The sequence below is a fragment of the Labrus bergylta genome, chromosome 15 (genome assembly GCF_963930695.1).
Source record: "Labrus bergylta chromosome 15, fLabBer1.1, whole genome shotgun sequence".
Taxonomy (NCBI): Eukaryota; Metazoa; Chordata; class Actinopteri; order Labriformes; family Labridae; genus Labrus; species Labrus bergylta.
In genome coordinates, this window is record NC_089209.1 from 18,799,047 (window position 1) to 18,943,225 (window position 144,179).

The 144,179-nt window shown below is 41.5% G+C and overlaps 1 protein-coding gene across 2 annotated transcripts; it reads right to left on the minus strand.

Annotated features, from left to right (window-relative positions):
- Positions 1-8,712: 8,712 nt before the first annotated feature.
- Positions 8,713-111,450, minus strand: LOC109989759 (kelch-like protein 29). Of its 2 annotated transcripts, XM_020641623.3 has the most exons (15): positions 111,161-111,450; positions 103,669-103,737; positions 78,497-78,793; positions 63,827-63,974; positions 62,124-62,651; positions 49,268-49,406; positions 45,140-45,336; positions 43,785-43,897; positions 43,146-43,292; positions 35,209-35,407; positions 30,161-30,343; positions 28,978-29,158; positions 19,157-19,350; positions 12,566-12,710; positions 8,713-10,123 (listed from the first exon to the last, which is right to left on the minus strand). In XM_020641623.3, exons 3-15 carry the CDS (start codon positions 78,752-78,754, stop codon positions 9,940-9,942), a joined length of 2,616 nt encoding a protein of 871 aa, XP_020497279.2. In that variant the 5' UTR covers positions 78,755-78,793; positions 103,669-103,737; positions 111,161-111,450; the 3' UTR covers positions 8,713-9,939. The 2 variants fall into 2 exon arrangements, with proteins under 2 accessions (XP_020497279.2, XP_065819822.1); XM_065963750.1 differs by lacking the exon at positions 103,669-103,737.
- Between the last annotated feature and the right edge of the window lie 32,729 nt (positions 111,451-144,179).

The following is a 144,179-nucleotide window of genomic DNA, read 5'->3' on the forward strand; positions in this document are numbered from 1 at the left end:
TTACTACTCCAAAATGTTTCTTGCAGTCAGCCGTTTGCTTTCATCAGTAATCAAACACTTGTCCACGGATGGTGTGGAAGAAGTGGTGCTGACGAATTACAGATGATCTCAGAAAGAAGACATTTCATCTGGCCAGATCATTTTTTTCACCGTCTTACAAAAAACACAAATTATCGCCTGCTCAACAGTTTTCTACAGCAGCTGCCCAGAAGGAGCTGCTGTTTCTAGGTGCTGGCACAGTATGGAGTCTTTTGGATTGATGCCTAGCTTTGACAGCATGTCAGGATTTCCTGCTTTAGACAAACCTGTCATCAGAAATGGTCCAATTTCATTATTTGACACTTCTTCATTTTCACTGTAATAACTGTGGAAGGCCCACAGGTCATGATGCGTGTGTGGTCAAAAGAGAACAGCTCGGGGCGCTGGTGGCGCAGTGGTTCTTCCAAGCGGGTGGCCCAGGTTCAAATCCAGCCTGTGGCTCCTTTCCCACATGTCATTCCCCACTCTCTCTCTCCCTGATTTCTGACTCTATCCACTATCCTATCTCTCAATTAAAGGCACAAAAGCCCCAAAATAAAAAATAAAATAAAAAAAGAGAACAGCTGAATAGTAGTGCTGGTCCAGAGTGAGATGCGGCCATAACAGACGATAACTTTTAAAGTGCTGCTTGTATTCCAACTCAATTCCAATGATGGCTTGGATAGTGCTGCCATTGGCATGTGATTGTGCTTGCATAACTGTGCTTGCATGTGAGAGCCTTGATTGTTATTAGCCAACACAGCCTCAATATATAAGCCTTTTGATCTATCTTTATATTCTGTTGTAGTTTGCCCTCCCACCAATCTGCCATGATGCTCATTTTTATATATAAAAAGTCTTGTGCTTGGGAATAGTTTCATAGTAGATGGGTTTTCAAATGCTTTGCTTTTCTGTTGTCGTCCCATGGAAATTAAATAGCTGCCAGCATTGTTCAGCCACTGAAAGCAACGCAACTGTATAGCATTTGAGTTGATTGAAACAGCAGCTGGAAAGGGGCATGAATAATGAGATTGCTATTACATGTTTTAGTTGAATGTCAAGTTGAGAAAACCAGTCAGAAAAAAAAAAAAGCAACACAACTGAATATCAAATATGGTTAACATTTCAGACATTACTGTAAACAGAAGAGTCTTCAGCCTTGATTTAAAAGAACAAAGAGTTTCAGCAGACCTGCACTTTTCTGGGAGTTTCTTTTAGATACTGAAAAACTGAATGCTGCTTCTCCATGTTTGATTCTGACTCTGAGGACAGAAATAAGTTATGTCCCGGAGGACCTGAATGGTCTAGAAAGCTCATAGTAAAACTGAAAGGCACTCATATATCTTTGCCCTTAACCATTCAGGTTGGAGGTGGATGGAGACTTCTGAGTCTCTCTCTACAGTATTCATTTCAGGTTGGGGCAGATCCTTGAAAAGTGGTGTCTTTCCATATAACATGAAAATTGCTAAGGTTACACCGATATTTCAAGGGATAAATGTCCTCCCCAATATCGGAACCAGCCCCAATAATCCCCTTTCGGTAGGGCCCTGAAACATAATAAAATACATAAATATGTTTCCTCCTCTATGTTTAGCCAACAGATGGCTTGAAAAAATGGCAGTGATTGTATAACACAAGTAATAAATCAATTCATTTCTTATTGAAGATAAGTCATTGACCCAGCAAGCTTTTTACATGCACAGCTGAAAGGTAGACTTTTTCATTTAATGTGCTGAGACCATGATAATTTGATTAGTCATGAATGTCCCTGACCCTTATAATGCTATCTATTTTGCATTACCTGTGTGACAGAGTGCCCTTTGAGACACATAATGTGCCACTGTAACTAGATTTTCTTCCCCCAGCAAATTACCATCGGCTAGTGTCATATCTTTCCTCTGAACTCATGTCAAAGGCAAACCAGAATAATGTATAATTCATTCTTATGCCAGTAGCCTATATGAAAACATGCAAGTTAAATTGAAAAGAGAGATTAGGTTGCTATTTTACAGGCTGATATTGAAGCTTTAAACTGTGTCCCTGGTCTTCAGATGCTTTATTTTCAAACACAGAGGAAAGTACATGAAGCTATAGAAAAATGCCTTTCAGTGACCAAATGGAAGACATTCCATTGCATCACAATTCAGCCAGCGTTCATGTGATGGACAGGCTTTTTCTATTAACGTTTTGGTTTTTAAACATAACTTTGTCATTAGTGCTCCCAGCACAGAAAGCGTTGTTAATGGACACAGGCCCTTATGCAACTGTACTGTCAGAATTCTGCACCAATTATCAACAGCAAAATCTTGGCACAAATCTTACTCCTTGTACCATTTACCCGCTCTGTTCCCTAAAGAGCCTCATTCATCCCAAGCCATTTTTGGCCAAACCTGCTGCCTTTGAAAACACAAGGGAAGATAGAGATGTGAGTAAAGATGAGGAGGGGAAGACAGAAAAGGGACTTGAGAGGGGTTGAGACTTAAAGGTCCATGTCACTAGGAGTCTTTCAAAGAATGGGATTACTGCCCGTTTGTGTTCAATAGGATCATTTATCACACACATACACCACTTACCTCACGCTGACACAGACCTCCTGATCAAACCAGCAGAGGCTAGGAAGTACATCAGCTTGCAAACCATGAGAGGAGAAGAAATAGAGGGGAGGGCGAGAGAGGGAGCAAAGGAAGCATAGGGCAGGAAACAAGGAGAGGACGAGACACATTCATCAGAGTGAAGGAGGAAAAGTTATGTGGAATGGTGTTGAAGAGGACTTGAAGAGAGCTTCCGTTCACAGTGAAATGAGAGACAGAAAAGGGAGAAAAGTTGCACTCAAGAGTAGGGAATTACTAAAAACAAGAGATTGGAGTCCTAATGAAAAAAAAAATAGCTTCAGCATTAAATATGATGATCAAGTTTCTAACCTGACATTTCCATCTTTCTTCAGACTGTAGGGGCCTTGATTACCGTAAAGTATATAGTATAGGCTTTTTAGAAAATATAACACATACAATGGAGCCTTTTCTTTGAGACACAAGGTCATTTTTTAAATATTTTAATTGTTAATCGCTCTTGACAATGTTCCTCACAGAAAAAGGCTGCAGTGTATTTTCCCACAATCCCATTTGGTCATCTGCTGCAATTTAATACATGTCAGTGCCAAAAAACTAGCCAGGGCTGACAGTGTCCTGGTGCCGGTTGCCAGAACTGGCTGTCAGGATGTTAGAGAGAGAGGAAGCTGTAGAGAAATAGAGGGGGAGCGAGCAGTCAGCCAGGTGGTGCCGCCTGTCGACTGGCCGGCTGGTGGATGAGGGAAGGGAGAAGGGGGAGGGGTATGTGTGTGTGTGTGTGTGTGTGTGTGTGTGTGTGAGTGTGTGTCATTTTATCCTGCCAGCCTAAATTGGTGTTTGCAGAGCAGAAATGTCAGCTTGTTGGCACGTGTTTTGTTTGCCTGTGTTTTCAGCTCCTTGCTCCTCCTTTAAATTTCAATAACACGCACATGCACACCCGGGCGCAGGGTTGATACTCTGCTGCAGCGCCTCGTGTTTGTGTCTACCTTTTTACAGATGAGCGAAGTGGAGCATGTCCACACATTTGTCTCTCTTCCTTCTGTGGACCTCCTCTGGGTAACCCTAACCCCCCCCCCCACCCCGTACCTAACATGATAGCTTTGCTCCCATTTACAAATTGGCTTTCATATTGCCCCAGGCTTAATGTTTCATTTTCTGTATCTTAGAGAATGATTTAGGCCCCTGACATTTAACCTGGATCAGTGCATTGCCAGAGCTTTACAGTCCACTGGTAACATTAGCAGATTATCATCAGAGTTTAAAAAAAATATTTTTTCTTATTTATGCGTTTGCTGCTTAAAATTCTGGCCTCCAGGTCTTTGGTTGGATTCCTTTTGATTGATCTGTGAAAAAGTAGAAAAGACAGGTTCAAGGAAGGCGGATACACCAAAGTCATTTATAACTGGTTTTCTCTGATTATATGTTGATGACCTCTTTGCGAGGTACGATTCATTTTATTTTCATTATTATGTGTTACCTCCTGAGTGATACAGGAATCTAACTTCCTTGCTACCAAAGAGAAAAGTGCTCTACAGGCATTGTGTTAGTAAGATGGAGTAGATTCAGACATAGAGTGAAGGTGCAGGAGGTTTGTTAGATTTTCTCCTGTGTTTGAGGGATGAAAAGGTGATAGGGCTTCAGGCCCAAAGACTCCAGATGTTGGTGTGTGTGTGGGCGTAGAGCGAGACACGGCAAACAGGAAGGTGTTAAAAGCATCAATGTGTCTAAACACGGGCTGCGTCTGATGAGCTGAAGCTTTCAGGGAATTTTCCATGTCAGCGACTTTAATTCAGTCGCACATGAGCTTTATTTTATCTTTTTACATCAGAAGTTAAAAGCTTGGGTGACCTGCTGTTGAGATAAAGTTTTGTTATTAAAGTTAAAGTAGCATGCAGAATGGCATCAGTCCTGATACCTTGTGAATGTATTCAGAGTTAAGTGATGCTTTCCTTCATGTCAAGATCTTCAATTGAACATTCTGCCACTCTTCACTTAAAGTTTCATTCAACTTTTCTGCTGCACAGTCACCCTCTAACATGCAGCAAAGGCTGAAAAAATCTAGTGACCTATCAGGGGTTCAATGTTTGACCTAAGGACCCCTGACATATGAACACCCCAAACAGTCCAGAGACCCAGTCCAGAGACATTCAATGGATCCAATCGTCTGGCCAGATCCAGATCCATTCCACACAACCAAACTCATATACCAATGATGGTCACACTCACACACACCGATGGAGATTATTTTTCTACTCTTGGGATGACTTCTTAACTAATAAAACCAACAGATCGGGTGATGTCATATCAGAACGTGGCTGCTTCTCCCCAGAGCAGTTCTCACACACAGACACGCCCTGACACATTAGTTTGCATGTATTGCCACAAACACACACTCACTCACTCAGAATCCTCACGAGCACAATTGTACATCTGAGTGCCACAGGGCGATGAGGTTAGTTGATGTTGATGTTCTGAATCACTGAACTACATCGCTGAGCCCCTCTCACCCTCAAGTGGAAGGTTTTCAGTCATCACGTCATCACATCAGTTAGTTCAGTGATTCACGTTCACGCTCTCGTCGGAGTTCTCGTTCAGTTCGTTCACTGAACAAACTAAACCACTAACACGAACAAACATCTATTCAATATCAGAGCCACGGTCAAGGACACTCACACAGAATAATAGTTTACAAAGTTTTACACCCACCCGCACTAATAATGCGTGTTGAACAATAGCCACCTGAAGGTCACTCCACACAGAGCACCTCTTGTGTTCACAGTCTTAGTAATGGTCATGTACTTAGTTTGTGGTGTCTGATCCTCCCTCTCTTCTCACTACATTCTCAGTCTAAATGTTTTCCCTCCTATCAAGCTGTGCCCATCAGTTTACCAACACCCCGGCTGAGGAACTGGAAGCAGCACAAATTGGAAAGTGGGGTTTGCACTGCTTGGTGTGTGCTTTCTTTCAAACCTCATGAATCTCTAACATATGAATCAGGCTATTTCATTTGTTTCTTGTGACAATTAACAGGTTCGATGTTGGGGTGGGTCCCAACCAATGAGGTCACAGTGAAGCATTAAAATATATACAGTACATCTCAATGACAATTGGTCTTGAAGTGGGTTTTTAAAATGGGTCCAGACTTTTAAAAATCTGTGAGATAAAGAGGGTTTTTAAATGCTTTTGCTTTTGAGAGTGGTTGTCTGGCCAGATACCTCAAGCAGTGGAAATGTCGTAATGATATTTAAATAAATTCATGACCTGTTAAAAGCAGATCTGTTATGGTGGCAGCGGTTGTAGGGAAAGGTTTACAACTCAAGCTTGTCTTCAGTTTTTTCTTCAGAAGCTAAAAAAAGCAAGTCATATCATTTATCATGCCAAGCTTCATCCAACTCTCTCTAAAGGTGCTGATATGACCGTGCCTGTTCAGGTTTGACTATGAAAATGTTCTCTAACATCTTATATATTGTGTTGTGGATTCTGTAATGATGTTTTACATTTTAACACCAGGCTTTGCTTGAGTTGAGATTGTTTTTGTATGGCTTTGTTGATCCATAATGAACAGGAACATTCTGTAGAAGTGTCTGTCACTAAGGTTAAATAACACTCACACTCACATGATTTGTTTTCTTATTTTAAATATGTGAACAGACTTTGTGGATTTATCTCAGTTTATTTAACTCATCACAAGACAAGAGAAGCTGGATTCTCATGTTTGGCCGATACAGTAAATGTTATCTGACTGCATTAAATGGAGGTTTTTTGCTGAAGCTTTATAAGGTTTCCATTGCATTTTGTTGTATTGTGAGTAGGTGTAGACTGGAGAAGGCCCCCTCTTTCTCTACCAGAACTTAATCCTCAAACCTCTCTGCACAGTTTTGAGCCAGTGGCAGCTTATTCCGAGTGATGGTGAGCTCAAATAAGAGGATTTTTAATTATTGTGCTGCCAACAACAATGATGTCGGCTACTATGCACAAACACATGTGCAGTCACGCCTCTCCCGCAATATTTGAAAGGTCCTTCTATGTTGAACAAAGGCTGGAATATTCAGCTGTAGGCAAATGAGCAAGCCTTATTGTACACACACTTCTGAATGTAAAAGTACGGGAAACCAATGAGTGAGAAGGCCTTCAGTTAACACAGCTCCCGGGAAAAAATGTGCACCTACCCTTTGTTTTCATTCAAGTAATCCGTCAGTTGTTCTGTTTGAGGGTGAGGTCGTCAATGATTTTTTCCCGCTGTCCAGGGCCCAGACCAATAAACATCACCTGTGTGAGCCCTACGAGGCTCCAGTTTGATTGAGTCTCAGTACGTGGACGTTTACGGAATAAAAAAACGATCAGTATCGATACACCCTTGGCTTGATTCTGATGCCAAGACTGCGAAAATGTGAAAAGTGGCACCATTGCGCCCTAAGAGGGAGTAGTCAAGAGTTGAATATGTGCAGCGCCATTGGCCGAATTTAATCACGTGATTCGCCTTTTTATCCATATTAGCTTATTAAAATTATGGTTTGGTTATGCCCTGATTAAAACTGAAATGTATACGACTCACATAAAGACATTAGATAAGAAAATATACTTAAACCACACAAACGTCTTTGGAGTGCTCTGACTAGAGCTCACCTCTTTTTTCTTTGATGTTTTGTAAACTTTAGCAAAGTACAAATGCTAGCTGTAAAGTACAAATGCTAACTGACAATGACAGGTCAGTACTTGACTACTGCCGAGAAAAACTAATGCTACCCCAGCTTAGAAACTGTTTACTGGGTATAAAAACTGTATGTTTTCTCCCCCTAAAGTGCTGTTGGAATATTAACAGTACCACCAATAGGGACCAAATCTTTACAACCACGGCTGCTGAAGTGATCCAAAAGTAACTGATATCTCTCTGATTGTTGTTTGTTTGCATTTAAACCAGATTGACAGATTTTTCCAAACTGTATATTTTCATCTTTAGTTTCAGGTTCTCTTCTACTCTCACTGAGGAGATAGTTTTAGACCTGCTCCTTTCTCCTTCTTCAACCCATCCTTTTTTAGACATCATAGAGAGCATTTTCTGCCTCCTCAAATCCATCACTTCTGTCTCTTGCAGATTTTCATTTCATGATTCTGATCATTTATTGTTTGAATGTGTTTTATATCCATATATTATCCATATATTATGTTTTATATAGCGCTTTTCTAAATACTCAAAGATGCTTTGACAGGAAACAACAAAAAAACAAAGCAAAAACTAAGAAAACAATAGACAGTGAATGGAGTGAATTGTGTAGTGTGAGCGTAGAGCTTGTTTAGTTTGCGTGTAAGGGGGAACTAAGGGTTAGGGTTACAGGTCTCTGTGCACTTTCAGCTCATCTATTCATTTCATTGTTTTAGTGTTTGCTTTGTTCACATTAGTGCAGGCTGTGGTATACTGGAAGAGCTCATATAAGGATGGATGTTATACTTAATGAAAACAGAGTCTGTCTAGTTCATCACATGGAGAGAAACATGTTAGATGTTTTTCACTTTGTCTCCTCTTTCTGCCAAAACTATTCTTTTTATCAATTAAAAAAAAAGATGCGTATGGACATAAAATGGGCTGTTTGAAGTCATACAGTGTGATCTTCCTTTTTTATTATACCTTTTAGGCAGTTTGGACTAATAACCATTTTTTTTATAGTAGTCGAGATAACTTAGTCCAGTATGCAGGAGGAATGAGTTCTATCTTGAATTTCTTTGTTCTCATCTTTTTTCACAGTTTATTTGATTAAGACTTTCCATCTGTTTGTCTGTTTGTGTTTAACACACCAGGTCACAGTTGTTAGTCAAGTGTAAGTTATATTCAGAATGAAACTTCTTTCACTGTTTTCAAATAAACTGCTGTGACTTACTTTAAAAAAACAGTTAAAAAATGTTGATTTCATGCGGCATTTTCTTTTTCTGAATTCAGATCAATAAAGAAATCTACAAAAGTGAAGACCATTGTCTAAAAAACTATTTACTAAAGCTATATTAATCTTATCACCATGATTTTCTTATGACAAAGTGAGCTTTTGTCCCATGTTCTGCAGTGAGAATCAAACAAACTTGGGGATGTAAACAACCTGGAGTAGATAACTTGTGTTATCAAACATGATGCAGCCTTGATTCATTATTTAATATAACACAGAGACATGACACAGTTCCATGTTCTGATATTTGTATTAGGTTTGAATAATTCCTGTGAAATTCTCCTTTTTACACACATTTACAGACATACTTTGTCATATTTACAGATTGTTCTTCAAGTCTTAAAAACATTTGTACAGAACTTCTTTCAGGTTTTAAAATATACACATTTTGTACTTTGTATTTACAGAATACAAATCCAACTCAAGATGTGGCTCACAATGAAACGCGTCGTATAAAACATGAAGGACGTTCAAGGAAACCAATGAAACAGATAAAAGCATGAATCAATACATAAACTTTTATGATATCAGTCATGGGTAGTTATTGTGCTTTTTTCCAACTTTATCCAAAAGAATTCCCTTTCTGTCTCCATAACATGTTGTCTTTGTTGCAGAGTAGAATTCAAATGAAAGAAAAAAACAGATCAGCAGATTCTCTCAATCAGTCTGGAATTTAACAAAGAAAAAGAAGATTTTATTTTCCTTATAATCCTACTTGACCCACATGTTTAGGATGTTCCTGTCTATCATGTCACAAAGTTTAAAAGAACTGGGTTACATAATTATGTTTTTAAAATGAACTCTTAACTCAATGAGGGAATTTCATTTCTGAACAAAGAGAAAAAAGAAGAGACACTTTAAATCCACTCATAAAGGGTTCAACAGACCTTTCCTTTATTTTATGTCTCAACTGAAAATTATTATCGAACATGTTCTGCTCTCTAAGATAGAACTGTGAAGCCTTCAGCCTGTCAAACACAAGTATCAAAAGGGACAGATATCTCACCCTGCATCACACAGCTTTCACTGAGCATCATCGGAGTATAGAAATACGAAGGGACGAGTTTACAGAAAAAACAACTGAATCAATGAGGACTTCAATAGAAAAGCAGTTTCCTAAGCGGGTCCCTGTGCCTGTTGGATGGAGGATGAACAACTACCACAACATGTACAGTACTGAGGGTTAGGCATCGTCACCTGACATGGCTGAGTAGTTGAGCATGAGTACATTCTGCACAGGGCTTTTTTTGAAGGGTGGGACGGGATGTGGCAGGATGGATGAATGGATGGATGCTGGCAAGTCCAGAAGTCGCAGACCGACTAACCCCTATCCTAAGCTGCTGTCACACATCGTCCTTCAACCAGAAGCTCAGGTGGTGTTGGGCATCGATCCCAGACTAATCGGGTCCAAGTCGACCTCAGCTGCTCTGGATGTACTTCTTGATGACCACACAGCCGTGTCTGAACAGCGGGCAGGGCAGGGACTGTAGGAGCACCCACGTGTTGGTGTAAGGGTCAAAGGTCTCCAAGTTGCCGAGGGCGGGACCCTCGCTGCTCACGATGCCTCCTGTGGCGTAGATCTTCCCATCGAGAATCACAGCGCTGCATGGACAGACAGAATTTAAAACGTTTGGTTATCTCCTGTTAAAATGTTTTGAATTTTGTGTTTTGTTAATGAATGTCTGAAAGAAAGAGGGCCAGCGTATAGACTATAGACTATTCTCCTTTCTGCACCTTTTCATTCAAGATTTGAGATCACTCTTATATTTGCCTACAATTCCACAATTCACTTAGCAGACGCTTTTATCCAAAGCGACGTACATCAAGAGAGTAAGAACAACACAAGCAAGGATCTAGAAAAAAGGGAACAATGTCAGTAAGAGCAAACGATCAGCTTTGAGTCTGATTGGACACACAGATGCTGACAGGCATTGCACAGAGGCAAAGCACAACATTGACGGCAGTTCTTGAGAGCGCTAATCAGTATAGAAACCATCTTATAAGTCGCCGTTATCAACAAAACCGTCGTCATTACCATCATCATCATCAATAATATTGAGACCAACGTCATCGTCATCATTAAGGTCATAGGTATTCATGAAAGAGCTGGGTCCTTAGCTTTTTCTTAAAAGTGCAGAGGGACTGATGTCTGATGAATAGAAATCAACAGCCATGTGTCAGTTAGCTTAGCACGCTTATTAACTGGGGGAAAGGGCAAGACTAGCCCTGTTTTATACAGGTCTACACAGGGTACAAAGGGGCCTCTCTGGGGGATAAAACAAAGTCTACAAGACATTATGTCTACTCGGGTGTCTGGGGTAAAAACACACAGAGTTGCTCCTAAGGTCCTTAATACCTGGGTAAAGTTCCTGCAGCTAAAAATCTGCTCAACATCAGAAACAGTGAGGAGCACATCTGGGTTAGTACAATAAGTGGGTAAAGTCAAGTGAAGAGCTTAAGTAGCTTTGATATTAGAAAGCTGTGACTCACAGCAGCAGGAATACAGCTCTTATTGTTAATCATGATACGACACTGATATGAGGAACAGAAACAGGAGTTTGCATGCAGAGAGGATTAAAACTTTGGCTGCGAGCTGATTTGGGCTTTGGAACGATTTGCCTTTACATAAGGCACACACTCAAATACACACAGAGTGAACAACATGCAGTACTATTGCAACACATTTACATCACTGTTGGGACTAAAAAAAGATGATTGCATAAAGCCTAAATCTACTCAGTGAAAGCACAGCTGCTCCAAAAAGGAGAGCACGCAGGTCACAGCCTGGAGCTGCTCCTCCTGATAAACAGAGGGGAGGTGCAGGCCTGCAGAGAGCTGAACGCACTGAAGGGAGAATATCAGCTCTCCTGCATGATGACCCTGCTTCATCCTCTCACACTGCAGATAGTGCTGTTTCTGAGTGTTTGTGTGTTTTCTCCTTTTGGAGACTCTGTGCTGCGTTCACTGCCCTCCCTCGTCTCCTCCTGGTGTCAGACTTAGTTAAATGTAGCAGAACTGCTGCCTGCTGTGTGCTGATGCAGCTTATCAATAACTCTGACAACGTGATTCATGATACACATTCCACACATAAGATCAAAGTCCGTAATTGCTTTCCAAATGTATTCGCTTCTTTCTTTCTCGCCTCCTGAAAAAGAACTAAAAATTGCCCGGGCTTTGAAAGCAGTGGGTTCATTATTCAGCAAACTGCACAGCTCAGAGGCTCGAGTCGAGTGTGACATTAGGATGTGATACCACTGTTGTTGATAACAATTTATCTATTTTTATTAGCAGTTATGTGTCCACAAAATTTAAAACATGGCCTCCTTTTCTTTCTTGGAACATAAACATTACACTCCCCTGACTAGTGACTCATGTCACAGCATTAAGTATAAAAAAAGAGATATGACATGCTTTAAAAGAAAGACGATTAAATGAAGCAGAGTTTCTGAATTTCCAGCAGATGTTTTGCGTTCCCGTCAGAATAACAGGAAGGGACATTGATGATCGAACAATTTACTTAAATCGAGCTCATGAGTTACAGGACACTTGTTTCTGCAAAGACAGATGTTTTACAGTTTCAGTGCAGCTTGCTGGAAATAGTATCAGCTCATGACCGGTTTTAGTGAACCTGCCTGTGTAGCTGTTAAACTTCGTATGATTTTCTAATGCTGTGCAAAAATTTAAGCTTAGACATTTTTCCCATCATAACACTTCATCAAAGGGGTTGCAATCATGATATCACCCATTTTTCTGCAAACCTTCTTTTGAGGTTCAAATCTAAAACAAACATGGCTGACTTTAGAACTAGATGAGACGATATTTGGTAGATTGGTTAGATATCCATCGCTAGGTCCCATGGCCAACATGGTAGCAACAGGTAGCCACACCCTAAAGTATATCTTACCTTATTCTGGATTTATTTCTTCTGTATCCAAGAAGACTTTAACCAAGTGATTCAGACCATTAACTTATTATGAAAACACTCACAGTCTGTGTAGTCCACATAAACTTCCATATTGAACTGCTGTGTTAATAAAGTCTCACCTGCAGAACTGCCGAGAGTGGTTCATGTTGGGACCGGCCTTGATGTTTCCTTTGTCTGGATCATAGATGGTGGTGGCTCGAGCGTAGGCTCCTCCCAGGATGAATATTAACCCATTCAGACTCACTGCAGGGGCGTATTTGTTATCTGAAGATATGACAGAAAGAGAAGAAGAAACAGAGTTTTGTTTAAGAAAAATAATACTAATAATTCACATTCTGTTGATTTACCCATGTGCTATTCAGAAATAGCTTGAAGTCAGAGTTTGGTATTTTTGAAGTTGAGTTGTATGAGGTATACATAATAATAGTAAGCATTAGCCACAGGAGATGCTGGTCAGCGTGACCCCTTTAAAGAGAGACTGGCCGGAGATCAGGCATGGAAGCTAGTCTATACGGCTATGCAGACATGGTCGTTTGCTCCACGTAATATAACACATTTGAAGTAACAAAAAAAAGCTACCAACCAATGTCCTGGTATGTACGCTATATTGGGAAAAAAAGCACAAAAAAAAATTCACGACATAATTCTAAGCCTCATCTGCAAAATTCTAATGGCGAGTTGTTACACTAAGGATCCAAACAGCTGATCAGTGCCCTGTAGACACATGAAAACATATTTCAATACAGCAAACATACAAAGTCGTTGTTTTTTAAGGCTTGGTTTTGGAAAATATCCCTCTCTGCAAAGTTTAGCTTCCATGCTGCACTATGGGCGATCTCTTCATAATTGGGCAAAGCTGACTGGAATCTCTCCCTTAACTATTGAAGAGTACCTCGTACAATCCCACTTCAAAAAATATAAAAGAAAAAAAAAAGAGGATGTATTAAAAAAACAGTGAAAATCCAGAGTTCATGGGTGGCAGATAGACTCGTGGTTAGTGAGCGCCCCATGTACTGAGGCTAAAGTCCTCCAAGCGGACGGCTCTGGTTCGAATCTTGTCTGTGGCTCCTTTCCTGCGTGTCGTTCCCCACTTTCTTTCTCCTAGTTTCTGACTCTATCCACTGTCCTATCTCTAACAAAGGCCCCAAAAGCCAAAAAATAAATCTTGAAAAAAACAACAACACACAGTTCATACATCATGTGACCTCCTTGGGTTCTGCTTTGCAGTAATATGAAGAGTTATCTAATTCCCAATAATTCATGATTGTATAACACCCTCTGGCAGGTCCATAGATTTACAAAGAAAACGAAGGCTGGAGAAAAAAACAAAACACTCCATGTGTTGTAAATATATGGATGAACAGGTTAGAAAGTGCAGACTGTTCACACTGTATAATTCAATCTGATACAGTATACAGCACACGAGGAAAACAGAGGCATTGAAGCAGCAGCTCTGTAGGATTAAAGATGATACTCAACTTAATGAAACAGGGGTTTGTGCAAAACCATGCCGGTGGAGACCTGCAGCTTGTGAACAGAGGCCCTGCTGTGTGGGGAGAAGAACTAAGAAAAACGTTCTCCTGAGCAGACTGCAGCTGCCCATTTTATCACAAGCAGCATGAATAATGAACAGACACTCAGCCATGAGCGACTGTGCTCCATGTTTTCTACCACAATGGACTGACATCCCTCTTTAAAGGCGGGAAACTGAAGAAACAATGCCTGACGCCCCATAACTGCAAAAGAAGCCCTAAAAGTATCTCTCATGTTATAAAATCACCTTTCCCTTTCTGAGTGTGTCCCCCTGCTGCTGAGAGGAGTGGACATGTTTAATTAACAGATCACCTCTGGAGGTGAGAGGTGTTCCTGCTGCCACACACTCACTGACGCTCTGAACGGGCCGCACTGTATTATGTTTTTAACCTTCATTATCCTCTAATAGGTCTTTGGGGCGTAATTAAAAAAGAAAAAGGAAGCACCTACACTGTACACATGGTTGTGTTTGAGCTCTAAAATGTGGAATTGGGTGCACCAAGCCTCATTTGTACTGTACTGTTTAGTGTTTCCTCTCGGTTTACAGCTTTGGGGGGTTTGGCAGACGGACACCAACACAAACACTTGAAAGAATCTTGGTGTTCATGCATTACTTTTAATGACAGCTGTCCTGTTCTATCAGAAAGGTATCCATAAATGACTTCTTTCCCTGATTTCCGACTCTATCCACTATCCTATCTCTACAATAAAAGGCACAAAAAGCCCACAAATAAATGTAAAAAAAAATATATATATATTTTTTTTATTAACTTCACCTTCAAGGCGGGGCGTGGGGGACCGTTGGGGGGGGCGGGCCGCCCCCCTAATATAATGGTAGGGGAAACACTGCTGTTATTTATATTAGTGAGAAGTTGCCATGTTAGTACTTGCCCACATCACAACTCATGAAGATGCTTACATTCTAATGGTGTAAGTCAATAACATGTCTTAATTCAGGCCCTTAATAGCCTCATATGTAGACATTCAACAAACTGACATCCATTCTGAATGTCTGCTGCACTGTATCAGCTTCAATTTCTGCTCCTGAAAACATCCTGCTCTGATTGGTCCTCCTCACATTCTCACTGATGTGTTTATACACTTGTTCTTCTACAGTCTTCACCTCATTGATATGCTGCTAGCAGTTGTTCCCATCACGTGTGTATGTATTTCAGCATAAGTGTGTGTACATGATGTTTTGGGTTGGTCCCATAAACACAGAACACTCGTTTCTGCCTGCTCATTGCTGGAGGCTGAATAATACCAGGACACTCTCAAAGGAAAAACCCTTTCTCTCTTTTTCCCCACTCTCACCACTGCTTCCTATACCTACAGTATCTCTCTCTCCTTCTCTCTCTCTGAGTGCTTAAGTCGTGTCAATTTCCTTGACACATTTTTAATTCTGGGGCGAGTCTTGTTGTTTATTCCAGTCTTACAGAAAAGTGTGTCTGTATTCACATTTCTGAATTTTTAAAGCTTAATAAAGGTTTCATCACGGCTGTGGTGATAGTAGAACAGCTGTGCCTGCAGGGTAACACATTCTGGCACAGGCTCTCACACTCTGCTGTAACAGCTTAATCAGCGAGTCTGGGACCCCTCGAGGCTGAGGTCAAGGACAGGTAACAAATTAAGACGTACACACACAAAACACACAGCTACGTTGCATTTTACTGCTGGGGTTTAAACCAAAAAATCTCATTGTTGTCTCACATTCTTTCTGAACTGATTCCTCCATCAACACAGCATATATCTGTTCGTAAAAAAAACCTGGAAAACTAACACACAAATACTGTAAATCACAACTCACTCCATTATGGAGTATGGATCCAAATAGGACGACTGCTCTGTCTGATAAAGACAACCAAATAGCAGTAGCCATCAACATAAACTAGACAAATTCCTCTGAAAGATAGAGCACGAGGTGCTGGGTGTCCCCTGCTGCTTCCTAGGATCCTGCAGAGACAACGAGGGAGGAGCAGCAAAGAGGACATAGAAGCTTCCAATTGTTGCTCCAAGGTGTCTAGATAAAAGTACAACAAGGTAATTGGAGCAGCAGCAACTTGTCTTGTGCACATTGTATCCTTTAATGTGTTACAGAATAAAAGCAGCCTTGGAAATAATGAAAACAGCAGATGAAGAGAATGATGTGTTTGACTGAGTTTGATAAAGAATGAGTCGGGGTCATGACCTCTTAGGCATCTATTGAAACGCTCCATTTTCACTTTGGCTCTCTCCCTTTCTCATCCTCCTCTTCCTCTTCCTCTATAATGGCTCTCTCGTGCCATTATGTGTCATTTGTGCAGCTCATTGTTCTATTGTTGAATTCTCGATAGATCAGTCAGTACTCAAAGATGCTGAGGCTCCATGCAGCTGATGGAGACCGTCTGTCAGCAGAGGATGCATGCTGGGTGAATAACTAGTGGTGCTTGTTTGTGTGTGTGTGTGTGTGTGTGTGTGTGTGTGTGTGTGTGTGTGTGTGTGTGTGTGTGTGTGTGTTTCAAAGTATTTTTTCCTCAGAGGAGGTGTGATTACAAGTCACTGGGTATCTTGGTATCATTTCTGCAAAACTTTGATTCAATATGCTGACATCACCTAATTGGCAGCCTAATCATCACTTGTTTTTCATTTTGCCAAGTATTAGTCAGAAATCTCACTGAGAGGTATCTCCACCTCTGGAAATATAGTTATCTAGATGAACTGACCTCCTAAAGAAAGCAGTGAGGCTTCAAAAGTAGCTTAAAGCATGTCATTAACACTCCCATGTTTCAGTACATCTACTGCTCAACAGACAGATATATTCAAGACAAAGAGAGACACAGGTGAGCAGATCTGCAGAGCATCCACACACCTCAATAGGCTTGTTAAAGGGACTATATTTAGCACATGTAAAGCCATTTTCACTCTGCAAGAGAGAGGAAGTCAGTCCTGATAAGTGTTTGTGAAACCCATTTACAGTTCATGCAGGAGGTGGCCAATTCACAGGGGAAACACCACACACACTACAAGTACACACTTACACATATGTACAGTCACAGGAAACGCACACAGCTGTATTTCTGTGAGGCGGTAAGACACTCGAGAAGGAGAGGTGTGGGGGGGGGGGGGGGGGGGGGGGGGTAGACAGAGGGTTGATGGATAAACTCTTTCAAAAAATCACTAAAATCATCACCCAATTTCAAAGGAAGTTCTAAATCGTTCATTATCTGTTAGCTCGTTGGCTGTCAGATGCCGATCTTCAACACACTGACGGATGACAGTTTGTCACGCACGCACACTCATCTCATGCTATTTCGTCCCCTGAGGCGCACCGTACAGAAGCCTCTGCAGCGTCTCCCTGTAGTCACAGTGATGGAAAGAACACTGCTGTATCTTTGAATGTCTCGTTTCATTTAAACTCCCTGACAGCTCAGTGGACGAGACAAAAATAATGTCACCTTCAATATACCAGAAGGTCCTTCTTTATTTTCAAAATAAAAGCAGGGTTGAATTCAACAGCAAGGAAAGTACTCTCAACCTTAGACAGTCCCAGAATTCAAAATAAAAGCCTAAAACATTTTATTTTGTGAAATAATGGAATTTCAAAATGTCAAATATGCAATTCAAAATGTGATTAATCCTGATAAACAGCCCTAAAAAAAAAAAAGGTTTGAATTGTCTTCCTATCTGTACAGCAGATCTCATTGGTTCTTACAGGCAATACTTTAACTTCCTTCTTTTTACTGAGACTCCGCACAGGGATTTAGTGGCAGCACATTTATTTTTCACCAGAGCTGAGGGAAGTGCCTCTGTGCTGAAACTTTAATGACAACAGATCAACATCTTGTCAGAAAACATCTGAATTCAAACACATTTTACCCCCAGTGTTTCTCTCTGATGCCTGCTGCTCCGAGTGTTGCGTCAGCAACAGTATGACACAATTCAAGATAAACACTTACTCATCTTGAAAAACATTTGGACAGCTCTTTGCCATGAGAATCCATCATGTGATCACATATTCAATGGGGTCACCCCCCATAATATATACAATTTCTAACTGTAGGTAAATGTGTTTGAATGAAAACACTCACATTCCTTTTAGTTGCCAGTTTTAAGGAATTACTTGACAGTTTAGAAAAAAAGCTTATTCACTTCACTAGAGGATCTCACATTAATTGGGAAGCATCTGCATCATTTTTAAAGTGTGTCCAGGCCCAAATATAACGTGTATATATGTTCTTATCAACACTGATCATACATGTTCTATGGTGCATCTTTTGAGGATGTATTTCAGGGTCCTTCCTGTGAATAACTTGCACAGAGAACACAGCTGTCAGTGTTTTGAAGCACACCGAGTTGACCACTGTGTGTTTTTCCTGCTACCTCAAAGTTATAACAGCTTGTTTAAAGTGTTTCTTGTGTTGTTGCCTTCTTCACAGGTCCCTGGTGGCTCTAACTGGAATGTAGCTGCAGCTGGTGTGAGAAGTGAAAAACTAAAGAGTTTGGCCAATGACTATAAAGAGCTTTAGTTGGATATCATTAGCTGTGGTCTGTTCATCATAGTGATAGTGATCGGAAAATGATTGAGGAGGACTCCAGTACTTCAGAATGTAAAAGAGACTGACAGGTCAAAATGTTGTAGATCCACACTTCATACACAAGGACTCCCCTTCATGCCCATGAATGCTGGAGTGCAAAATGAACATGCACCATCCACAACAGACTCACACAGTCATCTACTCTGTGACAACATTGAATCTCATAATGGAAATCAGAACTCCTTGGTTTCAACAGAAGAAGGCCAACACATGACATGGAAGTTGTTCCATTGTTTGGAGTTGTGAAAGCATAGTTGCTCAACAACATGGTAGACACACTGGAGAACCAAACACTCCTTTTTCCTCTGTCATGACAAAGCAGGATGCCACTGTCCAAAGATTAAAGATGTGCATACATGTTAATGGTTGCATAATGATGCTTCTTTATATGCCTTTTACAGGACATTTGTTCCACCACTGATAAAAAAACAAACATTAGTATTTATGACTTGAAGGGGACTAATTTAGCTGGTTAGCGAGTAATTCTCTTTCCCAGTGGAAATGCAACGTCAGTATCAAACCACAACCTGTTACACAACAGCTTTGCCATGTTACAAAAGGCAACATGTCTCCTGACACTGTGGGTGTTATGAGCTCGCTTACCTATCATAGGTGATTCGATGAAGCTCCAGGTGTTGCTCTGTGGTATGTAGGACTGGAGGACCCCCGCCGAGCGCCCAGCCTCGTTGACCCCTCCGAACACGTAGACCTTCCCTCCGCACACTGTGGCTGCTGCTGAATGGACCGGCTTAGGAAGAGGAGAGACCGTCTCCCACTGGTTGGTGATTGTGTCGTACCTGAAAATAACAAAAAGAAAGATTTTATGAACCAAGTAGATTCATCCTCTATGAATTAAAGACCAAAAACAAAGAAATCTAGAGAAACAAAGAAGAGATAGAGATCTAGGTCTAAAAACATGTTTGACATACACACACACACACGCAAACACCACAACCTCCAATAATATACCAAAACACTCTGAAGTTCCCACTGAGCTGTAATGCTGGTTTTGGCTGCAGGGTTGACAGACATAATTAGCAGAATGCTTACACCACCAGGGAAGATGAAAAAGACCAACCATTATGTACAATGACAGCAATTAAAGCAATTACACAAAGCAACATTATGTTTGGAGCTACAAGCTATTAGTCTCTAGAGTTGGGCTGTGTGTCAGCGCTGAGCTCTGGACCTTTCTCACCGAGCCGCCTTTGGCAAAGACTTCAACACGGAGCTGAAAACTCAGCCGACCCAGACTGACACCCACAGACGCAGCAAGATGAAAGGACCCAACAGACTTTGAACAAGACTCTGACTTATAGGACTGTGAGCTAGTCAGAGGAAAATATGCTTTAAAGTGTACTTCTTGACTTTCCATGTGCTTGGTGTATTTGTATGTGTTTTGTGCCCGGTGCCTCCATTAGCGTGGTGTGTTAGCCGTGTCATCCGGTGTCCACAGACCACTGATCAAAGCAGACGATAGCCTTCCAGCTGGGGGAGGCCTTCTTTAAGAGCCTCAAACAGATCCTGGATCTTTGATTAAACACACGTCTATTCAGACTAATGCAAGCCGCTTTGTTACTGTGATAAAAGAAAAACACCTATACGTGATAAAAAGTAGGTTAAGTCCCCCAGGACCACATGGCGATGACCAAACACTTGACAAAAAAAAAAACACAGTCCCATCCGATCACTAAAAAGTGAACGTATTCAAGACACACAGCAGGATCAGGTTGAGTCACTGAGCCCTGCTTATGAAGGACTCAGGGCACTGACACTTTTAATTACCCCTCTGACCACAACAAGGGGGTCCATCATTTAAAGGACCATCCACTGCTGAGTAAGGCAGATGAAGGAAACGGGACAAGAGCATAACAACTAGATCAACCATACCATCTTTAAGATTGTTAAAATAGCTTTATCTCTTGCTGTTTTTTTGAAGTATTCAGTTATTACTCAGATTCTTAAAAATAACTGAACTGAAAGATTCAGGACTAAAAGAGCGACAAAGTAAAGGATGCAGAATACAATAATGTTGGGTCAACAGTGAATCAGATGACTGAATGTAGTATCAAAGATGTTACTCGTGCTGATGATCCCTCAGAGAATTATCAACCAACTCTGCCGTTTCCATCAGCTTTAAAGAATTTTCCATATCATCTTTCAGTTCATTATTTTCAGAGCGTGCAACTGCATTGTTGTGGTTCACTGTTTTCATAAACATCGCTCACAGACAGCTGATTTAGTGAAAAGGTTCAAAGAAACAGTGTGCACAACCTACCCAGCCAGGAAAAGTAGGTAAACAAACAAAGAGATTTGGATGGTGAACTTATGGAGGAGCTTTTAGAGGCTAAAAACAGAGCTAGAACTTTGAGGGGAGAAACAAACTACAGGATACTGCTAATGCCTGTCCATGTAAACTGGATGTGTCTGCAACATGCAGCATGACACCTTCAAAAGGTGAGAACATGTCAGTGTTTTGTTCAGACGGTGTCCCTGCTGTCCCCGAGTGGGAAAAAAACAAAATCAAATGTTCTAAGGCAACATTTTAAGTCATAATAATAAAAATGACAACAGATGTTTTTGAATAGAACCTTTTGATAGAAGAAATGCTTCTCTAAGAGGTTTTAACATGAGGACAATTCAGAATGAACGTTAAACACGGATTAGGTGCATCAACTCTCTCTATGAGCAAATATCATTATTTCACTCTGATAGTTATCAAGGCTTTCTGTAAAACCCAATTTATTTCACATAGAAGCAGATTATGGAAATAGGTTTTAATTAGTGTAAATTCTGCTGCGCTATCGTGCAGCCAAATGAATGAGCAGCTCTGATCAAGAGGAACACGTGCAGGTCAGTAGAGACGCAGAGTCTCAGACGATCTCTGAGGTCACAGATCTGGTTGGAAATATTTCACGTGTGATTCACCATCAAGCGTGACATCAGGACTGACATTTTAAAGATTCTCAGGGTGGGTGTTTATGGTTTGATTGTATCTCCAAGGCAGAGGAGATGGAGGGAAAGAGACAGACAGAGAAAAATAACACACTGTGCTCATCACAAAAACAAAGACTAGATCTCTGCTGTTCTTTCCTCAACGTGATGCACTGCATCCATTGATTTAAAAAGAAAAGAAAAGATTATCCACAAAGTCTGATCACTGCATGGAGCTGTGTAATTGTCTGCAGCTCCTGACAGGCTCTTTTCATCGCACCGGGACAATCATCTCAGAGATGATGCTGCAGGGTTGCAGCAGAACAAACAGTGTAGGATTGTTCCTTTATGTAGGAGAGGGACACAAAGACAGAAACATAGGAAGGGTAGACAGATTGTGAATAAAGAAAGAGGACAAACTTTAACCTACACTTGTCTCTGAATATGTAATCTGGATAAGAGAAACAAGTTAATGCTCCCAGCATGCACTGGGGTGGGCATATCAACAACTCAGAGCTGTAACTCGATGTCTGCCAGGTGTAAGAGGGACACATTCAGTTTGATAGTGTTTGTGAAAGAAAGACATGTTTTATAATAGGTGATGTTGGACAGTTGCTGTACAAATGTACAGTCAAAGCTGCCATGTTTGTTTATGATGACAGCGGGATTTGCTGCAGGTCCCTTAAATATTTGTTCTTCCTAATCATCCAGAGTAATCCTTGAAAGGTTTAAACCTAAAGGTAACAAGCAGCTGATTCAAGCTTTGACACACTTTCACATTCATGAACTCTGCAGAGGTATTTTGGTTGTTATACACTAATAATGCACACATCTGACAGATTGTAAAAGAAGACATCTGTTGGTCTAATGGAGTCTCGCTCTCCATATGGACGGACCCATAGCGTGTGTGTCTAACAGACTGAAGTCAAGGTCAGCCAAGAGACACACCATCAACACCGCCTTTGTGTCACCTTCAGCTAATCCTTTAGAGACAGAGGGAATCCATCACTGACTCATTTACACATAATCCATGTGAATTAACTCATTCAGAGCAGAAGACACACACACACACACACACACACACACACACACACACACACACACACACACACACACACACACACACACACACACACACACACACACACACACACACACACACACACACACACACACACACACACACACACACACACACACACACACACACACACACACACACACACACACACACACACACACACACGATAATTCCACAGAGTGGGTCAATGTTTGAAAATATGTGTGGACACTATTTAATTGGATTGGAATGCAATGTAAGACAGAGGACATGAATGCTTCTGAGTGTGTAAGTCACACATCGATAACCGCTCTTCTAAATCAAACAAGAGATGGACGACTGAGAGACCCCAGATCGTCACCAAAGTAAGCCCTCAGGGTGATAGCAGACATGTAGGGCAGCTCTGTGGTGTGGGAGGAGGTGGGAGATGGTTTTGGAACTTAAATATACACCCAAATTACTGGGGGTGTAAAAGCTACTGAAAAGCTTTAGGTTTGAATGCTGTGTAAGAGCTGGATTGTGTGTTTTTGTGGAAGGTGAAAGACAGAAAAAGAGGACAGGAAAAAAAGAGAAAAATGACTTGCCTGTTGGCAAAGGCGGAACATGTTTTGAGGTGCAAGCCGTTCATTAATGCATAAAGGGGAAGCACAGCTCATACTCCTCGCTCCCTGCAGCGTCTCTGCCTTTCACTTAAACCATCCACAGGCACACCTGCTGCTTCTCGCCAATCTTTCTCTCACACATACACCCACACACATGATATTCTAGCTTTGTCTAACTCCATGTCTCAGAGACCTCGGTGCCCCATTAGAAACCAATAAAGAGGACACACTGCCTCCGCTCGAGCTTGTCAGACACATTCAAGATTGGTCTCGCAGGCTCCAAATACACCCATCATCCCCTGCCCACCCAATCAGTAGCGTGAAGAGACACAGGGAAAAAAACAGGACAGAACCAGAATAGGAGGGAAAGAGAAAAGCAGTAGGAGGAGAGGAATATATGGTAGCATGGGTAGCATATGGGACATGGGTTATTAAAAGTTGTAATGTTGATCAATTTGAATCCAATTTAAATGATAAATATTGTGTCAGAAATATGCTTAGTGACTTCCCATTACATGTAGACACAGGCTCCTGCCATTAAAGTTCTCTATTGGCTGATCTGGATCCAGATGTCAGATCCTATGTCCAGTGTCCAAGCTCTCATCACCAAACCATTCAGAGACATCCCCCCATCCTCTCCTGCCCCTCACGGTCTGCAGCATCATCTGTCTCAGCACTCACTGCCTGTGCTTAAGGTTCAAACTGATTTGGCTCTGGACCACCATCGACATGGCCTACAGGAGACTCTGGAGGAGGGAAGTCCTCTTCTTCAAACAACAGTTCTCTTGCCAGAGAGTCATTGCTGCTTCTTGAGTCATCGCTCACGGCCAAATAACCTAGCTAGACTTGCTAATCGGTTTATGTGTATGTGTGTATCGTATAGCCTTGTATGATGTTGCGGCTGATGGAGGACGCATGAAGATGTGAGTGGGCGTGTCTTTGTTTGATGGACCCACTTAACACTACTTCTTGTTCAGTGCTAAGGTCTGCTTATCTACAGCACACGGCTAATTCATGAGCGGGGTCCGTTCCATGACTACTCTGTGATAACAAGCAAGCTGTTACCACGGTACCAACATCTGCATGACATGGTAACTCCAACTCATTGCTCTGGCTTACTGTGTCAATCTCAGGTCGGATTCCATCATAAAGATAACATTGACAGGTTTGGGTCAGGCTCTGTTCTTTCCGTGTCGGACGCGGGTCAGGCCTATAAAGGAATATGTGGCCCTGAGCAACACCTTACAGCATACACACAACCCACAGACATTGAGAACTAAAAAGGACTTGTAACTTGAGAACCCACAAAAAAAAAAAAAAAAACTTTGACTGTGTTGAAGCGTGACCCAACCAGCTGGAAACTCCATCTCAGAGCATCTTCTCAGTCATGGTCGAGTTGTTAAAATGTTCAAGCAGCGATTCAGCACTCCGACACAAGGTCTTGGAGGCATTTCGTTGGCCTTCAGTGTCAGACTAAGCCACCACTTTTTGAAATGGCCCATTGAGCTGGTTTACAAGTATGTGTGTAAGTAAAATGCCACTGAATGGAAAAAGTAAAACTCAAGAAATAGATGGAGGAGGGCTGTGTTAAGAGGAGGATAACTGCATATCTTAAATCAGATCAAGACTGACTACTGAAAAGGAGTTCAATGACCTCCACAACGACTGAAAAAACTGAAATAGGCATGAGATAATGGAGAATAGAGACTCATCAGTAACAGCACACAGTCATAAAGTGCATGGACGCTTATACAGAAACACCAAATGTGCTAGTTAATTCGCCTGAAAACAACACATGAACAATGCAGCTCTCTCCACAGCATTTCATAGGCTCATATTTATAACCTACAGTAGAATCCAAAAGGTAAAAAAATCCAGATAACAGGATCTTATTTGCCAAACAGCTCAACATCCCTGATGAGAAAAGCTAGCTGCTGTACTCAGTGTCATGTCACAAACAGTCTGCATGAAATATTGACTTGCAATAGAGTATGCACAAACCTGAGCATAGTGCGTGATAAATAAAACAAAACCATCTTTGATTGACACATCATTAGACACCCATGAATTATTCAATATCTAAAAGATCAACATGTAGAGGACAAAGCAGGCTCAGGATACATGACTGCAAGTAAAAAGCCTCCTGAACTCGACTGCTCCCGACCCTATAAATCTGTCAGTCATTAGTGAGGAGAGTGGAGACAGGAAAGAGCCCATTAGTTCCTCTGAGTGTTGATTTGGACCTCCTGCTGTTCCCAAAGAAAGGCGTCATCCAACTAGCTTAGAGATGGCCCTAATTGAAGACATCATTGTGAACGTGGATGAATTTCACGGTCAGTAGAGTGAAAACCCTCAGTGAGATGGCTGGAGAGATGGAGAGTGAGGGAGGCAGGAAGGACTGTAAATTAGACACCAAGAAGTACAGGGCACACAGAAATGAAGTCTGAAAAAGATGATCTCTGTGTATAAACAGTCTCTGCATCAATCACTCTATGAGCAGAGCAAATCAACGCTGACTGTCGCAGTGTTTCATGATGTTCCACAGCCTTCAGATACAATCCTCACCAGCCATCAAACAAGTCAGCTGTTGGGCGCTGGTGGCGCAGTGGTTAGTGCATTGACACTAACCATTGTTTAGTGAATATTATTAGCTCTTCATATAACAAACTGATCTTGAGACCTGTGCAGCTCTTCCTCCCCGTGTGGAGGCCAAAAGGCACACACACAAAAAAAGCACTTCCGTTATCTCCTCTTGTCAGGGTTTAGTCCTGCTGTGGATTGGCTGCCTCCCTGCTGGAGTCTCCACTATCTTAGGAGTTTTGCTCCAACACAGCTGAGCTGCAGCAGAGCCGACTGAGTCTCATAGCAGAGTCACACCTGCCAAATACGATGGTTAGCTACTAAACAAAGGATTAGGAGTTAATGAGGCTCATTAATCAAAGCAGGTAAGAACAAAAGCCTTCAGAAATAGACTGAAAAGGATCTGGATAATCTTCAACAGCACTGACACTAATGTTGTGATTCAAAGCATGGCTTGTACAAAAAGACCTTTAAGCATTCTTCATAAAAAATAAAAAGTTCTAGGTTCCACGAGTGCTTCAGAGTAAGGAGAAGCAAACAAAAGACACTTGTGTAGAGAAGCCGGAGCTTAGCCAATGTTATAAAGGTTATAAATACATATTTAAAATAGTAATTAGGTGGAAAAGAAAGTCTCCTCTTGCATACAGTGAAAAGGGAAAATGTACTTGAGTTTGACAGTTTCTAAAATAAGTTATATTCCCCCTTAAGTTCTTGTTCTCCTTCAGCTTTAAATTCATCAATCCAACATGCATTTTCAAAATGTGATGAATAAAATGTTTGTGGTGTAAGTATTGTAAGAGTGGCAGCATCAGGGCTTTTAAGGGTTAACCCCAAATAGTTGCAAAATTGACACAAAAAACACACGTCATACTTGTGTGCAGTCTGCTTACTGTAGCTAACATAAGTCACTAGAGCTGAAACGATCACTCGAATCACTCCAGTAACTCCATTTAAAAAGAAAAAGCTGAGGCTCGGATGTGGACTACTATAGAGCTCACTGCCAGGGTATCACGTTTGGCTTAGCCTGAAGAACTTACAACCATTTCCTTGTCTTAAACCACATTCTATTGCCTTCAGAGATATTTCTCTGAAACGTTCACGATATAATATTAATAATAATAATTTTATATTTTATTGATCCCGCGAGGGGAAATTCGTTTTTACACTCTGTCTAGTTAACATGCTACACAAACATAGGCTGAAATACACACACATGCACAAACAGGATCCTATGGACATGCACTAATGGAGAGGTGTCAGAGTGGGGGGGCTGCTCACAGTGGGCGCTCCTGAGCTGGTGGGGGGGTTAGGTGTCTTGCTCAAGGGCACCTCAGCAGTGCTCAGGAAGTGGACTGGCACCTCTCCAGCTACCAGACCTATTTCCGGACTTGGTCCGTGCCAGGACTTGAACCGGATATGAGACCGCTTTTACTCCCCCGCTTACTTTTCATATTTTAATTAGCACACAGCATAAAGCACGCTTCTTTGTTGACCAATACATCAGTATTTCACAACACAGAGATTTTTATTCTGTTAAAGACCCCTTTCAAATGATCTGCATGGATTATTATTGGATTATATTTAAAGCTGATGGAGGGAGAGAGCTCTTCGTGGGCAAGCTTCACTGACTTAATGTTTACAAAAAGCGTGTCTCCATAGAAACAGTCTGTTTGTGTTTTTTCAAAGCAATTTAGAGACAATCAGACCAGACAGGAAACAAAATATATTTGTAAACATTTTCTAAAGAATTTGGCAAAAAAATTGAATAGAATAAATCAGCATGATAAGAAATATTTCCCATAACTCTCCAGTCTGCACCTTCTCTAAAAGCACATCGCCTTCATTCTGTTGACACATTCAGTTGAAGGATCAGAGAACCTTACAGGATTTGACTACATTTTGACTCTCGCTGGACTTTGCTGTTTCTGAAAAATAAAAAAAAATAAAAGCCTGGGTTGCCTAGAAACAAGACCTTTGACTTTTCCCCCAATCAGCCTCAGAAACCTGTTGGCTTTTTAAAAAAATCACGACAGTGAATACTGACCTTGTGTAGCAAATGGTTTGCTTCTGCCTGAGCGCCAAACATTTTCTTCCTAACTATTTGCAGCTCAATTTGCTGGGTGTGTGGGTTATTTCTTCCTGGCCATCAGTCTAAAAGTAAAGTGAGTGCAGTTAAACCAAGGCGAGGAGGCCTCTGGCAGGTCTTTGACACAGGCAAAGTATGTTCAAATTTCACAGGGCTGATAATAGAGTCCAGTTTTTTGGGCCTCAGAGAAGCTTCATGAAGCTACATACAGAAAGAGGAACACAAACAGTCAGAGCACAGAACAAAATAGTGATTTCTCCAAAGCTGTGTACGCCAGCGCCAGCAGCTCTCAAATTAAGCAGCCCAGAGACGGAGGAATCAAATGCGTTTCCATTATGGCACAAATCTTCCATCTTCCCCTAACGACACTGTGTGGCAGCATTATGGGGAAATATCAAATTAGCCTGTTTCATTTGAGAACTGTTGTGCATGGTGAAAGGCTTTGGAGATCAATTGAACTGCCAGGTAATGAGCAGCAGCAGCCTGCGCTAATAAACCCAGTAATGTTGTTTTGATTGCCTTGGTTCATCTAGCTCTGCCGTGCAGGAGGAGGAAGCTTCTCAGCTCAAACTCACTCAGCCCAGGTTAGAGGACAAATAAGAAATGAGGAGCAGAGTTAGAAAAGCCAGGAGGTGTGAATCAGACGATTGAATATGAACAGTCCCGTTTCACGTTTTATCTGGCAAGGAATTAAGTGTACTTCATGAGGAAAGTGTCTATGTTTGGTTTTATGCAGAAGAGTTTGGTCAGCAATGTGTTAATGCCTAAGTGGATGGGATGAGACACATTACGCCAGCATGCTCTTTCAGACCAAATCCTCTCAAGAGGTGCTCCGTCGCTGTACAACAAACACAGATGTGACTGTTTAATACACTTCGGAACTTTTCTGTTCCTCTGCACCTTTCTGCTCTCACAGAAAATGCTAATCTACCTGTCCAAACACTTTTGCAATATGCTGAACAATACTGCTGCATGCTGCACCATCTGCTATGTGTCGCTGCACAGTGTGAAAATGTATAGCTCAAACTCGAGAATCCACCAACTTTCTGCAGAATCATCCAAACACTTTCTCTTTTCGATTGCTGTCAGTGCAGTGTGACACTGTGCAGACACCAGCTGGGAGCTGCTGGAGGTGTCTGTTGATGTTTTGTGTGACTCTTACCTCTCCACATGGTCCAGGTTCCCTGATACTCCCAGTCCTCCGATGGTGTAGAGCTTTCCGTCGTACACCACGCTGTTGTGTTTGCAGCGAGCCACCGTCATCCGAGACACCAGATTCCAGTTATCCAGCAGGGACATGTAGCACCAGACATCAGCCACCATCACACCGCCCTCTGTGCCACCTGGAATATAGAATAAATAATATAAATATATATTAAAGTATGAACTCTACTTCTAAATCTGGGTTGTTTTATTTAAAATAAAAAGCAGTGAAATAAATCAGTGAGAGACTTGGACAGCTCTTAACTGACAAAGTCTCCTGATGCTTTGTTGAAGAGTGAACCAGGCAACCATCTAAACAGTGTTTGTTTCAGCTCACTGTTATCTGTATAGTTTGACGTGTAACACCAGCAGAGACTCTGTGACCCTGCTCTGAGTCTGAGGAAGGTCGGAGCCTGTTGATTGGCTGGCTAGAGCACCTCTGATTTCTCCACTGGCTGTCTGACTCCCAGCGGACACAAGCAGACCTGTTCCAATGCCCAAACACTAATTTACATTTATATGAAAAGAGGGAGAGGAAAGGTACATGCTGGACAAAATCCTGTTGCACTTCCACAGTCCAATGTCAAGGTCTGAGCACCGTGCAGGAATCTGGCACAAATGGAGCGTAGAGGGAGAAATTCAGTCCATCTCTGGAGCAGGGTTTACATTAGCCGGTATCACGTGCAGTTTTCCAGCAGATAAGGATATCAACGGCTCCGACCTCACCACTCCCAGCAGTTTAATTTTACAAATTTGAGTAGTGATGTGATGAAAGCGCAGAGGGAGAGACTGGAAATCCTGCAGCTTAAATAGGCCGCTAATTGGAAGTGTTGACGTGTTGAAGTGTTGTCAGCTGATTGTGGATCATTTGCATGCCAATAGGAAATCTTTGCAGCTTGTGTTGTCTGCCTGAACTAGCTTGCAGTTTATGTCCATGTTTCTCTGCACTCTTAGTTTTGGATCATTGTTTTAAATTTCACAGAGTGTCATTGTACAATTAAATAAACACTGCACAATACTGCAAAGAGGGTTCCCTGGGTTTATCAGTTCAGTTTGATAAACCCAAGGCCTCCTGCTCTGTGCATGTCAATTTGCATCAGGAAAGCTTTGATTGTTGCAGTATAGTGGATGATTTAGCTCACCTGACAGGTAGATGTTGTCTCCTGCTGAGATGACACTGAAGAAGTCGCGGTCGTAGAAGGGCAGGCTGGCCAGCGGGTACCACTTACTGTTCTGAGGGTTGAAACAGGTGACTGCTGTCAGGGAGCGCTGGTTCATCCCGATCGTCTGACGCCCTCCCACCAGAACGATCACCTCCGCTACACCTGGAGGACAAAAGTGTAGGAGGAGGATAGAGGAGGGGGGTGATTGGGGTTGACATAGGAGAGAAAGAGAGGTGATAAAGCAAATCATCAGGGACACTTTTCATAAATATATGCAGCATAAGGGCTACGATTGAATCAAAGTCTCGTTGGGAGACCTCAAAGTATAAAAACGTTTTATAGCATGCTGCTTGACATGTAAATATTTATACATGGCTTTCAAATGCAAGGTGAACATTTTCAGATGTTCTTTTTTAATTTGTGATTTAACTTTTTAACAAGAAACTTGAACACCAACTTTAACAAGCAGCCATAAATAACAAGTAATTATGAAGACTGATGATGCTGCTGCATTTTGGATGCTAATGAGCTTTCTTATTCTCTCTTCCTACACATAAAACAAGTGCTGACCTACACAGACTCTTCTAAACACACTCACAGTAACAGACTTATTACAAAATCGATAAGTGGGGATCAATTTGTGTATATTTGTACATGGAGATGTGTATTGTTTCATTACAAAACCCACACGTGCTGAGGACCTTGTGTGATTAAGAAGAAACTTAAAACACAATCCATACTCTGCCCTGTTACACACACACACACGCACACACACACACACACGGAGCTAGACACAACTGATCCATAACACACAAACAGGATGGCAGGCTGCCACATGTGTCTCAGGTCCTCTTAGTCATCAGCAGCAGCCTCCAGAGAGCGGACAGAAATGTGCTGTGAGTTTGTAAGCAGCAGGCAGCTGGACAGATGGAGGAGAGCAGTGGGGGGGGAGGAGAGGGGGAGTTTGGAGCGGTGCTTAAAAAAAAGTTTCTGGTTGAATCTGTTCCCGTCCCATGCTCATGTTTTCTCAGCTACATGGTAGCACTGCCCTGTACTGATGAGAACTTCAAACAACTCTTAACTTGCCAAAGTTTTAAAGCAGGAATGAAGCTTCAGTCAGTTGGAGTTTTGATGGAAGTTGGGATGAGAGATGAAGGGATGAAGGGATGAAGGGATGGAAGGATGGAGACAAGCAGCTGGGACAAAGGGATAACCGAGTCTTTCTCCTGATTCTTATTGACCTTTTGTTACATTTCTAACCCGTCTGCTTTAATTTACAGTCTTCTTAAACATGCAGGTATGAACAAGGTCTTAGGTGGTTTGCTCTTTTTGTCAGCAGAAATGAGCTCATCACGGCAAGAAGCTACAGATCAGATCAACAGCCCCGGTCATTGAGTGAGGTCAGTTCAGTCAGGACCATGTTGTCATGGAATATACTTTATTTGCAGTTATTTATATTTGGCGTTATGACTCTGTTTTCTTCTGGGGAAAGTTTAAGTCAGGAACGGCACACACCCCTGCCCTTCCCGTACATTTAAGGAAAGCCAAAGGCAGGGAGAGATGCAGCAAAAAATCCTGACCAGAGCAGCATCAATGAAAACATTATGACATTACGTCAGACGCAGCTTAAAGGAGGAGCTGGGGTGGAGAAGGACTGCAAATGTGGCTTGCAGAAGGAGCAGCGAAGGGTAGGTTAGATCAGTTTAAATAAGGCGACATGAGTATGATTAACCAATTGGGTGCTTAGAAGCCAATCAGCTGGCCAATCAGCTGATCAGAGCTTGCATTGAGATCAGCTGTTCAATGCAACACTGGCATGATAGCAGAGCATGACTCCGTTGCCTCCCTGAGCTAAACCTACGCTCAGTTTCTGTACATCCATGTTCCTGCACATACTGCAGCTTCAGGAACAGCGTGAGTCAGGTTTTCCTGTTACAGCCGAGGTGATCGTTTACTGTCCTCCCACTTCCTGCCTCTTCTTCTCCTCTGCAGCTCTGGCTGATTATGGTCTCTTATCAAAAGGTCAAGTGGACAGAACTTTGACTTTGGCTGCAGCCCAGCAGACTTTCAGACCAGAGGTCATGTAATCAGGATCTACTGCTCCCACTTTACATTCTTGAGCAGAGATCGATGTGTTTGCTAATATTTCACTGATAAGCTGCAGGACTGTAATGAAATCATAATCCATTAACAGGTGAAGAGCTGCATTCTACTTTTTTATCTCACTCTTCCTCTCCTTCAAACTCTCTTGCTCCTTTCCTCAAAATATCATCCCAGACTCTTAATCAGAAAAAGGATCTGCTGAAGGGCACTTTTGACACAGAGTGAAGAAGACATTTTTGGCACACTCTCCTGCATCCTGCTTTTCCAGTTTGAGAGGTGAAACACAGAATTCTCATGCTGCATCACCTCTGAAAGACAAACCAGGCCGAATACATGCACGAGGCAGAAAAATAATCAATAAAGTCCTGACAAAAAACTATATGAGAGGCTAGATAAGCAAAGCAGGGCGTTTAACAGCTGGGGCCAGAATCTGTATGTGGCAGAGGAAAGTCATGTGATGATTATTTATGCTGCCTAGATGCTTTGAATAGTAGTCTGCTTTCTTTGCTGTGGGCTTCAGGCGTCAAAGAGGTAAGTAAATTGTATTCAATGTAGCAATTTAAGACCTGCATACACTCTGACTCTAATCTCCTCTGCTCTAGGTGCTCCTGTACGTGTGCGTGTGTTAGCCTAATGCCTATTTTTTTTTCCAAGCCTTTAGAAACCGTATATTTACCCTTACAGGTGATCAGTTGGACTGAAAAAGGCTGGTCTCTGACGGATTCCCTCGTTCAGTGTATTTAAAGGTTGAACAATGTTTGTGTATGTGTGCTTGCGAGATCGAGACACACCGTGAGTCGAGCTGGGCCCCGCTGCATGTCCTCATCATTACAGCTCATTTGTCTGAGAGATATTCCACTCGGCTAGGATGAGTTAACACTTTGCTCTGACGCTCTCCTCCCTTGCCTGAGTCGAGCACAGAGTCACATGTGGAGAGCAGGAGACGGGAACACGATGTGCGCTTTCTGTCAAGACACATACTGTATGTATTCTTAGAGTTGACTTGCTTCACACCAGCAAACAAACGCACACATACAGAAGAAATCAGAGTGGATCTTATGAGTAGATTTGTGAGTCAATTCTCAGCACCAGCGGCTGTTTAATCCCCCAGAAAGTCTAATGGCAGCTAATCAGAATCACATCCACACTCTAATTAGCCAATTAGCAGCTAATGGATAAACATACAGACTGGAAAACACTGTGGATTCATCAAGAGAAAGTCAAAGTTTTCACTGTGCCTCATCGCCATGCCTTCCTGAGAAGTTCACTAGTGCTACAGGAAACTGACTGACAGAAGTGACATGGGACGAAAGGAAAATCCCTGAAATAAGACAACATATTATGAAGTGTTTGTCTCAGTATTTAACATCTAGTGAAGCTGATAGGCAAAGCATCCACTCATTCAAAAGCTCCAGGCTGCCAAATGAGGTGCAAAGTGAGACAGGGGAGAAAATAAAAACCTCGCCTCCCCTGATATCTCCACCCATGGACTCCACCCCCAGCCTAGAACAAAACTTTTGCACAGGTCACACACACCAAAACGGAGCGTTCTGAGAGAACTGGTTTATACAGGGTAACAAACCTCCTCTGGTGCTTGATTCATGTTATATTTTGACCAAAGCACAGCCCAGATGTTTCATTTAGACCACAGGGGGACTGTTTGAAAAGGTAGAAAAGGGGAATAATATGTCCTCTTTAATTTTTGCATGGAGGTGTAGGTGAAAATTTATATTTGTGATGAAGAGCTCACAGAGAAGTGCCACTGAAACTGGTTCTGACTGTTTATAATGTATTATTGTTGGTTTTAACAGAAGAAAGAAAAGGAACAACCTGCACTGTGACATCTGTCACTTTATTCACACATCTAAGTCTAAATCTGAAACTGTTAATAAAAATTCTGTCTCACATGAATTCATCAAATTTGTTAGATCCCACTTCAATTTGTCACTCTTATAAAAAGGACTGAAAGTGTGAGGCACTCAGGCAGACACACACACACGATGAACATAACTCACAAGTTCCCAGACTGACTGCCATTGGTGAAGCATTTTTGCTGAGCGCAGTTTTCGCTTTCTTTTTCTGCCTGACAGACTTATCACCTGAGCTCAGGTGTTGCCCCATCTGCTTGCACAAATTTAAAATACACACACTGAAACACTATCTTACTGCTTATATAGTAAGACACATTCTCAAAGAATAAACTTCCTTCCTCCCTCTTTATGACCACATCCAGACCCCTCCTCATGTTCTCCCACTAGTGATGTATTTAAGACCACACTAACCCAAACCAAGACATACATGAGACCAGAGTGCTCCGAGACAAGACCAAGACATTTAGGGATCAAGACTGAGTCAAGAGCAGTACCAAGGCAGGGCGAGACCGAGACAAGACCAAGACCATAAATATCAATAAAAAATCCTCATCGTATGTGCAAGGGGATTGTTCCTCATTTAGACTGTAACACCAGGAAAGGTTGAAGAAGAAACCAGGGGATACAAATCCAATTATAATTGAATTGAAGTTATTTGTTCTTTTAGAAAGGGGCGTTTTTCTTCAGATCTCAGTAATGACATTGGAAAATAGCCTTTCAGTTGTGACCTTAACTGGTCTTGATTTAAAATCCGGAGTCTGTCCAGTCCGAGACTTCGACAAGACTGAGTCAAAATGATTTAGATTCAGAGACAAGACCGAGACCTTCAAAAAGTGGCCTTGAGACCAGTATTGAGACCAAGAAGGATTTTGAGTACAACACAATCGCCCACGTCTCCTCCCTTTCTTGTCCCATGTTAGAAACACAATCATAACAACCCTATAACCTCCTTCCTTGCTGTGTTGCTGTAACATATGAATAGTGTGTGTGTGTGTGTGTGTGTGTGTGTGTGTGTGTGTGTGTGTGTGTGTGTGTGTGTGTGTGTGTATGTACCTGCAGATAGCCTGGGCCGAGTCCTGGGCGTCTGCATCTCCTGCCGGGCGTGGGGCAGCATGTGATAGCGCTTGGCCTCGTTGACCAGATCCCGACACGCCTCGGACGATTTGATCAGCTCCTCGTTATCGACCACGTTGAGCAGGTAGGACGGGTGGATGAAGGGAAGACGCACCACCGCCAACAGCTCTGATAAATTCTGAGGAGAAAAAAAGAGGAAAGTCTGACAAACGGCATCGCAGAGGTTATAATAAAGAAACAAAAAGTAGGCATGAAATCAGAGTGTACAGAAAGCAAATCTGCCAGGAAAGATCAAAGACGTTTCAAATGAAACAAATTGAATCACAAATCCCAGTGGATCAAACACGCACGTCTTCAAAAAGACCGTATGGATTTGCTCCCAAAATGATTATTATTTCTGGCTTTTTTTTCATGTTTCATCGTGTTTGATAAAAGCCTGGGCTTAGAGGAGGAGACCTGATGGTAGTGAGACCATCAGATGATCACGTCAACACTGCTTTTGTCGTTTTTTTTTTACATTTTTGTTTATGTGCAGGACATCGACAGAAAAAACAAGAAAACATCTCCAGCAGCTTTTAATACACAAAGCATGACTGTCATTTATTTCATTGAACGATTTTAATCATTGTGCAAAAAAGCTAAATTGCATTTTGTGAAGTTTCCATTGAGATTCGCAAGATGTCTCAGTTACATGTATGCATTCAGTTACGCGTGAGAGCGTAGGAAATATGCGTCAGCAGCTGAATTAGGACCACATTCTGGTAAATCACAACCCCTTCAAGTCAAGAAGTGACTGAAAAAACATATGTAGCAGTCACATGGCTTTAAGATAGAAAACATCAAGACTTATTACAAACATATTGCAGCATTTATTTTAAAACATTTTCAGGACGGAGTGCATGAGCATCACAATCAGTGAACTAAACCATTTAATTGCCCACTTTGTCAACAACTATTACTGTGCATGGTTGTTCCATTGTTGCCTGTGTGTACATCTATGTATGCATATGAAGTATTGGTATGCACAATGGGATGGCAGGATTCACTGTTTCCACGGCAACTTTGTCAAAACTGTTGCCTTCCAAGTTTTTTTGGTTTGCCTGACTGCAACCCCAATGGGAGTCTGATCAATGTCAACTGTAAAAAGCTGGAAATAAGCGTGGACAGAGCGACACAGTTGGTTGGGGGATTGACCCCGCTGACCCTTCCACTCAAAATGACATAACCAATATCACACAGGGGAGAGGGCGACATAACAAAAATCAAAGAAATATCATTTAGACACTCTGACTCAGCATCTCCCTCTCTCAACAGAGGCCTTTTTTACTCCAGCATGTGTTCCATCTGTTTAAGACTGATGTATTGAGACCGGAGAGGGGGGAAATCAAAGAGCAGAGGACAGAACAGAGTGGAGGAGAGGAGAGGGAGGACCTTGCAAAAGAAAAGATGAGAGAGCTTCAGTAAAATAAAAGAGTATGTCAACAGTCCCTCTGCAGTCTGGGGAATCTGCTGTAACCTTCCTTGAGTTAACCATCAATCAAAGCTATGTAGTGCAAGCTTTACCATGCTGTGTGGAAGCATGTGGGGGGGAAGGCTGCATGCTCTGGATGACAGAACATGTTCAAATATGGAAATATGCACAGACGGCATGTTTCCGACTCATCTGCAACAACCTCTCGATTGATAACTCTCGGCTACAGGGAGTGTATCCCTGCAGACAAATGGTGGGACCTCTCATTTTCATCTCCTCACCTCTTATAGGCAATCCTATAAAGCCTAAAAACAGGGACTGAGACTCTTCAAACTTCTGTTTTTCTTTAAATGTCAAGATCATCTTTTTCTTAACTAATGAGAAGGAACATTTTTGAGTAAGTCTACTCCTAGCCTGTCCACTTCCACAAACATTTAACCTCTTCTATTTTATTAAGTTAATTTATGCAAAGTCCACCTGCTTATCCACGTGTATTCTGACATGCAATCCAGATAGCACTTTTTGACTACACTTGTGTAATGGTCTGTAAGTTGCACAAACCTACACACACTAACCAGGACAACAGTTACACACACGCACGCACACGCACGCACGCACGCACGCACGCACGCACGCACGCACGCACGCACGCACGCACACACACACACACACACACACACACACACACACACACACACACACACACAGGAAGTGAGAGGGTTGAGTGAGTCTGGTGAAAGGCAGGGATAATGTGTCTAACAGGGAACCTCTCAAAACTGTCAGAGGCAGCAGAGAAGCAGCCGGGAAGACGCCATCCTCTAACACTGATGACAAATGTCCGCTGAGCATTTCCTACTTCACTGCTGTCACTGAAGACTAACACCACTCACCGTGTGTGTGTGTGTGTGTGTGTGTGTGTGTGTGTGTGTGTGTGTGTGTGTGTGCGTGTGCACGTGTTGACTCAGTGCCACAGCAGCATCATAAAATGACAAGAGCATTCTAATCTAATTGCTTTGCTCAGAGCAGACAGGAATACATGTCTGCATAAAGATTTAAAAAGGGAAAGCCAATAAGGCAGCTTTGTATGATAGTATGAAAACTACACACACACTCAAGTGTGTCAAAAGTGTATGTTCAACAGAGTGCGTGCCCATGTTTAGCCTCACGGAGCTAACAAAGTCACTCAGCTGAAATGAACACCGCTGAGTGTTCTTTTCAAAGTGTGCAGGTTTACGTGTGAGAACACACACACACACGAGCCCCACAATGGACGAGCGAAACAGGCTCTCCAAAATGACACATGCTTTGGGTTCAAGAGATGCTTTTGTGTGTTCATTCATCTGCATGACTATGTGTGCGAATCAGCTTGAAAGACGCGGGGTGTAATGGATGACAGATGCTCAGTGCTGGTGCAATGTCTTCTGCTATGAGGCGTACTTGAGCATGACTTCATCACTAAAAGAAGAGGTGCATCTTTGCGCTCATTTAAGTTGAAATATATTCACACGACTTACTGCGAGTCGACAAAACCTTCCGGCCTTTTTTAAAACTCCCTGATTGTCTTTGACATCCTGTGACCCTCTCGCTCCTTCTCATTTGTTTTCTTTTTCCTCGTGAATCTTGGGAGGAAAAAAATGCTTCCTCAGAACAGATAGCAAAATATGTTAGCTTTCCATGTGTTGTTGAGCTCATGTAGCCTCTGTGTGTTTATTGAGCAGTCCAGTTGAAATGAGATGTGACTGACTCGCTCTAGATATGCAGCCGCTGCGGTTGAGTGACTGCACTTCAGCTGGCTGCACACATCAGGACTGTGTGCGCTCTGGGACAACAAAGGACTCAGATGAGGATGGAGGTCCGGAGTTCAGTGGCCTGAATCAGACCCTGTCCACACCAGTTACACCAGGGCTGATATATACAAGAGATAAACAGTGTTGTGTAAATGTTTTAACGCAGGACTGGGATTGAAGAATGACATCCTGTGCAATTTGTATGAATGCTTGTGTTTATGTTGCATTGGAGTTGGAGTGAGAGCAAAAAAGAGGAAGGAGGGAGGAGCAGCAGAAGAGGATGCAATGACCGCCTGCTACATTAATCTCCACTGCCTGGCTTTGTCTCCTCAACAGTCTGGACTCATCACAGATCTCACTGGCCACTGACTAAAAGTTCATTTTGTCAAGTTCTTTATTGGAGTTTGATCAACGTGACATGAAGCTTCTGATCCCCCTAAAACACAATAAACCTTTTCTCAGAGGACGCAAAACGATTAAAAGTGCCAGTTTTAAACGCGGAGAGAGTGACTAAATTAAAAGTGATGCTTGTGGGGAAAGGGTCACTTGTAGTTGTGAAGGTAAATGAATCGTAAAAATGCGAGGAACACTTGGTTTATATCCTCACACAGCCTCAAAGCATCTCTGTCCTTTGATAATTCTCCGCTCTGGAAACACACTGATACCATCTTTTGTTTGGGAAAACAATTTCCTTTTTCTCTTAATGAGTGCTGGAGGCAGAGTGAGACATTCTAACAGTCGATTGTACAAATCAAATAAATAATAACTAATAAATAAAAAGTATGATGAAGTAATACTTTCAAAAATATGAATTTAGCTAAAGGGGAAGCAAATGTTGTGGCAGGCCAAATTTTGTCTAATGAATGAACAGTTGGTCCATGCTTACAGCACAACCCCTGCTTTTTTAGCAATGAAATTCCACCTTGAATTAACTAACTCCTTTCAGCTGTCACATTAGTCTTCAAAGAGCCAATTCATCAGCCTCTTTTGTCAGGTCGAGTCACATGGTAAGATATATTTACTGTTTGTCTGATGAAGGTCTCGTACCGTCAAGTTGCCACTCAATGTTTATTTGCACGTCAAACAGTGTGGGGGAGTTTACCTTTAGGTTTTTCATGGACACATTGCTCTCTAACACACCTGTCTTATGAAAAAGATCTGCAGAAGTTTTTTATTTAAAAAAAATACATAGAAGAAATAAGAAAATAAGAAAACCATAGCCATTCATTGTAAATGTATGTGCAATATGAAGCCATGAGTTAACTAAAGTGTGCTAACATTTAGCCTGCTTACACAACAGGACAATTTTGTCCGCCGCTTGCGCTAAATGGTTCTTAATCATGGTGCGTTCTTATTGATAACTCCCTCCAATAAACGCGAATGGGGAGGGGATGGAGGTGTGTCGCTGGAGGAGAGCGGAGGTTTCAGAATAGTGGATGCGTGGCCAAACAGAAGTTTATTTTGGTTTCATGCTGGTGCTCAAGGGCAACATCTACTGGATCAAAAAGTCACACATTCTTCTTTTAAGATATGATTCTTTAGATGAATATGTTGAAGTGGGGCCTGAATGAGGTCCTATTTGGGGATTTGTCGGAGGCCAGCCTGTTATAACTGCAGCCATGTGTCTGTGGTCGTCACACAAAAGACTGCTGGAGTAGTCTCAGTGAAATAGTCTTTTTGTAAATGAATATGCTGGCTTAGAATCAGCCTGTATCTAAAATGAGTAACAAGGTCAACAGGGTCACAGTAAATGCCTACACACAAGTCCTCAACACGGCACTTATATCTAATTGTAGCAATGAGGGTCTAACGTTTCTTTTATCTTTTTTTTTTTGTGGAGTAAGAAACATTAATGACTGGGATGCAGCTGAAGAAGAAGAAAGTGAAAAAAGAAAAAGGAGAACGTCTTTTGTAGTTCTTATTCACACATCAGACAGTCTTGGCCATGGGTTAAAAAAAACTCCCGATAATGGACACCTTGTCAGACATTATCTCTTATGTTAAGAATGAAAGTAAGAACAAACAGCCAGCCTGGCTCTGTCAAAAGGTAAAAACTAAATATACCTGAGGAACAGTTGTATGGACATTTTTATTCATATCTCAGAAATAAAGCAGATGCTGTAGATTATTTTCCTCCAATGACTACTCTCTTCACGTTGTTCTTTTTTTTCGTTTCTTTTCTTCTGAAGTCTTTGTAACACTCCTCTTCACTAAAATCCAATGACACACATTCACAGATCTAAAACTGAATCAGCTCTCTGTCTTCACTCGGTGTCTTCGTGTCCCATAAAACTATTATTCACGCTCTAACACTCTGGCTCTGTCTCTGAGCGATGTCCGGGCTGTTTCCTGGTTCCATCACATGTTAGAGACAGCAGAGCGGAGAGAGAGAAAATTGCATATTATTTACCCAGCATCTTTCAATATGCCAGTTTTCCACTCAAAACTTGGCCTAGCGGTTAGGTCATGCCCCATGTACCGAGGCTATAGTCCTCCAAGCCGGCAGCTTAGTTTCAATTCCGACCTATTGCACCTTCTCTGCTTGTCATTCCCCACTCTCTCTCTCCCTTGTTTCCTCCTCTGTCCACTGTCCAACAAAAGTGTCACAGGTTCTGGGGGGAGTGATTTCCTGCTGCTCTCTGACTCCACACAGGGAGAAGGGAATGATGAGCTGATGCTGGACCATGCGTATAAACTGAACCCTTCTATCCTCTCTGCAGGCCTGCTGGCTGTTTTTCTCGAATAAGACTTGTGTAAATCAGTGTAGTGATGAAAGATACAACAGAAAACTCAAAGTACTTGGTCTTTTTCGATTCTCTGATTTTTTTGAAATTTTCAAAATCCAAAACAAAAAACGCCAACCAGAATGTACACTTTTAGACACTTCAAATCCATTATTACCCCTTTACCTTTTCTGAAGACTATTTCCTTTTTAATATAGTTGATTCTTCTACCTGGATGTCATGGCTGTGCACGGTGGAACCAATCCACTGGATTAGAACACAGCGGTTCTTTTTTCATCTTTCTCTTCATTTCCTGCTCGCTTGTTCCTGTCCTACTTCTTGTTCTCCCTTAACCTCTTCCACCTTCCTGCATCTCCCTCTCTCTTCAGACTTTACGACGCTGGTTGTCTCGCCTCAGGAACCAGAGCGCTTGACTGTTAAGACAACCGAGGAAAATTTCCCATTCCTTTTTCTTTTCCTACATCCTCTGAGTAAGTCACCTCTGCACCTCTGCATTAGAGTGTGAGATTGTGAGATTGCAGGAGACTGAGCTGGTAAGAGCTTTTTGGTGTAGATGACAGGGATCACATGTTTACCCTAAACACTGTACATCAGCCTTGTTTTGAAGTGGCAGAACCACAGATTCAGATTTCCTTTCAGTCAAGACGCAAACTTAAATTGGAATTATAAATACATTAATAACCATCTTCCTTTCAGCTGACATGAGGCCGTTCTTCCTCTCTTGCTGCTTGATGAGGAATCATTAATCTGAAGTAACGACTCCTCCACTGATGGAGCTCAGTTTTATTTGATGATAATCTCAGCGCCACTTTTATGTAAAACATTTGAAAATCATCATCTTCAAATTGATCGTTTTGTCTGAATCCATTCAAATCTCATGATCAGCGGTTCTTTCAGTCCATTGATCCTTTCATGGATGTTGGCTGACGCTCTGATCTTGAGACTTATCGATTCCTCGTTTGTTAAAATCTCACTTTGTGCATCTCATTGCATTAGCTCACTACAGGAAGAAGACTTGATCATGTTTAACAGCCTCCAGGAATAAATCAAACACCTGTTAGGACAGTGGATGTTTCTGGGTTTATTTTTCTGCCCAACAGTATTTCACAAGTGTGAACAAGTGTAACTAAAAATTTGATGGACACCACCCACAGAGAACGAGTGACATGTCTGCTTTTCATGCTCCTCCACTGATAGACTCGGTTTTATTTGATGATAATCTCTGCGCCACTTTTTGCTGAGTGCACCTGTAAGAGCTGACAGGCAGAGTCCAAAGAACAACCACACATGAGGCGGGCTAAACTGTTACTTTCAGACCGATTCAGACTCGATTTTTGAGTCGCACGACTGATTCTGAGGTTATGCCAAATATCAGCCTGCGTGTAGTTAGAACTGACCAGTTGGATTTTTTTTCTGGCATGTTTTGTCATGTATGGAGGTTAAACCAATAGGACCCAGTTGCAGACTTCAAAATATATTATTTAATAAATCCAAGCAGCTTACTGGTTCATATACCAAGAAATTTCATTCCAACAAAACGTTCCAACAACTCCAACAAGCTCAAGAAAATGCAAGGGAGCAACAAGGAGAACTGCATGAAAATCCAAAAAGAAACACGGGAACAAAGGCAGAGCAAGGAAAGACTTGCCTCCTCTGTACACCAACACAGGAGTTAGGGATTGAGACCACTATCAGAGCTCTCCTCAGGAAAATGTGGGTGTGGTCAAGTTTGTTTGACTGACAGCTCTGTGTACCTGTTCATTTTGAAGAAACCTTAATACAGCTCTGCAGACATAACGTATCTGTACTGTCAGAGGGAGCAGTGCTCATTTAAAAGTAGGCCTACACTGTAGAATCTGAGAAAAAAATACACACACTTTACAATCAGTCATCATCTCTCTTATTTTTCATTACCTGCACTCTGGAGTCGGGGTCTTGTTTGATCCACTTGATGACCGTCTCGTAGACCAGCTCCTCAGCCTTGGTGTTGAGACTGTCATTGGACAGGTAGGACACCAGATCCTCCTTGGACACACTCAGAATCTCTTCCTGTCCTGCCACCTAGGACAAATACATTATTTTTAATAACTTATAACACATATGCATGTGTAAATAATTGATCTTATTACAAGTCGATGTAAGCAAGTTGTAATGAAGGCTAATAGAGGATTTGATCATTTGTACATTTATTTGACTTTTCCAGTCTGCATACTTATTGATCAATCATCAATATGGTGGTATAACGTTCCTCTGCAGAGAGGTATATTATTACCATGCTGAATGATGAACTATCTGCAATATTTTCTATGAATGCTTTGTTCATTGTTTAGCTGCATTTTGGTATTTCTCTCCTGATATATGGTTTACTTTAAAATGTGACCTCAAACAAAGCTTTTCTAGCTTTTTGCAGATGTTTCTGCAAGAGCAAAGGGTTACAAGAAGAATATAGAATACCTTAGCTTTGCTTAATGATGTCTACAGTTGTGATAAAGGAGCTGTCATTTTATGGATAGTAGCAGTAATGTAGAAAACGTTTGACAAATCTCTACCCACCTCGGGGAAGTTCTGCAGTGCGAAGGCTTTGGCCATGTTGTGGAGCTCGGTGCAGCTCATGGCTTCGGCCATAGCCAGCACTCCCAGACAGTTAGCTGCAGTCAGCTGTTTCTCTGCAGTCAATAAACCAGGTCAGAGACACAGAGAGAGAGAGAGAGAGAGAGAGAGAGAGAGAGAGAGGACAGAGACACAGGATGATTGGTTAAGATAGAAAAAACTCCACTCAGACATCCATTAAAGACTGCAGAGGTATAAAAGCGAAGACAGATGGAAAAATCAGCTGAAGGCAGCTCAGACTCTCAGTCTAACAGGAATGATATCTGCTTGAGACTAAGAGACACAGGTATAATAACCCAAACAGCTTTGAGGGGGGAAAGAACAGGGGGCATCAATCGCTCACAGCCCAGGCAGGAGGTGCTGGATGTCTGGGAGCCGCATTCAGGATTAGCTGGGCCACTTTTTAAGTAGTCCTATCAGATCTCAAAGTCTACTACACACATACACACACAAACACTACATGGAACGAACCATATATCCAGGCCAGCAGGAAGAAAGCCCACAGACTTGTAAAAGTGCAGGATTTATACTGCTGTGTCTGTAATTCACTTTTTTTCTCCACACATCACTTATGACCATAGAGAAAATGTTTGTGATGTGTTGTTAACACACACACCTGCAGGCAAACACACAGAACAACTCGACACCAAAAGCCGTCTGTAAACGTCTCTGTTCAGCCATTTTAACAGATAAAGTTATTTCACTGTGCATGCTTGTTCACTGGGAACATTGTGTTGCACACTCCTTTCAGCAGACTCTGCTGGTTTCAAGTTTCATTTGGTGCACTAAAGTGTGCCTGAATAGATGGCTTTACTATCTGAACATCTTAACTAACAGTACACACTTGAAAACATGATCATTTTTTTTTTTTTTTTTTTTACATCTGTTAATGAAAAGGGTTTTCAACACAGATAAGCGTGTTGTTGTTTTTTGCCAGAATCCACAGTTCTAGAAGAAAAGTCAAAAGTGTAGAGTTTATGTAGATTGAGGAGTTGCTATTCCTCCTTATTGTGTTTGTAATACCTGACACAGTGTGAATGTCTTCTTCGTCAAGGACATGGCATGTGCGTGTACTAGACCTCTTCAAATCAGCTGAAATATCACTGAGTTGTCGAGGAAGAATGGACTGATGTCTCACTGTCCTTCCACCTGATGAAGTCTACAAATGACTAATGTTTTCCGTATCAAATGGGAATAACTGATGATGACTTGCAGACATAACCATGTAAAAATAGTACCCACACCCACACACACCCACACCCACACACACACCCTCCTGTGCTCTCAGCTGCTCCTACCTAAGAAGGAGACGCAGACTTTACAGAAGGTGTTGAACTGGAACTTGTTGGCGGCTTCCAGCAGCGTCTTTGCGTTGGCCGAGTCGATGACCAGCGATCCCGTGTAAACGAACTCGAGCAGCATCTCCAGAACATCTGCACTGATGTTGCTCATGTTCAGCTCCAGCACCTCGCCACTCCTCGTCTCCCCTGATGACCTGATCAACCAATCATGTCAGAGAGAAGCAAGTTAGGAATACTATGAGAGGAAAAACAAGGAAACAAGAAAAAAAAAAAAAAAGAGGAGTAGGACACAGATACAACGACAACAGCCAAAACACATCTAGGCCAGCACGAGAGTGTGGAGAAAATAAGAGAATCATTACACAAGAGCAACTTAAAGTGAAAAAGGGACAGAAACTGAACTTTGGATGGTTTCTACTTCTCTACTATTTAACTATGTTGCTGCATCTGAAACAAAATGTCCTCTCTGCACAAAGATTAAACAAACATTATTGCTTTGTTTCATGTATGCATAGTTTTAGAGGGGGACATGCATACATGGCAGGGTACATACAAACTATCAGACAGAAAACAGAGAAAGAAACAGACAGCACAGTTCAAACATGACAGAATGTAAAGGATGCTGTTAGTGAGTCTACATCCCTGATGTGTGTGTGTGTGTGTGTGTGTGTGTGTGTGTGTGTGTGTGTGAGAGATATCAGAGCAGAGTACCCACTCAGTTTGATGTAGTGTCAGAGGTGCCAGGGAGTGCTTGTATTAGCAAATTAAACAGAATATGATCACTTCATACTTCATAATGCAGAGCCTGAGATGTGCAGGGGGAAGGGCGGTCTGCTCTGAGAACTTCTGAGGTGAGTCCCATTAGGACATTCAACAGGGGTGGGTGTTATAAATCTGACCACCTGTGTTTAATGTCCCATGTGAAAACAATCATCTACTCCAGGGCAATGTAAATGGAATCACAGCTCTGCAGAATGTGTAACCCCTTTCTACGTCGCCCCCCTTCAGCTGTGGACATCTTTATAAAAGGGAGCCTCCTTTAAGATGGAGGGAGGCTTTTTGCTCCCGTCACTCATCTTAGTGCAATAATGCTGCTCTGTCTATTTGTGTGTGTGTGTGTGTGTGTGTGCTAGTGTGCAGGTGTGTCTTACGCATTCAGTGAGACACAGACAGCAAAACAAACAAGATGAGACAAGTGGATGAAGAGAGAGGAGAGAGGGGGAGAGATTTGGTGGGAGGTGGGGTGGGGAGCAGGAGGCAGTGTGAGACGGTTTCTTCCACAGGGAGCCAGCAGCCATCCTTCTGAGGGACGGGTTGGGTTGTTCCATGACTGTCATATAATATCCCCCACATCAGAAAAAAAATAAATAAATCCACCATCACACCTGAACAGAACCTTTGTCCCCGCTGCAACACTCATCAGCAGCCTGTAGTGTATGAACTGAGACATTAGTCGTGATTTTAAAGCACACACTGAGGAGGTGAGAAGGACATCCAAAAATAACTGAAAGACGATAGTATTTTTCTCTTTTTCCTCCTGCAAAGCAAAAAACCACAAAGTGTTACAGGGGGGGGTTGTAAAGACAGAAGGAGGGAAGGAGTGTGGTTCAGGGTTTAAGTGATGGAGGGAGAAAAGATAAAGGAGAAAAAGGACTAAAAAAGACAGCACGCTCACCAACCTGTTTAATCAGTGCAATGGTTAGTGCAGTATGGACCAGCTCCTGTGGCAGTTTGTTTAGCCTGAGCACTGGTGTTTTTGGAAATGATTTTTTTTTTCCTGAGCTTCTTAAGAAGAGATGGATATTTATGCTGTGTTTGATTGCAGACTTGAGTTCAAACATTGAAAGAGGGAGTTATGAAGGACGGGAGAGACAAGGGAGGAGAGAGGTGGGCGAGAAGGGAGATGAAGTACTTAAAATACAGCGAGTCAAAGCAATGTTGTAATTGAAATGTGAGGGGAGTATTACAGTGTCCTGTCTCCACCTCAGGCTCAGAGCAGCAGCAGAGGGCTGAGCAGTGCTCTCAGGGCTCAGCTGCAGTGTTCACACAGGGCCAACACTGTAATGAGCTTTAACACAGCTCAAAGTCATAACACTTAAAAAACATGGGCTCACAGAGAGAAACAAATGGTCAGGAGTACTTTTAGACTCTAGAGCTTTAGACATCACTGTGGTGTATAGATGCAGTGATCATATATAATATACCTGCAGAGCACACTGGTTGAAATAAACTGGAGGGGAAAAATTAGATGATCCGGCTCCCTGTTCAGCGCATTGGCCCTTAACGGGGAGAGCTAATGGGTTTGGGGATGGGGGCAAATGTGTGCGTATGTGTGCATTTTAAAGCAGGATGACATCCTGCAGGTGTCATGGGGTAAGAGGGCAGTTTGATTGGGCACTTACTGCAGGGGAGTTATAGAGCAGTAAAATGCAAAACAAGCTTCATGTCAAGAACATTTGATCACTCACATTTTATCGGGACCTGACAAGACTAGGACACCAGTGAATGCCTTCTGAATGATATGGGCAAGAAAGGGAGGAATATGGAGAAGAAGGGCGCAATTGTGCTTCAGCACGTTACAGATCAACTTTGTGAGTGTGAGTGCGCCCGAAGCCTCTGTCACTCTCTCTCTAATTCGACTTCAGAGATATGGACAGCTCTGAGCCCAGTGGAGCCTTTGAAAAAGTGAACGGGCAATGCACAGGATAATCACAGACGGCCTTTAGCTCTATTTGCTCCTCTCTGACCAGGCCTGAGACCTTCTGCCTAGCTTATGACGCCTTACCTTAACCTGCTCTTATTTACACCTGACTGTCTCACTTTGTGGTGAAGAAGAGGCTCACACGAGTCATCTGATGGACAGGTTGACCAGCATGGGGGCTTCAGTTCCCTTTAAAGTCTCTTCAGTCTCTAAGGCAGCTGCTTTGCTATTGTCAAGGTCAAAGGAGGACTCATGGAGATGAGGGGTCCTTGTACAGACGAGGCTCTGTGGCTTCTCTACCTCTGTTCTCTCTCTGCTCTTCCTGCCTGCATCCACATAGAGGAGGAACAGGTGTATCAGTGTGAGTTTAGCAGCAGATAAGCAGCTCCCTGCTCTCTGATGAGCTTCACAGTGAATGCAGTGTGGCTGCAGGTTAAAGAGGAAAACATCCCTGAGGCATTACGGCTACAACCCGACTGTGTGTCTTTCTGTTTGCTTTATCTTTCCTGACTTGATTCCTCGCCATGCAAATGAGAACAAGGTTGAAAAACAACTCTGGGAACAGTGTACTCTCAATCAGGCTTAAAACACCTGCAGGGATTTAAAGTGAGGATGAAGTCTAGAGGGAATTATGTTATTCACTCTCAAAACAAGGCAGATTCAAAAATAAGGAATTTCACTTTAAGACTGCCATACACACGTCTACAGACACTTCAAAAATCTGTACCACACACACATGCGAGGAAAACAGACCATAAAGACACAAAAATGGCATATGAATGGAATAATACTGGGGAATACTTCGATCACATCAAATAAATATGTTAGTTTAGGGTGGTTCTAATCTGGGAAAGTGGAGGTCCACTAAACGGTCTTACATGTGCTTTGTTGTCTTTGTTTTGTGACTCTAAAAATGTTTTTTTTTTTTTTTTACTTTAGCCAAAATTAATTAGCTGACCAAGAGGCTGTTTAGTCTGAATTAGTAACAGAAGTACAGAAGTACTTATTGAGACAAAAATACCTGCGCTGACAGCAGACAGTGTGACTTGAGTGAATTATCACCCGAAGTGTAAAATGTCTGATTCTTCTATTTTGGCCCTTTGTCCAGTTTTAAATCATCCCCAGTCATGGAACACTTTCTCTGCTCATTAAAATGGAAATGTGTTTAAATTGCCCTACATGGGGAGGAAAGGTAATGACGAGGTTTGACCTTTATTCTCCACTTTCAGATACATTCATTTAAGTGGGAAGAGGAAGGAATGGCTGCTGGCCCTGTGATAGGAACCAAAGTCTTCACACACCTGCAAGAGAGAGAGAGAGAGAGAGAGGGGGGAAGGGAAAAAAAAGCGACACAAATGCGCCCTATGAAAAGAACAGATTGGATCAAGAGCTGGTGTGGGGGGGGGGGGGAAGAGAAGGCAAACCTTTTCACCAGGTCCTTGAAATACAAGCTGCAGGAAGCTAGAACATTTTGGTGGACTTCAAACTCTTTGCCTTCAACTATTATTTTCAGGTCTGTAAACTCTTTCGCTCTGCGCTGCTGGTTCAACTCCTTCAACATCTCTGTGGAACAAGAAAAACAAACAGACACACCACATTTGGCTTTAGAATCTCTTCTGTACATACATGAGCAACAAAAGCATGGCAACATGTAACAGATCAGTCTGTTGAGAAAGTGCAGACTGTGGGACACAGTGTTACTGAACAGTCTTTAAAAAGTCTTTTAGAGGAGAAGTAGTGAGTGCACATGTTCAGTGTTTCAGCAGATGTATACTGTGATACAAAAGTGTATATGTGAAAAAAATCTATACTGTAATGAGAAATATGCATGCTTGTGAATAACATAGGACTGGGAATGGTATCAAAAGCTTTCATTATTAATGGAGAGATATTTGAATAAGTGTATTTGACCTCTGCTAATGTTCACTGCTGAGCTACAACTTCACTGACTGGAAGCTGAATGAGATTAAAAAGCATCAATAGAGATGTGAGGAGAAAACAGAGACTGTTGATGCATTATTTATATTGAAATACACTTCTTTGGCTTCACACAAGTGCCTTACTTGGTGAGAAGTTGACCTTCAAATGATGCTCAATGAGAAAACAATTGCTTATCCCAAAATGCTCATATCTGCTTCTTTTCTCTCTCTCTCTCTCTCTCTCTTTGTTTTGGTTTTGAAAACGACAAATCCCCCCCCCATCCCACACCCAGCCTCGTCCTTCTCGCCGGAGAGAATAACAAAACAAAATCTGCAAACAGTGTGCTGTTGAGGGCCATGGTACTCAATAGGATGTGTAATGTGGAGTGGCAGCACCAGGTAAGGCCCAGCCTTACTGTAGTGTTAAGATGAGGGGAAGCTGAGAGGGAGAATCAGCAGGAGATGAACAACTTGTTCTGCAGCCTCAGGAGGGTTTAATTACATGCGCAGAGATCGGACCGTCTTGTGCATACAGTCTATGGTTGTACGTGCACCGGTCACAGTGTATAAACATCACCATCTCGTCCACTCATTTAAGGTGAATTATCCAGAGAATATCCTGCTGCGCTCTCACATCAGCTCACTCAAGACTTTTTGTAGAAAAAATACTAGGGGGCTGTCAGGAGAAACTCCGGTTAAAGTCAGAGTGAAAATTTTGGCTGTTTGCGTTCACACATTCAGCTCCTCCTGGAAATATCAGGAGTATTTCAGGACTTTTTCTGCAAGTGTGAAAGCCTTTATAGAGAACTACAGACACAATAATGTGGATGATTACGGGAGAGCCAGCCTCCACACTGTCGTCAGGATTTATTGAGACTGCAGGGTGAACATCCATATGGCAATCTGCATCAAAGAAACATAATGGACTGCTAGGGAAAGATAAGAAAAGGATACTTGATGATTTAGATAATTGAGTTGGAAAACCCTGCTTGTTCATCACAAATGTTTAGTTCTCTCTCTTTACAATGTCTCAACAGTACTTTCAACAGTTCTTGACAAATCTAAGAGGAGAAGTACACTGATTTGTTGCGAAAGAGAAACAGGCAAGATTTGGTAGCTGAATATGTTTTTTATCTTTATGCAGCCATTAACTGTTGGAAATTAATAAGAAAATTATCGAAAAAAATTAATTCACTCATTCTTACTGAAATAAAGGGGTTGAGGTCTGAGTTCATGTCAGACTCAAAGCAGAGATTTAATTATCCCAGTACGACACTCAGCCGTCTGTTAGGTAGAAATATGCTCTCATTTAGTGCCTTCATTCTCCTGACTGACACTGTGAGCTCAGCTCTGAATTCATTCAGCAGATGAAATTATACAGAATAAAGACTCATGACAAATAAGGTGCAACTCAGAGGCTCACTTTGATGAAAGTCTTTTAAATGAGAGCTGCATCCTTCAGAGTTTTTGTATCAAAGGATGAATGAGCAGAGAGAAAATGACCTGGTTATTAAACATGCTGAATACAGAAGAGAAGAAAAACACAATAAGAGATCCAGTTTTTGACAACATGTCTGTTGTATTTGGATTCAATGCACAGCCGCATGAGTAAGAGTGAGCCGTACGTTCACATTCAAAAGACTGATGTTTGCCTCGTCTTTCATCTCTCTTTCTCTCAGTCTCTCTCTCCACCTCCCTCTCTACCTCTGCTGCCAGTTAGTCGGCCAGCTCTCTGATTACTGTGCGAGTATGGACTGTGAATAGTGAACAAAAAGTTAGAGTTTGCATTTGTGAATCTCCAAAGACTGATATAGCTTTCACCTCCAATCAGTCGCAGCGTGTAGCATCTGTTTACCCCGAGAATAGAGAGAGTGAGAGAGAGAGACATAGAACTCAGCCTGTCAGCGAACAATAGCCGCCTCCCTTGGAGCCTTACAGACACACCTAAACGCTTGATGGAAAAGATAATCATGGACCTATAAAACAACTCATCAACACCGGGGACCATGAAACTGCACATGGCGTCCCCTTTTTGTTAGCTTTGGCATTGAGGGTTTTAGCCGCGTTCAATTGGACCAGGGCAGCTTTGTAACAGCAGACGACTCAATACTCTTTAAGAGAAATCTATTGAGAGGAATCTACATGGATGAAGAAGAAGTACGGGTTTGGGAATATTGTGAAACGGTTTTGGAGTAATTCATAGGGAGAAAACAGAAACATGTTGGCATAGTTTCTGTCCTCCAAGCTTTTCACTATCGTACTCAGGGCCTGAGCTGGCTCTTCCTGATTGGTCGACACAGCGCACAGGAGGAATAACAATAAGGCCGACTCTGCTGCTCAGCCTGGTAACTGTACTGTAAAACATCTGAATGCTGAGGCCAATGGGGCCCTTTGCGTGATTTCCAGTAACTTATCAGAGTGCACCATGCCTCCCTTACTATTGGGTTAAGTATTCCTCTTACTGAGCTGTGATTGGCTGCAGGACAAGGGCGAGACTGCACATGATTGGCTGCTGAACTTGGAGACATTTTAAGGTTTTGTATTTGTTGGACACGTGCCTCTGCGGAGCCGACATTTTGTATTTACTCAAACATTTAAAACCGAGCTACATGTCGATACAATTAGTATTTTTTCAGTATTTTTTTTAGGTGCTCTGCTGCAAAAAAATGTCTTAAATGTGGTAAAAAGAAAAAAAGGCAATAACTAGGTGCAGCATGCGACGCTCAGAACAAGGCAGGGTTATCATCCAGAGATGTTTAAGACCCTTCAGATGATGACTTGAGTTACAAAAAAAACATTTCTGGAAACTGTTGGGAAATGTTTTTATTTATTCCACGTTTCAATCTATAACTGTTTCATGCAAGTTTATAAATTGATAACATTAGACTAGACTTTATAAAAATATAGAGATTAAAAAAGTCTTTCAGATCAATTGGAACAGGACTCAGATTGTTTTCAACTTCAGATGTGATGCACATGTTGTCATATTTCACTTTTTTTTAAATTAAATTAATGAGTGAAATGTTGGATCTTATTTCATGTCCATTTGTTGTTTGTGACACACTAAAGGTGACATGTTTATGTGAAGGGTGCATCTCAATGATCTAAATAGAACAGTTCCTCTTATTGAGTGTCTGCAGCTCAGGTTAACCTGAAATAGTCTACCTGATTATAACAGCTGGATGAATTCAGCAGCAGATAGAAAACTGATGTCATCTTCACTCTGACACTTTTATTCTCTTTTCAACTTTCAACAATCATTTCTCACCAGTGCTCACTGTTAAATGACCCTGAACTAAACATCCCTGAACAAGCCAACATGAAGACTTCAATACAACTCATCCTATAATGAAGCAGGGAATCATTGTTTTTTACTCTCTAGGTGAAAATTAAATAGTTTAGTCATCAAAACCACAAGTTAGAGAATCAATGGATGAAAAAACATAAAACTTGAAAACAGCCTCTTCTTCATGTCAGTTTAGTGAAAGGATAACATTTTTCATTTAATAAAATAAATGAAAATAGATAAAAGATTTACATTTTGTTTAAAATGTTACACAGAAATATATTCTCACAAATGATTGCCACGTCATTATTAAATATAAATCAATGTTTTCTTTGGGTTAAGGCTGACATGCTGAAATGATTTTCGTATTTAATATTTAAAACGCTATTATGAACACTGATGATGTCTCCTACATAAGAATGATATCAAACTGAGGAATAATAATTCAAAGCCAAAGATGAACTGATAATGAATGGATCAACTTTGTAAAAAATAAAAATTAAATAAGATGTTCTTCAATTAATCTTTAATTCTGTGTTTTTATTGCACATTGATATTAATAAAATATCATTAATAAAATGAATAATAAAAAAAAAAGTTTATAGTGTTTAAAGTTATTATTAATGTCTCAATTAAATGAGATGTGTTTTCATTAAAAGAACACGTATTTTTTTTTTCTTTGCTTTTGTTTAGTTTAAACTGAAATGAAAATGTTCAACATTTCAAAAAGTTAAAAAAAAAAAAGGCATTGACATTTCATGTGTTTCTGTTCGATTGGTTATTTATTATTTCTTGAAATTAGCTTTTTGTTTCGCTCAGTTGTTTGTGTAATTCAAGAAAAAAAGAAGGAAGACTGTATGGAAATAAAATAAATCGGAATTTAATTGTCATGTTTTTAATTTCAGTATTTCAATCCCTTTACTTTAGCCCTCATCTTTACATCAGAAAAATATAGACAGTCATTAAATTATATTGTATTAATATAATAACAGTGTAGCTTACTCCTCTTCTAAGCTTTCAAAGAGATGAAAGGTTTCAGCTCAATATTTCACTACTTGTATTCTTCGGGTATAACTCGGCAAACATTCGTCCACAACATTATATTTTTTAAGATTTGTTTTCATGTTGAATTATTTCCCATTCAAGATTTTGGTAGGAATATTTTGAGAATCGTTTTAATCTGAAATGTAGAGTCATTTAAAAACACAAGAAGACGTTTAATAATTAATTCTGATGCTCAAATGTTCATGGAATGTTTTTTTTTAAATGCCTGCCAGTCTTTAAAAATCATTTATTTTAAACATTTAATACTTTTATCAAAAATACAATCCCACTTATATTTATACAATTATTCTAAAAAAGTATTTTATATAAATGAATTGATGCTTTTATGTTTCTGTATTATTGGGGCTCATTTAAGTTACTGAAATAAATTATTTTTATACAGTTTCTTTTTTCGCACTCAAAGATTTATTTCTTCAAATATTTAACATTTTTCTGTTTGGCCGACACTACAGAGGAGGCCGGAGTACATGGTGAAATTATTGATGTGAAATCTGGCCTGTTTGTTTGAACAATTTTAAGCAACAAAGCATTTACTCTCTCAAAGTTTGCATTTTTAAACTATTTATTTAAACACTAACAAACTTTAACAGTGACTAAATATCAGAATTCAAAACAAGGCCATTAATGGAGTCTACATCTTGTGAATGACAATGATTCACAAAGATCCCAGGCCTGGATTTCTTTAAAGGCACTGTCCCTTTAAGAAGTGTGTGAGACATACCTCTAACAATCAAAGCCTCTTTCATTTCAGCAGACGTCTCAACAGTCTGAGTCTGCTCCCAACAAATCAGCTCATCGAGGCATCACAAGTCCTCGAGACCCCTCGAGTCTCTCCCCGCTCTGATTTCAGTCTATATAAAAGCCAATGATGAAGACGCATTATATATCCCCCCTCCTCCAATCTGCTGAGCCGAGCTGCTCGAGCCTCAGCACTGCTGTCAACCAGCCTGGACTGAACCAAGGGAGGGAACAGGGGACAAAGAGAGAGAGACGACTTTGTTGTCTTCTACAATGAGAATTCAAGAACACACCTGGAACACACACACACACACACACACACACACACACACACACACACACACACACACACACACACACACACACACACACACACACACACACACACACACACACACACACACACACACACACACACACACACACACACACACACACACACACACACACACACACACACACACACACACGATTGTCATGCTGCCAAGAATTAATGTAACAAACCTGTCCAGCTATAATAACATACAAAACATGTCTTGCTTTCACCTTGATGCTTTCTTTAATTGTTTGTGAAATAGTTTTGAGCTGACACACTCCTGACCACTTCTTTTATTAGCTAAGTTGAAAATGTCTTTACTAAAGTGTTGCTATGCAATATTTTCCATATTTGAAAGTCAGTTGATGACTCATTTAAATAAAGAAACCTGCTTTGAATGAGAAATTTAAAAAAATGTCCATGTACCACAAATAATTCAGTAGACATCAAATAAACGTCTTCCAACGCAACACAGACACACTAATGACTGTAATCATAAACACAACCTATTTCTGAGACATCAAATCAAAACCATCCCACACCCGCAAGATTTATTTACCTGCATCATAAATGTCACATCTCGGTGGTATAGGCATCACAGTGAACATCACTCAGACTATTCATCAAATATGATGAAAACATGATGTTTTTCTTTTTCTTTTTACATCCCCACAAAGGCAGCTTCATTTGCATTTTTGAGCTTTAGATGCTCTCCCTTCATTCATAATGCAGATTACCAGTCTGGTTATGTGAGATCTGCAGCAATAAAAATAGAAAATTATAATTCTAAAGGTGACAGATCTACAAATGAAGTGAGTGGGGCGGAAATATGGATAGATGAGATTTATTGAAATCTAAATTAAAAATTAAAAATGTCTCATTAGTCACAGCTAGGAGGATTAGTAACAGTTAGCCTTGAGGTTTTTCTGCTGCTTGAATCAGACTGATGTGTTCAGGGGGGGATGAAGGCTCTCATTGGTGCAATGACACTCATTGAAAAAGATATCCAATCCAATACATCCAATCATTACACAACAGTATACACACCTGAATGTTGTTTTAAAAATGTCAAACAGATGTCTTTTCATTTACAGATTACTTTTAATTTACTGTACCAAAAGCAGCCAAATATTCCTAAGGCAGAGATTTTCCTAAAACTATTTGAATTATTCCTTTATCACTGAGTTATTGTTGAAATGAAATCCTAAGGCTGCACAGTTTTCAAGGAATCTGTCCAAAACTAAACCAAACAGATGATGGATTAAGATTAATGAGCTGATAAGCACACTAGCTAATCATCTATTTATGCTTCTCTAAAAGGCCTTCAAATAGAGAGTTACTGCCTTTGTGTACCATTTATTTTTCTGTGCAAGCATTCTGATTAAAAGTTTCTTAGGAAAGCTTTATTAAAGAAAAGTCCCAGAACGTCTTACTTCTTATAAAAGCTGCTTCTGTGAGCAGAGATAAAATGTTTAAAGTCTACAGGCCCACATGCTTAAAAAGACAACGTTTTATTACAGACCCAGACTTACACATGAATGAGTGGATTGGCTTATTTTTCAGAGTGCCAGAAAGGCAAGATGCCAATAGGGATTTAAAAATAAATTGTTATTAGTTTGCCACAGAAATGTGTGAAATATTCTGCTGGAGCAGTATGCAGGACATTATCGTCAAACTCTCAGCACCAGGTTTACAATTCATCCTCCTCAAAACAGACGACTGTCACAGTGCAGAAACACAAGAGTAGCCATGCACGCACGCACGCACAAAAACACACAAATGGCCATGCTCACACAAACACACGCACACACACGCACACACACATCCATGCACACAGGAGTAAAACACAGACACAAATGGACCTTTAAACACATACACAAATATCGGAAGATAATGCTCATAAATTATAAATCTTGTGTTTATGAGAAGTGGCTGCTGTGTGTAGATAACGTGCTGTATTGCTTGGAGGGGATTTGATCAGAAGTGAGTGGGTGTTCAACACTCTTCCATCCTCCTGATTCATTAAAACTACTGAGTCACTATGTTAAAGAAATCACTACAAGGGCCAGAGTTCTGCCTTTATAATAAACACAGTAAATGAACAAGGCTACAGAGATGAATGATCTCAGACCATCAGGATGCAGGGCTCGTGGAAAATATCAATGCCACCTATAAGAGAACATGATCACAAACTTTGATTCATCAGTGCTTAAGAGAATCCGCGTTCTTATAAAGCATCCAATAGGTCTTATTCCTATGAAGAATTGAGACTTGCTCAGTAACAAATACAGTTTCCTGTCAGTCAGTTTGACCGGATCTCTTCAGCACTCACCAAGAAGAAGATCTGACCTGAAGCCACAACATCATGATCACAACAAAGATCCAACTCGTCTCTCCAGGCTCTGAGTGAGATGAAAACTCAGACTTAGGATGATACCATGTCTGGATCAATATATTTGTACGGGCTTTAGACGTGGAGGATTTTGATGGAAGTCCCTCAAAGCTGCAGCCTCAACATGAGAAGACATTCTGTAATAATCATCATGTTATATCTGCTGAGGAGGATTTAACTATATGCATTTTAAGGAGTGCACTACAAAGATCTCAATGCAATTCAAGCCATCAATATTTATCTTAGCTTCAGAAAATATATGTCTTTATATGCTAAGACTAAATGGAAACCTTCTGTATTTGTCCTTTCGAGGATTCCATCACGGGAGATGGAGTGAAGAAACAGAAAGACATTTGTAGAGGGGAGGACAGGTTGGGCGGAGAGAGGGACAGAGAGAGGGAGATAGAGATAGAGATAGATAGAGAGAGAGAGAGAGAGAGAGAGAGAGAGAGAGAGAGAGAGAGAGAGAGAGAGAGAGAGGAGAGTGTAAGTTAAAGGGGAGTATAGAGGATGGAGGTGTGGACTCGGTGCCCACTCTAGCGTGGTACAGAGCCGCCCAGCAGCTGCTCCTCAGCTGCATCGAGTCTGTGATGCATGTAAGAGCCTCGGCTGTCAGGCTCCCGGTCCTGCCACTGTGCTGCAACAGCTGAGCTTTATCCTGAAAATCTTGGTGATTAATGAAGTCGGCGTTCTGTGTGGAGGAGGTAGACGAGGAATGATCAATCTTAAGGAGATATCCGCTGTCCCTAAATTAACTGATGGAGGGGATATAACGTATGGGGCTCCTTTCCTTAAAAATACGATACGGGAGAGAAAAAAGGAGCGCGAGCAGCTTTTACTTCCTCTCCTCATGACAAGCCTCATGACAAGCCGAGGCTGCTCAGCCATTTCCTCTCCTCCCCTTTTTTCCACTACCTTCTAAAAATCAGAGTTGTACAAAAAATGTGAAGACATCTGCTGCTCTTACCAAAAATAACTTCTTCTGCACACTCTCTGCATTTCTAAAATAAGATGTTTGGGTCAATGTCATTAAAATGAACCTCTTATATGGACTCAAGTGCCAATGTTAGCCTAAAGCTGTGGGACTGTGTATTCATAAAGGAGAATTATCTGCACACAGAGACTCCACAGTGATAGGAATAATTTTCAACCACATTCATAATTTACAACATCCACTCCAGCTCTTATTTATTTCACTTCAGCTAAAAATAAAGCTTCCTAGAGTTCAGGAGAGAAAACAAGTTCTTGCATTTGTGTAAATTAAGCCTCTTCTGGATCGTCATAATCCAAGTTCTGCTTTAGATCCTCCTGATGTGATTAGCTTGAAGATAATCAGCAAGCACATCACCACTGGTTAATGTAACCACTGTACGTTTTCAGAGGATAGGAGAGGAGAGGATTAAATGAATGTGCTCATTGTGATTACTGATCTCAGTGCAGCTATCACAAACTGTATTTGATTTTTTGAAGTATGTGTTTGAAGGCCTGTCATGTTAGCAGAGTATTCTTGTCGTTTAATCAGCGTGACTACCTCTGCCTCTTAATATCGCTCAGAACTGAGATACTGAGATTTGTTGAAGCTCCTTTAGTTTAAAGACTATTATATAACTGGCTAGTTATATTCAATATGTACCTATGTCATCATCACTATTAATATATATTATTATTTTAAATCCAGTCACAATATGAACCAGTAAGCAGGTAAATTGAGCCAAATAAGATAGCCGGTTGTTTCCTTCATTCACTTTCCATAAAGGTGTGATACGTGTAAATAAAGGGGCAGCAAACAATCACCATCACATTCATAATTTAGTAGATAATTAACGTTTGCAAGAAAAGACAACCCACATAAGTATTGCCAAAACCACAATTATGCTCAGTCCCACGTTAAACAAACATGAACACAGGAGTAAGGCCAATAAAGCAGAAGAAGCAGTGACTGCAGAGGAAAGGTGAGCCTGCTCTGACTGTGAGGTCGTGCTGGTCTCTGTGTAACAAACTAACACACTGATCTTAACTCAGAGAGGCATCTTAATTACATCCACGAGCAGCTCCAGTGCTGCGTGCTCCCTGATGATGGCTGATGTGAGCCGACTGGAAGATTAACTTCCTGTGCAGACAGGATGAGGCACGCAGGCACAGTGCCGCTTGATTTTCATGCGACGGTGGACGTGTGTCCCTCTATCACACCAATAATGAGTTAGTGTGAACGTCTGTGTGCATGTGTGTGTCTCTACCTGTGTGTGTATATGTGACAGAGGCAAGAGAGGGTCTGCTGAAGTTCCAGTGAGGTGGAAGGAAGCGTTAAATGATGTTTGACATGAGAAGAGAGGCGTGGAGCGGCTGCACATGCTCAGTGCAGCAGCAGGTGTCTGACAGATGTGTGGGACCACAACAATTTAACTTCAAGGAAACAAATGTTCAGAAACACCTCATCAGCTACACGTTTTTCAGATTTTACGACGAAAAACAATTTTTTAGCACAACCACAACTCAGCTATCTAACGCCCCTCTCTTTGTTGTAGATCACGCAACGCGGGAAAAAGCTCGTACAGTCTCACTTTGAAGACATACAGACTGAACTGCAGGAGCGTACAAATCTACAGACTTTTCCTGGCTGATCTTCAACAAGACAGACATTGATTTTAATGACTCGTCAATAAATACACATTATCTCTGCAGTCTGCATCGCTCTCCTTCTCTCTCATGTCCACCCTTTCTCCTACTCTCGCCTCTCTGTGTCCCAGCGAGTCTCCACATTCCAGCTGTGATACCTGCAGCTCAAGCTACAGATGTTATTGAACATTTTGAAAGCTCCCCCACATTGTTTTCATCAGGAGAGAGGAGAGGATAGAAGATCGAGTGAGGAGTAGGGGGTGTGACAGAAATTAGCAACTGGTTAGAAGCTGTGGAGTTTGATTTGTTCACTTTGATAGGCAGCTCTGAAGACGACACACTCACGCAGATCACAGCCGGGTGACTAAAATATCTCAGTAGGTGATGAGGCTGAAGCCACACACACACACACACACACACACACACACACACACACACACACACACACACACACACACACACACACACACACACACACACACACACACACACACACACACACACACACACACGGCATTTCTACAACCATATGCAAACACACTGTACATAATGCCAGCAAAGGTGCAGATACACAAATCCACACAGACGAGCGCACAGTTGTTGATGCATCCACTGATGCAGTGAAGACAAATCGCTCCCTTTGAAGGCCATAAGCAAAGTGAAACATTTCAGTGTGATTTCTGTCACTGTGCTGTTTAGCTTTAAGGCTGAGAAGTGTCTCACAAAACATCCATGGCATGCAGTCACACCCAAGAAGCTAGAGTAAACCTTAAACACACATTTACACACACACACACCCGGCAGCCCGTTGTGCAGCTGGATAGAAGCAGAAGAGCTCCATCAGCTCTTTGGAGACATCAAGCCTCTGCCATCAAAAAGCCACAAAGCCTCCTCTGCATATCAGACCCTGTTCACATTGTGTCCACAGGCTCAGGCTTTCTTCTTCTATTAAGCTTAGCGATGCGACGTGATACAACTAGTAGGATTTGACCATTGCAGATTCTCATCATTCAAACGCCCAGGAGAGAGAGCAAAGTGGACAAATTCAACGGGGTACTGCCTAAACTTGAGGAATTTTAAGAAATCTTTTAGGAGGATAATTTATCAATTATTATTCCTTCAAATATTTCCACATGTCAGTCAGTGACACAGTAAAAGTTGAGTCCTTATTTCTGCACTTTGACCTTCATAGGGGACCTGACATGATTTTTAACTGTACGTTTTCTCTGCTGCGTCTTTGAAATCCATCGCACAAACTGAAGCCACACAACCTGAACAGACGTGAGTACCAACTCTGAAGCACCTTCACAAACACACAGCGAGTCAACCAGGCTTCAAATAATTGAGAGAAAACGTGAGGGCAGAGGCTGAAAGCTCTTAATGGCTTGTGTTTCACAGGCCTTTTGCCATTAAGAAGGATAAAAAAGATAAACACAGCACACTTTTAACCACGTTCAAAGCAAAACAGGATGGATACTGCCGGCATGAAGTCGTTCCAGATCAGAACAATTGGTTTGGAAGAATCCACCTAACAGTATCAGTATCAGGGTTTTCTTTAGTGAAAATCTGTCTCTGAGACCTTGGAGCGGGTTTGAAATGAATTGGCTCTGGTTGTATTAAAACAGTCTTGTTGTTTTATATTTATGGCATCTGAAATGGCTCTGATGCATAGAGGGGACAGGAGAGGGGACTATGTGTTTTCAATTCCAGCACAGCCCCACATAAAGGGAGGTCACAAGGAAAAGAGAGCTCAGAGTTCATTGATTTAATACCTAACAGCTCGCTGGTTTGGATTCTCTTCTGAGCTCAGGTTCTCCTCTGAACAGATCTGCTTTGACTCGGCCTTTAAAGGGAGTCGTTACAGGTTCAATATCTGAAAAAAAGTGAGTCTAAGAAAACCTAAAAAATCCACCTGAGGAGAGAATCATCTGATGCCGTCTGTGCTTACCTTTAGGATGTCCCGGGTCGCTGAACTTGTACTTCCCCATGCCGACTGTCCGCAGCAATTGCAGCTCATTTGGACCGTCCGGATTGTCTGCAGCTTGTCCAGCAGCCTGTGCTGCTAGTGCTGCTGCTGCTGCCTGTCCATTGGTCAAAGGTAGGTTGGGGGGCCGAATGAGGCTGGGGTGAGAGGTCACATGGCCATTGCTCATCAATCTGTGAGGGTTTGGAGGAAACACCTGGTTGGCTCGGGCAGTGAGGGCCGACGCTGTGACTGTGGGCTGAGGGGAGGCATACGGAGACTGACTGGGCATGCTCATAACAATCGAGGGTGGCTGCTGGGTGGACTGTGGCATCATTTGGAAGTGGGCCGTCATGAGAGGGTGCTGGGGGGGAACAGGTGTCTGTATGGATGGGTTAACTCCTATGATGGATGACTGTGCGGTCACACTGTGGCTGAAGGAGGGCTGATGAGGGAGGGTGTAGGTGTGGGGCAGGAGGCTGGGCTGGCTCACTGCTGCAGACCAGGTCAGACCTTTAGAGAAAAAACAGACATAAGGGCAAAAGAAAAGTTTAATAAACTGGAAAGCTTTTTCATCATAAAAAACATAGTAACATTTAGATGGTCGTATTTCTATAGACTAATTGGTAATGGCCTCAATACAACTCCAAACAAAGGAAACATAGAAGTGATGTACAGTCTGTACCCGAGGTCAACAATACCATAAGATTAAGATTTATTAAATCCGTCCTGTGGCTTGTTTCCTGCATGTCATTACCCACTCCCTCTCGCCCCAACTTCAAACTCTATCCTCTGTCCTGTCTCTCCAAGAAAGGCATAAAAAGTCCCAAACTAAATCTGAACGTAATTATTTATAAAAGAAGGTGAACCAACAGAATATCTACTTATCTAAAGACAAACTTTGTTGAACAGACAAAACAGTGAAGTTTCTGTTGAAATATAGTGCTGATTTATTCTGGCACACTTGGCAGAGGAGAACTTTCTGGAAACAGCTCAGCTCAGTGTGGAGAGGAGGGGGCTTTGCAGAAAACACCAGTCCCAGTTAAGAATAGCACACAGACACACACAATATGTAACACGGTGCTAGGATTCTGAGTGTCGTGACAGCGCCCACAGTCGGTGACATCTCACTCTTTTGTGGAGCACTCTGAGCTGCAGTGTGAAAGGGGGGGAGGGGGAGGGGGGCAGGAAATGAAGCCTTACACACAATAATGACATTTCTAAGGCTTCATGGTCAATTCAGCAGGACCCCTTACTGCACAGCAGGAGACTGTGGACACACAGCAGGGGGGGGGGGCAACTACAAAAAGTAAGTTCTGAACTTTACACTCTCCAAACACAACTGCAAAACTTTTCCTCTTGGAAAATGAATCATGGGATATACTTTTATTGTCACGCTGAGGAAACTCAACTCTATGCCCCGTTAAAACCTAGGGTCATTGATTGCCTGTGTGTGCATGTGTGTGTGTGTGTGTGTGTACACATCTGCTCTGTGCAGACGTAGTGATGATGTTAAAGTTGCATCAGTGTACACTCGCATCAGGAGGAAAATGCAGATGTGTGAATGTGTCCATCAGAGAGAGTGTGTGTGTGTGTGTGTGTGTGTGTGTGTGTGTGTGTGTGTGTGTGTGTGTGTGTGTGTGTGTGTCTGTGTGTGTGTCTGTGTGTGTATGTGTAAGATCCATTACCGCTGGGCTCGTTGTCTCGATGCTGCTTGGCAGGCGGCTCATCTGTATCCCAAGGTGTGAGCTGGTTAATGGGCGTCTGTCCCCACCTCACCCCTGGAGCCAGCAGCAGTCCTGGGCTCTGATTGTCCCCAGGAGACACACCTGAGACCTGCAGAGCATAAAAACATCCCAGGTTAAACAACATTAGAATTAAAACGAACAACTCCACAACTCCTGACATTAAGATCCAAAACAGTTCAGCAAATCAATTACCCAAAATCTTTGGTTAAAACGCGGTATTTTGTTGCTTGAATTAAAAACCAATCAATAAAACAGTTTTTGTTTTTTCAGGACTTAAAGTGAAATTTAATGATGGAGCATGGCATAGACTTAGTAGTTAGTGAGTTGTGATAACAGCCTTTACAAAACACGGAAAAGGGACAAAACAATCTATCTCAACAGCCTCAGGAGTCTTTGAAGAAAGACTGACATTTCTCCCTTTAACTAAAAATAACATTTCTGTGGCTTCATTCAGATGGCTGTGAATATAACCGTTTGCAAAGAATTGAACAATTTGTTCACTTTAGTAAGATAATACAATTCTGAACAAAAACACCACTAATAGAGTAAATAGTAAGAAGTGATTTTGCAGGGTTAAAAGACATGAAACGTGGGATTCCAAAATAGAAAATTTCAAGCTAGACGACAATCAGTGTGTACGGGGTTTGAGACCATGCAACCTCTAAAAATCAAACACAGCCTTTCTCAGCACCGTATCTGTAATGTTTCATTCTGTAGGGGAGAAATGTTCTCATGAGACCGCAGGCTGATGAAAAAAACAGGGTCAATCACCCTCTGGACCTTTGGCAATTTTCTCCTCTCCCTCTCTGCAGCTTGGACGCTTTGGTCTAACAAGCAGATGGGGAGAGGGCAGAGCTCAGCTTTAGCCTGCCCCCTGAGTTCATAGAAAGACCTGGTCCCCAAGCCCCTCCTCACTGCTCCTGGCTGTTAGTTGAAAAATAAGAAACAAAGTGAAGGGTTGAAGGGAAAGCGCAGGCCTTAAAAGAAGGAATACACAGGGCGCTGGTGGCGCAGTGGTTAGTGCGCGCGCCCCATGTGTGCAGGCTGTCGTCTCAAGCGGGCGGCCCAGGTTCACTTCCCGCCTGTGGCCTCTTTCCCATTGTTAATCTCAACAAATGTCATTAAAACTACTGCAGGACAAAATGAGATAGCAGTGTGCAGGTCAGTGCCATACGGGTGGATTATTTTCTGCTCTGAGTTTCAGTGAAAATAACAGACTGCAGGTATAGAGGAGGTTTACTGCTCTGGTATTTCATTCAGCTAGTAATCAGGCCTGTGATGTGTAACCTGATAGGCTGATCAGTTCATCAATACCAAACTGATGGAGTAGGGTTTCTGGCAGTGGACTGTTGGCGCTGCGATTATGGCTGTAATTTAAATGCATCTGAGAAGCAGAATTCATCTAAAAAGTAGGTAGCTATCTCTGGAGAAATGCATAGATTTGCATAATGTTTGTAATAACATGAGCTACTGCAGCAACATATTGCAATACTGTGTGCAACTGAAGAATAATTTCACGTTGATATTCCACACCATTAACTGATCGCGAAAGGAAAACTGTATGTGCAAGCGAGAAAGATTAATTCAACTTGGACAGAACGGCTTTTTTCGCTTTAGCCAGACATGGACAGATACAGAGAATGTGGCTGACATGTGGAGGCTGATGGAAGTAATGGCTGTCTTTGACAAATAAAGAATACGTATAGCAGCAATGTGCAAGTCTGAGAAAGCTCATAACATCCCTCTGCACTAATCCAAGTTAGTCATAAACTTGAAATATTCACTTCCATATGAAGCTCTGCGAGTTACAATCCAGGCAATATCAATGTGATAAATTCCAGCCATTACTGCAGTGGTCGACTGTTCATTAAAGTTTCACTTAAAACTGAAAATATCAAACAAAGCCAATCCTTCCAGAATCCAACATTAAACGCTGGCCCCCGGCACTACACGAGCCCCTGATGGGTACACATGTTACTAATGCAACACAGAAAAAGAGATACGGATACAGACTATGATTTCAAGCCTTGGGCCAAAAGACTGAAGGGGGAGCAGACTTCACTTCCACTAAGACGCTCCTACGTCCCGGCAGGATCCTCACTCGATGCAAACACATACTCGAGGAAAACAGAAGCATGATCACAGGGGTGAGGCCGACAGATCTCATGAGAGCCATCAGGTAAGCAGCCTTTCCCTCCCAGTCGTGTCTCACCCATCCATTGTTTTGTCTTTTGACTTGATTGAAACTGTAACAGCTGGAAGCTATACAGCCATGTGAACATGTTTTATATGAGGGACTAAGCAGCGGTAGTAAGGCTTAAAGAGGCTCACTTGCACTTGGAGAAGAGCTGTGGTGACTTCTTTATGTCATGGTAACACCTCCCAAAGGGGCGTGTTAGCTGCCATGTTAGCCTCGGTTAACTCTGGCCGGGACAGTGAGAGACAGAGGTCTCCAACAGGCCATGACCCTTCCTGATATTTGGCGATTGTTTGGAGAGTAAAACTTCCTCCACCTGGCACAGCAGCAGCCTCTGTAAAGCTTGTCGGTCTTTTAAATTGAGGACAAGTAGCAAACTGTGGAGTTGTGTGCAAATGGGAGCAGTAATAAATGACTGTGCAAACAACCATTGAGCTCTAAAGAATTTTTTTTGTTCGCTTGATTATAACCTCACACCTCCACATATGAATTGCATTCCTCCCCTACCCACCCTGTAACTGCTTATGGGATGTGATGTGAGGGCAGGAGATGTTGCTCCTGAGAGGTATTCACTCTGCATGTATTGAGAGTTTTAATTAAATTTGGTAGCCCTAACGTGCGATAAGAACAATTAGATATCAGCAGATCACCTTTAGAGTTTGTCTCCATCTGCCTTTAGATCAAATTGATGTATGTGAGACGGACAAATTCAGAGGGAAAAGACAGAGTAACTCAAACGAGACACTTTTAGGTCTAAAGCAGGTTTTTTGAAACTATACATAAATTATAAAACTGACAGATCAAATTGGAAGTTAAATGGAGGTGACTATCCCAACAGAGCATCATATTATTTTCTCTGGCCAATGAGAGACAAGAAACAGTCCTGAAGGACAAAATCTATAAACATAACAAAGTTGTGACAAATGTTACTGAGAATACGGGCCGCATGGAGGCCCAGAAAATGTACTAAGCTGCTTCACTATGAGTGCACTGCGAGTAGATACATCAGCTCCACTCAGGTGAACTCTGGACATTGAAATGAAGCTGCCATTTGGCTGCAGAGTGCTGATCATCTTTCACTGCAGCTCCTAAAAATAGCAGTATTAAGTTTAGTACAGCAGAATCTGCACTACAGCTCTGTCAGATCAAACCCCCCTTATGACTCACGCAAGGTTTATAATTACCAGTGTGCCCACAGGACTCTTACTATCCGTTATTTTTGCAGCCTTTTTACTAACTACACAGAATTTCTTTTGTAATAGGAGTAAAATGCACGTAAATAGTGGACTTTCAAGAATAGTGGACATTGAAAGCTAGAAAGTGCTCAAAGTGTAAATGCAGGTTTTTGTTAATGACACTATTCAGTAGATATGAATGTCTGCCTGAGACTTAACCAGCCAGAGCAGAAGTTCACCTGAACCGTGCACAAACAGCCACAAGAGTTACCTGTGACAGAGCTCCAACCTTTGAGGTTTCAGTGTTGGAGCTCCAGCTCTGCTCCCCCAGGGTTTGATAGGAGACTGAAAGACTGGTTTATCCCACAAGATGAAGCGGTCAGTGCGGCTCGGAGCTCCTGTGAGCACATGGGGGGAGTCCACACAGCGCTCTGCTTGGGGTAAGATATACACTGGAGAGACACGCTGGGGTCATTAGACACAGAAGAGTCTTAAAGGAAGTGAGAAATAACCATGAACTACAACGCAGCAGGTGGACAAACAGAACTATGCTTGAATTTTAAAAGGTTTTTTTGCTAGTCTGTTTGGAGCCGTCTTTCAAACTGCCCTCTGAGCGCCTCTTGATTTTGGTCTACAGTTGTTGGTTTTTCAGATGCTAATGCTTTTCTATACAGATGACAAAAGTGATTTCATGGTCCACATCTCGTGTCCAAAGTGAAATTTGAAGATAAAAAACTAGATTATTTATAAGGATTAGTTGATGGCTCTGTGCTTTTTATTTGTTTTGAACCTGCACACCATGGTTTAAAAAGAAAGTTATTGTTTTCCAAAAAAAAGGTCAATACTGAGTTACAAATACCATCTTCAGAAATATTATTAAGGATGGTTTAGCAATGACTTCTGAAATCACAGAAAGAAGAAAACAAATCCAATGTAAGAGCTGTAAAAACATGTTTTGTTCATAAAGAGGCCCGGTCTACACTGAAAGATTCAAAGAGGTTAAATCAATGTAGTGTTGATCGTAAATGTTCAACACAATTTTGAATGTCGAGTTCAGAGAGACATTTATATAAAAGTAAGCTTCCACACCAGGCATGGCTCTACGGGTGAGCCTCATGGGCCTAGGCCAACCCAACCTGTGCAAGTGGCCCACCCTATGTGGTTAGGAGAAAAACATTCCTTACTTAATTATACTTTTATTTACTCTTATTTGACATTTGAATGCAATTAAAAACCTAAATACACTTCCTCCTTTTAAAATGAATACATTGTAATGATGCTGCGGTCATGTTTGAGGTCTTGACCAATCAAATCATGCCATTTTATGCCTCCCATGCAGGCTAGGAGAATCTGCGAGGGCGCTCACTTTGCTAAGCAGTTGTTGATGGGACATAAAGGACTACAAGTGAAGAACATGAGCTCAACTTTACTCAGATAAAACTCAATTTGTAAAGGATTTATGTCCACCTTCCTCTCAGCAATCTTATCCACATCGACTGCCACTGCTTCTAGTTAGAGAATAATGTCTATTTTAATAACGTTTTTTTATTAAACAGAAGTTAAATTGTGTTAAAGTGTTCTAAAAATAATGAGGTATTGGTCATTTCCATCTATAGCAAAAACTAAACAGGATTTTTAGTTTTACAGATTGTGAGTATGACATTGTAAGAGCAGCATGCTTTACTTGCATGTGTCATTTAATATATGAGTATTCAGCATGTGAACAAAAGGAAGTCTCTACATCATTTTTCAGAGAAAGATGAAGTTCTTTTTTTTTAATTAAAGGAGCCAGCTTTAGAGACTCCTTTCTTGCAAACAGATTCCCCTTACACAACCCTGCACACTTGTTATAGACAGCTCAACCCTGCAGACTATTTCAGACTATAGCTGCTGAACCTGGGCAGACCCTTTGCTAAAATATCTGGATGAGGAGAGTAAATATCTCCATATTTGCAAAAATATTCTCTTTAACATTTTAAGAGCTTTATTTAAGAATAAACCTGTTGGTAACTTTCCAGATCAATTCAGCTGGTCAAAGTGATACTGCTGGAAATAAATGACATTCTCTGGCAAAAAAAAACAAACTTTATTTGACTGAACAATAATTTGAATACACAGTCATGCTCTGATTTCCCAGAGAAATTGTCAACTGAACAACAGAGAGTCTGCTGCACTGCATTAATAATATCCCAAACAATAAGAGAACACAGTGTTCTCTTCAAAGACCAGGCCTCATAATGAGATATACAGTGTGCATGCAGAGGACACTGCTTGTGAAACATTCACAATCTCCTGGCAGTGGCCGAACTTCAGTAAGAGCCATTAGGCTCGTTTAAATGAGGTAGTTAAGCTGATGAAAAGAAGCTGTATATATTGAGCGCAGAAACTAGAGGAAGGGCTCCCTGTTCCTCATTGGTATGAAATCCTGTCTTAAGTACTCCATAAATCTGCCTGAACTGGACCAGGGTGAGACATTAAGGGAGGTCAAAAGTCACAGACTACAGACAGTTTCCAACATCCTGTGTCATGGTCTAATAAACTTTAATACCAGCGGCAACAGCAACATCAACAGCTCATAATGTTGATAATACAGCCATTGGGACGCTTTGGTTGGAGAGTTTATTACTCTCCTTAAAGTTGAAATCTTTAAATCTAAGGTGACTCATCAGAGGAGAAGAAATGTTTGCTCTCAACATTTCAGCACTCTGGCAAACACGATAACAGTTAAATACTGAATCCATGTTTCCCACACATAAACAATACCTGGACGGGCCTCCCAGGTGTATTTATGGCCGCCGAAGTATATTTCCTACCTGATTTATTTTGTATTTATTCATTAAATTGCTGTGTGCACTAGATAGAGAGAGAGAGAATGCAGGGGAGATAATGAAGGTGTGGATGAGGACCTCACTGAGCGCACATTTTTAGCCCTCTAACTGGTCAAAGCCCTTCCTATACATGGCAGAATTCACCTTTTTCACAGTTACACACGGTTGGCAGAAGCCGTGAGGAACAGTACATAGCTGGGGCGCTGGTGGTCGAGTGGGGCCTTGTGTACAGAGACTGTAGATCTCGAAACAGGGAGCCTAGGTTTAGTGGGTTCCTGCATGTCATTCCCCACTCTCTCTTGCCCAATTCCCAACCCTATCCACTGTCCTGTCTCTCCAATTAAAAATAAAAAAAAGGAATAAAATACATTTTTAAAATAAAGGAATACTTGTGACTTATGGACTGCAGAAAACTGCCAATCCACCTATAAGAAGACAAGCCCCACTGAGCTGCAGCCACCTACACAACAAGTGGAAGGCAATGCAACAATAGCTACCCATTGCAGTAACAATAGTCATTTGTGCGTGGCAGATGGGTTTGAAGGGAACAGCGTTAAGTACAGGTATAAAATTACCACAAAGATGACGTGTGATCCAATCACTCAGATCACTTTGCTTTTGTGGTTTGGGACAAAGTGAGGATGGTCAAAGCAGATTAGAAAGGGATGAGTGTAAGACAGGAGGGACAGAATGATTAATGCAAGCAAATCCAGGATAAAAACAAGAGAGCGAGAGAGAGAGAGAGAGGCCTATTGTTCAACATTTATTGACACATCTTCAGTGAGCCGCCTAAACATGCTGAGAAGTGACAACAGTCATTCGGTTTAGAGACAAATCCTAGCTTAAGTGCTGATCTGGGATTTTGACTGATTAAATATGCTGTTCCTTTTGTTGCCCCAGTCTGATGAATCAGTCAACGCTGATACAGATGTGACCAGGAAGTGATCACACCCCACCTCTTTGTTTGTCATCAAAGCGGATCCTCTTTTCCTGTATCGCCTCATTTTTTTGGCCGAGCACTGAGACTGAGAAGGAGCTCACCAAACATTCATAGAAAAAGGATCTGCAGATGAGCTTGATGAATAATTAATAACTTGTGTCTTTGTGAGTTGTAGAAATGATAACATGATCATGTTTTGCTTTGCGGGGTTTAAATCTGCTTCACACTTGAAGGTTTTTTTTTTTTCTCCTTTTTGCCCGTTTGCCACAGCTGGGTGCAGCGCCAGTAAAAAACTTGCTTGCGGTAAAAAAAACAACCTTGAATGAGGTCCCTGGCCTTCCAGCTTGGTTATCTGTGATGATCTGAATAGTGTGAGCTGCTTGAAAAGAGCCATTCCCCCTCTGGCACATCACTGATTTAGCAGGAAAATATGCAGGTCACACACCAAGAGATTTTTGGTCGCTCTGTACAAGGCTCTGTACAAATTGACAAGATTTGAATAAGAGCAGCCGTAGCATTTAGTCTTCTCCATGTTTTCTCTTCATCCCACCCAAAATATTGAGCAAGGGGCCGTTCGTCTGAAAGATGAAACATAAAAAACAGCTCTTTAATTGGTAAAGAAAACTCAACCTAAAGCTTTGAGGGGCATGATCATTTTAAAACACAGAGAACACTTTAACTGTGTGCCACAGTCATAACAAAGTCTGATGTTAAAACTCAAACAGAAATGAAAGGAAAACATGGACATGCCTTTTATTCTTGAGCTAATCTGGAGAATTTTAATACGATCTTTTGCCGAGAAGTGATTTGCTTTTGGTTTTTGGTTCAGCTGTGCTCTCTTTTATGTTGTCATGACTTTAAGTCGAGAGCAGTTCCAGCCTTGAAGAGATGAGGGGCGAGGAGTCAAGCGTCATCTGTGAACCGTCGATGTCCTGGAACAGCTGTCTGAAGCATTGCAACACGCAGCTGCTTCATTCCCCGTATTATATCTCTGCCACTCATAGCCGACCAAACCAATTTCACCAGAGCCCATTCAGAGGGAGGCGACGCTGAAACAGGAATGAGGAACTATATGCTTCGACAGAGATGAGAAGTTGAAAGGCTGTTTTTTTTTTAAATTGGCAGAGAGGTTTCCAAAAAATGTGTCTTTCATCAGAAGAGCTGCTGCAGATAGAAGAATAAATCCTGATTCTCCAACATGTCCCCGAGCAAAAGGTAGAAAGAGAAGAGCGAGCATCACAGATGAATCTGCACTTTGTGAACACTACGATGTTTGTGTGGTGACATCCAACACATCAGTTGGTGCTCAGTCAGAGACCAGCCAGATAGTAATCCATGTGTAAAGCTTGGAGAGCAGATGTACGGTATTAGATGACAACTATCTTCCAGGTCTTTCAATATTAAACACTATTACATCGTCATGTGACATAAATAGAGAAGGGGATCACATCTTGTCTTTCAGAGTATAAAGAGGTTTTAACCAAACATCCATTGACTGCTTATTAGATCAAGACATCAGGCTGACAGATAGACGACCAATAATAAGGTGTGACTGCTCGCTCGCATGCCCCTTCTGGACTTCTATAAATCCCAAGGTAACCTGAAAGCCCACCACAAAGCCAAGAACCTGAAAGATCTCCTAATTTCAGACTTTCTGTGTCTGTTTATCTCTTCAAAGATGTTTCAAATCCAGCTCAGATGTTTAGAGCATAGAAAGAGAAAATACAAGACTTGGCCAGGTTTGAAGAATTGTGACGGCAAAGACAGGTGGTTGGATCTGTGAATCCATTGTTGGAACAAAAGGTCAACCGGGATCCAAATCCCGACAGAGAAGACAAGAAAGAGAGACACAGGAGGAGCCAGGAGGGGACACAGAGGTTACGAAACATGTTGAGCATCCTGTCACAAAGAGATCGACAACACAAAGATAACAATAACCCGGAGCTTTTCTTTGACCGGTTATCTTCCCACATCTGCTAACTGGCGGCTCTCTGGAGTTTTAATGACAATAAGAGATGACAGCCCCGTGATGGGTGTGATCATTTTGATAATTCTTACAGCTCTGCTTTAACAGTGACGTTTCTGACAGGTTGACAGTGCAGTTGTCATGACTGAGGTCTGTCTATCCGTCTTTGATTAGCAAATAACTGTAGCATATCTCGGTCGGAGTTTGAGTGGAAAGTCTCCCCACATGGTGCTGACACAGCCATAAAAATCACAGCTTAATCCTCACATTGCTACCTTGAGGTCAATCAGATGTTTCTTAATGACTTGATGACTGTCACGGACGCCTGACAGCAGATAAATGTCTACAGTTTGATGATGTTTGTGTTTGTATAAAAAAAGAATAGATGCGACAACAGAAAGGAAACAAGAGGAGCCTGAAATTATAATGATTGGTTCATAAACGATAGGATCACTTTAAATCCAGTATCTGCTCAGACGAGGCATGAATTCCTTGCGTGGAAACAGCAGACACGCTGTTGTCTCAAACGCCACCAGCGCCCCATGTATGGAGGCTGTAGTCCTCCAAGCGGGCGGCCCAGGCTGGAATCTGACCTGTGTCTTTTTTCCTGCATGTCATTCCCCACTCTCTCTCGCTCCTTGATTTCCGACTCCATCCACTGTCCTATCTCTATAATAAAGGCCATAAAAAGCCCCCAACAAAATAAATCCTTAACACTAGAACGACCGGCAGTCTATCACTACTAGAAAGGTCATAGCGGTCATTTTGACTGTTTACGAATTATTTGCATATCATTTCAATCATCAATATCAAATATAAGAATAAATGGATCTGTAATGTTGTGAAAGGTATAATAAACTTCAGCACACAAACATTAAATTCTAATGAATTTGAAATTTTAATAGTTTATCAACAACCACAGAAACAGCAGCCGGCGTTTTTTTGCGAATGGGAATGATCTCTGTATCATTGTCAGATTCAATCTCAGAGCCAGTGTCAGATGAAGTTTCGAGAGACCAGGAGACATCACCTTCCGTATCCGAACCTGCGCCTCCATCAGACTCTGCCTCATCAAGGCTCTGGAGCATGGCTAAAGCCTCTGTGGCAGTCATCCTCCTCCTTTCTGACATTTTGTTCTATCCTGTTCTAAATCAGATTCTAATTTACTCTCTTCTGCCTTTTCAATGTTGATTAATTCAAAAGTATGTCTTCTATTCTTTCTATATGGTTTTAGGCGGGTAAGCTTTCTTTCCTCCTTGGCTCGAGCGTTATAAACAATAGTTGCTAGGCAACAGCAATGCGCACCTTCAAGAGCGGCAAAAAGTAGCGAATACTGAAATGATACACTGGCTATAAAGCATGCAGTCAATATGACCGCTATGGACTTTCAAGGTAGAAATACTCAAAACTCTTTTGTGTTTTGTGTTTTTGATAAAATAACAATAACAATGCTAGAATAAAATATAGACACATTTAGGAAAAGTCATGGTCCTGTAGTTACACAGGTTTTATTTTAGGTAAGTTATTACATTGCAAAATTTAAAAAACAGTCAAAATGACTGCCTTGGTCGTTCTAGTGTTAAGAAGTATAAAGGAGTGGCAGTTTTAATATTGTCATGTTTTATTCTTGAGGGCAGCTTCATTCATAACCACTGAAGGCTGTCTTAATCCAAACTGACAAAACTGACTGGACTTCAGACGCAGAAAGAGCTGACAGGTTTGTGCAACAAAACACTGAAAGTCAGATGAAGAGACACTTGACTCAGCTACAGAAAGCTTTCAGGTTAACACAGAGGTGTATGGGTAATAAATGAAGCTATGAAAGATGAACTATTTCCAATTCATTTGTTTGGCTGACTCGTCAGGGAAAAGTCGTGAGAGTTGACATTTTCTGACATCTTCACTGTGTGGATAAATGAAACACAGTAAGGCTGTGATAGGATGACAACACATACATCAGTATCTAATAATTCAAACTGGAAAACTGTTTACCCCGCTGATCTTCACAGGATGATAGAAGAGGCTTTATTATTTACGTAACAATTTAAGATAACATTTCAGGTACAACAAATAAAATATATGTTGGCAGATACAACAGCTTTCTTTAAAATATTCTTTATTATATTATCAGACTGGATGACTCATCAGTTTGTGTTCGTCAGTGAAAAGCTATAAAAATCTGTTATTTTAAGCGGGGAGGAAATATTTTTGTATGTTTCGTTTTTTCCGGTTGTCTTCATAATGCAGCAGAAGTGCTGTGTCTGTCTTTGGAAATTGTCATCCTGCGTTGACAATAAACGACCTGTCCTGATTTTAGTTTCACCCTTTTAACCTCAACCTCAATAAAAGGATTGAGTGGTATCAGACTCTGCTTCGGGTGTGTTCATTACCGAGCTCCCTGACATCAGAGCGATGCTGACAAAGAGAGGGGTGATTTATGAGACGTCAAAGGCTGTGCAGGTCAATTACAAAATAAATGCTGAAACAACAGTGATGCTCACCAGAGGTAATGCACAGTTATAGCTCAGTGTCTATCCAATTGAGTTGAGTTGCCTTGAAAACTTTGGATATTTAAAACCTGACAATATTTATTTTATTAGAATTCGTTTGTCTGTAAGCTACACAAATGTCTCTGTAAGGGGTGTAACAGTGTGTGTAATCGTCTGTGAAGAGAAATAAAGCAGTCACAAAGGGCAGTATCCACACCCCAGTCCAGGTGGTGGAAATGCTCTTAACTGTTTGGTCAGTGAGCTTGTCCGCCTGACTCTGCTCTTAGAGCGGTGAAAAACAGTGTGACATTTTTTTTTCCAAAAATATGAGAATTGCTAGTTCTCTGCAGAAATGCAAACTCGGTGTAATTTGTCAGAAAAACCTTTTTACTACAAGTGCAGCACAGAGAGAACTTGTTACAGTTGTTCTCTGAAGACAGTTAGACTCACTTTGTTTTAAATTCAATCACATTGTCCTGTAAAACAGAAGGAAGCCACCATGTGATAGGACATCGAAAGGCAGTCAGGAAATCATTGATTCAAAGACAGGATGTTCAACATTTCTGCTCTCTGCTAAAGATTTGTTTTGTCAAAATTCCCTTAAAACTGAGATTCCATTTTTGATGTTCTCTGTGAATAAAACTCACCGAGCTGTTCAAGTTCTAGCATCCAGAGAAGATGCACTTGCAGAATGATGGCAGAACTAGATAGCAAACCTGCAGACTGTAATATTGAAACATGTAGGAACTGTTGATGACGCAGGAGAACCTAAGCTTCTGACCTGCTCAGTGCTTTGATATCATTGGAGCATTAAGGGGGGCAAGATCACGCTAAGGACCCACAGTACGCCATTGAACCCCCATTTTGCCCCAAAACCTAAAGTGATGAAAAGGTTTCTATTGGTCTAAATCACACATAGGTTTCAATCTTTTGAAACCTGCAGGTCTGCAGATCCGCTCTGTCGTTATTGGTCAGTTGGTCAGCACGCGTCTCGGAAATTTCAACATGAGCTGCTGGGCTTGCCACAACCAGCCAATGGACTTAGATCAGTGATCTCACACTGACAATGATGTCACACTGACAAATTTTTATCGAGGGGGGCTAGAACCGAGCATTACATGCAGCTAATGCTACAGCTAACAGGAGGACGTAGGAGAAGCCGCGTTTCCGCGGACTTTGAATTTTATGCACATAGATGTGCCTAAACATGCACAGGACACTTGGAAAACACACTACAGAGCATATACAACCAGAAAAAGCATAATATGGAACACACGCGTGCACGCACACACGCACACAGTCCTGTACGTGTCTAGCTGTCGGACTCTGCCTTCACTTTATAAAGAGAGATTCTCTGAACAGCGGAGATCAATAAAGGCATGTCAGCTTTTTAGTGCAGCCATGGGCAGAGCAGACACACAGACCACAGAGGGAGAGCCGCATTCGTCAATCAGACTCTTTGTGACCCCCAATAGCTTTGATCAGAGATCACAGAGAGTGAGAGAGCGAGTGAGGACATCAGACAGCGAGGAGGTACTCAAGATCTCCGTTTCATTTCCAGGGAAGCTTGACTGTTAAACTCTGGGTGTTTCCCCTTTTAAATGGTCTGGGTTGCATTGAAAGGTAAATCCCTGAGGACAGCTAACAGAAGGGAATCCGAGGAAGGCTCTATTATATCTGCTTCTTATATGCACACACATTACCGCATAAGACAAGTGTGTGCTCACATACAAGGCAATGCACCTAATTGCTGTGGCAGCCATTGACTGATGACAATGGCCTCAGTGGAATTTTGGACAGTCTTTGTTTGAGTGTGAAATTATGCAGCGATTCAAATGGAGGGGCCGACGCGGTGCCAGAGCAGATTTACTGTGTTTGTGGTCAGTGTATTCAGCAGGGTATCTAATGATGTGCACTTACAGGCTAAACTAGCAGAGCTTTGTTTACTTCTGCTCTGAGAGCACAGACCCCATCGAGAGTGAGAAGGAGCCGGGGAGAGAAAAAAAAGCCTGTATGAATCAGCTGAAGTTCACATTAAAGCAAATGATCTGATAGTGAGGATAAGTGTGAAGAGAAAGATGAATGGTATCCATGGAAACAAAACATGGAGAGGCTGAAATGTCTGACTGTGAGCTATTCTCCCAGCGAGGGGATGTGGAACGCAAACTGTGCGGCTCTTGACTGTACTGTTCAGTCATTTGCATGCTGCCGTTTTCAGAAGCTATAAAGTATGAAGTAAAAGTAATCTTTTAATAGTTATAGACTACATCGATGCCACACTGAAGTGTACGTTGACTTTGGGTGTCTTAGTTACATTTTAAGTTTGGATTCAGAGTATTTTTTAATACTCATAAGATGTTAACTCTTACAAAAAGAAGACCCTATACCAAAACGTTAGAGGGCCATCGTTTATGGTTTGAATCTTTTGTAATTTATTGATGCGATCTTTTGTATCAAACATCATACTCACTCATTGAGCGGATGACAATGGAATCTTTCATGCATAAAGCAGTTTGAAAGGTGATAATTGCAGCCAAGGAGAAAAATACCTTGGTTAAGTGCATCACAGGAACTCAGGGCTTCAAAGAGGATGTGTTCCAATTTTCAAGACGAGATCTACATCTGTCACTTCTGACAGCAGTACGCACCTGGGCCTCTGTCGGTGTCATTTATATAATAAAAGAAGAAAATTACCAAAGAAGAAAAGGCAGGACCGGCCTGCTGATTGGCACAGTGAGAGTGCAGAGAGATAGAGAGAGAGAACAGAGAGGAGTTGAGAAAGTTGAACTATGAAGAAGTGTCAGTGAGCTGGATTGTGCAGAAACATTTGAGAGAGTGAAAGAAAAGGAAGTGAAAGCCTGAACAGCATGGACAAAGTGGTAGATTATCTCTAGTTTGTGTGTTTTCACAGATTTAAAAGCTGAAACAGGGAGAGACAAAGAAAAGAAAAAAAACTTGAGAGAACAAGAGGTTTCCATGACGACTCGGACTGAAGCAGGTGTTGCTGAATCTTACCTTGGCCGAGGCCGCTGCTTTGATGCTTCGGTTGACCGCTATGTCGTTGCTCGATGTCGTCACGGCGACTGTAACAGGAATGGGCAGGAGGGAGGGGATGACCGGGAGGGGGAGAAGCCCTGGTCGGTTGTTGCCGTTGACGATGGCAGAGGAGCAGCTGTGATTGGCTCCTCCATTGTGGAGGCCAGAAGGACGGATGTCTCTCCGCTCCCAGGGTCCCCGGATGTCTCTGTCAAAGTGGTGGTGGTTGCGTGACATCACTTCCTCTTACTCTCAGAGGAAACAACAAGGACAGGCCTGCATGAAATGAAAAGAATAAATGGAGAGTCATTTACTTCACTGTGAGTTTGCAAATGAAGGTAGGGTTTCAAATATAAAAAGAGACTGCATAAAGCTGGGAACAAGTGATTTAAGAATAGTACGTGTTGACATTGAGGTGTAAATGCTCAAAGCATCTGCTCTTAATACACCTGGCATGAACACACTGCTGCTCATTTACTGGCTTTAATTCATTTTCTCACAGTCATTAACGAGATAGAAAAATCAGTGCTACTTAGCAGGTGTATGAAAACACCATCAGTGCTAAAACCATGAGCAAATCATCAAGCATGTGCAAAGCAGCTGGGCGAGCAACAAACATATGAACACTCAGACAGGTTTTCCTGAGGACAGTGCAGCAGTATCATGATCCTGCTGTCCAATCTGAATAATCCAAACTCCTGCAGTTACAGCCCATCTCGTATCTAATGGCTGCTTTATTCAATCAGACCGCCCTTGAAGTGCATACGAGGGTTCTACCCGTTTTCCTTCAGGGGAAGCTGTGATGGGCAAAGAGGCAGCAATAAGCTGAAAAACATCAGTATGTGGTATGGAGCGATTGTGTAGCATGAGCAGTGTATCACTCTTTATTATATCATAAATCAAAGCGCTGCAGGATCTGAGCAGTGAAATCTTCATCACTGATGGGATTGTAGCACATTGTACTCCTTTTTCACCAAAGGAACGTTATGCTTCCCGAGCCCCCCATGCAAAATCCCGAAGTCTGTGAGGAGAGAGTGTCAGCAGCCGTCGGTCTTTTTCTGCATTGTGGGGTCTGTTACGCTGCCTCACAGAGGAGCAGATGCTTTAAAATGACCAAATGTAGGTGTGTGTTTTTACGAAAACAGCCCTGAGGATGTATGCAGCTAATGTGAATGCAGGATTAAACAAGATATTTGTGCAAACCTCTATCATAGTATGTGATGGTCTTGTGATGTCATCGTTTTTCTTCATGCATTAAATTCTCTCTCATACAAGCGCTTCTCTGTTGAGATACAGCCAGCTGATAAGGACAGAGCCAGATTGATTTCTTGCTTACATAATAATGTCTCTCTTTCCAGAAAAAAAACATTTCAAGAGCCTCATATTTTACAAAAGAAAACACTTGTATTATCTCTGATTATATACTGGCGACAGTAAGAGAGAAACAGGTTGCACGTTCAACAGAACAATGGCAGATTTAGTGCCAGGTAATCATTTTCGCATCACCTCAGCTGAGAAATAAGGATGCAGCCGGACAATTTCTTCACAGAGAAAAACAGGGAACAATTGACAAAAAACATGAGGCAAGATTATCTCCACAAGAGTTAGACTTGAGCACAGAGTGTTTTTGATTATTCACAATACAGAAACATTTTATTCAATGTGTTTTGAATGTCCAGTTGGTACATGCCAGTGTGCGTTGGCTGTGCCACATAGTTCAGACAGTTTTGTGACTGACTGTGGGTCCTAGTGTAAACAGGCTGGTGTCATCTCATGTTTTAAAATGATTTAGATCCAGCTTCTTCCTGTAATACAGAGTGTAAATATAGGCTGTTTTAAAAAAGTTCAAACAATCAATTAATGTTTTTAGACAGAGTCTCTTACATTACCATACTTTTATCAATCACTTACCCAAGGAGCACTTTCACAATCTTGGCACAGCATCTCAATATGTGCAATATCTTTAAAGGGATTTTCTGTCACTCTTACGCTGTAAAGTGCTGTATAGCTAAATGCTTACATTACATCTCTGCAGAACTAGTGTCACTGGGACAGAAATCCCACTACATTCATGGTCCTCTGTACACAGACGGATTTTTTTTAAAACTCAAAATACTTTCACAACTAAATGTTGTGAAACTCCTTTTACAAAATCTGTATTTTGTGTGTGTATGGATTGTATTGGGTACTTAGGGAGTAAAAGGAGAAAATTGAGTGTGTATCCATGTGTGGGTGTACAACGATGTCTGAATAATTGGAAGGCCAGTTATAGTTGAAATCATCATGACCTCATTGCTATCACCATGGAGATGCATGACCTGAGCGCACATCAGGGGTCTTCATTAACTTCAGTGCTTAAGAAACAGCCAAGCAATTAGACAAAATAAAAAAAGGTATCCGGTGGAGACTTGATATGCACACCCTAAAGATCAGCATCTGTCACTATGAGGCGGCACGCAGCATGTTGAGTGTGTGTGCGTGACAGGATTGTGTTGACAAAGCCATGTGGGAATAAGCAGGGAGCCGCCTGTAGACGTGAGGAAAGAGGGAGTGTAACAGATGGACAGAACGTGGCAGCGACGGAGAGACAGCTTGACAGTACAAGCAAGAAAAGAAAATGAGATTTAACAGCGCTAAAGTGTGTGTGTGCGTTGCCTGAAATAGGTAGATCATCGTTCAGGAATAGGATCGGTGTGATGTGCGTCTTATTTCTGTTCTAGGGTGTGAGGTTTGCATTGCCAACACATTCTGCCCTGTGTTTAACACCCCCCATGCTATTCCACTGACTACAGATACTCCCAGAGAGGAAGGGATCCATTTCCAATCTCTAGTAGTGTTTACTTCTGTTGACCCAACCAGCTTTCATCGCACCCACACAATCAGCCCCCTGCTTCGCTCACCAGTCTGTGTTAATGATCAAATCGCCTATCAGCAAGTCTGGATGGTACAAACAAGGGTCGGGGGGGGTGGGGGGGGGGAGTTGGCATCAAGTAACTCTTAACAGGGACATGATATTTGTGTAACTAGGCAGCTCTGTGGGATAGAAAATAGCAGAGACTGTACAGGAACAACTAGGAGCCACGCACACCAGAGTGTCAGGCTTTGTAAGACTTAGGGAAATGATTATCTTTGGGAATAAGAAGCTGAGATGATTGCAGCTACCTGCTAGCAGCCTAGCATGGAAACAAACAAGCCTAATGTTGGGATTGATTATCATTAGGAGGTCCAATTAACCCCTGTGGTTTGAGGAGAATTAGCGCTGTGTCACAATTCTTGCATGTTATTCGTGATCTGAGAGGTAAATAGTCTTACTTCACTGAAACAGTGATAACGTGAAGACAAAAAGCTGAACCACTCATCAGTCGTTGTGTGCAGATGTCGCACTTATCTAAATCCTACTCCATATCTCATCTGCCTATTAGGATTCCCACTGAGGCTTCAGAGGAGATGATTGTGAGAGATGGCACTTGGTACATTTATCTGACACCTTGATGGATGAAAACACAGCCGGGTGACACGCACGCACTGCCTCATTTTACCAGAGAGACACTTCCTGATCATCTGCTCTTTGATAAAGCGTTTCAGCAAAGGCCAAATCATTCACAAAGGATTTTTAAAAAGGATAACATTTATAAGTAGGCAGGAGGAGAACTGAAATGAAAGTGAGATTAAGGATTACTTTTTTTTCCCCACAGATTAAAAATACAGAATATAAATAAATCTCCAGCTGTGTGAGCATTAGCATCATTCTGTCGCATTAACAAGCAAAAAAGACTGCTATGTGTCCAAGTATGCAAACTGCATGTGCGTCAGGGATACATGATGCAAGGGTATCAAGCCGCTTGTTTCCAAATGGGCTTTGTTTCCTCAATGGTTTGATGAAAACAGCAGGATCTGACTCTCCTTTTCCCGTCCACAAATCTCAGCTCACTCACTGTCCTCCCCTAGGCGCAGGAATGACCGCAGCGTTATAAAATGTTAAAATGAGAAAGTTGGGAACATTATGTAAGTGTTAGGTTGTCAGTATCGCCGACATGGTCAGCCTGAAGAACAGAGAGGAAATGCTTCCTCCGCCATTGCACTCTGCTGATGCATTAATTCAAACACTGACTTTCAATTAACAGCTAAGTTACCACAACAGCTAGACATAAAGCTGGGAAACCCCCCAGGGCTATAGAGCAAACACTTTCACATCCAGCAGTCTTCAGAGTCTTTGGTTTCACTTTTTTTGCAGGGTTGTAGGAGTGGCAGATTTCCAGATGCCAATCATGCTGTGTGTTTATTTTGTGTGTGTTTATGTGTGTGTACCACTGATTGATTACATGTGTATTTTATGGAAGAAATAAAAATTGGATGTAGAAAAATGCTCAATGATTCCAAATCTGTCACGCAGGAACAGAGATATTTATGTGCGTGTGTGTGTGTGTGTCACTGTGGCCCACGGCAGCTGTTGCCTTTTCTTTCTATGCTGCATCCTTTTGCAGCTCTCTCTCTCTCTCGCTCTCTCTCTCTCTCTCTCTCTCACACACACACAGGGCAGTTTGAGCAAAAACAAATTGACATCTTCAATTTTCTGCATTTTCACAACTCTTGAAATGTGCCTAACATTTCAATATGCATGTGTAAGTGTGTGCACGTTTGAATGTGTGTGTGTTTGTGTGTGTGTGTGAGTGTGAGAGTGTGATTGTGAGTGAGAGTGTGTGTGTGTGTGGAGCTTAGCTTTCACAGCACATACGACAGGAACAAGAATAGTGTCTTAATTATCTAAATGGCTGCTGGGAGATTGCTGCGGACACTGAGCATCCATCTCTTTCAACAGCACCATCGGCTTAGAGTGCACAGCCGTAGCTGGAGGAGAGATCAGGAGAACCAAACATCAATAACAGAAACAGAGCAGCGATGAGAGGGAGAGAATGAGAGAAAGAGTATTAAATGAGCTCAAGAGATGTTCAGTGTAGAGGAGAGAGGGAGCGAGAGAGAGAGAGGATACAGTGAGAGAGATTTACAATAGAAGTTTATGAGCTGGCAGCCCCTTACTAAAGAAAGCCACCATGGCATAAGGTTCTCCAGCAACAGGGATCATGACATCACCTCTGTCGCCATGGAGATGCCCTGCACAACTTTGATTTTGAGATGCCCCAGGGTTTGAACTTGACCTGATGCTCAGCAACAAAGACTCTACATTTAGGTCCATCCCTCTGTTACATGAGAGCGTATTTTCTACTGGAGGGTGCCAGGGATAGCGGGGATGGAATTTGTTTATGTTCAGCAGGGGGAAAAAAACACCCCATAAAGGTACGACATGAAATTCATGGGGATGGACCGAAACCTGAGCTATGACAGCACCAGCATAAAAAGTGATATTTCAACACAATATATACTCCAGCTGTTTACTGCAGAGCAAATTCTAAGGCTGCTCTTGGCGGATATGAGATTTGCGGGAGAGAACTACAGGAAGAAAGTTAAAGAAACAAAAAGAAGGATGAGAGAGAGGAGTAAAAAATATGTCTACAGAACAGAGCATTTATTCACAGGTAATGTCACAGCAGGGCTGGCAGGGATGTCAGTGAATAAAAATGCCAAAGTGATCTCTGATGAAAGATGTCAGTACAAATGTAAAAAGCTGCTCTTACTCCAGAGGAGAGAGGGACACGTTCTTAAGATGTCCCACCAGAACATGTTGGGAGGACAATGTACTTTCTTTTGAGCCATTTTTTAAAAGTGCGGATGGAATTTTAAAAGATATCTTATCCCAAAAGTAATTAATCACACAGGATGTATTTTAAAGATTTTGCCAATGAAGAGGATCAATATATCACGCACAACTTCCATCTATAAAGCTGTTATTGGCTCACACTTCCCTCTACACCTCATTCCCTCTGAATCCTGCGCACAGATTAATGGATATTTCATACGCTCCCTCAGTCCCCTTCACTTTGATAAAGATTGCATACCTCTGGGCAATTTTGTGAATAATTCTCACTCGCTGCTGACATTCCACCTTGCCATCGCTGTCCCTTCTCACAGCGCTCTTTCCTTGTCAGTGCAATCTACTGAGTGCGTTCCAGCTGGATAATCTCAGCGAAAACCGAAGAGACGATAGGAAAAGGAGGCTGCAAAATGCCCAAACCGTTTTTATCTACCATCTTCCAACTCGTTGATCACAGAGGGAACCACGTCTCTTCATTAATGCATGGAGCCAATTCTGCACTGTGAATGAAGCCAATGCAGAAGGGCAAACAGACTGCAGTTCCTCAATTGTCCAGTTGAGGCTGGCTGCAAAAGACTCAAAGTCACATACACACCCACTCTGATAGCAGACATAAAGATGTTTACAGCCTGGTTGAAAACAAATTGGCTCTGAAAATATCATGTCTTTATTGGCACACATTGTACAGGGGTGAATGTTTTTTTTATAACTCATTAATTTTAATTTCATTGTAAGTATTATTCTTAATAAAGGGGTGTGACTGATCTGACTGCAAGCGTGCATGTTGTAACTGTTTGCCAGGAGGCTTCAGGTCTGCCTCAGCTCCATCTCATTGTCCTATGTCAATATGGCGACCACCATCGTTGGTTACTTCAAACCTGAGATTGTGTCACTGAGACAACGTCCAAGTTTCATACAGTCTATGATGGAGACGGGGAAGGCGTGGCAAAAAAGATCATTTGGAAGCGCGTTAGACTCGAGATCTAATGTCCATGGTTCAATTCCAGTTTGGCCCAAAAAATTGAAGGCATCTCACACGTTCGCACGCCTACCCACACACACAACTTCTCATTTCCCTCCGAAACGACTTATCTTTGATGAATATCATGACTCAGTTGCAGGTGCACACTGACAATGAGGAAGAGGGAGAGGGATGCGTGTGTCCGATGGCAATGCCACTTTCTAATTCAAAGTTAATCAAGGTAAAATAAGCTGTCAGCCTCTGAGGTTTACAGAACACCCGTATGCACATGTAGGAGACAAGAGAGAGAGAGAGAGAGAGAGAGAGAGAGAGAGAGAGAGAGAGAGAGAGAGAGAGAGAGAGAGAGAGAGGCATGATATGCGTGAGTCATTTGAAGTCAATGTGTGTTTTCTGGAAATCTCATCTTGTCTAATGCACATTCAAGTGTGCATTATTTATCTGCAGTGCTTAAAGGAAACGGGAAAAGAGTTGCAACAGAGCTGCACAAGCATTCCACAGAAGAAGAAAGAGTGACTTGAAGGGAAAGAGTGGGGGTGTGCGCTCTGCAGCAAATCCTTTGGGTGAGAAAATTCAGACAAGTCATCAGGCTATCAAGAATATAAATTGTATTTTCTTGTTTAGGGGACCTTTAAGGCTCCTGAAAATTTAAGTTATTTTGGAGGCATATTTCTGTAAAATATTCAAATCTGATCAAACGAGCCTTTATTTTAACAGCTTTTAATTCCATCCAGTGACAGAAGCATCTGCAGGCAACCTTTGATCAGGAGAGAGCAGGCGACTAAATTATGCAAATGTGTGTCAATTTTAACGAATCAGAGGCAGAGAATTTGCAGGCTGTTAGTCTCTCTCAGACCAACAAATGGTGTTAATACAGATGAAGGGCTGAAGTCGGATTTCATTATCTCTGCTCTGAAAAAAGAGGAAGGGGGAGAGGGAGGGAGAGATGAGAGATGGGGAGATTTAGACAAATGTATGTTGAAACCCAGGCCTCCATTCAGAGCTCTATCAAGCCCAAATATCAAATTAGCTAAATGAAAGGTACAAGATAAAGGTCAACAGGGGGAGGAGAGCAGGCAAGGTGGACGGGCAAATGAAAGATAAAGAAAGAAAAGGGAAAGGCTGTTATAGGGTGTGTTAAAAATAAAGGGATAGGAAGGTTTTTCCAATAATCAATAGTGAAGAAAAGAGAGAGTATGATAAGGAAAGAGAGAGATAGAGAGGAGCAGGATATCACAGTCTATTAGTCATTGCTGCTGACAACTAGAGACTGTAACAAGAAGATTGTCACTGGGTCTTAATCAGATGAGAAACGATGGAATGCCTGTCGTTAATTCCAGCAGCACTATGGCGTCTATTGTCTGCCTCTGAAGGGGTTCATCACAATCTCTCTACCTCCGCCCGCTGCTACACCAGCAAAAAAGCTGCCAGCCGACTCACCAGGAAACTTTTAAAAGCTGGAGAGAAACTAAACTCTCCCTGTCGGCAAAGTCTCACTCTGTAATACTCCTTTTCTCTTACAAGTCTTCTCTCTCTGTCTCTACAAACACAGGAAGGTGACAAATGTAATGCTACAGTTTCCTTTGGAGCTACACAGAAGCATTTTGAAGGCAGAAAACCACAAAATCAATTCTCCCCTTTCAAGCAAGCCATTAGAAGGCGCCAAGCAGTGTTGAAGCACATGCTCAAGACAAAGCTTTTTAGTATGTTATGTATTCAGTTTCAAGACAAACGCTAATGAACAAACCACTTTACACACTGCTGCACAAAACCAACTCTAGGAATAATATGGAAAGTATATTCCAATAAGAAATGCAAACACACAGATAATAAAAAGTTGCTGGGAAGTCCTTTTACTGTCTGCCTCATTCACTAGAGGTAAACAAAACACTGTACAGAAATATCCCAGTGTCATCAAGAACAAAACAAAATCAAAGTCAGTTCTGACTTCTGAGTCAAATCCACAGGCAGCATCAGCCAGCCGCACGATCTCAACATGTGGATTGAAAAAGACCTTCAAATAAACGACCCCTTTGTGAAACAAAAAATAATATTCAATCAACATTTTGAGTTTGTGAAGTTTCAGGGTTTTGCTCAGAGAGTGGGAGAGGTGGAGCAGGGTGAAGAATGACAGGCAGTGAGAGGAGAAACAGACGAACCTGCAGCTCAATGGAACAAACTCTTAACGTCATTTTTGGAGATGCACCGATCCACCTTTATCAGTTTCAAAACAATTCCAGACAAATGTACAGATACCAGTATTTGTTTTATTGTGAAAAAGTGAGTCGGAGCGAGTTGAGAATGTTTAAATGGATCGGCGCAGTCAGTCCGAAATCAGATCTGTAAACTACTTTAATATGAGACCCGATATGAGATCAGATTTGTCCCATCTCTCGTTATTATTAACGCAGCATAAATGCTTTCAACATAAACAACAGTCTTACCATAGCTTGTTTGAAAAAAGTATTTATCTTAAAAACTCGATTTATCGACCAGCCTTGGTTTACATGTGCACACATACGGCCATACACATGTAGAAAACAAGCACATACGTCAAGGCTGTCCCTGAGTGTACAAACATAAACTCATGTTTCATGTTTAAATACATGCATGCACATGGAGGTACATAAAAGGATACAGAACACACACAAAGAGAGTGGTGCGTAGTTGTGTGTCTGTAAATAAAGCATCTGCAGCTTGTACGTCAGGGGAAGTGAAGTAGGTTTGATGTGGTCAGATTCACAGAGAGCATTAGAGTTCAACAAAGCAGAACAAACGGACACAGCTGTGGAGCTCTGTGCCTTCGAGTGTCCATGTTGAGATCTTTTCTGAAGGTTTTTCATCCCAGCATGAAAGCTGCACTAACCAGAGCCAATAAAGCCTCTCCCTTTCATTGCCCTCCCTTCTCTAATCTTGTTTCATTTATTTTAATCTCCTTTCTATTTGTCATACACAAAGATACTGAATGTATGCCCTCCCATATCTGTTGAACAATGACTTAGGAGTTCAAGGTAGGTCTGCACACTCAGCTGTGGAAAGGAATCCTGCTGTATGTGACTGATGAGTTTCACTTTCCTTCTTTGATGTAAGCAGACAGACATCATAGACAAAGTATCCGGCATCAGCAACATCAGCCACTGAAACAATTAGTTTAACAAACCAATCATGTCCAAACTGCTGAGTCAGGTACAAACACAGTGTGGGGTGGAGCCGGTTAGTGTTGATATGATAAAGAGACAAATCCACACAGCACATCACACAGCCAGGAGCCATCTTTAGGGTTGTATTAATGTGGAAACTCAATCAGCAGCACTGACTGTGTCTGGACTTTCTACTTTCAGTGACCCTTTTCTTTACTGTGAATTCAAATAGAGATTAGCATAGCGAGAAGAAGAAATATGATCCCAGAACTATAGTAAACATAAATGTAACAGTATTGATCACTGTACAAAGAGTACAAGTCTCTGTTGACTCTTATTGTTCATAGAGTTGGTGTCAAACAAGTGAGGCCGACAGAGCTGCAGAGGAGATATTAGAAGAGCTCCCTTTTATTAAAAATCCAAGAACCACTTCGACCAAATGAGAATATACACTATGATAAGTAACAAGAGGATGCAGTAACAAAAGGCTGAGTATACCTAATAATGTTTCTCTGTTCCGGGGGATTGAATTTAATCAAACATATCAAAAAGATTGAATGAAACACTGATAATTCAGTGACTGAATGATGGTGAGGAAGACAATAAAGTGTCATAGCTACCTGGTTGTAGTTATGTTTCAATGACATTCACTTTCTTTTCAGGAAACTCATGGTGTTAAACTGGAAACGGAAATCTGCCTAAGTGTAGTTTAGTCAAATACACAGCTACACAAATTTATTTTATTTTATTTTTTAACCCTAACTTGTTCATTTCTTGAAAAGACAGTGACATATTATCACAGGACTGATATTATCTCTGAATACTGAATCCTATCAGATCTTGTGGTTAATAGTCTGGCTCCAAAATGTATTCCTGAAAAAAAGAACCTGTTTCCTCTGCAACACACTGACATATAAAAAACGACACATCTACGCTTTGCACACTCCTTTTTCTCTCCAAAATGTGCACACATCAGCAAAAATGCTCATGTACTTGTAAATGCTGCAATTTCTTCTTCCACGGTTTTTGAACCTCGAAGGAATTTGTGTTATTAAAAGTTGTTTTATCGGCTCTCTGTGGCTTGACAGCAGCTATTGTGCCGCGGAGATGACAAATAAAGAAGAGGGCTTTAAGTGTTGAAAGTAGTTCAACTCAGGGTCCATTATCTTTTTTGTGACAGTTCATGAATATCTCAGGAGATGAGAGAAGGAAAGGCTTGAGGGAGCAGCAGATGGAAAAACTCCATCATGTCTCAAGAGGTACAAACACTGAATGTCTCTGTGCACAGCCTGTGTACTTCAGATACACACACAATTTCCAATTGCACCCAGTATGCTGAACTCTCCATGTTCACTACTCTGTCCTTTGGATTTTGCATCAAAGTTCTGCACCCCCATGAAAGTCAAATTCTCTCTGACATAGTGGAGATTGCTCTGTCAAAAATGCAATCAGCCAAAGTTGCCTCAACCTGCTGATAAATGACTGAGGCTCTGGGAAAGACTCGCTTCTTTTGCACCCCCTGCCTCCATCCAGGGACAAGCACCTCAGGGACCTGAGAAAGAAGTCACAACGCAGTGCTGCCTTCTAAAAGAAATCTGAATGGATCTACGCTGCATAGCTGTCACACTCCTGCTTTTCCCATGGTTTCTCCCCCGTATCTCAAGGCCATCTCATCGCCTCCCTCCGGTTTTACCATTTCTCACAGGACATGTCCGTGATTTTCACTGCTCTACAACTTTATTATAAAAAAAATCCATACACAGACACCTAGGTTGTTGTGTAAAAATACTAAAGTAGCTGGATTGTCTATGAATCACGATACACATACACAATCAAAACAACTACATAAAAATTCAACCTCTGCATCTGTGGCATGGTAACTCACAACATGATTCAAGGGGTGTTCACAACTGCAATCTGCACAAGAGGACAGGCAAGGTAATAATAATAATAATAATAATAACTTAGATTTATATAGCGCCTTTCATGAAACCCAAGGACGCTTTACAAAGTGTGTGGGGGGGGGGGGGGGCGTAATGGGAGGCAACAATAGACAAACAAATTAAGGAGAAAGGAAGTGGGTGATCAGCTGGGGGGGGGGGGGGGGGGTGGTGGTGTTAGATGAGGCTGAATGCTTTTCTGAACAGGTGGTGTTTGAGGAGGTTTTTAAAGATGGTCAGAGATGCAGCAGTACGGATTTCGGCAGGGAAAGAGTTCCAGAGGGTGGGGGGCTGAGGCACTGAAGGCTCTGTCACCAAAAGATCGCAGTTTGGTGTGGGGGGTGGAGAGCAGGCCTGTGGCTGAGTACCGCAGCTGTCGGGACGGGGTGTAGGGATGGAGGAGGTCGGTGAGGTACGGTGGTGCTAGACCATGGAGAGATTTGTAGGTGAGTAGGAGGAGTTTAAATTGGATGCGGGACTTGATCGGGAGCCAGTGGAGGTGAATGAGGGTGAGGGTGATGTGTTACCAGGCCTAGATGAAAGCTAGGAGGGAGAAAACTAACTTACGACAGGACAGTGTTCCACAAAATACAATTTAAGCAGAGTAACATTTTTGGCAGGCTAACAATCGATGATCATCTCTGCAGCTCTGTGCTACGAGCACATCCACTAACCCCAAACAAATACCTACAATCTACACAATTCTAATGTTCATGACAGAAGCTCAGGCTAATGATCTAGATATATAGTTGCTCACAGAGGTGAGATGTTTGTGAACTGACAGGACAACAACTCTGCACTGGTTATTTTCTTTCAGTTCCATGTTCTCCATGTTTGGTTTCCTCCCACACTTTCTTTCTGCAGTTTAAAATGGAGAGTATACATTTTTATAGCAAGTCATTAAATGGTGCATTTTTCCTCCAAAGTGGGAGGGGGAATAGTTCAGGCCGTTCTATCACATGCTGTATGAAAACCCCAGTAGAATAAATAGTTTCTATGGGCCTAGCTGATCTATTCGCATATTTAGTGGTTTCATTTATGTTTCTGGCCTTGTGGAATAGATGAGACATTACTTGGGTGGTTGCATATTCTTCATGACGTATGGCCCGAGATATCTCTTGCTTCACACTAAACTCACCTTTCTAGCTCTGCCCTCAGGCCCCATGGTGGGAATCCCAAATGCTCACCATACAACCAGATAGAGCTGAATCAGTGAAGTGATGAATGACTTCCAACACACTGTGGACTCAGCAAATGTTCAATATTCTCATTAGCTGGTTGAGAGATCACACACACAGTCTGGCAGCACTGCTACGACCAACAACTATAAAGAGCCAAAAAGCAGGCCTGCCACCCCCAACACACTTGTGCTCCCTTCTCCTCCTGTCTTCACCACCTTCTCTTTTTCTGTCTCCATCCATCAGTTGTGGTGGACGAAAATCAATACCCACATTTGAGCTGTCATACATGTGTTTGTCACAGCAGAAGCAGCGGGGTGATGTAGACAGACACTCGATCTGTTGTAAGTAGTGCTCCGTTTTAAAATAACTTGTGGGTGGTTAGCACGATGTTTAAGATAAATTGAAGCAGCTGTTTTTGCAGAATGATTGTACATGACTTGTGTTATATCCCTGATCTCAAGTTTCTTTTTTCTCCTCCCCTAAAAAAAAAAAAAAAAACAGATAACAAGAAATATCTGGATCTATTTCCTACAATATCAAGCTGCCAGACATGGCTCTGTTTAGGAGGAGGGTTTGTGATAAAGAGCTGAGAGCAGCAGGAGAGACGAGCAGAGATCAGACTTCAGGGCAGAGGTGGCTTCTGGCCATCCATCTCTGGTTTCAGTATTCATAGAGTGCCGACAGGTCCAGGTCTCCACGGGGGAGGTCTCTGGGTTGTAACCATGGATACACAGACAAACCAAGAGCTGTCACTCAAGAAGTGCCAGCTAGACAGAGTCACAGGAGATGGTCAAAATGATAGTGGGACACTAGGGGTGTGTGTGTATGTACCTATACCTATATGTTTGTGTGAATTACAGAATACAAGACAGGAAATGCAGAGAATCAGTGATATAGTGAGATATCAGTCACTCTTGGGGAACACACATGCAGAGGACAATATACATTTTTGAAACTGAATGTGGTTTACACAGGGTTAAAACAATCAAAGATAAGCTAATAAAAGAAAACTGTGACTTCATGAATTTTACAGCCGTCTGAATCTCCTTGACATTTTACACTCTGGCAAGAGTCTTTAGGGTCTAATAATGAAGATGGTGAAGGAAAAGCAGTACAACAAAAAGGGACAATAATAGAGATTGTTTTTAAATGCAATGACCAGTTTGGGTATTAGACAAAGTAAATATGTTAAATATTAAATGGACTTGAGCTTGTACATTCATAGTCTTCACACTCATAGTCTTCAGACTACTCAAAGTGCTTTTACACCGCAGGTCACAATTACCCATTCACACACTGATGGTAGAGGCTGCTATGTAAAGTGTCCGTCAGAAGTAACTCATCCCATTCATACACAGACAAAGCAGTAGGAGCAACTTGGGGTTAAGTGTCTTACCCAAAGAAACATCAGACATGTGACTGTAGGAGCTGGGGATTGAACCCCAAACTTCAGGTTGAGAGAACTGACTCAACTCAGCCACAGCAGATTCATTCACCTCACACGGCCGCCCCACCAAACTATGAACTGAACACTAAATGTAGGGCAATATTTACGGAAAAAAAAGGTTTACAGTCAGGTTCATCTTTTTAATAACCAGAAAAAGAATGGTCTTTCCAAAGGCAAATACATAGTAAATGAGATACACACAATATAAGAAAAACAACGTTAAAAAAAAAAGTTAAAAGACATGCATTTCTCCAGGTGGCAGAGTGTGGGATGTCAGAAGGCTAAAAACACACATGTAAAAATGGCTCCTGATTGCTAGAGCTCAGTGACCTGGGCCCACATTGAAGTTAAGGAAGAGTGTGCTCCACTAAAATGTGAGTCAGTGTGTGAGGGTGTGGACATGCGAGAGCTTTACTCCCACAAGTATGGTGGTGTTGGCAAGGCAGAGAAAACAAGAGGGAGGAAAGAGAAGCTAATGTTTATAATAATAATAATAATAATTGCCAATAGTAGCAGCACGCTGGTCTGCAATTATGTTCAACACATGCATGTTCTTCTGTTTCCCAGTGTGTAATTACAGTTATTGATTTTTCTCCCTTTTGACTTTAATTTAGCATACAGCTGTTTCTGTGTCCATGTGTGTCTGCCTGTGCGCTCCAGTGTGAAAGTAGTCATGTTTATATACTTATCTGCTTCCGATCAAATACCCTGCAAGAGGTTTGTGAACATTCCCCCCTTACAAACAGTGCAAATAAATAACGTCTCTGGCTGAGAGAGCCTCGCTTCATATGAAGATGAGCTGACTCAGCAGTCCCAGCGGCCTGAAGGGAAAGGGGAGGGGGGAGGTGGAAGTGATTGCTTTACAAGAGGTAAAATGTACCAAGGTGTTAAGAATCCTCTTTGGAGGCTGAGCTAAAGGCCTTTCCAGTCCTCTTTTGGAGGAGCAGGGTGGAGGGAGAGAGGAGAAAGCACATACACGCTCGACTGGTAAATTACGCTGCTCTCTTTTAAGTTGAATGTGCAGTTCAGCTCTGTCGGTTTCTCTTTTTCTTTAACACACTTGCTCTCTGTCGGTTCCCTGATTTGGCCATTTCAAAGTCAATCACAACTCTGCAGGAACATCATCGAGCCAGAAAACAGGAAATATTCCAATCTCTGCCTTCCCTCTGGATTATTTATTCGTCCAGCAAATTAAGACATTCGTAGATTTGCTAATCTGGGCTGTTCGGGCAGGAGGATGGGCCATGGGGACATTACAGGGTGCTCGCCATCTTTCAAATCTGCAGCAGAAGCAACATAATCAATCATTAACAGCACACAATGTAAACCTCAGAGCACTGAGATTTATTCCTCATGGTAAATTTGAACCAGATTATAATCAAAATTGAATCGAGACATTTCATAATGATTAGTTTGTTTACAATCCACAACACATGATATTCTAAGTCTTTGTGTGGATACATGTGTGTGTGGTGTGTGTGTGGTACGTGTAGTTGCGTCTGTAGTGTGCAGGCAGGTAGGGTAGACTATCAGTCAAAGTCAACACCTCCTTTGCATGATTACAAGAATACATTCGGCAAAGAAGAAGCCTCTTTTAGAATCACAACATGCTGCCAAGATTCAGGCACTATCGCAGCTCTCTTATCACAGTCTTCATTTTAGGCTTGAAAAAAAAAAAAAAAAAAGGGGTCCAAGAATGAGTTCATGAAATAATTAAAAGCCTGATGCGATTAAAAGACAAGACTAGAAAACAAAGAGGGTTCAGCGCCTTGCACCGGAGCGCGTTAGCCTCCTCAATCTTCCAGAGGAAATTGGGTTTTGGGCCGGAGAGCGTTTGCCCCCACAGGCACTGTTCTCAATCCAAACCTCAGCCAATACCAGAAGAGAAACATCATGGAAGCAGTCCTGGATCAGTGGTCAGAGACAGTTTCTGTAAAGTGATGCTCAGATCACAAGAGCTCTGAACTTCTCTGGTGAACATTCCTTGATATACACGTCCAGCTGCTGACAGAGCCTCAAACACTCACACAGCAATAATTCATGGGCATTGGTTAATCTGATCAGGGACTACCTGGACACAGAAGTAATATGATGAATTTCCTATAGATGACAACCGAGAGGAAAAGAAAGCAACACAACTGCAGGAAGCAAGAATAGACAATATGGACAGTTCATGTCAGAACAAACAAAATGTGAATATGCTAATGAATTTGATAAACATACTGTGCTGGAATTAATGTAATAATTTCAAACAGCAAAAAGTCCTGACTCAACATTTGTGTGTCCTTGCTGATTTTTATTTAAAATCTATAAAGAATGAGAGAGATATATACCTTCTGTAATCCTCTAAAGAGCTATAAATGTCATTGCTTTTGGTTCAACCTTCAGGTTAATCAGGCAGAAATGTAATATCTCTCATCTCCACCCCTGACTTAGTGAGGACTGCCAGTGAGAGCAGAAAATGAACTGGATTTAAAAACGCTTGTTGGAGTGGCTGCAGGAACAAAATGAGATTATGGTGAGGACTTGAGTAATGAGGGAAGCTGCAGGGCCTTCCCCGACGGGACTCTCATTCATTCGTCTCAAAGGAGGAAGTAAAGCTGCCTGACACACATAAAACATTCCAGACCACTTCAATTAGTCCAATCATAAAATATGATTTAAGACACATCTAACAAGCCCTGAAGACTTAGGAAAAAAACAACGTCCTGTTGTTCAATCATAGGGTATTACTTTCACTCAACTCCTTTAACACAAGAAACTTAAGTTTGAATTTCATACTGAAGATCAGACTTCTAAATGACTGAACAGTTTGATGTCCTGGGTGAAGCCATTTTTGTGTACAGTTTCCATCATGAGCTAGATGACATCCCACCTCAGACTTTTTTTCTTTTGCAATATAGTTCAGGACGGTTCAAAGCAGACAGGGAGTCCTGCCAGCAGTGACATTTATTCTTCTTTTAAATAAAACTGATCTATGAAGAAATAGTTGTTTTTTTTCCATTTGCCTCTTGTGTTTCATTTTTTTCAGAACCATCATGGTCTTGAATTTGAATCGAGCCAGTGACAGAATTGTCTGAATAAGCACAAAAATATTTTTAAAAAGGTGTCATGGCGTTGGAGTTTTTTCATTTCCACTCCTAAGTCAGTGAAGTGACTTCTACCCACAGACTGATGGGGGTCAGTTGGTGATGTCAGATGTGATAACTGGCAGTTGGTTGCAGGTACATACATCTACTATTTACAGATGAATCCAGGCTGGGAAAATAAATAAAGCCATTTGAAAAGCAATAGAAAGGTCATTCTAATGAAGACCTGTCATCATCTTCACCGCCAGATACGGCTGTTTATATTCACCCTGTGAGGCTGTGGCCGTGCATAGTGAACAAGACGCCTCTCAACAAGCTCATCTTCATAAAGGTGTTTACCAGGATGCAGGCGAGCAAAGAGGGAAATCTGACTCACAGATTCAGCCTCACACAGTGTTCACATATCAGTCTTCATACGTGTTTATTAGGTGTTGTTGGCATTGGGAGTGTGGGGGTAAACACTGAAGCTACAGATGGTGCTCTGGTGAGAAATTGAGCAGCTACCAGATAAGCCTTCAGTTAAGCCTATCTGGCAGACAAAAACATTAAAGTCAAAGGCTTTGCAGGAACGTATTTTATCATAATAAATTTAAGTAAATGATTCAACAGGTAATGCTAAATAGTTTGCCAATCATGCGCAGACATGCTTGAAGTGTTATCACAGTTCAGCATATATAAGCAGATAATAAACTCAGTGTTTGTAATGTAGTCTAAACTCTGGTATCATGAGTGCAGTGAGGCGTGTGGTGAACAATAATGAAAATCAGTGAAAGGAAACAGATTGCATTTTTTATTTTTTTTTAATCTCAAGACGTACAGCAAGCAGAGAAGGATAAATGTCTTTGTGAGTCATTCATTAGTAACAAGTCTTGATGAGGTTTGAACAGTGACACTACATATCTGTGAGGTCTGGACTTGATTCCCACCAAGAGCAGCTCCAAAACAACAGGCCGTGAGCGACCAAGAAAGTCCACTCCTATCCTCTTCTTAACTCCTAAATTCCTCTAGATGTTTGTTCAGTCCGCTCTGCCACAGCAACAGAGCTAATGAGTTTTTACTTTAGTCAATGTGTGTGCTTCCACTGGCTCCGCTGCGCTGCATCTCAGCTGCGTCTCAGCTCCAGGTGTCCGGAGCACTCCGTATCAGATACTCAAGGCTTTTATTTTTGCTGGATGTCAGAGCACAGCACATCAATTTAGCACAGAAAAGATTTAACAGGACAGAAAGTTATACACCGAATCAACTGGTTTAATTTCAGAATAAAACTCTCTGTTTTGACGGTTCAGAACAATGACCGTATGGGTGTTTGTTTATGGTTATAAGTTTTTATACCACATACATCGTATTGTCTCACACTGTTACAAGTGTTATCGATAATTAATGAGGAAACTCCTGTGTCCCGGCGCTTCAGCTGTTCGGCTGTGCTGTTCTGCGCACTGAGAACTCAGCCTGTGGGTGTTGACGGACGAGGGTGCACGGAGCCTTAACGGAGCCGAGCGCACACCCAATACATACATATCTGGTAGAAACTCTGGGTAAGGGAGGGAACAGGGGCTGACCTTGTCAGATCTTGCATTTGAGAAACTTAATTCTCCAAAGAAAGAGATGATAGGTGAGTGAAACTTTTAGCTCAAGAAGTTGTTCATGTGTGCCAATGGGGAGCGAAAAACGTATAATATTCGAGGAAAGTTAGGCAAAACTGAACTATTTGATACAACAGTATGGCCATAAATCTTACATCCAAATCAGATTGTCAGCTATACATAAGACAGCACCCTTAAGTCAGCAGCAGTGCATCAAATGTGTCGCTCTATCCCAGCATGCTTTGCTCCACACATGTGTCTTGATAGCGTTCTGTGTTTAACATGCCTGCATTAATCTTGCATAAAATGCATAAAAGTCTGACAAAAAGCAGAGGAGGTAGACTCTAAAGGCTCAGAGACTGCTTCAGTGTTCTCATTTCTGGTTTCAACAGAAGGTCAGCATGTATGGAGGAACACTTCTGCAGCTGCTCTCTAAAGCTCACAACATCTGCTTGTCAGAAACCTTGAGTACACTTCAGACAACAAGCCTAGCTCGCATTATCTACGCAGTGGTGTCAAATGTGTTCTTAACAGGGATCTCTCCTTCAATCTCAAAATCAATTTCACAAGCAGCGGCTTTCTTATTTCAGTTTAAAACTCTGAGGGGAAGGCTGTTGAGTTGTGAGATCAGCTGGGGTGATGTGAATGCTGACTATTTCAGTAAACAGCAGGAGTAAACACTGAAAACTGATTTGTTTTTCCTGAACTATATGTGAGGATTTAAAAAAAAAAAAAAAAGCTTTTTGGGACAGAGTTGAGGGAAAACACATATGGTGCAGGAATGCACATTTTACAAGTGTGGGTTAACCTCTGTGAAGCTCCTATAGCTTCACTTAGCATCTGCACTACATGTGTGTCTCTGCAGTAAATAAAGAAAGCTACACAAGAACCCTGCAGATCAAGAGGTGTGATAACTGATGAAGCCTCCTGACTGGATCATTCAGATCTGATAGAAGCTGAAGAACAAATCTTTGTTGTCAAGAGCTCGGCTGAATATAAAACAGAAAGTTGTTCTTGTTCTTAATGCTCTCTCTTCTCTGCTGAAGGACTTCTTCCATAACGGTCCACAGACATGACAGCAGCCTCTCAGCTTCTGGTTGTTCTGCTACAGGCAGAGAAAAAAAAAAGTAATGCCTTTTAGCAACAGTGTGGTACGCTTTAAAACATCTTGTGTTCTCGCCATACGTACAGAAAGAGACATGTGCCACATTAAGTTGGACTCTGCAGATGGCCATTGAGGCTTATGTCAACATTAGGAAGACGTCCAAGTTAAGATTTGGCAGAAGATGCTGGCAATTAATTTTTTGCAGACCCACTGACCGCAGATGATATGAAGGTACATCTGAGTTCTTTGATCAGAGACCCCGTTGGGAAATTAATTTCAGCAGAAGACATTTGGTCCCTCACAGATCGGCAATGTAATAAGGTTAAAAGGGAGTTTTCATAGTAGCAATGGAAAATGGCTTTCTTTGGAAAATATCATTGGAAGTCTGTCAGCAGATAGAGCAGACAGACTGCTGCTCACAGTGTCAGGTGCTGACGCAATTGATGCTACAGATAGACCGATTTTTGCTCTGCGGAACAACATGAGCCAGAAGGCAAAACATGAATTCAGATTTATTCCTGAACAGCTCGAGTCTGATGAAAATGTTTCAATTTTGAGTCAGGTTTGGCAAACAGGTGGTAGGTGCACCAAAAAAAGTGGTTAATGTAATACAATGTGTAGGCTGTTTTTCCACATACGCATCATTTTAGATTAATAAGACGAAAAGACATTTAACCAATAGCTCCCTTCTTAAAGCACCCGCTGTTTGCCTTGACTGCTGCTTGAGACACCAAGTGAAACAATAAAACGCATCTGCTGTAATAATGATCTTACCATATAGTTTGATCTCATTACACACACGCTTAGCTTTAATCATATCTCCTGGCCAACGCAAAGACAAACTTTAAAATCAATATGGCATCACTTGCACGGAGGCCGAGCTGCACAAAGGGACGCTCAGGTGGAGATATTCTGAAACAAGACAGCTGAAAAGATGACAGACTCACTGTGCGCTCTGGATTGTCCGTGTGATATCGTCATCTTTAGAACAGAAGAAAGAAGGCTTGGTGACAGAGGGCTCAGACAAACTACGGCTGACAGGATGAATGGATGAATAGATGGAGGGACAGCTGGTGATGCTGAACACTTTTCAGCTTTCTCCTCGTGTTACGTTACTTTCCTTATTTCTGTTTCTAAAAGATGCTCAGCAAACAACCTGTTCAACTTCTTTGTCGTTGTCTTAACGGTTGATCTTAAATGATGGTTGGCCTGAATGTCCTAAACTACAAGTTCGTATCATTTGAACTCTTTTATTTTTTAGTATGGATGAATTTGTGGTAAAATGTTTGTTCAGCTCTAAGTCACAGAGGCCCGTCTTTAACGGACACTATTGAGAGAGAAAGAGAAAGACTTACTTTTTTTGTTTTTGATTTTCTGTTAAGATAAGTTTAAATAAAATCAGAGGTTTCAAACAGAAAAGACCTGTGGAAAGAAATAATTCATTTTTTCCACATTGGAAGACTTATTAAACTAAACTGAATACATTTTTGTTGTAGCCTATTAAAGCTTAAATATGTCATTACAACTGGTACTATAAACATCACTGTCAGCTCATGATGATGACTTTTTATTAATTTAATTTATTAATTAGAACACTGCACAATACTTGAAATATAAGCAATACGTATCAATGTTCATTCACCAGAATTAGCACAAAAGCTTAATTTCATCCGTAGTCAGGAGCAGGAAACATCAAACTCATTTTACAATGACAGGACATCTCACAATACAGCACACGAGACAGCGCACGAGACAGCGCACAAGAGAACTCACACAGCTTTACATACAAAGTGGACACATGTGTTACATTAGAAATAAAAGACTCACTAAACAATTAGCTAGTTTAAAGTGCAGGACGAGCATGGAGTCAAAGCAGCAGCGTTTTAGCTTTATACTGTAAATGATTGAAATTTTATTTTGTGAGCTTAAACTGAACTGACAGGTACTTAATGATTTTAAACACTTAAGTGGTTTCCTTAATTCCACTCCTCTCCAAATTATATTATCCTCAATGACCAGGATAAGATACAACGCCAAACCACTGCAGTATGTGTGTGTGTGTGTGTGTGTGTGTGTGTGTGTGTGTGTGTGTGTGTGTGTGTGTGTGTGTGTGTGTGTGTGTGTGTGTGTGTGAACATGCCTCTTATGATTCTACACCCCTTTAAACACAGGCCACACCCCTACTGTGCCCTGCATCTTTTTCACTGCAGGGGCGTTCAGGACACAATGCCTCAACGTTAATGTGACAAAATATAAATAGATACATGTGACAGCTGGTATTTATGTGTGTAAGTTTGTGTTCTGCCTCGGTTATGGTCAGGTAACAGCATGTTGATGGAATCCCTGTGTAACTGTGAAATAAGTGAGGCAGCCACGTCGATCATTAAAGCGTCAGCCGGGTGCGCTGCGAGGGCCGCAGGTCGTCTGGTGAAACGTGGTGGGGGAGGCTTGTGAAAAGAGTGACCTTGCTCCCCGCTTTCTACTCTCCCTCCTTCCTGCACACTTGATCACTCAGCAGTACAGACAATATCAGACATGAACCTCATGGAGGCCAGGTCAAAAGTCATGTTATTAGCATCATCACTTTTCTGCTTACTACAAAGATTCACTCAGAACTCCCATCATTTTCTGTCTCTACAGCTAAACACTTCACTGTGCTGTGTCCACATATACGCCCTCAAGGATTTTTTTCCACTTTTGTCAGCAGGTGGAGGATTCTTCTTCACTTAATGATGGAGGCAGGAGAAGGCCGGAATCCATCAGGTCAAAAGTCAGAGTTCTTAAAAGAGCATTCAATTATATGAAGCTACTGCTGCTGTGTCTGACTGTGTTAACACACTGTAGCAGTAGAAGAAGACCATTCACGGCCTTTTTCTCCTCACAGCAGGACTGTCCATTAGGTAAAAGAAAATGTGGGATTATAAACAACCTGTAATTATGAATGTATCCCATTTATAAAAAATGGATAATGCATAATCTCTGTTATCATATAAAAGCATTAGCTTAACTACAACAACGGCTATGGATGACAGGTTGATTTGAATGAATATCAATAGAAGTACGTGTGGGAACATGTCAAATCAAACTTGTTGTTTATGGCGGCATGTTAAAAAAAAAAGGGTGAAATCAAAGCATGTTTGAGATACTTCAGGAAGACTTGTTCCCTCTGTGACAGAAAAGTCTTTTACGATAGGCCGTCTAGAGAAAGGAAATTCTGACATTGACAATACAGAAGATAATTTGTAAAGGATTTTGATCGTCGGTCTACAGTTATCAGTAAAAGTAAGACTTTGGTTATGGATATATTTTAGTATTTAGTCTGTAATGGAATTTCCAAACAACAGAAAATGTAACAAACTTTTTTTGGTAATCAGCACTCCCAGTTTGCTGCTCTTCAAGAGAATTTGCTGATGTTTTCATAAAGCTGTTAGCTGAATTTATTGGAATATAAACAAAGTTTAAATATGTATCCTTGGTCTCATCATGTTCATCTTGGGTCAATCAATTTATTAAATAAGCGGTCAGATATGCCTATAAGGAAACTATCTTTCCATATTACAGACGTGTAACATTATAATGGCACAAATAAAAATGTGACTATTCGGTATATGACATACTGTATTGACTGTAAAGGCAATACAAATTGTATTCTTTGTACAAAGTACCCTGACGCTGTTAGCACCACCCTCAAATATTTCTCCCTATCAGCAGGTCAGCTGCCAGATTATTGTTGGCTGTGCGTGCTACCAGGAGACGTGTTTCCTCCTCACTGAGACTTGTCATATATCATTACCTGAGGAGGCCTTGAGAATGATTCCTGCAGACAGCTCCTGCTTACTGTCTGGGGGGGCTAAATGTAAACAGCACACTGCTGGGCCAACTAAAGGGGGGTGATGACCATTACTTCCACAGGTAGGTGGTTAAAAAGAAAATCTGGCATGTCCCAGCATATATACATGAGAAGTTAATTGAGCACACTGTGAGAGCTGAACACAGGACGGACTACTACGGGTGTGGACCACCAAGTGCCACCATAACAGCAAACTTGCAGAGCGAAAACACCACACAATGATTTTATACTTCAAGCCCCCCAGTGAGGGAGGAACCCCAGCAAGGAGCAAACATAAATGAGTCCTGTTCATCAGTGACACATTGACCTAGCACACCTACACACTAATACACAGACACAAAGCCCAACCACAGCCCCCACCCATGTGCCTGTGATGCCCTGTCAGTGACACATTATTTGGGACATGCCAGATTTTCTTTTTAACCACCTACCTGTGGAAGTAATGGTCATCACCCCCCTTTAGTTGGCCCAGCAGTGTGCTGTTTACATTTAGCCCCCCCAGACAGTAAGCAGGAGCTGTCTGCAGGAATCATCCTCGCTCAGGGATCACAGGCACTGTGTCATTTTAATTAGTCTTCGCAGTGGGTAACCCCATTAGTTCAATTCTATCTCATCAGCGGTGAGCAGACCACCACAGGGGTCTGTACATTCCTGAGGTCCAGTAGTAATCCTATCTCTCAGTGACCTGAGATCAGGTCTGACCCTGTAATTGTTCAGACCAACCTGGTCTGACTCACTGTCAGAATTGTGAGATCTTTGCAGGAAGAGAAACAAAGCCAGACAGAGCTCATTTTGTTGACACAGCAGGGAAGTCAAGCACAATGAATGATGCCATGTATCAAATAATTTAGACCATCAACCCCCCACGAGAGCAGACCAACAGCGGCACAGTGTGACAAAGGATCAAGTACTGCGCATTAAGAGTGGAGGAGTACAGTGAGTAAGCTTATACTAGATATTTTTTTCAAATTATAACAGTAATGTTGGTAGAACAGGTACCGGTACTAAAAATGGGCAGGATATGACTGACTCATACTGTGCTTTGCATCATGTTGTGTGGTTTGTCTGTGGCATGACAAAATGTTTATTGGGACATAGCATGACGAGTTCTTGTTAGCTTACTGTACCTTTGGTCTCTGGTGGATGGGGATGCTCATCACAGATAAATTAGATCTTTGGAGTATGGCTCTCTGCACCTGCAGAAACAGTAACAGTTGGTGAATATGGTGAGGCTTTAAAGCAGAAAATTCAATGACAATGTTCATAAATCTGGCCCTAATATTTTGTGCTTGCCATCTGTTCATGAAAAGAAAAATCTGGCATGTTGTTTGAGAGTGTGTTTGTGTCTGTGGGGGGGGGGGGGCAATGTGTGGAAATATCTGCATCAAGAGCTTTATTTGATTCATTTTCGGGCTGAAGAACACAAATGTCTCCACAGACTCAACACTTCTCTACATGTCCTGAGAGAACATTAGAGGTACACGGAGGTCATTTTCATATGCATGATACTTCTTTTACAGCTAATGATCTAAAAGTGAATGTTAACTTTTCCTCCAAAATAAAATGACACATGGAATCTCTCTAACCTTAACAATTATTGATGCATTCCACGGCCCATGACTTGTAAGGATTCAAGGGTCCATCTAAAGCAGTGGTGTCCAAACTTCTTTTCTTGCGGGCCAAAGTTGTCGTGTTAGCGGGCCACGGGTTTTTTTTTTTTTTAAATATAGTTGAAAAAATAGTAAGGCTTTGTAGATCAGATTTAAAAGGCTCGGTAAAGAAACCCTTTAATAAAAGGAAATCAAATATTTTGATTTCTTCGTTCTACTTTATTTGTTTTTTTCCTCAGAATCAAGCCTGTAACGTGGTTCATTTTTTTTGGAAACGCTTTCTGCATTTAGCTCAGGTCATTAAATGGTTAAACAACAGTCCGCTTGTTCGCAAAAGCTTCACATAGTTTCATAGTTTACAAAAAAATGTGGAAAATAGCAAAAGCTGTAGATTTAAAAAAAAAACAACAACAACATACACGTTACTGAACATTATCTATTTTAGGAATATTGTTCAGCCCTTGTTAACATGAAAAAGAAAAATAAGATAATGTGCCAATCTTCTCAAAATCTTCGGATTCTTCATTTGAAGTCACGGGCCGCAAGAAATCCCCTCAACGGCCGCAAATGGCCCTCGGGCCGCACTTTGGACACCCCTGATCTAAAGGGTAAAAACTGTCTCGCTTTCATAATGCACGTGTTACACAAATTGTGGGGAATCTTACTGATAGATGGGCTCGATCATGCTGGGCAGTACCATTAATACCACTCCTCTTCTGATGCATTAGCCTATATCTCTACTCTAATCATCTTTCCTGCAAAGATTTTTTGTCATAGATTGAAGAAGCATCTTCACTCCTAAATAAAACACTGTTGACAGTTCCTGGCATGGGAACAGAATTATGTTCGAGGTAATAGCAGACAGAAGTAGCGATGTTACAGAACGCTCATTCATCATGTTTTGCTGGCTGTACGTTCAAGTCATATACATCATGTTGGACCTACTTCTATCTGATTCAGACTGCATTTTTTTTCCCTTGAAAGTCCTAGTCCTATTTAGTCAGATGTCCATTGTGTTGATTGTGCCGGAATGGAAACAGCTACCTTGCCAAACTCTTCCTCCAGAGGATGATAACATAGAGGTAGCTTGCTGATATAATATGGATTTACTGGGAGCTAAAAAGCATCTGCTGTTATGCAGAGAGTGAGTTTAAGAATAAAATAGTCCTGACATATGGCCGTTTATGTAACAATGCTAGTATAATAAGTGGAATTTCAAATCAGCAGATCTCAGTCGATTTTACAGTTGAAGCTGAAAAATACCTCAAAAGACATGATGCTCTGCTGCCACCTCTTCATCATAGGCCAAATAACAATGATAATGGAAACTACACATACACAGTGCTCTATGTAATAACAATAAAACATTGGTGCAATTTAATTTTGAAGAACAGAACTGCATTACAAGACAATGTACTGAGCTAAACCCTGTTTGGCACTCTGGTGTGCAACTCTGAAGGAAAAAAAAGCTATTTCTGTTTTTAGAGTTGCAAACCCTGAAGGAAAAAACATTTACTTAACCATGAAATTGGAGAAGTCTTTCATTAACTCCAAATAACAAAAAAAAACATCAACTACCTCATTGGCTTCTCACTATGTGTATTTTTTGTCATGGTTCTCTGATGAACTCGAAGCTTTTCCACAATGAATAACATGCACCATGTGTTGAGAAAGTGCTAACAGTACAATACTAGTGGATAATTCATATCACAGATTTTATTTTTGCTTTTTGCAGTTAGGCAGGGTATTATATTGCAGTGTCATGTTGTTCATCATGTCATCGTATATGACTTTGTAACTTCTTTGTGTGTTTTATGGTTTCCGCTTCTTCTCCTTCGTGTGTTGTTAAATAGAGGTTAGGAGCATTACCGTGCTGGGATTGATCCTGGTTTACTAACCCTAACCCTAATGTAACACCTAAAATGATTAAGTGCTAAAGTAACCTACAAGTCATTGATAAATACTTCATGATTAGTTTTAGAAAAAGCAAACATTTAACCATCTATTCTTGTCATGAATATCTCGCAGCACATAGAAAAAAGTTGCATCGTCAATTATAGAAAATGTGTCAACATGAAGCCCAGCTATAAATCATCGATGTGATGAGAATCAACTGATTGAAGAGGTTAAGTTTGAAAAACACTAGGTCGCCTGCTACATCAGGTTTAATGGCATTTCTTAACTAGAGTGCTCAGCAATCAGCAGAGACCAATTAGAGCCTGAGAGAGAGAGGTCTGTCACTAATTATCAATCACGGCTGTTGTCCTGTTGCTTCCATTCTAAAAAGGCTGCTGGAGACGATTTTAAGTCAATTCTCAAAGTCAGGGTGACACTGTGGTTTCATGAAGTTACATTTTGACCCAACACTAAGGGTCTAATTTTAAACCTACAAATTTATGAGTATTATTTCAGTCAGAGTGTCAAATAACCAGTGAATGTTGTACAGCCATTAAAAGGCTTCTCCTTAAATTAATTCATGTCTGTAGAGACAGAATGGAGACATCTATCTTACTAATGCAGACACAGAAATGTCTACTTAGGTAATTTCACATTAAAATAACAGTGAGGCCCACAGGTACAGAGCGATGACTGAGGCTATCTTTAAAACTCCACCTGCAGCCGCCATGTTATTAACATTATGTTTGGCTTTATCACAGGCAAATGGCTGTGTCTCGGAACACACAAAAACAAACTTCCCTTCGAGTGTGTTCGAGCGTGAGTTTACTCATGAGCAGCAATTTCCTGACTTTAAATCCATTCCTCTGAACTGTGAGGATAGTGAGGTTGAATAACCAGAGCTGGAACTGAGCTAAAGTAACTGTAGATGTAATAAAGGCCACCAACAGTGTTATCTGCAGCATCAACCCATGGACCCCAATTTTAAGTGAATGTGACAACCTACCATTTTTCATCACTGTGTATCAGTGGAAACATCTGGACCGATGGAAGACACTAAGACCACATTTAATCATGTAAAAACGGCCTTGTGTGATGGGATTATTAAATACATTCATGTCCCTGGTCATTGTACTCCCGGTATTAAAAAACAAAACAATCTGCAAACAGTTTAATTAATACTGAAGTGCATGCATTGGGACATTGTCAATATTTTATTTTGTCCTTGAAAGAATACGTAGGCTAAAACAATCAGGTTGAAAATATGATTATGTTACAGACGCCCATCACGACTTTTGTAAACATTTATGTTTCGTCTTAATTCAAAAGCCACCTCCAAACTCAAACTGACAAACAGGAAATCAGACGTTGTTGTGATGTTTTCACCAAACTCGTATCCAGTCTTACTGAGGATAAATGATTAAGAGCTTTATTTGCAGTCGTAGAATGAGCTGATTGCTCAATATAAATAATACATCTCCTAATTAGGGCCAGTGCACTCTCTTGTAACACCGAGTATATTCTGCAATATTAAATCAGTTAGGTTTCATGATAGATGACGTTAAGTAGAGATAAGATACTAAAGTAAAGTCCACCTAATTAAAATGATTCATAAAGGAGATGTCAGGGGAGCAGTGGCTGATAGATTGCCAATTAAAGAGCCCATATTATGCCCTTTTTGGGGTTCGTATATTTAATCTATGTACCTACTAAAGTATGTTCACAATAGCTAAAGTTTGAAAAAAGTGTGTGTTTTCATGTACTGCCGCTCCATGCACCGGCTCGCTTCTGACTCTATCTGCAACGTTCTGAAGTGCCCACGTTCAGAGTCCCCATGTGTGCCAAGTCTGATCTGATTGATCAGCTTGTCTGCTCTGCCGTAATTGGTCAGTCACTCAGCCACTCTGGCTCCGAGGGCCAGGGAGCAAAAACATTAGCACCTTGGCACTACTGTGCTACCGCAGGCTACGGCATATCGTGGGCGTTCTACAAAAGTTAACGGGCATACAACAACATGAGCTGCTGGGCTTGCCACAACAAGCCAATGGGCTTAGACCAATGATATCACACTGACAATTTTTTTTCGAGGGGGGCTAGAACTGAGAGTTACATGCAGCCAATGCTGCAGCTAACAGGAGAACATAGGAGAAGCTGCGTTTACGCAGACTTTGAATTTTTTTAAATATGCACAGGACACTTGGAAAACACACTAAAAAGCATATAAAACCAGAAAAAGCATAATATGGGCCCTTTAACAGACAACCACGCATAAGGGAAATCTGCATTAACACTTAAAAAAAAACGTAGCTCTAGTTGTATAAAAAGATTTATGAGCAATGAGACAGAAAAATGTTCCATGCCCCCCTCCTTCCCATCTTTCCCTCAGTAAGGGAGCAACCCAGCCGTAGCTTCACATGGAGCTAACAGGCTTAACCTGCCCCCCATGGAGCCACTCACTACATAGCGGCCTCACAGACTGCAGGGACCCTGAGACGGAGTCTTGCAGGCCTGAGTCCAAATCAAATCCTCATCCCGTGTCGCCCACACATGCTAAGTGAATTTAAGCCATTTGTTTGGATATCAAAATGATGGTAATTGCCTAAATAGTCTCCGTAGAGAGGATAAATGGGCTTCGTTTAAGAGGAAACTAAGTATTTTTTTAACTCTACATGAAATCACATTGGGGTTTAGCTTTGGGTGAACTTGAAATTGGGATCCCATCTGTTTTGTTGCAGCACTTGGCCCTTGCTGCGGGTGTCAGTTCCCTTGCTCAGGGCCAAATAAGTCTCAGCTTTTTGTTGGGCAGCGGGGATCGGCTCAGCTTCCTGAAAAGCACAGCTGATGCACTACATAGAAAATATAAGGACCATTATAACACAAGGACATGGGTTAATGTGCTCTCAACAAATATTGTGCGTACATGGTATAGTGCTGAAAAATATGGAATTTATTATCTAAAGAGTATGAGCTTCAATAGCTTTTATCACTGATAGATTTATATTATTATTAGCTTGAAGGGAATAGTGAACATGCTGATGGATTAATAACACTGGAATAGCAAATGGAAAATAATGTAGCTCAAAAAAGTATGCATCCAAATGTACTGCAAGTTATTTTTGTTATAAGGAAATCAAATGAATGAAAAGAACATGCTTGACACTAGGGCTGGGCAATTCCTCAATTTTTAATTTCAAATTATGATTTTGGCTTCCTGTGATCACGCTGAGAGCTTCATGCGGGTAAAAAGCAACAACGCATCCACTGGTCTGTCAACTGAACCATGTCGGTAATTATGCAAATGTAAGCATGAGTCTTAGCCTAAATACCATCAAAACGTTCATTAATTGATAAGTTATAACCCCCTGCTGTGCCGCTCGAGCTGCACAGCCAACTCAAGACCTATCAAACACCCCCTCATCTGGTTTGCCTGATACCTTTTATACTCCAATAAACAAAGACAGAACATTCTCACAGTCGCCACCATCACCGACAGACTGCATCTTTATGAATGACTGAACTAAATGTAGGTTGCACCTGTGCCAAATCTTATCAATTAGCTGCCTGGGGGCCCACAGCAGTTGTCTTCAGCAGGTCAAGATAATCCCAGTTTGGTCTCGCTGTGGTTTGAAACCACTTGAGAAAGGGGAAAACGTATGCCGCACTGAGCTGGACACACTGAATCAAATGATAAGCGCTCCTTCTTGGCGTATTTAAAAAAAACATAACCTTCAGCTGCATCGGTCATTTGCTGACCACAAGCACATGAGTCATTTTTTTCTTGTGGCCCTTATTGATTGGATAAATACCTCTGGTCATTTAAAAAAAAAAAAAAATCCTCTGAAAAAAAGTCTCCCTGTGCAAAACCACATTTGATATTTAAGGATTGGGATATATTTGATTTACTTAATTGCAATAAACATGTGAAATACTGAAAAGACTATAATATGTGGACAGAGGTAGCCTGACATTGAGGCTGTGTGCTGTAGCTCACACACATTTCACACCTCTATATTACGCTGCTGATGCTGTTTGTAATTATTCACCTACAGTAGGCTGCTTATTCTAAATCTGCAAACACTACTCTCCGTCAGAGGCAGCAGATGAGCCGAGAAGACCCCTGCTAAACGACCCTGGCTCTGAGGCAAATGCGTTGTGTTACCTCATTGTGTGTATGAGCTGCCTGCCTGTGCAGGGACAACGAGGACTAAAGCCCATAATCCCCACCTTAATTCACGAAAGCCTGCTTGGTTGTAAATGTCATCGGTGTGAAGTGTGTCCTGGTCATGTCTCACGTGGTGTGTCACTTAAAACAATAACAACACCGAGTAGCCTACATCCATTTAGAAACAGGGAAAAAATAAAAAAAAATGACATGCCGGCCCGCTGTGCATCTATTTAAATATAGCAACACACTCGTAAAGAGGAATCGGTGCCAATGATTGACACGTGGGTTGTTTGGTATGAGAATTGGAAATAAATTGCGCTAAATGTGGATGAAAGATGAAATGCGAGGCTGTAGCTCAGTCTTTCACAAAAAAAAATACTCGCCAGGAAATAACGAAACGCGGAGATGCATGGTTTAAAGTGAAAAATTGTCATCGACGAGTTGCAGCAGGAGCCTAATACGGCATCGATATGAAAATCCACATTCGTTGTTAAGTAATAAATGTTGGCTTTATGGAATACATTTAGAGCATTTTTATTACGTTGCATGTTTAGCTGTTTTCCTACAGCCTAGTCAAATGAAGCGATGTTTCAAATCAGTATCTAATTATCCAAGGTGTCAGACCTTATTGCCAACGTTATAATTTCAATCGGTTCCCGTTTGAGGCTCTGAATCGTGAAGTTAGTTTTTTTGCTCTCTCTCTCTCTTCTCTTTCTGCAGAAGGCATTGTGCTCAACCTGAACGCTGCACACACACACGGTTTGGTAGGCAATGGTCCGAAGCGAAGGGGTAGCAGTGAGACTCATGATTTTCCTCTCAATTATTCAAATTAGACAGGTTCTCTTGGTGTAAAACTATCCTTTCCGTCACATAGCAAAAAACAAACAAACAAGCGGGCATCAGAATCAGCGAGGCGGCTGCTTCCACCTACGCCGACTGAGCGCTTACCTCCCCGGCCGCTCGCCGCTCCTGTTCCCCGGCGTTTGTCCTTGTTTCGCTGCGATGCTGCTCATGAATGAAGGCTGCTTTTTATCCAACAAATACGGCTGTTACATTTCACAGAAGAAGAAGAAAAAGGAACAACTGCGTGCACTGGTCGCGGTTGTTTGCTCAGCTGGAGGCTAAATGTCCTGTCTGTGTGTACCGGGCTGCGCGTCACCAGGTGGAGTGACCGGAGGACTTGGCAAACACGGCTTGCTGTGCTCCCTCCGTGCAGCAGACGTGAAGTGTGTGCTTGGACAGGCTGGCACACAATGTGGGCACTTTTCTCCCGACAGCCTGACTGGTCCGCCCCCTTTGCCTGTGATTGGTTTTCCCAAATCCAAGAGCGCCCCCACCCACCACTACGCGCATGTGCACCTGCAGAGACATCCTCAGCTGCGAGGATGGAGAAGAGACGTCGCTCTCATTTAAGGGGGTTTGGCATATTTGGTGCCAATGGAGGATTAATGCAGGGTCCAGACCTGATTAAATTGTTCAATTCACAAGATGTAGCCTACTTATATAGGCCAGATAATAAACAATTAGCCCGCTATTTTGAATAAAGACAATAGACACAAATCTCAGACCTTTCCACACAAGTCTAAAAAAAGAAAACAGGCCTAAAGATAAATGGGGGGGGGAAAACCCCTTTTTTTAAAAAAACTTCTTGGTCCTTCAGCATCCAGACGCCCACTGAATATTCATTCTAGGCCTACCTGATATAGGCAACTTTCTTCAGCAGCTTTGGTGTGAGCACTTAATCCCATCTTGCTAGCTAGAAAAGCTACTGAGTCTTAACTCACAAATAAAAACAAAACAGTCTAATCAGCAATTTCAGACTTTCAAATGCTGTCCATGTCTTCACGACCGCATCTTAAAAGCTTTTCTCTTGGTGCCTGTCATAACAAATCTTGCTTACCTGATGGATTAGCATCCTGTCAGTGGCGCAAGTTGTAGCCTAGCCAGCTAGACTAATCGGTTTACTGTTTCTTGGTTGCTCTTTTTCTGTAGGATATGTGACTGTTTTTGACTCACACAGGTGTTTTCACTTTCATCTCTTAATTATCATATAAGGAAGGGATATTGGTGCATAATGTTGCCTTAATGTGCTGCTCAGAAATATCCTATTTACTGTAATTACACATGAATAGCCCTCTAGAGTCTTAGCTAATTACGACTGATAAATGTCGATGGTGCCCATGGTGCGGCAGCAAAAATGGCGGGAAAGCTGGGACACAGTGTCAACAATTGATGGTGCAAAATTGCATAGGCCTGTTTCTTCACATAGCTATCATTTCCTTGAGTAGTTGCACATTGTAATATATGCAGAAGCTGCAGCAATCGAGCTTATAGCCTAACTATAAAGCATGCCCAGTTAGTATATTAACATCGATAACAGTTAGCCTATACATGATGTTCTTTTTATGTTCTTTATTCTGCTGCTGAAGCCCAAAGGAGCTCTGTGCTACTTGCGTTTGGTAATTTAACATCAGCCACCAAAAAAAAAACAACTTTACCTCCATTGACAATGTTTGTTGTCTTTTTATGACCAGAACACAGAATGCGTGTATGACATCATTATGACTGTACAACTGGGAAGTACGATATTCATGAGGAGTACATGAAGGTAGCAATACTGTTAAGTGACATTTCTTTCTGATTAGCCCTGCCCATGCTTAGCCTGAGAATGGGTCTAATTAGGCTTAAGTGAAAACACCTGTGTGAACACTTACAGCCAAACCACAGTGCAATGAATGGACAGTAACACTAAATCTTCATATATGGTTTAGGTCTCCAGAAATGTGTGTTATCAAATACTTGAAAAATCTGAAGTTCGTAATTTTACTTTATCCTAATTCTGAAAAACAATATTGGATTACAAACAACAGGAACTATAGGACAACTGGCTCTCGTACGAAAATTACAAAAGTAACTACGTAAATTAGTAGTTGTTTATGAGCTTTATCACTCAAGACAGGGACATTTTGAAGACATAATTTTAATTGATATCAGCTACAAAGAAAATCTGCAGATGAAGAGAGATTCTGCTGGTTGTGTGCACCTTTTTTTCCACACGAGTGTAAAACTCTTCATGGTAAGTTTTATGAGCTTTAGCAGATATACTGTAGTTCCCTCCTGTTTTCCACCAATAAAGAAAAGTTGGATTACAGAAAAGAGTTGAGTCAACACATTTATCCTCTTAGAGGGAGATGAAGGAGACAGTGAGTCTGTGTTTATCCATTATGAAATCCATATCTGTCTGGATATTAAACATCCTTACTTCAGTCTCCAAACCACTTCTCCTTTTAATATCACAGTCTGACCATCAAATAATATGTTTTCTTTAATGATACTCTAGCTGCTATGATTCTGATCAGCCTTGGAAAATCAATGAATATTAGCATTGTAAACATGACACATTAAGGGCATCTTCCTCAAACAGGCTCCAAACAAAATAAACATGCTGAGTCATTTTGCATTTAGGATGACTGAGCTCATATGAGTGATGCAACGTTTTCAGAAATTCAAATATTGTCAAAGGAGGGCCTCTGTGTGGGGGTTCTTGGCCTGTGTTTAATCATACCAGCTTTATTCCTCTCACACTCTGAAACGATCAAAGTATTTATCTCCTTGTAGAGAAAGACTTAGATGTTAAATGTTTCTCCTAACACTATGTTCCTTTTCTTTGTACTTGTGTGGGAACACAGAGTGGTTGAATGGCTTCTTGCTGAAATATTAAAGTGGTTTTTAAATAGATGGAACGTCACTTAAATTACTGATTGAAAAACCCTTCAAATTGATCACAAAGTACCTGAAGTTTTGATGTTTGAGGTGTAGCTTGAGCGCATCTAGAAGTTACTGTCACATACTGTCACATTCAACATGTATGCCTGGAAAGCAAAACAGTTCACCACAATTAACTGTACTGTTTTATTGGTTTTGACCACAAATCCTATTGTATTGATAAGAGAGACTTCCGCACTTGAATACTGATAGTAACACAGACTACATTAGTTATGATATTTAAAGGGTTTCCCTTTAACTGTCATATTCTGGTCAGCTCAATACTCAGATAGAACTACATAATTGCTTACTAAACAGTAAAACCTTTCTTTTTTTCTCTTCTTTTATTGTGTCTTTTCCACAATGTATTTTGTTTCTCTCCCTGTCCATTTCAAAGTTGGTTCATGATTTTCCATAAATGTCTGGTCAAATAGTAAAAACAAATGAATGCAATGATTGCCAAATCTGTTAAAAAAAACAACTATTATCAGTACCTAAATCAGCCATAGATCACATGACTATTGAGGAAGAGGTCACTTGGGGAACTATACCGAGCTTTATGAGGTGTGTCAAATGTTTTGATTTTCCTACCCCCAAGGTCTGTCTTATGACTAAAAGCTTTAAGTTGACTGTTGTCGACTGCATATCACCAAACAGATAGCAGACAGATACTTAGAGAGTAGTTTGTTAGCCAAAATGTTGTGCCTGGCTTATGATCTTACATGATGCATTAGGATTTCCTTCAGAAGGTGGTGGAGACCAAAAACAGAGTTAAAGAGTCAGCAAAACCTCATCATTTTTAAGCAGACAGAATATCGACTCTATTACTTAAGAGAGTCAGCATCTTTTGGATGAGAGAATAGGCATATATCTGCAAGCATGCTCATCTAGCCAACAGTTGCCATAAGTAAATCCATTATTAAGTTTTAAGAAACAGTAAGCTAATTTTGACAAGATTTGTGAAAATATCTTCTCACGTTATATAGAACAAACATATTTGGCTGTTTAACTTTACTGATCAAGGCTTATAAGCGTCAGGTAATCACAAACATAATGCCATGTGAAAGCGATTCTGCCAGTTCAGTTTTCACAAACAAATGCTTCATCTGTCGACTGCGGTCAATTATAGTCTTCCTAATAAGAATACTGCTACTGCAGCAACAGACATCTGTAGAAGTGAATCAATTACCAGGTTTTGTCAATTGTGGGAAAAATGACAAAGAAATATATTTAGCAAGACAACGTTCTGTGATCTCCCTTCTAAAGCCCAGCCGTCACCTATAGAGATTATTAAAAGTCATCAATGGTCAATTAATATCAAGTCACTCCGGGTTATTGCAATTAGAAAACAAAGCCCCAAAAGCTGTTTTAATTCCCACACTCAGTGGAAATAGCCGCAGAGAGGATAATTGGGTATTGACAAAAGAGTGTGGAAAGCAAAGAAAGCATGCAAGACCACTGTCCAATTTACTCTGTCATCCTGAGGCTCTGATTATGCTGTTTGTGAACACATAATTGGGGCAGTGCATTATTTAAACAATTTATTTTTTAATAAAAGCGTCAAATTTAAGGAACTTGCACTTAATTTTATCCAAACGTCTAATTGGGATGATGTTTTAAGAGTTTCTGTAACTACTCATGACGCCTGCAGACTCATGACTCCCAGGCTCCCCAGAGCTGATTTTTGTTTTTTAAAGCAGAGGGACTTTAAGCTTCTTTGGATGTAACACTGATACTAAATGGCTTTTAAAGATTTAATTACCAGATTAATCATGGCCTCTCCTACACAAGCTTTAAAAGGACAGTGATATACTGCTACTTCAATGCACCAATTAGGAATTCACAACATTGAAATCTTAATCTGATGAGGCTGTTTGCTTTTGTAGCCAGGCCACTGTGGGTCTAACCTGGTCAGGCACATTCTTCTTATGTTTGACTGTGAATGTTTTGATAAATAATATGGATACTATAAAATGTTTTGTCTGGGATGCAATCAAGATGTGAAATCCATGTCATTTGAAATATGTTTCTAGTCTTCTTTTTTTAACTCATGTTCACATTTGTTGTTTGTTGATCCTTCGCAGAATAAGAAGTCTGCTTCACAGGATACAAATATCCACCTGACGGAGTCCCAGGCCTCTTTGCCTCTCTGTTGCTCGGTGTGCTTTGCAACCAAGAGTCAGCCGAGGCCTTGTGGCTCGGAAGGCAACTGAGGCCAACTGTTGTGTGTGTGTGTGTGTGTGTGTGTGTGTGTGTGTGTGTGTGTGTGTGTGTGCGTGTGCGTGTGCGTTTGCGTGTGTGTGTGTGCTTGTGTGTGTGTGAATGTGTGTTCTCTTTGGTGCTCTGCCACAAAACTCTTCTGCCAGAACACCCAAGAGGGCCCATTCGTGCGATGCTGCAACTGGGGACTATTACACAACCATGCCATTAACCTTAATTGGAGCAGCTTGTTGAAGACCCAAACAGTGTTTTGTAATGACAATATGTTAATTTCTGCTGAAAAGTTAGGCATTTGAACATGGAGACTAATGAGGACTCTTTGGCTTTTGGAGTGATGAGGACACTTGAAGAACTGCAGTTATTTTCAATTCTGCATTGGCTTTATTTTTCAAAGCCAAAGGTTCCACATGCACAGATCTTGGTACACAAGTGGATTCTGAAGCAATGGACTTCCCCAAGCAGATGAGGTCAGCAGATCTGGAGAAGAAAACAAGGCAGTGCACTGCTCAGGAAGAGAACTGGCACCTATCCAGTTATACCAGACCAATTTCCAGACTTGGTCTTGGATTTCAACTGGCATCCCTCCGGCTCCCAACCCAAATCTCCCAAGACTAAGCTTCGCCCGCCCTCCCAAATGATGGAACACATCTTGTGTTAGGCAGATAAGTGGGTGAATGCAATCGACGAGCTTATAGAGCTTTGATATTAGATAAGTGTGACTCATTGCTAATCTGGAAACGACAACAAAGTCAGACTGGGGACAACATCTCAACGAAAACGCTGGTTGTGTCGCGGGGCTGCTCAATTGGTTGTACATCATACAAATGAACTCTCACCATGGTAACAATGCCACTTTATCAAGTAAAAGCACACATTCCATTCCCTCTCAGGACAGAAGAGAATACTAATAAAAAATCAGATATCTTCACAAATATGCTAATTTGAGATGAGGAACAAAAACTTTGGCAACAAGCAGATTCATGCTTTTAACTCCTGTTCTGGTCAGCATTTACATGAAGTGCACACTCATACTAACACACACAGAGAACAACATGCAGTCCTACTTCAACAAATTTACATCACTGTTGGGAAGATGATTACATAAAGCCTAAATCTACTCAGAGAGAAAGCACAGCTGATCCAAAACACGGAGCGTGCAGGGTAAAGCCTGGAGCTGCTCCTCCTGATAAACAGAGGGGAGGTGCAGGCCTGCAGAGAGCTGAACGCACTGAAGGGAGAATATCAGCTCTCCTGCATGATGACCCTGCTAGACTTCATCCTCTCACACTGCAGATAGTGCTGTTTTTGAGTGTTTGTGTTTTTCTCCTTTTGGAGACTCTGTGCTGCGTTCACTACCCTCCCTCCTCTCCTCCTGGTGTCAGACTTAGTTAAATGTAGCAGAACTGCTGCCTGCTGTGTGCTGATGCAGCTTATCAATAACTCTGACAACGTGATTTATGTTACTCATTCCACACATAAGATCACCGTCTGTAATATCGTCCCAAATGTATTTGCTTCTTTCTTGTTTGGCTCCTGCTCCTCAGAGACACACCTCAGTGGCTTAGGTTGAATGGGATCTTGGGATGAGATCCCACTGATGTTAATATTCATTTATCTCCCTTTATAAGTCATTATATGTCCACAAATTTATTTACAGAACACAAACAGTGCACTCACCTAACTCTGCACAAAGAAACAAACAATTTAAAAAACCTCATATGTCTCAGTGTTATGGCTTAAATTAGTTAGTTTAATGCTTCTGAAGGAAGTTGATTAAATCCAGCTATTTTATTGCTTTTCCACCATCTGCATTTGTTTATCTCATCCATGAAATAAACAAAATACATCAAGCAAAGGATTGGAAAGCATTTTTATCTACCAAGAAAAGTTTCAAAACATCAATGCAGTGTGTTGGAATAGTAAGACCACAACTGAGTTTGTTCAAGTTGTATTTAAATGGCCTGGAAACAGTTTGCCTCTGTAACCATTCATCTCAATATGACGAATATGAAGAATAAAAGCTAAATAATAAGCTACAGTTCATCGTATTATTTGTTATTAATAATAATAATAATAATAATGTCACCACATAGAAAAAATGTATCTGAAATTTTAGCTTTAGAAATATTCTTACATATGTTGTCATGGACTGTCTAAAACAAGAAAACATATCCACCATGACTTTATTAATCTCTGTGTGAAACCCTCGTTTGATTTCCAGCATTTTGCCCGTTGCCATCTTGAAATCAGACGTGACTTTAATTAAAAAATGGAGTGGATTTGTGTTGTTGCATCTTTATTCTGGTTGAGAGGAAAACCATGACAGCAACTTTTTCAAACAAACACTGACGCACATATTCCACATAATCCTCAATGGGACACTAACATGTCAATAGTCTCTCACCTGCAGAACTATCCAGAGTGATTCATGTTGGGACCAGCCTTGTTGTTGCCTTGTTGGGGTCATAGACGGTGGTAGCTCGAGCGTAGGCTCCTCCCAGGAAGAATATTTATAAAATCATTGCTGGACCAATTGCACAGGAAGCACTAAACCCGTCCATTATTTGTTGGCTGCCAGATGCAGATTGAGCACGCTGACAGATGACGATCTGAATGTCTGTTTAAGTCCTCTACACACGCAGGCACACAAAAGTGGAGTAACTCCTGCCTCATTAGATAATTCATGTGTGAGCGCACCTGTGTGTCACGTGGGTCTATAGTTGATATGAGGTAAGGAGATGTTAAGTGTGTCTTTGAGAGAATATGAAGCAAGCTAAATAGATGGAAAGGTTTGTTTTAAATAGCTCAGTGACTGTATTCTACTTTCCACTGTTTGTAATAATTATTTATTTTCTGTTTTGTTTTTTTACATTAACCTTTGTCCTTTGTTACATGTTCGGAATAAACATTCAAATCAAAATCAAATCTAAGCAGACTTTTCTCTCATTCCTCCTCTGCCAGCTCTTTAATATCACTCAGCTTTCACAGTAGCACAGTTTCATGCTCACAGTAGCCTTGCTCTGAAAAGGCTCTTATAACAGAAAACAAGTTTCTGGGCAACATGCTCCATGCTGATCCTTTAATGACACGATAGCATCTTCTTGTCAGGAAACATCTGAATTCAAACAAATTTTCCCATCCAGTGTTTCTCTCTGATGCCTGCTGCTCTGAGTGTTGCCCGCAGCAACAAAATGCCACAGCTTGAGATTTGAGCATTTGGATAGCTCTTTGCCCTAAGAATCCATCATGTGCAAACATATTTAATAAAAATTGAATGTAGAATAACTGTTTGGAAAATGTAGACAAAAGATTACGAATGCATATTTTATTACCTACTGTTCATATTTTTATAATTTGGGGGAAGGGTTAAAATAAAAAATCTCTGGTTCGCTCAACACAGCGTAGCATAAAAACAAAGTACAAAAGAATCTCTTATTCCCATTTTAGAGTGGTGTCAATCATCCTGTACTGTTATATGTGTTGTCTCTTTCAGGGATGTATTTTAGATCAAGTTTTTAGAGAGCTTTACGAAGGACTCTACTGTCTAGAGCAGTGGTTCCCAACTGGTGGGTTGTCAAGACAGTCTTTATAGTTTCAATCAGAGAAGTCAAACACATGTCATCGAAGGTGTTTTGGTAGGGGATAGTTGTGAGACCACTGTTGCTAAGCAACATGGCAGCCAGCCATAATGGAGGCCCTAACACTCCTAATTGCATTCTAATGAGATAGCAGGATATCATTAACAGAATATTAAAGATATGCATGCGTATAAATTGTTACACTAACGATGCAGCAATATGTGCATTTTACAGTTTGGCTGTTCCATCAGTAATAAAAAGCAAACATTAATCTTTATGACTTGAAGGTGACCAATTCTTCTGGTGAGTGGGCCATTTGTCATTCAAATGAAATACAAAGTTATAGTGATGATTAAATGGTAAATGGAATAACCAGTCTTCTGACTGCTCAAAGCTCTCACACCTACCTATTCACACACTGATGGCAGAGGTTGTGACCCTCAAAAGTAACTAATCCCTTTCATACACATTCATATGCTGCTGATAAATGAGCGGGAGCAACTTGGGGTTGTGCCTTGTCCAAGAAACATCGGACATATGGCCGCAGGAGCTGGGGATCTAAAGGTCGGGGACCTTTAGGTTTAGAGACGACCGGAAACAAGCTGAGCCACAGCCGCCCCTTTTTAGGACTGGTTTAAAAGGAAACAGCTCTGTCATGTACAAATCCCCTTGAGACTGAGGGTGTTGCAGCCTGTATTACCTACCACAGGTGATTCAAAAAGAGCTTCAGGTACATAAGACTGCAAAACCCCAGCCAAGTGCTCTGCTTCATTCCACCTCTGAACATCTAGACCATGCCTCCAGATACTGTGACTGCTGCTGAACCAGTTTAGGAAGTGAAGAGACCGTCTCCCACTGGTTGGGGATTGTGTCGCGTCTGGAGATAGTAAAAAAACGATTTCTTTATCAGATTTTGTATAGAGAGTTATTTCAACATTGCATGAATCTGAATTGACAAGCATAAAAAAGGAGAAAAACAAAAGAGAAAAACTAAAAAGTATGGGCTAATTTGTCTGATAACTTAAGTCATGTCCCCTACTAGAAGGAGTCATTGAATTATTCTTGAACCGCTAATGCTTCATAAACACTTTGCAGTTAGTCATTCACACCCACACAAATCAATAACACAGAAACACTCTTACACTTTTAAAGTTCCCACTGGACTGAATTCACAGAGAAATGCTGCTTTTGGCTGCAGGGCTGACAGACATAATTAGCAGAGAGTCAACCCCACCAGGGAAGATGAAAAAGACCAACTTTTACATACAATGACAGCAATTACAAAAAGCAACATATGTTTGGAGCTACAAGCCATTAGTCTCTAGAGTTGGGCTGTGTGTCAGCGCCAAGCTTTGGACCTTTCTTAATGAGCCGTCTTTGGCAAAGACTTCAACAACGAGCTGAGAACTCAGCAGACCCAGACCAGCACAGACACCGCCAGATGAAACAAATCTTACACAAATAAAGGAGATCCTGGCCGATGGGATTGTGCACATGTTAGTGGTCCAGCGGGCTTCAATATGTACAGTATATCTCTTGACTTGTCATTTCTGTTTGGTGTTTTTGTTTGTGTGTTTTTCCCTGTGGCCCCATTATGAGGGTGTAATTATGTGTTCATGAGCCACTGATCAAGGCAGACGGCAGCTATCAAGTTGGTGAAGACCTCATTATGGAGCCAAAAACTGATCCTGAATCTGTGATCGAAACACACATCTCCGACAAAAGCATGCCCCCAGATCGAGGTTGTCTGTTTGTAAGACAAACAACTTCACATGAAAGAATGAAGCCAGAACCATGAGCCAAACACATACAACCAAAAACAAAGTTGTCCCATACTGTCACTTAAAGGCAATGTTTTTTCCACTGTAGGATTTTTTTTTCATAGTAGTCAATGACCATCATTCACTTTTTATCTCAAAAAGTGACCAAAAACCCCTCAAAAACAAACAGAGGTGCTTTTTCATTCTATTGATGCCTTTCTCCTGTCACTCCTGTGACATTTGAAGTTCATTCTAAATGAAACCTGGAAGCGTTGGTTGCAGCCTTGCTGTGAGAAAGCCGTTCGATACAGTATGAGAGGAGACGGGTGGATTAGCCTCTGGGAACTTTCTCTTTGGGGGTCTGATAATGTTTTTGGCATCAGCTGCAGAGGAGATGGGTTTAAAGCAGCAGGCGGTCAGAGAGAGTCGTGACACAGAACACACTCTTAGAGAGGTATCTCAGGTGTGCTATTTAGCCCTGATTAAAACACACGCACACACACACAAACACATACACACACACTTCACATACATAGACCAACATCATGTTGAGTTACTGAGCCCTGCTGAGGAAGAAGAACTAAAACGTGCTTCAGTCTGTGGCAGCTGTAATTACCTCTCTGACCACATCAGGGAGGCTTTTAAATTTGTGGATCAGACACTGCTGAGTGAAGCTGATTAAGGGATCGACAAAAGGCCAACAAGACTACTGCAAACAGCTGCTCATGATGAGAAAAGATAATAACTAGAACAAAGATGTTAATGCCTGTGTCTGCAGTTCCCATCTGCATCTTTTTGCTTTTCATTTATTGTTAAGTCCCATTTTTGGGCTCTTTATGCCTTGGAGACAGGACGTTATCAACATAATGTGCATTGCAAGTCTATAGAGGTGGCCAGAAACTGATAATATTTCCTGTAACACCATAACATAATATGTTGTACCTGAAGTGATACAGGATCAACTATTTTGAGGTAATGGTAAAATGTGTATGAATGTTTCATTCATACATTTTTGACTATAAACTAAGCCTATTTTTCCTTCAGGATTTGGTGGTTCACTCTGATACAAATATCATGATCATAGAGACCATTCCTCTTATCTTTTAATGTTCCGATATATTGAAACTGGACCCTGCCTTTCTCAGTTACATCTATGATTTATGTAAACACTGCACAGCCATGGCCCATCGTGCAGTCAGATGGTAAAAAGAAACATTTGCAGTTCAGAAGAAACTCTATCCCAGACAATCTCAGAGGTCATGAATGTGACATTACCTTTGTGATTCAGTATCAAGCATTTAAAATGAAGCGTGACATCAGGACATCAGGACGCTGACACCGATGAGATTTTCAGAGTGGGTGTTTATAGATTGACTGTATCTCCAGGGCAGAGAAGATGGAGGAAGGAGACGAAAATAAACAATGACTAGATGTATGTTTTTCTTCCTTCTGAAGCTCTCTGTCATACAGTTTTTTAATCTTAATGTGAAGAACTTTAGCCATTGACATGTTGTGCTGCATTGACTTGACAAAAAAAAAAAAAACAGTTCCTACACAAAGACTGATCACTGCATGAAGCTGTGTAATCGCCTGCAGCTCCTGCCAGACTTGTTTCCTCATCCTTTCGGAGAAGATGCTGCAGGGTTACAGCAGAACAAACAATGCAGGATTGTCTTCTTTTATGTGGGAGAGAGACACAACGAAAGACGGATATGAAGGGTGGGCAGATTGTGAATGGAAAAAAAGAGGACAGACTTTAACCTAGATTTGGCTCTGAATATGTAATCTGGATGAAGAAAAACAAGTTAATACTCCCAGCATGCACTATGGCGGACATGTCAACAAATCAGAGCTGTAACTCGACGTCTGCCAGGTGTAAGAGCGACCCACACAGTGTGATTTTTTTTTTTGTGTGTAAAAAAAACCCTGCTGATGCTGTTTCTCTGTTCTTTGTTCTGAATGATCTGTCAGCTTAAAAAAAAAAAACATCATGTTCATCCAAGCGGCAACCTCTGGTGTTGAAAATGAAGCCAATGCGGAAGTGCAACATCCTGCAGTTCGTCAGGGGGCGCTTAAGGCTGGCTCTATGAGCCCCGTAAGTCACATACATCCAACACATTAAAAAATACTAGTTTTTACAGCAGGGTACAAAAAAGCGATATACTGGTCCCTTTAGTTATTGTCATCATGGACACACACTGTAAGGGAGGGGGGGGGGGGGGGGGGGGATTTTTGTATAACACATCAGTTCTGATTTTAGGAATGACGTGTGTTATCAATAGTTAGGCGTGTAGATGATGTAACGGTTTGTCAGTATGGTTAAAACCCACCTCAGCTCCAGCTCCCAGCCTGTCATTAGGTTTAATGAAATTTAGGCTGAGACAGGATTTCAAGCATGGTGGCTGCTGCCGAAGATCCTCGGGACCCCCCTGCAGTAACAGATGGCTGACATTACTCAGGTTTCATCAAATGACATTTACAGTCTATGTGTTCAATATCAACAGGTGAAATTTGTGGCCTTTGTTATTTATTAAAGTACCTGCCTGTACTTTTATGTTGACAGCAGATGGATTTGCTGTGCTGCCATCTTTATAACACCAAGACCAACTCACACATCTCTAAACGCCTGACATTATGCATTATCTCTGGATCTCTATCTCTGGGTTAAGTTTTACCAGAACTTGGAAACATGTTGGTACCTGGAGAAAACATCTTCTTTCACCTTATGGTGGGTTGTGGACATATGTGACAGTTTTACACAGCTTTAGTCAACAGAGGCCCTTCTTGGCCTTCACATGGGGCTTGACAGCCTTCAGGCTTATGTCAAAGCATATTTTAAAGTCCAGGCCACCACAGTGTCCGTCATGAAAAAAGCTGGCCCTTGAACAATTGTAGTTGATGACCCCTGTGGTAGAGGAAGTGCTTTTGCTGATATTCATTCAGCTGCTTTACTCTTTATTTGAAAAACAGACATAAACAGAAGTGCACTTTCTTTAGGTCCTGTTAGTATCAGTCTGTAAAATAAAAGATAAGAATTACATGCAGGAAGTGGCTTTCCCGACCGGGCTCTTCATCAGGTGCTGTACAAAAAGCAAGTTCAGGTGTTATTTATCCCAATCGTGGAGTCCAAACCAATGATTTAACCTTTGACACACTTTCCAAGTTGTGTATCTCATAACTCTCCGGAGCTGTCATTTGTCTTGTTATATACTCATGATACACACATCTGACATATTGTGTATGACAACATCTGGGAGTGTGATGGAGTCTTGCTTTCCATATGAATGGCTTCAAAGTGTAAGTCCTTGACAGACTGAAGTCAATGCCACGTCACCAAAACACTCTTTAAATCTGTGTGGGAGAACATGCACACATGCACACATGCAATCACAACTCATTAACTCTGATGAATTATGATACATCTCAGGCTAATAACACAGACACACTTGTAGACAACCACACACACACATTGTGCTCCCTGAATGTATTCATTTAAAATGAATACATTCTTCATGTTGCACACACTTACAAAGGCCTGCATGGAAGCTGAAATAAGCACTGTGTGTGCATCTTTTGTTGACGTGAGCCCCTTAACCTTGACTGACGCACACACACACACACAGAAATCTATATGTAACAACTAGAAACTACAGGAGAAAGAGGAGGATAAAAGGGGAGTAACTGCTTTTCTATTCATGTGGTCCTGTGTGTTTTTGACAGAGAAAAATGGGAGGTAAAAGAGAGAAAAGGAGGATAGGAAAAAAAAAAAGCACAAAAGCAGAGGGAAGGCGAGAGAAAAAATGACTTGCCTGTTGGTAAAGGCTGAAATTGTCCAGAGTGCAGAGTGTGAGGCCATTATTAATCAATGAAGGGGAAGCACATACAGCTTGTACTGCTCATTACCTGCAGCAACTCTCTGCCTTTCACTAATACTGACCTCAGGCACACCTGCTGCTGCTCCCCAATGTTACACACACACACACACACACACACACACACACACACACACACACACACTTTGCAACGTTTCGCCTTCACTGTGAATGAAGGGATGAAGTGAGCTGGAAATGACTGCATGTATTTTTAGAACAAAAACATGAGAACATACTACATAAATCGGCTCAGCAGGGAAGCTCTCAGAGACTGTTGTCCCTCACCACAATTTGGTAGTGCTGGGCCTACCAAGGCTTACTGTCGCCACCGACAAACCTTTACCCCTCTACCCCCTCCCCAACCCCATTGCAATGTAGCCCCACGCTCTGACTGACCTTGTGCATGGAAACAGAACTACACAGTAAAACTCAGATGAATATAAAAACATGCACAAAGTCAGCACTAAACGTTGGAGAAAGGAAACATCTATGTTCTGCAATCCAAAAGATCGTCTTTGTTTGAAAATCCATGAAAAAAAGCCGAAGAACATTATCTGTGTAAATTGCTTCTCTCTCCTCCAGTCTTGACGGCCAAACAGCTCAACATCCCTGATGAGAAAAGCTAGCTTCTGAGTGTCATGTCACAACAGTCTGCATGCAATATTAACTTGCAAAAGAGCTTGGAGGGCGCACAAACCTGTATATGCTGGGCAATAAATAAAACAAAACCATCTGTGATTGACATATCATTAGACACCCATGAATTATTCTATATCTGCTATCATATTGCTTTGCCAAAAGCTCTACATGAAGGGGATAAAGCAGGCCTAGAGTTCCTGACTGCAAGTAAAAAGCCTCCTGAACTTGACTGCTCCCTTCCCTATAAATCTGTCAGTCATTAGTGAGGAGAGTGGAGACATGAATGAGCCCACTCGGTCCTCTGAGTGTTGATTTGGACCTCCTGCTGTTCCCAAAGAAAGGCGTCATCCAACTAGCTTAGAGATGGCTCTAATTGAAGACATCATGGTGAACGTGGATTGATTTCACGGTCAGGAGCGTGAAACCCTCAGTGAGATGGATGGAGAGATGGAGAGTGAGGGAGGCAGGAAAGACTGCGAATTAGTAGTCAGGGTGCTGGAAGGCGAGGAGACCTAGCTGAAGCTGGCTCTTGATGTAATGAATTTCCTTTTCCTAACAGGCACTCTAAGGTGATGAATTTTTGCAGAGAAAATTGTGAAAAGAAAACGGACTTTATCTGCAGGATGAAAAAGATTTCCAACCTTTACAGAGCCTTTGTTCTTTCCCAGTGAAAGCTGTCGCCGTGTTCCCATTTTTATACAGTATGACATTCTGCTCTCCTTAAAGGTGAATGCAGTTCACATTCCCAGTGTTTTCCATTTGTTGTTTAAGGCTACACAGCAGGTCAACACATCTAGTCGGAAAAAAAAGGTAAATTAGCCTATAACCACTTTAGATGGAAGTATACACCAATTACTGCATTTGTAATCATAAATGTATTCACATCAAAATCTACATCAAACATAACTCATCCCTATTTGTGCCCTCTCTAAAAGCCTTCAATAACCTTCAATGTGTTACGCATTCACTTCTGAGAATCATGGAACTCAATTTTGACTCTCGCCCCACATAGCTGTCTAGGAAAAACACAAAAGCCTGGGTTGCTAAGAAACATGTCCTTTGATTTCTCCAATTGGCCCAGACAGATCCGTTGGCTTTTAAATGATCAGGACGGTTCATTCGACCCTGGTCTTGTGTTACAAATGGTTTGCTTCAGCCCAAGCTCTGATCTGTTTCCTCCCAAATATTAGAAATCAACTACTTTTTACCAATATGTAGTTTATTTCACCTTCCCAGTCACCACATTTTAGAGTGCAGCACTATTGGGTAGTAATTCCAAGCAGAGGAGGCCTCTGGCAGTTTCTTGTAGAGGGGCAAAGTAGGTTCAGTTTATGGTGCTGATAATTAAATCCAGTTTCTTATGGGCCTCAGAGAAGGTTGATGATGTAAGACATAGGAACACATACAAACACATGAAAAGATGAAACACTGATTTCTTTAGAGCCATGAGTGCCCACAATCCACCGTCAGCTCTCAAATTAAGACGCTCATAGCTGGAGGAATCAAATGCATATCTATTACGGGGAAAACATTCCATCTCTCCCTGTCGTAATGACACTGCGGTGCAGCATTACAGGGACTTTCCAATTAGAATGTTTGATTTGGAGGACTATTGAGCATTGTGAAAAGCTTTGGAGATCAATTGAGCGTCTTGGTAATGAGCGGCAGCGGCCTGCTGTAATAAACCTAGTAATGTTCTTTTCATTACTTTGGTTCATCTAGCTCTGCCATGCAGGAGGAGGAAGCTTCTCCGCTGAAACTCACTCAGCCCTTACTATAGGTAAGAGGAGAACTAAGACATGAGGAGCAGAGTTAGGGAAGTCAAGAGGAGTGAATCAAACGACTGAATATGAACTATCACTACTCGTTCTTTATGCCACGTTGAATACATTTTACTCCGTGGGGACACTGTCTATTTCTGACCTTTTTGCTAATGATTATTTAATACTAAAAAGACGGAAAAAAAATCTGGAGCAAAAAGCCGGCTGAACAGGCCACAGAGGACGACCTTCACATGAAGTGTCTGCGATGCTGAAGTGGATGGAATCAGACACAGTAAGCCACTCTGCTCTCTGAAAGCAAACCCTTACACTCACGTCACACTCACCATCGAGTAAGAGGTGCTCTGTCATTTCAAAGCAACCCGAACAGCTGGGACTGTTTTCACAGAAACACGCTTATACCTGCCTGTCAATATGCTACCACAGCATGCCACACCATCTGCCCTATTTCGCTACACAGTGTGAGTATTTGTTTGTTCAAGCTAGATCGCTCAGCCTCCGTCAACTTTCCTGCGAATCATCCACACTCGCTCTCTGAGATGGATGTCAGACCTGGATTAGCGTGGCACTGTGCAGACACCAGCTGGGAGCTGCTGAAGGTGTCTGTTGTTGTCCAGGTTCCTTGATACTCCCAGTCCTCCGATGGTGTAGAGCTTTCCGTCGTACACCAGGCTGTTGTTTCTGCAGCGAGCCACCGTCATCCGAGACACCAAATTCCAGTTATCCAGCAGGGACATGTAGCACCAGACGTCGGCCACCATCACACCGCCCTCTTTGCCACCTGATAGATAGAACCAGGTATATCAAAGTTGGTTATTTGTGGAGATTACTTTCCAAGGACCAGGGACAGAGAACCTCTGAAGAAACAGAAGATTACCTGAGTTGGGAACAGAGAACACAACATGATCAAATGGTGTTCATCTAAGAGAGCTTTGAGATGACACATATTTTGATACCACTTTCTCTTTATCATCAAATTATCAAATGGTAGGATAATAATCAAATCATCTTCCTTGAAACTCCTTTCCTTTCAGTATTTAAACTTAATAACTTAAATAACAGTGAGCAATTCGACAACTTTTTACAGACAGAAAGTTGTTTGCTGCTGTGTTGGCAACCATCTAAACAGTGTTTGTTTCAGCACCCTGTTGTCCGTGTATTTTGACGTGCAACACCAGCAGAGACTCAGTGACCCTGCTCTGAGTCTGAGGAAGGTTACAGAGCGGAGCCTGTTGATTGGCGGGCCAAACACCTCCGATTTCTCCACTTGCTGTCTGACTTCAAGTGGACACATGCAGACCTGTTCCAAAGCGCAAACACAAATTTACATTTATATGAAAACAGGGAGAGGAAAGGTACATGCAGGACAAATCCTGCTGCATATCCACACTGCAATGTCAAGGTCTGAGCACCGCGCAGGAATCTGGCACGAATTGAGAAATTCAGTCGGTCTCTGGAGACACAACTTAAAAGTGTCTCATAGAGGGAGTCACTGGGTGCAAAGTGTGTCACTGAAACTAAATAACTTGCACAATGCTGCAGTGAAATAAATCATAAAAAAAAAGGGTTTAGAAAAATGTTATGTAGACGCTTGGAAGGAGACACATTCCTTACAGAAAGTTTGAAAAGATGTGAATGTTTTGAAAAGAAGGGCATTAAAATTATATGCGGTTCAAAGCAGAGCCACCTTTTGAAAGTAACAGATGAGTTAGCTTAATAGACTGTAAATATTAATGGACGAAGGCTGAATGACATCACCCATCTGTTACCTCAGGGGGCTTTGGAGTCCCATCGATGGAGGTCACACGGCTGAAAATGGTGTCTCAACCTTTGTAACTTTCATTCAACCTAATGGCAGACTCTTGACAAACCTACTCCATGGCCGCCTGTCAGTCAAGTCAGCTACGCGCCTTATTGTGAATAACACTTATCCTTCATTATATCAAGACGGAGGAATTACTTTGGCCAGCTTACGTTTCATGTGTGTGTTATAATAATTTGACTGGATAGAGTTCATTATATGCAGCCTTGGCTTTCTTTGAGTCAATAAGCTTGTCAGGAAATGCTTAACAAAATGCAAAATAGAAAAGTTTCCTCTTGGTTCAAAGGCAACTTCTGAGTCAAACATGAAAGTATTACTCCATTTCAAAGACTGATGGTGCTGCCATTTGTTAGGATGCTGCCCAGCTTCCTACAAATGACACGAGCACTACCCTACAACTTCACTTGTACACACACTTATTGTGATAAATACAGTGTTTGGACATAAGGGACTCACAAAATCAATTAGTGAGGATCAATTAGTGTACATTTGTTCGTGGAGATGTGACTTATGTAAACCTTGTGTGAATAAGACCACAGGATACTTAAGACACAAACCATAGTCGTCCCTGTAACCCCTCAGCCTATACAGTATGTACTCTGAAACACGCATGTACAAACAGTCATACATTCAGAGCTGCTGGATAAAGACACCAGTGATCCAAAACACACAAACAGGTTGGAAGGCTGCCACATGCGTGTCTCAGGTCCTCTCTGTCTTCAGCAGCAGCCTCCAGAGAGCACACGAGATGACAAGCTGCAAGACAGAAATGAGGTGTGTGTTTGTAAACAGCAGGCAGAGGGAGGAGAGAGCGATGGAGAGGTAAGTAGGGAAGAAGGCCAATAGAGAGCGAAAGATACAGTGATAAGAATCAGATACAGAGGAAGATGGGAAGAAAATGGGTTAGAGGAGAGATAGTGAAGCAAGAAAGAAGAGGATAGAAGGGTTACACACTGGTTCTTTTTATTTTTAATCGATCATTTTCCACAGTTTTTCCCTTTTGACAGGCACATTTACTGGTGTCTTCTTTTTCTTCTGCTACTTTATGTAGTAAATAAACTATCCCTTTATATGTTTGGAGTTTATGTAAATCTAAGAGTAAAAGAGCAGTTAAAACCTGCCACAGACATATCATTGACACAGACAACTCTAACTTACAGCATGCTTTGTTCTGTAAAAATTTCAATGTACATTCTTCACTGTAGAGGGAAAAAGACGTGGCGGCTCATGGAGAAATTGCAAATGTCACTGCAAAAGATGAAGATTTGATGCATAAGCTGAAAGAAAAAAAAAAAAAGGTCTATCATGTCAAAATACAAAAGGTTTAGGAGGTGTGTGAGCCCTGCTCTTTCTGGCAGCGGAGAGAATATGTTTGAATATGTAACAATGCTTAAAATGTTTAGAGTTAAAGGCAGGGTTTGTAATTTTATCGTTGAAATTGTTGTTGAAATTGTCTTTAGGTCCTGACACAGAAATTAATAACTCATGTGCTCTGAAAAAGGAACCAAGAAAATCTGTCTTCTGTAGCAGTTGCACACCTGGAAAAACGTCAACTAAGCAGAAGCAAATATGAGCAAGCTAAAGCAAAAAATGATAAAACAATAAAGAGCTATCAGAGAAATTGAACAAGTTAGAAGAAATCGACAAAAATCACAGAAGAAGAAGACGCTCAAGCCTATTCCTTTTATTTAGCTGTACAATCATTATTTACATCCTAGAAAAAAGACAGAAAAAGCTGTTGTCAAGTTTTTGAAGCGCCTGGGCTGTTTAATGAAGAAAGTTGATGAAAGTGAGACCATTAGATCAGTTACTGTCAGTGTCAGACCCTCACAGCTTCAGGCCAACACACTGGTTGTGTAAGTTTGCTATTTTTGAATGTGCAGGACAAAATGTTCCTGCAAAGATGAAAGACAGGGGAACATATTTAATGAAGTTTCTGTCTCAAACGATCATGACGGAGGAAGGATTTTCTGCTCATTATGTGCTGCTGTCCTCCTCTTCCTCACAATCACAGTCACATCTGCAGAGAAAGTTGCTAATGTGAAATACTCCCAGTATCACAACTACGGGGGAGGACACCTCTATGCACCTCAGCAAAGCCAAGAGAAAGTTAGTATCTTGTCATTTCACCCATGGGCTACAAGTCAGCATTTGCATATTTGGCTCCTTACATTTTTAATAACCCCCATAGAGTCACTTAGGGGTCCTCACCTTAAATTAAATTAAATGTTTTATATACAAATTCTTTCAATGGCTTTTAATCCTTAAAACTATTTAAATATGTGTATTGCTCAGTGTGAGAGGATGCAGGGTACAGAAGGAATTAGGTCCTACTGATCTCCAATTAAAAATAAAATAAAACCATTATTATCCATCTTTCCTTTTATCTAAATAGCTTATGATGTTTTCAGAGGGGCCGAAGCCAGTTGTGGCAAACTCTGGACACGTCACCAGTCAATCACAGGGTTGACATACAGAGATTCACCAGCGCAGTCAAAGTTACGGGCACATTTACAGTATAGCCATCACTCAAAGGTTTAGTTAGGTAGCATTTCCCCCCAACATTTAAATATAGACTAAAAAACAATTAATTCAGCTAAATCATTATTTATGGGCCTCAATGCATGTGTGGAGGTGTAAGTGTTGGTAAAGACCCTGTCCTGCGCCTGTGTTTTGATGTTTTGGTTAACTCGGTGGGGAATGGGTAAGTTCTTCCATTGACAGGTGGGTGAAAGCACAGGTGAGTTCCGGTGGAAAAAGATTGTCCCTGATTGTTCCTATGTTTCACATATTGCACATTGCAGTAATTCTTTTTATCAATAACTGTTTCATGAACAAAATGAACTGTTTTTTTTAAAGTTTTGAAAAATACTTTTAGAGTTTCTGAGACATCTGGAGGGAAACAAACACCAGGGTTCACAATTATTTGTATTTATGGACTTTAGTTTTGATTAAAATTGTATTGAACCATATTCTTGTAAACAGTCTCTGATCTTATTTTAATTATGGATTTAAATTCAGTTTGTTGGTTCAAATCGATCAATCTTTATTTGTATAGTGCCAATCCATAACAAATGTTATCTCAAGGCACTTGAGATGAGTTAAAAGACCTTACTTTTTGTTATATTATTTACAAAGACCCAACATTAATCCATCATGAGCACCAAGCAAAGTTTAGCAAAGTTACAGTGGCAGGGAAAAAGTTCATTTAAGGAAGAAACCTCGAACAGAACCAGACTCATGTTGAACAATAAGGAGGCTAGCTGCTGCCTACATGATGAAGAAGAGGAAGAGAGAGAATAATGCTCTTTAAAATCCTGCCAACAACCTGAAACATGTTGCCAGTTTGTGGCTTTGTCCTCTCTACTCCAGAGCAGTAAACAAGCCTGGACAAAGCGTCGGAAAGCTGGTTGTGAGATTGACCCTGCTGACCCTCTGACTCCAAATTATGTGACAGTCACACAGGGGGGAGAGTGACAAACCAACATATTGAGTGAACATCGTTCAGGGGAGAGCACTGATAAGCTGACACTCTGCTGAAGCGTCTCTCTCTCACACCTGAGGCCCTTTTACTCCAGCATGTGTCCTATCTGTGTGAGACTGATGTCCTGAGACCAGAGAGGAGGACACGAGAAAGCAGAGACAGAGTGGAGGAGAGAAGGCAATAGGACAGGAGGCTGAAACAAGATGAGAGTACTAAAGGGAACTGAAGTGAAAACAAAAAGATGGGAGAGAGGATGCCAACTGTCCCAGGGCAGTCAAAAAAAATCTGCTGATGACATTTCCTCTGTGCTCAGAGCCAAACTCTGTTCAGCAGATGGGACTGTCTGTATCACTGTCCTCAAATGTACACAACAGTTTAACAAACAAGCAGCTTGTTACCAACATAAACACTGGCGAAGACTCTTAGCTCCTGAGCATGAAGGTAAAGGCAAAGCAGGCTGCCGAGCACACTGAGATATTCTTCAGCGCAGAGACACAGGCTCTGGAGGAGCTTCTACTTCTAATTAAAGTGCCTCCACAGCGAGATTTGTCCCACTATAGTCACTGAGTCATGTCACACTCTAATGGAGGAGACTTAAGCTTCAGGCTTACTGCTCTTACTTTTCTCTTACAAGCTGCTTTTCACCACGTCTGCCACAACATCGCCTACTGTGTAACACCTCTGTATCATTAATGCCACTCATTTTGTGTGAATGAAAAATGAAAACAAGTTTTCTTTTCTGCATAAAACACTCTAGAAATGTATGCAGTTTTCAGAGGAACTCACTTTATTCTGACATGTTTTAAGTCCATTATTGCTCATGAGAAAAGACAACATCTGCAGGTCAGCTGAAATAGGTCTGCTGAACAACCGGTAAACAGGCCTGAATATGATCTTCTTCTTTGCAAATGGCATCTCTTGCATATAAAAAAAACCCCAAAAGAAATCCAAAGAATCTGGTCTCCAATACAGTTCAGATGAGAGTATTTTGCCAGTAACTTTGAATGCATCTGTTGTAGGTGAAGGGCATGCTGGGAAAGATTGCAAGATCCTTAAAGCCAGTACAGATTTTTTTCTCATGAGCAATAATGGACTTTAAAGACTTTTTAAAAAAAAAGCATGGATTCATTTGTACTGCAGAGTGGGATCTCCCCTCAGTATGTATGGTGGTGGCTGTGTGGTGAAGGGTGGTATAGTGCCTGGCTGTTTTCCTCTATTGCAGTTCTTGTCCTCCAGCTGTCCCTCTGTCCCTCTATTTTTGGAGGGGAAAAAACCCTCTCCATCTCCATCTCTAAACAACTCCCTCGGTCTGCCACTTCTTTTCTTTCACTTTCTGTCTCACTTTGCATCTGCATTCCTGCTCCCCACTCTTCCTCCCACACATGCATATATATCAGGATGGAAAAACACTTGCTGGCTATATTTAAACCCAAAATGTCTGACCTCACAAAAAAAAACAAAAAAACAATTCTTGGTTTGTACAAGAGATTAAAATGACTCAAGCAGAAATTATTTTAGATGCTTTTGACGGTTAGTTTTCCTTTTTTTATATACATATAACTTAAATTAAAGAGTTTATGAAGTCAAAAAAGGTCTGAAGTAAAAAGTCAGTTCAGGATAGTAGATAAAACGCTTATTTGCTGAAATGCCCTGATTTGCTTCAACGGGAGCCATTTGTTTTCAGTCTCCAGTAGCTATGCTCTAAGTCGCCCTTTCATTCCCTAATTTTGGTCCAGACCAAAATATCTGAACGCCTACTGGATGGTCTGCCGTGATCTCTAGTGACTGGGTGATCGCCGGCTCATTCACAGACCGCCGCAGAGAGTGTTACCGGTCATTTTCATCGTTTCACCTTTCATACATGCAATATTTCCTCGCTTTGAAACCAGAAAAGTGGCTCAGAAAAACAACTGGATCAACAGAAACTGTTAAAAACATATGGAAAGACTATGAGTCGGAGAACATGGAACATGGGTGTACTTTAAGCTTGTCAGACCACACACATTTTCCCCCTCTTACATTTGACAATGATCATTTATAAGGCGTCCATATGCTTATCCACTTGCATTCTGATATACAATCCAGGTCATACCTTGTGACTTCAACTGTCTAATGGTCTCTATTTTGCACAAACACACACAAACGCACCTGCAGCCCTGTCACAATGCATCTGTTACAAGGAAAATGCTTCTGCACAACCCAGCACCCAAAAAAAAAAGCACATTTTTCATGATTCTCTCTCTTTCACACATGCACACACGGTTGCAGATGGATAGGTTGAGTCCGGTGAAAGGCAGGGATAATGTGTCTAACAGGAAGTCTGATGCAGCAGAGAAGCAGCCTGGGAGACGCCATCCGTAACCTCTGTGTGAACAATAAAAAAAAACACACTCTCTTTCCCGGATTTCACAAGTGTGTGTGTTAAATAGAGCGCATACTCATGTTTAGTCACACAGCGATAACAAAGTTACTCAGCTGAAATGACCACCGCTCAGCCCTTCTGCACAGTGTGTGTGTGTGTGTGTGCAGGTTTAAATGTGAAAACACACACGCTAGCTCTTTCTTCTGACACATAATGGACAAGTAAAATATAGTCTACAAAACGACACTTCAATTGTGCTCAAGAGGATCTTCTGCTCATCGGCATCTGCATGGCTCTGTGTTTGGATCAGCTTGAAGGATGGTCGGGGGTTTATTGTGGAGATAAAACACTCACTGCTGCCCTCAGCGATGAGTGTGTTCCTCTTTAAAGTCGACTGCAGCGTGACTTATCCCTAAAAAAATTTGAATGAACGACTGAATGCCGTATATTGAAATTAAACGTTCAGTCAGGGTTTTTTTTTCTGACTGAATCACTCTGACAACCAACGGGATCCAACAACGTCATCCTTCATGATATAGTGAGGTACAGTTCACACAGTGAGGTACAGTTCACACAGTGAGGTACAGTTCACATTTGCACAAAACAGAGAATTGCTTCCTCTGAACACTTTGCAACATTCGTTTGTTCTCTAGTCATTGTGTAGCTCATGTGCTGATAAAGAAGCCAAGTGGAAATGAGACCTCTCTGACCCGATCTGTACATGAAGACGCTGCTGTCGAGTGACTGCACTTCAGCTGGCTGCACACGTCAGGTCTGCGGGCGCTCTGGGACGACAGAGGAAGTAGATGAGGATGTAGGTCCTGAGTTCAGCGGTCTGAACTGACCACTGTCTAATATGCTAAGCTGCGCTGGGGCCAATATATATTGTGTGAATGTTTGAGCACTAGACTAGGATATTGATGGAAGTCTTGTGTGTAGTGTGAGTGTCTCAGGATCAGAAAAGATCAGAGGATCAGAAAAGAAGAGAGAAAGAAGAGATGATGCCGGCAGCATCAATCTCCATTTCCTGGCTTTGTCTCCCCGTAAATCTGTATTTATCAGAGATCACACTGGCCATGGCCGACAAGTTCATTTAGTCTCACTCTACAACAGTTTCACTTTTCTCTTCGAGGATCACCAACGTGACATCAAGCTACTCGCCCCAAAGAGCACAATTAACCTTTTCCTCAGGGGTGAAGCGACGTACAGACAGTTCCTGTTTTGAGCTCGGAGCTTAAAACAAGAGTGACTAAATTAAAAGTGATTGCTTGTGGTGAAAGAATCATTTGTAGTCTTGAAGGTAAATGAATCGTGAAACTGTGAGGAAAACTCATTATTAACCCAACACAGCCTCAAAGCGTTTGTGTCCTTTGATAATTGTCTGGTAATTTCTCTGAATAAATGCTGGGAGGCAAATAAATCACAGAGAATAACACCATGCGATTGATTAATGCGTCATCCCTGATGTAGTTCCTCTCCCAGCGATAGTTTAGTTATGTCTTCCATGGCACTAATCTCATGTAAACTAAAGTGACAGCGACACCAAACGCAGGAGAAACCAACGCACAGTGTGACGTTACAAACACAAAACTCTGTTTTCCCCATGTACTCATTAATAACTTAAAGCAGTTTCTGAAAACTTTCTCCCTGGAAGGAATTTTCCAAAAAGTGCGTTTTTCAGTTACTTAAATCAGTTTGCGTGTGCACGAAAGGCCAAACAGCACAGAAAAAGCTATGTGTTCAAAAAATACCCACACGTGGACTATGTCTCTGTAACCCCCCCTCTTTACTTAAATCCAACCTGGAAGGCAACAAAACTCTGACAATCAAAACTGAAGCATCTCTTCCCTGACTCGGTCAGCGTGTTTAAATGATGTCAAAAAAAGTATTCATTGTGTTAGTCCAACTCAAACTGGACTTTCAAAATGGTAATGTTATTGGTAATACATTTTGCCGTTATACACCGCAATCTGTTCCAAACTGGACTAAGCGTATGCTCCACAGTTCCTTCATCAGACTTTCACCCGGAAGTGGAACAGTATATATACATCGAAGAAAGCCCAGAAGAAAACAAGAAAAAGGTATTAACAGAGGGAGTGCTAGAGTGAGAACCACATATTTTTTGACGTAGTAAGGAGACACAGTTTATGATCTGTCAACTGTAGGAGTTAAACATGTTGAAGAACATGGATGGAAGGAAAAGAGTGTGCCGCTTGCTAACCAATTTAATTGTTTTGAATGTGACGTAGTGGTTTAACTGGAACAAGGTCCAATGGTAACTAGCTGAAAGGGGGCATATCAGATTCACTTGTTACTTTGCATGTAAAAATACTGAGTGTCTTTGTGTCACATAACAAACTATTATTAACACTCCAACACTCTCCCTCTGTGTCTTAGTGATGTATGGCCTGTTTTCTGGTGCCATCAGATGTTAGTGACAGCAGAGCAGAGAGAGATAGTTGCATATTACTTACCCTGCACCTTCAATATACCACTTTTCCACCCTGTAGCCCGCAGCTTACAACTCACAGCTCAGACAAAGACACACACGCCTACATAAAGATGAAAGCAAACACACAAACTAAGCTGAAGGCGTAAATATTTTCCTCCTCGCTTGAGCTTTCCAGCAGTGCTGTGACATTCTTCCTGACATGTCATTAAAAAGTGTCACAGGTTCTCGCGGAGTGATTTCCCGCTGCTCTCTGATGCCATACTGGGAGAAGGGACGGTGGGAAGGGAGGGTAGGAATGATGATGTTGGACAATGTGTGTAAACAGAACTCAAGGGGTCGCACAACCTCCTGAGGCATGATGGGAGAGTACAGTAAACTAAACTCTCCTCCTCTTCTGTCCGCTCTGCAGGCCTGCTGGTTGTTTATCTCTGCGACACACGGATGATTTGAGTTTGAGCAAGAGCTCGATCACATCTCTGCTGCACATCAGACTAGAACACAGGGTTTTTTTTTTTCCATTAGATTTCCTCTGTCTTTATTTCTAGCTTATCCACATCTGTCCAGCTCGGCTTCTTTTTCTCCCCGCCCCTCCCTCTGGTCTCCCTCTTTTTTCTTATCTTAGATGGGGTGACCTTGGTGTTTCGTGTCAGGAACAAGTGTGCTGGGCCGTTAAGACAACCGAGGAAATTTGTACCATTTCTCTCTTCTTTTTTTTTCCTACTTCATCTGAGTAAATCACCTCTGCACCTCTCCATTAGAGTGTGAGATTGCAGGAGTCTGCCCGACTGAGCTGGTCGGAGCTTTTTGATGCAGATGACAGTTCTCCTAAAAACTGTGCATTGGCCTGGTTGGAAATTTGCAGAACCACGTGTACTCATCATGCACCCACATTTTATTTTGTGAAAAACATGTCACAACAAACTTCAATCTCAAACACTATTGTTGTGTTTGGACCTGGCAAGTAAGCTAGGCTACTTCATTTGGAGGTGTGTCGGTGGAAATGAATTCATGACTGAATGCAATGAGCAGCGAGCACCATTCAATGTTAAACTGAACGTATCGTAAAATCTCCTAACGGCTCCTTGTGCGCTCAGGTGACAAAAATGACAAATTAACATGCTGTGTTTAGCAACAGGCAAAAAGAGGGGTAAGGAAAGAAGGGGGGAGACAAACGTATGTACAAACTTATGCAAAGTATGAACTTCCTTAGAGCATTACGGCGTTGTTTGCAGCCACTCCTTTCAAAGCGCCTTTGTCCGTTTTTTTGTTTTTTTTCAGAGCATGCCAGCAGGGCCACTCCACTCTGCTTTGTTTCAAATATGCTGCAAGGCTTTTTTCCGACAGAGCTTACTGCAAGGACTCGTCAAGCTGAGCCAAAAACAGGCACCAAATGAACAACAGAGCAACCTCAGAAAAAACAAATAACATGCTGTTTGTACTTTTTTCTCTTTATTCTCACCTGATCTTGTAGTTCTCCTGTGATGTGTGTACCCAATGGGGACCCAATGGGGCAGGGTGCACGCCATCCCACGTTACACTGCTTTACAGTATTGTTTACTTCCCTGCACTATTTATTCAATGCATGCCAACAATGAGCAAACATCACCATCTGCTTTTGCTTGCTATCAGCTTTGTGTTGCATTCAGTGCTCCACTACAAAACACTCAGTAGGCCTGATGGTTCCTCCATCATCTCAAGGTGCCACATATCAAAGGATAAAAAAAAAATGTTTACTCCAAATATCGACGTCTCTGCCTTATTAAAGTGAGAGTCAATAAGGTAGCATTGATTTTTGGAGCTGTGCACTGAAAGCGATCCAGCAGATACAAAGCAGTTCTACCTCTCTTACTCTGGCTGAACGAATCCCCCACTGATGGAGCTCTGTAATTTATCTGATAATAATCTCACCTCCACTTTTAAGCAGCTATAAAATTCTTCAATATCATCAAATTTAAATTCATGGCTTTGTGTCTGAATCCATTTCTTTTTACCAGATGGATGGATTTCCGTCTTCAGTGAAGTCCATTTATCATTTCATGGATGTGGGCACTCTGCCTTCATGCTTTATAAATTATACATTGGTTAAAATCTGACATACAGAACCTAGTTGCATTACATATCGACAGAAAGAAACCTATATGGTAAACAGCCTCCAGGAATAAATCAAACACCTGTTAGGCAAACAGAAAAGGAATGTGGATGTTTCAGTTTTTGTTAGTACAGTAGGCCTATGTTACAAACAAATGAAGAATAAGAATAGAGCACATTGTGAGGACTAGGCACTCCTGGGATTACAACTTCTGTTTTAGGCTGCATATAAAGCACAAAGTCGATGAACACCCCCCAGAGAGAACGAGGAGTCATATGTCTGCTTTTATATGCAGTGTGTACCTCTCAGAGCTGACAGAACAACCACACTGATAAAACTCTGCAGACATACATTATCTGTCCTGTCAGAGGGAATTAGAGCTTTACCACAACTATTATTCACAACCATGTGTGCTCATTTTACAGTAAGCTTTAGCGTCATAGCTATGTTTCAACCAAGCGGTCTGGTTTGGTTCAGTACAGTTTGGTACCTGAACTTGTTTACTTTCACACAGCCAAGGGTACCCTTACTTGGTAAGCCAAGTGTAACCTGGATAGCCATAGCAGTTTCAGCTACATAATAGCATGACATCATAGCAGTGCAACACAGTGTAGCCTGCCAATAAATTCAACAAAGAACAAGAACGCAAAGCAGCAAACCAAGGGCAACAATGGAGAATGTCCAGCAGAGGTCAGTACCTCTGAGGTCATCCAAGGGGTGTAGCTATGTGCTGGCATAAGTCGTAAAAGAAGAAAAACAGTTTTGAAATCACTCTATCAAAATCCACCGGATATTTAAACACGCCATGTTTTGTGTTCGTCCTTTATTACAGCTGTTGCACTGGAAGTAAAAATGCTTTCGACCAATCAATAGACTCCAGTGTGTCTAGCTCTCAGAGGCGTCGTAGGCAGGCAACTGCTTGGGGCACCAGACAAGTAGGGGGGCCCCTGAAGGCTGACAAACTTTAAACCAAAGCATGCAAATTTATGCAGTGACAGTAGGAAACTTACCTAAGTGGAGCCCGTCTGACAGCACTCACTCTCGTTTCCCTGCTAAGCGCCGCATGCATTATTGCTGTGAAAACCAAAGTTTGTCATTGAAAGTCAACACAGAAAAATGAAGAGGAAGTTTCCGTCTACAGGGGAGAAAATAAGAAACAGAAAAAAAAAGAGGAAGAGGAGTAAGCGTCGGGACACTGGTAGACATAATAGTGATGAACGCTGGTTGAAGGGACCCCAATAAGTTTTGCCTAGGGCCCCAACAGACTCAAGAATCGCCACTGCTAGCTCCGTCCTGTTGGGCCAGATTGGTACCTCAACAGAAGGGTAGAAAAAAAGTACGGTATGGTTCGGTTATATTGGGACCATTCTGAACTTTTGACAGTGGACACGTTAACATTTGAGTACAGTACCGAACTGAACTGGACCCAATGGTGGAAAAGGGGCTGAAGACAGTAAGCACTATTAGGACAAGCTCAGTAAAAAATGTCCACTGTAAAGTTTTCCAGGAGTACATTTTTGGCACGTGTCTTCATCAAGTTTACAAAGCTGTTGGTGTTGTATGATCAGTGATGTATGATGTGTAGAGTGAATTAGCATACATTCTTTTTGATGTGTCATTTTTACAGCCCTATAGAAAATACTTTTTCTTGTAGCAAATATCTGTAACGATAAGACAAGGAGCAACTCACTTGTTCACTTTTCAATCTTCTGAAAATGAAAGAATCATGGGTCCTAGAATTACAGACTCATACAGAATGTGTTTTTATTTTCTTGATTCTGAAGTTCTGTGAATGAAAGTCAAAGGTGTATAAATAGGCTGAGGAGATGTTTGCTGCTACTTCATAGTGTACTTGTAACACACTTCAAACATATCTGACACAATATCAATTTCTCCTTTCTCAAGGACACATGCACAAACTTTTGTGTCTCTGCATATCCGCTTGAATATTATGAATCTTGTTGAGAAGAATGATTTGAATTTTTACAACAAATGGCTTTCTAGAGTCTTTTACCCGAAATAAGACACACAAATCAATAAGTTGGACTATTGTGCTCTTTTCACTGCTTTCCTGCTGCTGACCTTTTTACTAACATACACTTCCCTTGTGTTACCGACACACACAAAAAAATATTAAAAGAAATGCAAAACCTGACATTTGCAGGTTTTTGTTCAGTTACCCATTCAGATCTGGAACATGCTGTTTGCTTTTCATGTTATCCCTTGAGGCTCCAAAAGGCCCCACCTACCCAAACCACTTTCCACACATTGTCTAAGAATCAAACTGTTTGGCTTTGTCTGGATAACGTCATGGTTTAGGTCAAAGGTTTTAACATTCAAGTGACAATTTTTCCCTGACTTTTATTAAAACTGCCCAGTGTTTGGCCCTGCCCACGGGGACAAGATCAGAGGTATAGCATGCATGACTGAAAGTGGCAGCAGAGCGGATTCTCACCAGACTGCTAGCATTGAAGACGTGACAAAAAAAGGAGCTTGATGTGCCAGAGACGGGGAGGAAATTATTTTCAGTGCAAGATGTTCCGTAAGGCTGTGCACAGTGATGAATAATGACAACGTTTGAGAATACAGAAGGCTGTAGATGGTGACTGTAGCAGGAAAGGGTGCATAGAAATATCTTACTGTATGTAAGCTTCCACACTTGCAAATGTAAGCAAATAAGACTACCATATTGAGACATACACACACACACACACACACTTATACACACAAACACCCCCCCCCCCGCTGTGCCCTGAACAGCTCCTACTGGGGATCTCGTATAATCGAACTCAAGCAGCAGCTGCTTTGATGTTGCTCATGTTCACCTTCACATCCTCATTCCCCTGATGACCTGATCAACCAATCACGGCATTGCAAGGTGAGATGAAGCTCTTAAAAAATAGAGAAACAAGAAAAACAAAAAAAGAGGAAAGAGACACAGAGCTCTTGCCGTTAGCGAGTCCAAGCTGTGTGTGTGAATGCATGTGTGTGTGTGTGTGTGTGTGTGTGTGTGTGTGTGTGTGTGTGTGTGTGTGTGTGTGTGTGTGTGTGTAGGATACCAGAGCAGAGTATCCCTTCATACTGGTGTGTTGTAAGTATTGTTAGAGGTGAGAGGTGCCAGGGAGCGCTTGTATTGAGCAAATGAAACAGAATGTGATCCCTTTGTAATTAAGATTCCGAGATGTGAAGGGGGGGGGGGGGGGGGGGGGGGGGGGATCAAATGTTTTCTTGGGATCAAATGTCAGGGTTTAGTACAGGAGGTATGAGGGAGTATAAAAACAGCTCTCCACCCGTCAAATTAAAAAGTACCTTCCATTAAGATTAATGGAGGCTGTCTGCTTCTGTAACTCCTGGGAGTGCAACACTATAACTTGGTTTTGTGCGTATATTATGCATTTACCTTTTCTGTTTATCAATGAGGACACCAGAATACATTGAGTTAAAAACATGAATGTTCATCACTGACTGTTCTGACATGATAAAGATGAGACATTGACATGTAAAGAACTCTCTAAATAATAACAATTATAATAAAAACTTTTAGAACACTTCAGTCTTAGTTCAAGACACGAAACGGTACTAAAATATTAGTGGTGGGCATTCAAAACCCATGCTATTTATCTCCCAAGTGTGACCCCTCCACCTGTCAAACTAAATGTTATATGCAGGAGAGTGTGTGTAATTGTGTGTTAGTGAAGCAGAGCTAAAGAGTGAGGACACAAGCAGACGTGAAAACAAGCATTAACGAGCTCACAATAGCCTGTCCAGACTACGCTCTGTATGGTATGATAATAATAAACTTTTAGGGTTAAGCCCTGCCTTCATAAAGATGTGTACAAACTATAATCTGTAACTCTTCTCTGCTGAAATGTGTGCCAGAGATAGAAGGAAAAGTAATTCCACTGTGGAAGTACTTTAAAAGTAATACTATAAGTATAAAAGTGTTTTCACGAGTATGATGTGAAAGTATTGAGTATTGAGAATTAGAGAGGGACTTACTATTTAATGGCTAAAACTGGACTAATATGTTTTGAGTTGTTGACTTAAAAAATAAAGTGTAAAAATAACTAAAATGTGACTAAAACTAATAAACATTTTCATCTAAATACTAGGGCAAAGATTACATTTGAAATAGCTGACAAA

Coding starts and splice junctions, on each gene's coding strand:
- LOC109989759 (XM_065963750.1), bottom strand. CDS start 78,754: ATGTCACGCAACCACCACCACTTTGACAGAGACATCCGGGGACCCTGG. Junction 35,408..43,145: donor ACCCCGACTCCAGAGTGCAG/GTAATGAAAAAT, acceptor TTTTCTCCTCAG/AATTTATCAGAGCTGTTGGC. Junction 12,711..19,156: donor CATCGAATCACCTATGATAG/GTAAGCGAGCTC, acceptor TCATATCTTCAG/ATAACAAATACGCCCCTGCA.